This window comes from Haemorhous mexicanus, chromosome 29 (genome assembly GCF_027477595.1).
Source record: "Haemorhous mexicanus isolate bHaeMex1 chromosome 29, bHaeMex1.pri, whole genome shotgun sequence".
Taxonomy (NCBI): domain Eukaryota; kingdom Metazoa; phylum Chordata; class Aves; order Passeriformes; family Fringillidae; genus Haemorhous; species Haemorhous mexicanus.
In genome coordinates this window covers 2,421,469-2,559,727 of record NC_082369.1, presented here as the reverse complement: position 1 = coordinate 2,559,727, position 138,259 = coordinate 2,421,469, and the positions used below count along the sequence as shown (strand labels likewise).

At 54.1% G+C, this 138,259-nt stretch overlaps 3 protein-coding genes across 13 annotated transcripts; all 3 read left to right on the top strand.

Moving 5' to 3' along the window:
- Window positions 1-21,140: 21,140 nt before the first annotated feature.
- Window positions 21,141-103,102, top strand: TCF3 (transcription factor 3). Of its 10 annotated transcripts, none has more exons than XM_059870172.1 (20): window positions 21,142-21,286; window positions 23,361-23,462; window positions 30,505-30,577; window positions 63,289-63,362; window positions 64,374-64,467; window positions 73,750-73,817; window positions 76,653-76,782; window positions 78,374-78,423; window positions 84,201-84,303; window positions 84,849-84,988; window positions 85,114-85,240; window positions 86,085-86,143; window positions 86,804-86,882; window positions 87,572-87,645; window positions 88,267-88,470; window positions 89,865-89,988; window positions 90,700-90,847; window positions 91,774-92,012; window positions 95,728-95,872; window positions 96,795-103,102. In XM_059870172.1, exons 2-19 carry the CDS (start codon window positions 23,388-23,390, stop codon window positions 95,868-95,870), a joined length of 2,004 nt encoding a protein of 667 aa, XP_059726155.1. In that variant the 5' UTR covers window positions 21,142-21,286; window positions 23,361-23,387; the 3' UTR covers window positions 95,871-95,872; window positions 96,795-103,102. The 10 variants fall into 10 exon arrangements, with proteins under 10 accessions (XP_059726154.1, XP_059726155.1, XP_059726148.1 ...); XM_059870165.1 differs by having other exon boundaries at window positions 90,700-90,862; XM_059870167.1 differs by having other exon boundaries at window positions 64,371-64,467.
- A 2,509-nt stretch (window positions 103,103-105,611) lies between these two features.
- LOC132339576 (cytochrome b-c1 complex subunit 10) lies at window positions 105,612-109,302 on the top strand. The gene is made up of 3 exons (XM_059869909.1): window positions 105,612-105,738; window positions 106,870-107,004; window positions 109,061-109,302. The coding sequence occupies exons 1-2, from the start codon at window positions 105,689-105,691 to the stop codon at window positions 106,988-106,990; spliced, it is 171 nt and encodes a 56-aa protein (XP_059725892.1). The 5' UTR covers window positions 105,612-105,688; the 3' UTR covers window positions 106,991-107,004; window positions 109,061-109,302.
- Window positions 109,303-114,624: 5,322 nt separating this feature from the next.
- Window positions 114,625-131,810, top strand: MBD3 (methyl-CpG binding domain protein 3). 2 transcript variants are annotated; one of them, XM_059869706.1, is made up of 8 exons: window positions 114,625-114,798; window positions 118,633-118,689; window positions 120,670-120,829; window positions 122,876-123,013; window positions 126,291-126,381; window positions 127,278-127,455; window positions 128,647-128,844; window positions 129,981-131,810. In XM_059869706.1, the coding sequence occupies exons 1-7, from the start codon at window positions 114,785-114,787 to the stop codon at window positions 128,837-128,839; spliced, it is 831 nt and encodes a 276-aa protein (XP_059725689.1). In that variant the 5' UTR covers window positions 114,625-114,784; the 3' UTR covers window positions 128,840-128,844; window positions 129,981-131,810. The 2 variants fall into 2 exon arrangements, with proteins under 2 accessions (XP_059725689.1, XP_059725690.1); XM_059869707.1 differs by lacking the exon at window positions 118,633-118,689 and having other exon boundaries at window positions 114,626-114,798.
- The last annotated feature ends 6,449 nt before the right edge of the window (window positions 131,811-138,259 follow it).

Here is a 138,259-nt window from a genome sequence, read left to right as displayed (position 1 = left end):
GAGATTCCGGGGAGTGACCTCTGCACATCCCAGGGCCAGCGGGAACCAGCGAGGCAAAGCCCCCCCGCCCCTCCCCGAGCTGCGGTTGGAGCCATGGACTGGAAGTAACAGGCGGTGACACCGCTGCCCAAAAACCGCCGCCAGAACAATGGGCGGGAGCGCGGAGGACGCAGGCGGCCACGCCGCCCCCAACGCTCGCCAAGAGCCAGGGACATCCTGGGGACACTGCACGGGCACCTGGCCTGGGCGTCCCAGCCGAGGGACACTCCAGCCACGGGGCTGGGTGGCCCAAAGGGGTGACGGAGGCACCGCGGGGAAGGGCTGCGATTCCCGAGGGTGGCACTGGGACAGAGAGGGGACATCGCACCGGGCACACTCCCGGGGACACCCGGCCAGCCCGGGGCTGAGCCACCTCCGGCCCCAGAGGGGACAAAGTGAGGGAACAGAAAATGGCAGGAGAGACAACGGAGGAGCGAGGCTGTTTTGCCTTTAAAATAATGCAGCAAAATTAGCAGCTCTGCAGTCATTAATATGCAAAAATGCAAATGAGGAGGTAATTAAGCTGCAGTCCTCCGGAGGATATTTCCATCATAATGAATTCTATTGTCAGGGAAAGAGCAGCCAGGCAGATTTATGGTGCTTACATGAATAAAAAATATGAGTTTCCAAGTGCTGTCCTTGCTGCTGGCTGCTGTGCTCTGCCCCAGCGGAGGAGGGCACGGGGAACTGAGGAGGTCTCCATCCCTTGTGCCATCCCAACTGGCACTGCCTGTCGCCGAGGCACAGCAGCAGCTGGGGACTTGGGTACCTGCAACAGGGCAGAGGAAAAACAACGAAACAACTCCTTCCTTCCCTTCCCTCCGTGCCACAGCCACCGGCAAACCCCCAGTGCCAGGGCCATGCCGGTTGCCGGGGGCCCACGGAGGGACTGGGAACACCCGAGCAAGGAGGTGACTCTTCCCTGCGGGGTTCCAGTGTGGTGGAGCTCTCCCAGTGACACCCTGGGCTGGCTGGTGACACGGCTCTGACGGAGCCGGGCTCTGAACACATCGGGATCCTGTCGTGCTGCTCCCCTGAGCGCTGGGTCATCGCCTGCTTCATCCCTCTCCTCCCATCCCGCCCTGCGTTGGGGGCAAGGACCCGGCCGAGGCTGGCACAGGGACACAGGGAACCCGGGAATGTGGGGACTCCAAGGCGGGGGGCGACCCACGGGTACCCCCAGGATTTGGGGAGCTGTCAGCCAGACCTGCGAGACACGCAGGTGATGCCCCAGCCCCAGAGCCACCGGTCCTCCGCCGTGGGGTCAGCGCCCCCCCCGAGCCGCCCTGGGCAGCCCCCAAACCTGGCGGGCGAGCGCTGGGGCTCAGCCTTCCCCTTTCATTCCCGCCAGCGGCGTCCGCCACGGAAAACAAACCGAAACCCACCCAAAACGAAATAGTTGGCAGCGTGCCAGCCTGCAGCTGCCGGCTCCGGCTCAGCCTGGCATTTTTCAAATGTCAAGGCAAAAGGCTGCGGGGCCGCCCGGCTCGGGGGGCTCGGCACCGGCGGGGGGCTGGGGACAGGAGGGGGACGGGAAGGGGTGTGCGAGAGGGGGAAGGGACACCCGCCACCCTCGCAGCTGTCGTTGTCACCCCCGAGGTGCGGTGCGGGCTGGGGGAGGCGCAGGGAGCCGCGCTGGAGGGGAGGGGAGCGGCTCCATCTTAGCGTCGGTGCGGTCGAGGCGAGAGAAGATGATTAAAGAAAAAAGGGAATAAAAGCAGGAAAGGAGACAGGCAAACAGGAACAGCTGCTCCTGGGGATCCTGGGCTCTTTTTTGGCTTTCAAAGCCGCAGAAGTTGCTGCTCGCAGGCTCGGGACCCCCTCCCGCGGTCCCCCTGCCCCATGCTGTAGTGGCGAGGGTGGCCCAGCAGCTGCGGCCGGGGGCTGGAGCCTCGCTGGCTCTCTGAGGATCCGAGGAGCCGGAGCTGAGCTCATCCCCAGCCCGGGCATCCCCCTGGCTCGCTCACAGGGATGGGTCCTCCCTGCCCTGCCCAACGCTCGGGGCTGGCAGGGGACACGGGACGGGCGGAGCTGTCCCCAGCACGACGAGGCTCGTGCACAGCCGGGTGCCCTGCCGGTGGCAGACACAGCCCCCCGGTCCCCGTGTCCCCAGGGTGGCAGACACAGCCCCCAGGGTGGCAGACACAGCCCCCCGGTCCCCGTGTCCCCAGGGTGGCAGACACAGCCCCCAGGGTGGCAGACACAGCCCCCCGGTCCCCGTGCCCCCCCCCGGCCGGGTTCCCCCTCTCCCCATCTGCGGAGCCGCCGACCTGCAGCTCCCGCTGGAGCCGGGCACGGGGGGCGGGCAGGGGGGCACGGGGGGCGGGCAGGGGGGGCATCACCGGCCGTGCCTCGGTTCCCGCAGCCCCTGCTCTCCCTCTGGATGGCGAGCAGCGGGAAATCGCCGCCTTTTCCCGAGGGAAGCTCAAAGCCAGGCTGCTCCATCCCTGGGCGGGTGGGTGTTGTGGCTGCTCTGGGGACACCTGCACAGGTGGGTGACAGCTCCACCGAGGAGCATCGGAGCTGGGGGACCGCAGCGGGCACTGCCACCCCCTCTCCAGCACCCCCCTGAGCCTCGTTAGGGTCAGCGGGTGCCAGCAGGGCTCTGGGGGAGTTTCAGGAACTTAGGGATGACTCGTGGCCCCCTCCTTGCTGTGTCCCGGCCCCACAACCGGGGGGTCGCAGACCCTGATGTGCTCGAGGGTCCCGGTCCAGCTTTCAGGGTTCCTGTGCCCCAGGTGGGCTGGGGAGGGATTCGTGGATTACGGATGAACAGAAGGGATTTGTGGTGGTGATGGGCAATAAATGGGTATCAAACCAGCTCTTGGGGAGCCCAGGGGCAGAGAGGGCTGAGGGCAGAGCTGCCCCATTTATGTTCCCCTCCCCCAGGAGCTTAGGGGGTTGCAGGGTCCCCACCCATGGTCCCAAAGATGCCAAATCCATCTCCCGGTGGATTCGAGAGGCGGGGGCGCTGTGCGGACCCGAGAGGGGGGGACACCCTCACGCCACCGGCCCAGAAGGAACCCTGAGGGCATCAGAACATTTCCTCCAGTCACGGACCCCAAAGCCCTGCCCAGGGCGGTGTCCCCATCCCGCTGGCCATGCCCTGCCCCCCGGGGACAGAGGACACGTCCAGCACGGCGGGGGCTGCGCAAGGAGCCGGCTGGGAGAGGAGCACCCGTGTTTACATTGAGCGCCTCGAAACCCCCTCCAGCATCCCGGCCGCCCTCCCCCGCGGCAGCAGCTCCTCTTGAGGTTTGAGGTGACATCCTGCCTTCTGCGTGTCGCTGTCACCCTGCCGGGGGGCCCAGGAACCGCAGCGGCAGCGGAGGCAGGACTGGGGGCGCGGGTCCCCCTGGGAAAATGGAAATTATTCACAGCAAAGCCCTGCTGGAACCCTGGCTGCTGGGAATTTCAGACTTTCTGTGCTGCCAGGCACCGACCCCCAGGAGAACACCGCATTGACCTGAGGCCGTGGAGAAAGCTTCCAAAATGGAATGACAGAACTGGGATTGTGGGTGTGGAGTTTGAATAGAAGTGTGTGATATCACCTAGTAGAAAACTTAGAGTTTATAGTTTTAGAATACAGTAATATAGATAAAGCAAAATAGAAGCTTTAAGACAGAAGCTAATCCTTTCTCTTTACCTTCTTCATGAGTTTAAGTGATATTATATAATTAGATAAAAAAGTCCACATTACAAGATATAGGTAGTTCGTTATTGGGTTAAAAAAAATACTTTAAGTGTCGTTTCTTAATTAGACATTTTATCCTTAAAAAGCCTTATAAAGAAAAAGATAGATCTCCATTTTTTAGTTTGAGTAAAGTACTGTAAAACTCACAGTTCATGAGATTGTAATATAAATAAAAACTAACAAACATCTAAGTCTGAACAAGAAATACCATCTCACACATTTAATCCCAACCCTAACAAAAAGAATTAGAACTTGACACCCACCCTCCTTGCACATCCTGGGGGGTGAAGGGCTCTCAGATTCCTTTCCTGAGCACCCCATCCCTGTCTCCTGCCACCGTTCTGGGAAAACCATGCCAATGTTTGGGTTTATAAAGGAGCAGGCAAGGACAAGAGCAAGGTCTGAGTGCCAGGGATGTCCTGCTGAGGAGAGGCTGCAGCAGCTGAAGCTTTTTGCAGTGGGGTTTATTCTGCTGGGGGCAGGATCAGGGATAAACCCCAGGCTGTGCCCCAGAGCTCAGCACCCAGAGGGATTGGGCACCTGCAGAGCTGCAGCACAGCCAAAAACCAGAGAGGGGGGAGCAGAGACAGGGCTGGTGCCAGGCAGCTCATCCTGATTCCTTCCTGGGGTGCTGGGGCTGGCAGCTCACCCTCTGGGTCCTGGGGCTGGAGGGGGAGTTTGAGTGTAGGGAACATCCCTGCTCCCCTGTGTGGAGCAGATGCTCCCCGTGTGTGTCTCCTGTCCCTGTGATGAGCTCTGGGAGCTGTGCCTCGGTGGGGTGGGTGTCCCACGGCTGCCATGGGTGTCCCACGGCTGCTGGGGGTGTCACCCAGGGGTGCTGGGGGTGTCCCTTGGTTGCTGGGGATGTCCCATGGGTGCCATGGGTGTCACCCAGGGGTGATTTGGGCGCCCTGGCAGGCAGGAGCAGGGGAAGCCCAGGCCCTTGGCCCTCTCACTGCATCACAGCTCGATGCAGAGCTGAGATGGGATAAAGGTGTCTGAGGCTGCCAAGGTGAGCTGAGGTCACTGCAAAGCCCAGCAGGTGAACTCATCCCCACAGCCCCAGGTTCTGCACACTGGTTTGGGTGGAAGGGACCCTACAGCCCATCTTGTCCCCCCCTGCCATGGGCAGGACCCCTTCCACCAGCCCAAATTGCTCCAAGCCCTGTCCAACCACTCCAAAACCTCCAGGGATGGGGCAGCCACAGCATCTCTGAGCACTCTTTATCTCTGGGCAATATCTGGGTGTCTGTTTTCATTTTGGGCCGATTTTTGTCCCTTCTCTCCTCTCCTGGCACCTTTTCCTGCAGTGCCAAACACTGAGCAGAGCTGATGGCAGGGCCAGGGGGTTCCAAGCTGCTTTTTGCCTGGTTTTGCTCAAAATCTGAGCAAGATGCTCTGTGGGAGAGGGGCAGCTTCTGGGGCAGGCAGGGCTTTTGTATTTCCGAGTTCCAGCGAGGGGTGGAGGGCTCTCCCTGGGGCAGGCAGGGCAGCTCCCAGCCCGTCCTGGTCCCTCTGTGCTCCCCTGGCACCTCCTGGGGCTGGCAGGACGGGCAGGTGTCCCCAGCAGCTCCAGAGCCAGCCCAGCAGTGGCAGCGCAGGGTCTCAGCCAGGGTCACCTTCCTGCCCCGCCCCTCCCACCTCCAAAGGGACTTTCTTCCTTAAACTCCTGACTTTGAATAAAACTCTCCTGAAACCCCCTGACCCCTTCAGCAGCAGCTTTTGGGAGACCTCGAAAAAAATTTTTTGTTTTGGGTATTTTAAAAACTTTTTAGTTAATAGCGTGTTGTTAAAGTTGATAGATAGTTGTTTAATTAATTATTAAAAGTATATGCATATTTGTTTTATGTAATGTTTGGGTTTTTATTAGTAATACATAATATATTATGCATAAGAGGAGGATATAAGATTATATATCAATAAATCTTTATATATATATCTCTTAAATATATAATAAATAGAATAAATAGAATAGAATAATTCTTATGTATAAGAGGAGGATATAAGATTACAGATAAATAAATCTTTGTATATCTTAAATATATAATGAATAGAATAAATAGAATAGAATAAATATTTTGCATAAGAGAAGGATATAAGATTATATACAAATAAATATATATAAAATAAATAATAAACAGAATAAATATTTGTATTTGTATTTGTATTTATATTTGTATTTATATTTATATTTATATTTATATTTATATTTATATTTATTTATATTTATATTTATATTTATATTTATATTTATATTTATATTTATGTTTATGTTTATATTTATATTTATATTTATATTTATATTTATAATGTATGTATGTGTGTATGTATGTATGTATAAAATATTATAATTATTAAGAGGAGGAAACTCTTGGGTGCCCAAGCTCTGGGTCGGAGGTGAGTTGGGTGCCCAGGCCGGGTGGGAAGGAGGGCACACCCAGGGTTCAGGGAAGGTAAAAGCCCCCTGGCACCCCCGGTTCCCCCCGAGGACGCTGCCGCAGCCCCCCCGGATGTGGGCTGGCAGGGTGGGGAGGGGCTGCGGGAGGGGGGAGGCCCCGCAGCCGGAGCTGCCAGCTGGGGCTGCCCTACATTTCACATTTCGTTATTCTGCTTCCTGCACCTCCCCCAGCTCCCCTCTGCCAGGGGGTGCCCGGGGGCCCAGGCGCCCCCAGCCCGTGGGAACCCTCCAGCCACGGGCACAGCACCCCCTAAACCCTGAACGTCCCTCGGGCACCGCCCCAAACCCAGCCCGGGGTGCCCAGGGCCCCTCCTTGGGGGAAATGCTCACAGTTTAACAGAACGATTACATTCTTCATTGTTAAACTACTACACTTCATAGATTTATTACAATCTTAATTATTAAATTATTACATTAATAGCATTACTAAATGTCTAAAATTTAATAGAATTAAAGATTCTATTTTATTGTACTCTATTGTATTATATTACATTATATTATATTATATTATATTATATTACATTATATTACATTATATTATATTATATTATATTATAGTATATTATATTATATTATATTATATTATATTATATTATATTATATTATATTATAGTATATCATATCATATCATATATTATATTATATTATATTATATTATATTATATTATATTATATTATATTATATTATATTATATTATATTATATTATATTATATTATATTATATTATAGTATCGTATAGTATAGTATATTATAGTATATTATAGTATATTATAGTATATTATATTATAGTATAGTATATTATAGTATAATATAGTATATCATATTATAGTATATCATATTATATCATATTATATATAATTTAGAGATTAAATAATATATAATATATATAATATAAATAATATAAATAATAATATAAATAATAAATATTACATATTTGTATGGAATATGTATTATAAATAATATCTATTATTTTTAGGTAAATTTTAAGATAAGAAATATTGATTTAGAAATATCATAGGATATGATAGAAATCATTAAGAGAAAAATATAAATAGAAATGAGTTTTAAAAGATAGTTATGAAAAAGTTTCGATCTTTTAGAAAAATAGAATTATGAAAGATACATTGCAGTAAGATTTAGAAAAAACTTAATCCAACAGCTCCTGACCCCCAGGGACAAATCCTGGGCTCAGCTGGGGCACTGGGGTTGTGCTGCTCTGTCCTTTGCATGCCCAGGGCTGAGTCTCTTCAGCCTCCTCCTCTTCCTCCTCCAGCATCCCTTAACCCCCGTGTGATTTCATCCCACGTCCCCTCGGTGCCCAACCTCCCACAAAACCCCGGGTCCAGGGGAGGAGCAGCACCCTAAAAAATGCCAGGGAGGGCACCCTGTGCTGGGGTGGTTATTTATTATTTTATGAATGGGATGGGATTGTTGGGGTCTGGTTTTTTGAGTTTTGTTTGTGGTTTTATTACATGGTAAAAATCATAGGAAGATGGCAAAGTTTATGTATATTTATTGATAGTTAAAGATTTTTTTGCTATGTTTAAAAAACTTTTGAGTTAATAGTGTACTGTTAAAGTTTATAGAGTATTATTTTAGTTAATTATTAAAATTATATGTATTTTTTTATATTTTCGGGGCTTTTTATTAATAATACATAAAATATTATCATTAAGTTTTAATTTTTTATTATTTTCTTAAGTATATTTTATGTAGTTTTAAGCTTTGCTTTAGTTAAGTTTAAAATGTAAGCTATTGTTTAAAGTTTTTGTTTGTTATATTATTGTATATTTTTCTAATTTTACATTTCGTAGTTGTAGTTAATTTTTTGGGGTTTATTGTAATTTTTGTTTGTTATATTATTGTCTTTTTTCTATGTTTCGATTTTGTAGTTGCTAATTTTTGAGTTGAACTGTAATTTTTGTTTGTTATATCATTGTATCTTTTTCTATTTTTAGATTTTGTACTGTAGTCAGTTTTTTGTCTTTTTGGTTTTTAAGGTCTGTTTTTTCAGCTTCCTAAAAATCTCCTTACCTTTGCCATTTCCCACAGGATCCGACAGCCTCACCCACGGAGTGGGCACCCAGGGCCGGGCTGGTACCCACTGCCCTGTGCCACCGGCCTGGCACAGCCCCAGCCCTGCTGGGCACAGGGCACATGGGGGCACAGCACCCACAGCCCTGCTGGGCACAGGGCACATGGGGGCACAGCACCCACAGCCCTGCTGGGCACAGGGCACAGGGGGGCACAGCCCCAGCCCTGCTGGGCACAGGGCACAGCTCATGGGGGCACAGCACCCCCAGCCCCTGCTGGGCACAGGGCACAGCTCGGGGTGGGCACAGCACCCCCAGCCCTGCTGGGCACAGGGCACAGCTCAGGGGGGCACAGCCCCAGCCCTGCTGGGCACAGGGCACAGGGGGGCACAGCCCCAGCCCTGCTGGGCACAGGGCACAGCTCATGGGGGCACAGCCCCAGCCCTGCTGGGCACAGGGCACAGCTCAGGGGGGCACAGCCCCAGCCCTGCTGGGCACAGGGCACAGGGGGGCACAGCCCCAGCCCTGCTGGGCACAGGGCACAGCTCATGGGGGCACAGCCCCAGCCCTGCTGGGCACAGGGCACAGCTCATGGGGGCACAGCCCCTGCCCCTGCTGGGCACAGGGCACAGCTCGGGGTGGGCACAGCACCCCAGCCCATGCTGGGCACAGGGCACAGCTCATGGGGGCACAGCCCCAGCCCTGCTGGGCACAGGGCACAGCTCAGGGGGGCACAGCACCCCCAGCCCTGCTGGGCACAGGACACAGCTCAGGGGGGCACAGCACCCCCTGCCCCTGCTGGGCACAGGGCACAGCTCGGGGTGGGCACAGCACCCCCTGCCCCTGCTGGGCACAGAGCACAGCTCGAGGTGGGCACAGCACCCACAGCCCTGCTGGGCACAGAGCACAGCTCGGGGTGGGCACAGCCCCTGCCCCTGCTGGGCACAGGGCACAGCTCGAGGTGGGCACAGCACCCCCAGCCCTGCTGGGCACAGGGCACAGCTCGGGGTGGGCACAGCACCCCCAGCCCTGCTGGGCACAGGGCACAGCTCATGGGGGCACAGCCCCAGCCCCTGCTGGGCACAGGGCACAGCTCAGGGGGGCACAGCAGCCCCAGCCCTGCTGGGCACAGGGCACAGCTCAGGGGGGCACAGCACCCCCAGCCCCTGCTGGGCACAGGGCACAGCTCAGGGGGGCACAGCACCCCCAGCCCCTGCTGGGCACAGGGCACAGCTCGGGGTGGGCACAGCACCCCCAGCCCCTGCTGGGCACAGGGCACAGCTCGAGGGGGGCTGCCCTGCTCCCCTTGGCACCCCCTGCCCAGCCCTGCCAGGCGCTCCCGCTGCTCTCTGTGCCCTCAGTGCCCCGAGCTCCCGGCTCTGGAGCTCCTGCTCCGAGCCAGTCGAGCTCCAGGTCAGTTTTAATGAAAAACGTCACAAACCAAGAACTGGTGTTTTGCTGAGGACAAACAAACCTGCACAAGCCTGACCCGTACCCCGAAGCACAGGGGAGGGACTGCTGGCCTTGTCCTGGCACTTTGTCCCGTTTCCTCCCACTCCTCCCCCCCACTTTTGCCCTGCCCTGGGACCTCCACAATGGCCAGGGGAGCCAAAAGCTGCCGGTGGCTTCAGCGCCACCCCCGTGTCCCCTCACCACTGCTGGGGGGCGTGTGGGGGCCCCCTGGCTCAACCCCCTCCACCCGGCAGGGTTTAACTCCCCCTTGGCTTCCCGGGTGTGCGGGGCTCAGCTCCCCCCGCAGCATCTGAGCCTGGGGAAGTGAGAGCCGAGCGGAGCCGCGCTCAGAGCCGGCACAGACACAGCTGCCGGAGGGGCAGGGGCTGGAGCAGCCACAGCACCCTGTGCCCAGCCCTTCCCGGACACAGGGATGGATTTGGGGCTGTCCTAAGGGGGGTGGGGGGATGTGGGGCTGTGTCCCCAGAGAAGCACACCCAGCCCCGAGCCCCTTGCTGGGGAGATGAGCCATGGATTTAGGTCACTCAGGGGTCACACATGGGCAGTTTCAGCTCTGAAGGTTCTTCCCCCCGAGGGTGCTGGGCACTGCCCAGGCTCCCCAGGGAATGGTCCCGGCCCCAAGGCTGCCAGAGCTCCAGGAGCTCTCAGGGCTGCTCAGGGTGGGGGTGTTGGGGTGGCTGTGCAGGGACAGGGGCTGAGCTGATCATCCCTGAGGGTTCTTTCCAGCTCAGGATATTCCAGGATTCCACCCATGCCAGAGTCCCACGCAGTGGGGACAAGGACATGGTGCAGTGTGGAACAGGACGGAGTCAGAGGATGTTCCCAAAGCCAGCAAGGCTGGATCCTGCAGTAGGAAGATTCAGCAGATGGGGCAGGTGGTGCCCATAACACCCCTGGGCTGAGACCACGAGAAAGGAGGATGGGAAATGGGGCTGAGATGGAACATGGGGCTGAGATGGGAAATGGGGCTGAGATGGGAAATGGGGCTGAGATGGGAAATGGGGCTGAGATGGAACATGGGGCTGAGATGGAACATGGGGCTGAGATGGGAAATGGGGCTGAGATGGGAAATGGGGCTGAGATGGGAAATGGGGCTGAGATGGAACATGGGGCTGAGATGGGAAATGGGGCTGAGATGGAACATGGGGCTGAGATGGGAAATGGGGCTGAGATGGAACATGGGGCTGAGATGGGAAATAGGACTCCCCTTTCCTGGCTGAGGCCTCTCCTGCTGCAGCAGAGCTGTCACTGGGATCTGGTGAGCCCCTGCCATGGATTGGGGCCGGAGCCTGGAGCAGGGACTCACCTCACTGGGTGGTTTCTATTACTCCTCACATGAAGCTGAAACCTGACATCAGATCACAAAACCCACTAAGTGAAGAAATCTGAGGAGGGAGGGGAAATTCCCCGTTGGGTCCCAAAGAGGCACCACAGTGTCCTCTCCCTTCCCCTGACGCAAAGGCACAAATGCCACCGTGGTCCCAGTGTCCCAGGGCTTGGATCAGCTCCACTTCAGGGCACCTTTGCAGGCTGAAACTTCCTGATCCTCTCCCATGGGAACAATGGATTCACTGAGCTGTTTTAGCTTGAAGAACCAGGAAAAGTGCCCCAAGAATGGCACATTCACATCCCAGTGACATCCAAAACTCCAGCTCAGCCAGGCAAAAGCTCTCCTGTGCCTTCCTCACTGTGGGGCACCCATCCCTGCTGTGGAACTTGTCCAGCTGGCAGGGAATACATGGGCAGTCCTGGGTGCTGTCCCCTTCCTTGGGCAGTATTTACCCTCAGGTGTGACAGCTGCCACAGCCCCTGCTGTTTTCACCCGTGAAGGTGCTAGATGCCCCATTTGGCATCTTGGACAGCCTCTGTGGGCAAGGCTCCCTCTCCCGGTCCCCTGCTCCATGTCTAACTCCTATGACAGCCATCTCCTTTGCTCCATCTCTCACTTTCCTTCTCCCTTCTCCCTCCTTCCCTCCTCTCCTTCCTCCTGTCCCCATCCCCTTTTCTAGAGCCTCCTGCTTGTGCCTCTGCCTGTGCCCAGACCAGGTTCCCCCAACCCTTTCTGGGTTTCCCCCACCACCCTCTGCCTCAGCCAGCCTTCGCCCCACGCCCTGCTGGGGGAACACGGCCCCACCGGGGCAGTCCTGGAGATCCCCCGGCCTCGGGGGTGGCGCTGAGATGGTTTCTGGGGGCGAGGGCGCCTTTCCTTTCCATTCTGAGGAGACTTCCCCGCCCCGTGAACACGCACTGAGGGTTTCCTGCCCGTGGGCGGATTCTATCTTGGGCTGCAGCGGCGCCGGGGGACCCCACCTGGGGCCGGGGATGCCGCGTTTCCTCCTCCTCCACACCATTGCCAGGGCGCTCTCATTAGCCCAGCTCGTTTTTGGTCGATTTTAAAGCCGCTTTCTAAGCTCCCTGGGCGGGATCGAGCTCCCAAAGCAGCTCCCCAAGGATCCCCAGGCTCTGCTGTGCCTGTGTGGGATGATATCCCACTGCTCCGGGAAAATAGATCAGAAGGACCTGGTCCTCACCTGGGTCACCTGGGGGAGATGGATTTGTAGAGAAATAAAATTTTAATTTTTTTTTTTTAATCTAACTTTAAAAATTCTCTACAAATCCATTTCCCACAGTCACCCAGCGTGGGATTCCTGTACAATCAGATCATCTGAACGTGGCAATTTGGGGACCACTTTCCTTGAGCCCCATGAGTGTCCTCAGGGCTGGGGTGTGCTCTGCAGAGCTCCCATCAGCAGATGAAGGGAGATGGGATGATCATGGTGGGAATGAGGAGGGTGAGCAGCCCCGTGGTGACCGTGGGAGGTGGCTGGAGTGGTTTTGTCACAGCAGCAGCACAGCAAAGGAGCACTGCTACATTTTTCAACACTCGGCACAAAACACGGGGCTTGCACTCAGAACTCCCCCGAGAACTTTCCAACGAGCTGCCCCGAGAGCCTGATGTGGGGTGGAGGAGTTTCCATTCCAGCTCTGCCCGGGCTGGGGGCTGGGTCTCAAGAGAGGATTGCAGGCCTGTCCCCTCACTGTGTCCTCTCCATGCCACGGAAGCGGACATGGCCCTGCCTGGCCGGTGCCTGTGGATGCTCAGCACCCATCCCACTGCCCTTGCCTTGGCTTCCCCAGCTGTAAATGGGGCTGGGGGCTGTGCAAACCCCCTGGCCAGTTCACACCAGGGCTGTCCCCTGCCCAGCCCGGGTCCCTGGGGACACATGTGGCCCTGGCCACGTGCAGCCATCAGTCACACCGCCAGGAGCAGAGCCCGATGGAGGGGGGTGTCCTGCCCGGTGACAGGGACCCCCAGGTGGTGGCAGTGGGGAAGCAGAGCCACTGCTGTCCCTCCTCTATGTCATGCCCAAAGGGAGAGAGGAAGAAGAGGGTCCCCGATGCCTCCTGGCAGGGAGGACAATGAGGATGGCAATGCTCTTAGCATCGCTTCTGTCCCCACAGCTGGAAGGAAAGGAGTGAAAGAGGTTGGAGAGAGGGACCCATCCCTGTCATCAGTGTCCTAATGGATGTCACCATCCCTGTCACCAACGCCCCTCAGGTGCCCTGTGGGGTAGCCCCAGCAGGCAGGGATGAACTGGATCTGTTGTTGTTTCCAGCGTCCCACGGGGGACAGTGACTGTCACAACTCAGCTGGGAGCTCGGAGCAGGGGCTACTGGTGACAAATGGCACCTGAAGGGAGGACGGCAAGTGGAGCCGAGGATGCTCCGAGGGAGCTGCTGTGGCCTGTGCTGGGCTCACCCTTAGGGACAGGAAGTGTCCCGGGGGTGCCAGGAGGGTGTCCCAGCTCTTCGGGGGTGGCCAGGAAGGAGGGGACACCCTCGGGGGGAGTGGTACAGTGTGGCCAAAGCAGCCAAGCCCAGCACAGAGGCTGGGAGAGAGCTGGGGACAAAGTTGCTGTAATGTGAAAAATGGGCGGGCTTTAAAAAGAGGAAAAAAAAAAAAGAAGAAGAAAAGGGTTTTGAGGCCTTTCTTCTCTCTCGCTGTTGTTGTTGTTATCCATAAATAATAATTAAACCACCATTTCCAGCCCAGGCCACTTGTTTTAAATTTCCTGGCTAAAGTGATGTAACAGCTGTGCGTGATGCAACGCCATGTGGAATGCATCATCCAGGAAACCAAAAACAAAATCGCCTTTCTGGCCAGGAGCTCGGCACGGCTCCTGCCCCCAGCCCCCCGTGCAGGGGTCCCGCAGCCCTCACGTCTGGGCTGGACACTTTGATGTCCCCGTGGGAGCTGGCTCTGGGTGCAGGGGGACAGCAAGGGGGGGACACAAGGGGGAGGCAGCTCCTGCTCCGAGCCAGTCGAGCTCCAGGTCAGTTTTAATGAAAAACTTCACAAACCAAGAACTGGTGTTTTGCTGAGGACAAACAAACCTGCACAAGCCTGACCCGTACCCCGAAGCACAGGGGAGGGTCTGCTGGGCTTGTCCTGGCACTTTGTCCCGTTTCCTCCCACTCCTCCCCCCCACTTTTGCCCTGCCCTGGGACCTCCACAATGGCCAGGGGAGCCAAAAGCTGCCGGTGGCTTCAGTGCCACCCCAGTGTCCCCCCACCACTGCTGGGGGGTGTGTGGGGGCCCCCTGGCTCAACCCCCTCCACCCGGCAGGGTTTAACTCTCCCTTGGCTTCCCCCTGCTCCAGGGAAGAATAAATTCTGCGGAATGCCCCTGCCCACCCCTCTGCCCCATCCACCTGTGCCCTGTGCCAGTGACTGGCCTTTGAACTGGGGCTGGCCAGAAAGGTCAGAGAAAGGGAAGAAAAAGAAGAGAAAGGGAAAGGAAAAGAGAAAAGAGGAGGGGGAAAAAAAAACCCAAACAAAAAAGAAAATCAAAAACCAACCCAAGGCTGCAGTGGGAAATCAGAAGTCAGAGCTGAGGCATTTCGGCAGCCGGGGCTGGAATGTCTGACTCACACTGTGACTAAATGCAAATATGAACTCAAACCTGCTCCTTAAAGTCCTTGGGATCCAGCGAGGAGCCCTGAGCTCGCACTGGCCCCTCACCAGTGGCCCAGCCCGGCGGGACAGTGCTATTCCATGATGGGCACTGCAGTGAGCAGGGCCCCACAGTCCCACTCTGTTCCACGTCTCTGAGCAGGGCTGAGAGGGAGCCTGAGGCAGGATGGGGCTGCCACACCTCGGCTCTGGGTGGGACACGCTCGCCTGCTTGTGCCCCTTGCTGTCCCCATGCTGAGGGGACCTCCTCGGGCTGTGGGGGGCTCAGTGCAGCCACCGGCCTTGCTGGGCGGTCCTGGCCCATCTCCTCCTGACCAGGCACCAGGTCCCTGGCTTGGGCTGTCACAGTGTCCCCAGTCACTAACAGAAGGAAAAAGGGTCTGGGTCCCTGGAGGGGGCAGTGCCACGGCCAGGGAATCACAGGGTGGGAACCCAGCCCAGCTCGAAGAAAATTCCAGGGAAATGGGGATTTTTCTCTAGTATATATACGATTTTTTCTAAAGCCTATTTTGTTGCCTGGCACTGACTTTATTAATTTCCAGTTTTGTAAGAGGGGGTGGGAGGCTCTGAGGGCAGTTGCTGGCGTCCCACAGCTCCCACTGGGGACACAGCTTTCCCCACCCATTTCCACTGTACAGAGGTTGGACCAGCTCAGCATTCCCAAGCTCTCCTGGCCAAGGACTGACCGAGCCTCCCCCAGACCCTCATGAACACCTGGAATGTGCCCTGGGGACATTGACAGGCTAAGGTGGGGGGTCAGAGGCAACCTGCTCCAAAGCTGCCTTTGAACAATCCATGGATCCATCCATCCATCCATCCATCCATCCATCCATCCATCCATCCATCCATCCATCCATCCTCAGGTCTCAGCCTTTCCTTCTGGACCAGCAGCTCTGAAGACATAAATGGAACCTGCACCCCCTTGCTGATCTCAGTGAACTGGTTTTTGGCTCCAGGAATGGGCCCAGGACACCTCATTCAGCCCCCCTGGGTCAGGCAGGTTCTGCCTGAGGCTTGTTCAGGGCTCCCCAGCCCAGGAATGCTGGGCTCACACCCAACAGCACCTACCATGGTCTCCAAGGGCTCCATGTGAGCAATGTGGCCCTGATGTCATCACACAGAGGGGAAACTGAGGCACGGAGACCAGGGATAGAGGTAAAAGCCCAGCCAGAGGAACTGGTCCTCTTGCAGGGGAGATCACAGAGTCCTGGGATGATTTGGGTTGGGAGGACCCTCAAAGCCTGTCCAGCTGCACCCCTTGACATGGGTAGGGGCACCTTCCACTATCCCAGGCTGCTCCAAGCCCCATCCAGCTTCCAGGGATCGAGGGGCAGCAACAGCTGCTCTGCGCAGCTGAGCTGAGGATGACATTGTGGAGGATGACCTGTCTGTGGAGGAAGTTCTCCCTGTTCTCCTTTGGTCAGCGCTGCCTTTGGAGCCTCCACTCCCCTTTTCTCCCCCGGCATTGCCAGCTCTGAGCATTACAAGAGCTGCTGTGAGGCTGCTTCATTTCAGCCACAGCTCCCAGCACTTGGACACAACCTCAGCATTATTTTCTTATTTATCAGCTGTGTGTTATCAGCACAACCAATTGTGAAGATGGTGAAAACAGCTACCCCCATCCCAAAGGTCCAGGGGATGGAAACAATGAGAACTCAGCTGTTCTTGGGGTTCTTGGGAGAATCTTGATGGTTCCTGGGGTTGTGCAAGGCCAGGAGCTGGACTCTGATGATCCTTGTGGGTCCCTTCCCAGTCAGGAGGTCCCAGGATTCTGTGGTTCTGTGTTGCCCATGCTGTGTTCTGTGCCCCTACCCCACCTCACGAGGGGTCCAGGGGATGTTGAAGTTGCTCCTGAGCCTGAGGCTCCAGCACTTCTCCAGGTGGGGAATGTCACTGGAGCCCCTCTGGTGTCACCTCTGGATGGACGTGTCTGCAGAGCATCCCCGTGGTGCCCCTTGTGCATCCCCTCATCCCCTCTGCTTCCTCCTGCCCGACCAAAATAGCCTGAAATGGGAAACTGAGGGGGCCATGCTGTGAACTGGAAGGGGGAACTTCTCAGCTTCAAGAAAAACCCCCACGATGTCTGAGGAGTTTTAAGCCTTCCTGGTTCCCCAGGAGCAGGCCTGGGGACACACTTTTTGCCATGATGCTGCCACCTACCAGGAAGGAGACATTATTAATTATAGACTAATTAATTACAGGCTGCAGAGCTGGGTGGAGAGAAGCCTAAGAAGGTTCAACAAGGGCAAGTGCAGGGTCCTGCACTGGGGAGGAACAACCCCAGGGGCCAGCAGGGGCTGGGGGTGACCCACTGGAGAGCAGCTCTGCAGAGAAGGACCTGGGGGTGCTGGTGGATGGCAAACTGTCCCTGAGCCAGCAGAGTGCCCTGGGACCAGGGGGGGACACTGGGACCCTGGGGGCAGCGGGAAGAGCGTGGCAGCAGGGCAGGGAGGGAGCCTGCCCCTCTGCTGGGAGGGGGCACATCTGGGCTGCTGTGTCCAGTTCTGGGACAAGGACTAGGAGCTACTGGGGAGGGTCCAGTGGAGGTCCCAAAGATGGTTTGGGGTCTGAAGCTTCTCTCTGATGAGGAGAGACCGTGGGAGCTGGGCTTGATTAATCCAGAGAAGACTGAGGGGATCTCACCAATCCATTCAAGTATCTCCAAGGGGTGTCAGAGGATGTGCCAGACTCTGTTCTGGTGCCCAGCAACAGGACAAAGAGCAGTGTCCGTAAACTAAACCATGAGAAGTTCCACCTCAACATGAGGAAGAACTTCTTTCCATGAGGGTGGCAGAGCCCTGTAACAGGCTGCACAAAGAGGCTGTGGAGTCTCTGCCCAAGAGAGGGAGACTCCAAAACCCACCAGGATGTTTTCCTGTGTCACCTGCTCTGGGCGATCCTGCCTTGGCAGGGAGTTGAACTCTGGATGATCTCCAGAGGTCCCCTCCAAGTCCAACCATTCTGTGAAACACAAATTCTATTTTCAACATAGACCAAATGAACAAAACAGCTCAGAGCAGGAAAATCTCCTCTCAGCTTTTATCCCACACTGTCCTGGCCATGAATGCCTATGGAAAACCAGCAAGGCCCATCCCATCCCATCCCATCCCATCCCATCCCATCCCATCCCATCCCATCCCATCCCATCCCATCCCATCCCACCCCATCCCATCCCTCCATCACTTGGCTTTGCTGAGCCACCAGCAGCAGCAGAACGAAGCTCAAAGGTTTAATTACAATTGTTGACAGGGAAATTATGGCCACAGATGCAAAATTAGAATATAATTGTGTTAGGGAAATGTTTCATCTTCTCCCTGTCATCCCCAGGAGCGGAAGGCGGAGGGGAAGCAGCAGGAGAGGGATGAGGTTGGCAGGAGGCCTCACAGTGGGGGGAGTGACAGGGCTGGGCGTGCTGGGGGGTGACACCAGTCCCAAGGGCCACTGGGCCCAGAGGAAATGTGGCAGAAGGTGGTGAATGGCTCCTTTTTACAGAGCAGCAGCAATGAGGCAACGCTCGCCTTCCTTTGCCCAGAGCTGGAGAGGGACTGGGGACAAGGCATGGAGGGACAGGAAACAGGGAATGGCTTCCACTGCCAGAGGGCAGGGCTGGATGGGATCTTGGGAATGAGCAATTGTTCCCTGGCAGGGTGGGCAGGCTCTGGCCCAGGGTGCCCAGAGCAGCTGGGGCTGCCCCTGGATCCCTGGCAGTGTCCAAGGCCAGGCTGGAGCACCCCAGGACAGTGAAAAATGTCCCTCCCCAGCGCATGAGGATGGAACAAGATGAAGTCTAAGGTCCTCTCCACCCAAACTGTTCCATGATTTTATGATTCTGTGTGCCTTGGACCAGCACCTCGCTGCCAGCCCACACCCCCATCCTTGCTGAACTGGGGCAGGGGCCATCCTCACCCCTGCAATGATCCATCCCTGATGACAGGAGATGACTTTGGTCAGTGACCCCATTTAAATACGGGCAATTCTTTCCATTTTAAAAAAAAGAAAATAAAAGCCAAATGGCCCAAAGCTGCAAGTGACAGCTGGCCCCAGATCTGGCTGCAGAGGGGTCAGGCACAGGGAAACCGAAACCAGCACTGCTGACAGATGAGCCTGGAGCTGCCTGGGCAGGGCAGGAGAAGCAGCTTTTGCTAGGGAGAACAGCCCAGCTCCACCAAGATCCCTGTGTTGGGAATCAGGGTGGATGCAGGGAGAGGAGGTGAACCCTTGCCCACACCTGCTGCACGTGTTTGTGCCTCTGCTCCTGCACCTCGTGTAACTGGGCAAAGCACCATCTCTCCACCCCCACACTGAATCCCAGCTCGTCAGCTAAAAACCCACCGGAGAGGAGGTGGGGGAAACAGCTCCCAAGACCTGGGATACAAACTCCCTCACCCCAGAGGGCCAGGCAGACACACATTCCACAGTCCCATTGGCACCTTTGATCCCAAGCACCTGCCAGCTGCTTCCAAGCGCCAGCACTGGCTGCAACAGCAAAGTGAGCAGGGAAAGGGGTGGGGAGGTGTGGAGTTCTATGGGTGACATGAACAGTGGGATATAGGACACTTGGTGAAACAGAGCTGTGTTGTGGGGTCACACGTTGGAGAGAAGGGAGGGGGAAGCACAGGGGCCTAGATGGGCTGGAGAGGAGAGATAGTACCAAATCATGGAGTTCAACAAGTTCAAGTGCAACATTCTGCACATGGGTCAGGGCAATCCTAAGCAAAAGCACAGACTGGATAAAGAACAGATCAGGAGCAGCCCTGGAGGGAAGGACTTGGGGTGTTGGTGGGTGAGAGGCTCAGCCTGCCCTGGCCATGGGCACTGACCCAGAAACCCCCCCTGTGCTGGGCTGAGCCCCCAGCATGGGCAGCAGGGGAGGGGGGGATTCTGCCCCTCTGCCCCTGTGCTCAGGTGAGACCCCACCTGCAGAGCTGCCCCAGCCCTGGGCAACAGCAGCAGGAGGACGTGGAGCTGCTGGAGCCAGGCCAGAGGAGGCCACGGAGATGCTGCCAGGGCTGGAGCCCCTCTGCTCTGGAGCCAGGCTGGGAGAGCTGGGGGTGCTCCCCTGGACAAGAGAAGGCTCCAGGCAGAGCTCAGAGCCCCTGGCAGGGCCTGAAGGGGCTCCAGGAGAGCTGGAGAGGGACTGGGGACAAGGCCTGGAGGGACAGGACCCAGGGAATGGCTCCCACTGCCAGAGGGCAGGGCTGGATGGGATCTTGGGCAGGAATTGTTCCCTGGCAGGGTGGGCAGGCCTTGGCACAGGGTGCTCAGAGCAGCTGGGGCTGCCCCTGGATCCCTGGCAGTGCCCAAGGCCAGGCTGGACAGGGATTGCAGTGACCTGGGATGATGGAAGGTGTCCCTACCATGGCAGGGGGTGGAACTAGACGAAATTTGAGGCCTCTCGCAACCCAACCCGCTCCGAGGCGACTCCAGGATGTCACACACAAACTCTCCATCCCAGCCCGCTGCACTGCAGGGCCCGGCCGAGGTCGGGTGGCAGCCGCGCAGGCCGGTCCAGGCCTCGGCGCTCCTGGGAGCCCCCACAGCGGGGCTGCCCCGGCCCCACTACCCCCGGGGCTGCGCTGTGCCGCGGGGAGCGCCAGCCCCAGCGGCGCTGAAGGTGCTCCGGGGGCCCCCGCGGGGGCGGCGCGGCCGGGCCAGGACTGCCACCCAGGTCCCGCCGCGCTCCTGCGGCCCCTCGGCGGTGGTTCCGGGGGGCGGCGGCTGCGACGCAGCAGCTGCCGGGCGGGGGCTCCCGCGGCGGGACCCACCGGGACCCCAGCCCTGCGCACCCTGCCCCGCCGGGGGCCCCGCCGGCAGTGCGGGGGGAGCTGTGGGCGGCGACGGTAACCAGCGGCCTCCCCCGGCCCGCCGCCCCGCCCCCCGCTCGGTGGGCGGGGACCGCGACAACCCGCGCCCATGTTGGCCGCATCACCTGCCAATCAAAGCAATAGAGCATTATCATTGGTTAGGACCCCGCTGCCTTATCAGTCCATCTCGCGGAGCTCCGGTGTCGTCACCGTCGCTGCTTGACCAGCCACGCGTCCCCCTCCGCTAAGAAATATAGTCCCCGCCACGGCGGTACCCCCGCCGCGCCGCCGCGGTCCTGTTCAGCACTCCCGGGCGCCGCCATGCGCGTGCGAGTTCCGCGAGGCCCGCGCGTAGGGCCATCACCCCCCCCGGCTCCCCGCTGTTTGTGAGGGCGGCGGAGCGATACGGCGGGGGCGGGGCGTGCGGTCTCGAGTCGTGAGGGCGTGCGGGGGGGAGCCGCCGACGCTGCTGCCGCTGCCGCGCGGGGAACTATGCAGGGACCGCGGCGCGGGCGGGCGGAACAGCGGCGGGAGGCGGAGCGGCAGCGGCGGCCCCGGCGGCGGCAGCAGTAGCAGCAGCGTTAGGGCCCGGCCCGGCGCGGGGCGGGGCCGCGGGGCGGGCCGGGGCGCACGCGCCGCCCGGTGCGGGGCGATCGCGCCGCTTCGCTACATTGTATCCGCCGGCGGCGGAGAACAATAGGCGCCGCCGCCGCCCCCGGGCCTGGGCGCCGCGGCCGCCCCCGCCCCCGCCGCGACCCCCGACACCCTTCATGCGCTTCCCCTGCCCCGGGCGCGCCGGGCCTGGAACAGGTAAAAAATAAAATAAAATAAAATGTAGGAATAATAAAATAATAACCAAGCTAAGCCGGCCGCGACGCCCTGGGGCTGCGCGGAGCGGGGTCCCGGCGCAGCGGGCGCGGGGGTGCCGGAGCTGTGGGTGCCGGTGTGGCGGGGCTCGAAGCGCTCGGGGTGCGGGCGCGGAGCGGGACGGGACGGGCTCGACGCTATTGTCCCCTCGGCAAAGTTTGCCGGGGCCGGGGGAAGGGGGGCGGCAGCGGCGGGGCGGGCTCGGGGGGCGTGCGGGCCACGGGGAGGGGGTGCGCGGTCCCCGCCGGGGAGGGGGGCCCGGTGCTCGGTCCTGCTGCGAACTTCAGCCGAGCACAGCCCTCCGTCCCGCCGCGGCCCCCCGGGCGTCCCAGAGCCCCTTCCCGGTTCGGGGGCTGCAGGAGCCGCGGGACCCAGCGCGGGGGCGGCAGCTTCGGCTTCCCCCCCCCGGCAGGATGAAGGCTCGTGGGGGCCGCTTCGCCCTCCTGCGCTCCCCGGTCTGGGCGGGGGCTGCCGGCTGGGACCCCCTCCCTACGGCACGGGGGTCGCGGGTGGGGGGCAGCGAACAACTTCACCCCCGGCCCGCGCCCGTCCTGGAGCAGCCGAGCCTTTGTCCGGGCTGGGGAGGGACCCCGGGGGCGCGGAGACATCTGGGAGGGGGTCCTGGCCCGGCGCCCCGGCCCCGCGGGCTGCTTCGGGGTCAGAAAGTGTGTGTGGAATAAATAAAAATAACTCTCTCAGCCTGGCTTTGGGGAGGCTAAGGGTTTTGTTCACGTTGTCCCCGGCTGCTTTGGGGGTGCAGGGTTTGGGGGGCTGGGAAGAGATGTACCCTCCTCCTTCCACCGGTTTTCCGTGGTCCCGTGTCCGCCAGCCCCACTTTAGGCACCGGGGCAGAAGGTTGGGAAAGTGGCTTTAAAAACACTGACCAGATGCACTGATGACACTTTGAAAAAGGCTTTCCAAAGAAAATGAAAATAAGAAAAAAAAAAAAAAAAAAGAAAAAAATTCCCGGGCTGTTTTTTATAGTGGTGAAGGCTTTTTACATGCTGGGCTGATTTCAGCCTTTTTTTATGAAACTTCATTGAAATGTAGTGGCTGAGCCTACAAACACTTTGGATCGTGTGGAGTTTTCTTTTTTTTTTTTTCTTTTTTTTTTTAAACCTTACGATTAATGAGTTAAATTTATTGGCCAGCTGCCCTTTGTAACCATGAATGAGTTCCTAAAAAAAAGGCCAAAAAAAAAAAGGAATCTTTTATCTCATCCCAGGCCTCTCTTCCTCCCTCCCAAAGAAATATTTTTCTATCGTAGCAAGCTGGCCAAAAAGATCAATCTCCCTTTTGAAAAAAAATAATCTGTAAAATTAGGAAGAATAATATTTACCTATCTTGCAAGGTTGCCTGGAGGGCTTCATTTTTGCAAAAACACTCCGAAAACAAAATTTTTTTGTTTCCAGCCCCTTTTGGGAGTGGAGAGGTTCAGTTCTCACTGAGCACGGCCTGGCTGGGCATCCCCAAACACAGCCCCTGAAAAAGCAGCTGCAGGTGCTCGGCGACCCGAAGGAAAGAGCTGTAACATCAGACTTTTTTTTTTTTTTTTTTTTTTTTTTTAAACAAAACTCGGCAAGGACAAGAGAGCCTCCTGCGGGGAGCAAGTGTGGGGGAAGGCGAGGGGGCGAGCTGAGCCAGACAAGCGCCTGAGTGATAACTTGCCTGAACCCTTTGATAAATGAGTTCACTCTTCCCCCCCCCCCTTTTTTTTTTCTCCTTTTCCCCCCTTCATTCGCCACACGCCAGGAACAGAATTGGCCTGAACTAGTGGAATTGGCAGCAAAAAACTAACATACAAGTGTGTCTGGTCAATAGAACGCTTGTTCCTGCCGCTGGGTGCTGTGTGAGGACTCCGACTGTGCTCTGGTCCCGGAGTTGGACGCTGCTGACATGCTCAGGGTTTTTCTTTTCTTGCCCCTCCACTCTGTCTTTTTAAAATATTCATCAATGGGGTGGGTAGTTTGCTGTAGTCATTAAAATATTTCTCTCCCCTCCCCCTCGCTTTCTCCAGGACTGCCACTGTTGAGTCTGTGGGAATATGAATCAGCATCAGCAGAGAATGGCTGCAGTTGGGACAGACAAAGAGCTCAGTGACCTGCTGGACTTCAGTATGGTGAGCGAGCGCGGCCGGGGGGCTGCGCAGCCCCGGGGCTGGGAGCTGCACAGGGGAGGAAATGTGAGCCTGTAAATTGGACATGATGGGTTTCAGATGTGCTGTGTTTGTGTGCGTGCACATGTGCTGCAACTTGTTTATTTTCAAGTTAAAGCAAAGCCTCTGCCCCTCCTCTCCCCCTCTTCCCCTCAAACGTGTGTTGTTCCCTCGAAGGGAAGGCAGAGATATTTCTTTTCTGGATGGGAAATTTTGGGGGAATTAACAAGAGTTGTGTGTTCTCTGTTTAAATGCTCACTGGGTGACTGTTTCTGCAGCCATGCAGAGTGGTAACTTCAGTAGCTGATTAATCAAGCTTTTTTCCTCTCCCTAGGTCCAGACTATTAAACTTTTGCTCCCACAGGTTATTTTGTCACAGTTTGAAATGTGTCCAAGCTCTCCAGCGTGTTATTTTTGCAGGAGTTGGACACTTGTGCGCCCCATGCTCTGCTCTTCTGTATCCTGGAAACCTTGAGCTGCATTTAGGAGCTGTTTATTTTCAAAGAAACAGGACCCAAGAGTTCCCCATGAAGGGTGTGCACAGCTCGGTGCACAGCTCGGAGGGAGGAGAAGTCCCTTTAGTCACAGCAGAGCGGGGTTAGTTCCTGGCACATCCCGCTGTGGCACTGCCAGCGGTGCTGCCTCTCCTTGGCAGGTGACTCGTGGAGGGCAGAGCTGGTGTTCAAAGGCAAATAACTGTCTGTTGGGTTCCTGTGTTGTGTGCTGCACCCTCATGGCACTCCAAGCGTGTGTCTTGCTGTCGAGATAAGCAAACGTGCTGCAGAGATAGAAACAACAGCTCCAGGAGGGGGAATGGCCGTGAGAGTCACCCCAGCCTGGGTCACCCAGGCCACAGCCCTGCTGGGCTGATGTTCCTGCCCCATGGAGGAGAAGGGACAAGAAGTGGTGGCAGAGCTAGGGTCACCTGCTGTCCCGGTGGCTGTGGCACCTGGGCGTGTGCTGAGGCTCATCTGCTTTTCTGCATCCGCATGCTGAGGTTCAGCCCTGGGAAATAAATTTTTTTCTACAGCTGGGGATTGTGCCTGTCCTGACAGGGCTCTGTGCTGGAGGGGGCAGTGGGGTATCTCTCAGCCCCCCAAGAGCAATTCTCCTGCAGAGGAGGCCCAGTTCTCCCAGTTTCCTACTTCTGCTGGGAGGTTGGTTCTATTAAATTGCTGGTAATGGGCTTTTCTGGCAGAATGTTTTAAAGTGGGTACAGGGACTGCAGTGATGGTATCCCTGTAAAACCAGGAATCTGTTCAGGGCTTCCTGTGGTTATTTGTCCCTCTCAGAGATCCTGCAGGTTGGCAGGAGCCCTGGGGCTTTCCATCAACTGCACTTTGGGTCAGTAACCCAGAATCTGCTCCCTGACAGGGGCTGCAGCAGCTCCTGATTTGCTTTTATTCCTCCTTGGAAAAAAAATCAAATCCCATTCACCATTTAGAGCTTTAAAAAAACCCCAAGACCTTATTTTCCAATGTAACCAACCATCCTCATTTGCATGCCTAGAACGGTATTCCCAGGAGGAGTCTTGACCTGGTCCCTCTGTCCACAAATATTTCGTCCTTGGAGGTGTAGCCACACCAAAAAGGTTAAATTTGGGGTTGTATTCAATGCTCTTCCACCCGTGCAATTCTGGGAAGGACCAGAACTCTTCTTGTGCTCCTCAAGGCTGGTGTGGAGGTGCTGGGGGTTGCTGCTCACAGCACCAGGGCCTGGGAATGTCATTTGCCAGCAAATGACTCGAAGACGTTCCCTGCAGGATCCCTTGGCCGATGGGCTCCGGCACAGCCTGGACTGCAGCCAGCTCTGTTTCACAAACCCTCATCTCCACACACCCTTCTCCTCTCTTTGCATAAAGGGAATATTAACAGCTCTCCTCAAGGATGAGGAGCTGAAATGGAAAAGCTTCCTAGACAGTAGATGGGTCTGTTGAAGAGGTGCTCCATGGTTTGCTCTTCGCTGTGTCCTTGGGATACAGGATTTTTGACCACAAAGCTTGCTCTTTCAAGTGTATTTATATTTTTCTTTGAATAAACAGGAGTGGAGCATTGGTTCAGTAATCCTCTCCAGGAGAGTAGAGGGGAGGGAAAAGCCGAGATATTCAGAGCAGCTGGAAGCATTTGCTTCAGATCAGTATTTTGATTCCTTTTTTTTAGGGAAAATGTGTTCAGCCCCAGCAGTCTGTGGTCCAGCCCTGCAATGTGTTTTGCTGTGCAAGTAGAGAATTTTAAGGCCCTAAGGGGCTGGCATGGCCTGCCATGAGTTCCTGGGGTCAATAAATGATGGGGTTGTATGAGATGCTGCAAACTGGGATTGCAGTCCTGAAAAAAGAGACTCATCCCCTTTTTAATAAATAAATCTGTTGGGTGGATATTGAACTCCAAAGCACTCTCCAAAAGCTTTGTGCCACTGTAATTTGCCAAAAAGGGCAAAAATCAAAGGAACATGTAAGTGAGCAGGAGTCAAAGGAAAGGCTCAGTGATGGTTTGGGGTGTGCATGGCAGCACACTTGCCTCTACCCCCAGATAAATTGCCTTTTCTAATTACCCCAAAGTGCAGGTAATTTGTAAGCTTGCCTTCACCACTGCTCCCTGGCAGCAGGCCCAGATGGGCTGCCAAATCTGGAGAGAAGCTTTCGAGAAAAAATCCTACCTAAAGACCCAAGTGGGCAGCTCAGCCTATTGATTAGGCTGGGCTTTGGTGGCTGCCAGGCTTTGCAGCTCTGCCTGATGGGCACAGGCTGAGTATGGGGGGGACTGCCCTTGGCCTCTGCTGTCCAGAGATGCTCAACCATAAGGACTTAGATACGAGGAGAAGGTTCTTCCCACCCCGAGGGTGCTGAGCACTGCCCAGGCTCCCCAGGGAATGGTCCTGGCCCCAAGGCTGCCAGAGCTCCAGGAGTGTTTGGACAGCGCTCTCAGGGCTGCTCAGGGTGGGGGTGTTGGGGTGGCTGTGCAGGGACCGGGGCTGGGCTGGATGATCTTTGTGGGTCCCTTCCAGCTCAGGGTATCCCCGGATTCTAGGACTTTATGTGGTTACTGGTTATCCCAGGCAGTGTCTCCGCTGTGCCAGCGCTGGTGTGCAGTGGGAAGGTGCCACACAGGTGTCCTGGCTGGGCTGGGCTGCTCTGGAGGACAGGGACACCCCAGGCAGGGGACAGAGGAGCAGAGCAGCCCTGGGTGTGTTGGTGCCACCGAGCGCCAGCCGAGTTGGGAGCGGCTGTGTGCCAGTGCCAGCCGGGGGCTCTGGCAGGAGTGAGGTGCTGTTAACAGCCATGATTATTAGCAGAGTATTAACCATATGCTGTGGGGAGCTGCCTGGCAGAGGGGGATTCTGGCTCACTGCAGGGTGGGCAGGGGCTTGAGCAGTCACACAGGACCTGCCGCTCATCGCTGCGCCCGCGGCTGCTCCTGCTGCACCGTGACTCCCACAGCTCCAGCCCCAGATCCGGGGGTGGGAGCCAAAGTATTGGCAGCAAATAGGGCTGGAGAAGCTCCTGCTGCTCCGCTGGAGGATGCTGAAGCCATGCCCTGCTCCAGCCAAGGCCCAGAGCCTGCATTTCCATGGTAGAAGTTGGAGTTTTGTTCAGAGTGAAGCAGCTGTGGAGTTTAAAGTCTGACTACACACACAGTGGGCATTTGGGACTGTAGTCAGGAAGGTCTGTATTAAGTGAACATGTATAAAATGTCCTGCTGGCAATGTATTTTGAGTCAAATTCCCTCTTCTCCCCAAATTAACAGCTGAATGCTTTCCATGCTGCAAAATAGATTTTGGGTTTGGAGTTCAGGCCTGAGGTTGGTTCAGCCTGGAGTTCATCAGGTGGGAGAGGAGAGAATGAGCACTGATTTAATTTGAATAGAAGTACACTTCTTGATGTGCACAATAAATGATATGTTGCTTGATGTTCCTCATTTCTGGCAAATTCCCTTTCTTTCTTAGGAGTTTGCTGTATGAAGTGTGTGGTCTCTTGGCTATAACCTCCTCAGGGGTGGGTGCAGGCACTTGGATCTTCTCATTCTCTGGATTTGCCTCTTTTACCCAGGGAGAAATGAAGGGAGAATAAATTCTTTGGAAGGGGTGGAAATTCAGCTAAGAGGGAACGAAGAAGTTGTTGTCAGCGCTCAGGGAGGCTGGAGATAGGACTTGAAAAACCAAACACAGCAACTTAAGATAGGGGATTTTACATAACCATTCAAATCTACATTATTCAAATCTAACAAAGGCCAAGTAATGGCCCAGTTACAGCTCTTGAGAGCTCATGCCTAGGTCCCTCAATGCCTGGGTCCCCTGGTAGGTGCCAGCTCCGGTTCATCTCCTCCCTCCCCCCAGTTTATTTTTAAAGCAGCATTTAAAAGCAGAAAGGAAATTTGCAGTGGGTGGATGAACTTTGCCTCTGAGCAACACACGCCAGCGAAGGCACTTCACGTATGACTTGTGCCGAGCTCCTCGGGGCAGCTTCAGCCCACACCACAGTGGAAAAAGAGGCTGGGAGCAAGAAAACAGCCCAAAACGCCTCCTGTGGTTGGCAAGTGATAGGTGTGGACTGGTAACCTGGGGTTCTCTGCTCCCCATCACCCTTCTTTGACAGCATGAGGTTGTGTCAGGGCTTGCCATGGAGCTCAGGGCAAGGTTCTTCCCCCTGAGGGCGCTGGGCACTGCCCAGGCTCCCCAGGGAATGGTCCCAGCCCCAAGGCTGCCAGAGCTCCAGGAGCGTTTGGACAGCGTTCCCAGGGCTGCTCAGGGTGTTGGGGTGGCTGTGCAGGGGCAGGGGCTGCACTGATGACGCCTGAGGGTCCCTTCCAGCTCAGGATATTCCGGGGATTCTTTGCTTTAGCATCTCTACTTGCCCTGCTGCAGGAAGGGGTCCATGACTCCTAAATCCCCAGAGGAAGGAGAGCAGGAAGGTGTTGCATCAGCCTCAAAATCTCTCTCCAAGCAGTTGTAGGAGGGGAGAGGTTCCCTGGGCTTTGTGGGGGTGTTTTGAGGGTGCTGGGCATTGCTGTCCTGAGGGGACACTCCTGTTCTGCAGAAGCAGAAGGTGCTGGGTGCACAATGGAACAAGGCTGTTCCTTTTCTCCCTTCGTGTTTGCTGCTCAAACCTTGTATTTTTCAGCCTCAGCGAGTGCTGAGCAGAAATGCTCATGAAAAGAGCCAGCAGTGCTGGTTTTGGGGAGTTTTGTTTGTTTGGTTTGGGTTTTTTTTTTTGTTTTTCTTGTGTGAGTGTGTTTTTTGCTAGTTGGTTCATGGTGCATCCCTTCCCCCCTGCTCACACATGCAGACCTGCCCCTTGCCACTTGGCAAAAAGGGAGTTTGATCTCAATCTTCCCTACCTTGAGAAGAGGGAGTGAGCCCAGGCAGGGTGGGATCAGCCACCTAAGTTCAATTTTCAGCACGATTAGAGATGTTTGCAGAGCCCCCCTCCAGCCCTGCAAGGGGGAGGGGATGCAGGGAAGCCCTGCAGCAGTGCAGAGGAAGGTGAGCTGCAATCTTTAGGGTTTGTTTTTATTTTCTAGCCCAACTTCCTGAGGAAACAAAGCTCATCCGATGGTGGGGCTGCTGTGCCACCCCAAACACCTTGGGAGCCCCTGGGGTGAGCAGCAGCCTTGGGGCACATCTGAGGGGGCCAGGGGGCCGTGTGCAGGCAGGTGAGGGCAGGTGTGTGCAGGCAGCTGGGATGAACACTAAACACTGTTTACACCTTCATTTAAATCCGTGTATAAAACATCTACACCCTGCACATGCATATATATGATCCCAAATTTGTGCTCTTTATGAATGGCAGTTGGTTCCTTAACTGCTCTCTTTGCATCTCTACCACATTTAACTGTTTTTTGTTGGTTTTTTTCTCCTCCCCAGCATTTGTGAAAACAAAGCTAGGCAGACGATTCTGTACAAAGGAATGTTTCTGACCACAGCCAGACATCAGCTATGTCAAGGCATGAAACGCTGCCTTTCTGTAGGCTCTTGTGCCATTACATTGTTTAATCTTCAAAGCATTGAACTTTTGAGTTATTCAGACATTACAAAGCTAAAAATAATAAAAATTCAAATGACTTGGTGGTGAAAGTATCTTGAGTAGAAAAAGGATATTAAAACGTTAATTCACTAAGCGTTTTCCCACCAGTTGTTTTATTGGCTGGAGCCCCATTTGCGTGCTGAAGAATTAGTTTTCTTTTCTGCTGCACACAGGTGCATGTAAATTATTAAATAGCAGCCTCTGAAACTCTCCCAATTTTTATTAAAAATATTTATACAGGTTAGGTGACGAGGTATGTTTTTGAGGAAGCTCCTGGCAGGAGAGGCTCACTTGTGATAATGAAGCTGTAGTGATAGAGCAAATAAGTCCCCAGAGCGACCAATTCTGTGAAATATATTAATTTTTTAAATCATGAGTAACTGTATTTGCCCTTGGAGCAGCTTCCTCTCCCCAGGCCCTGGGGCTGTGTGAGATCCTGGTGCTGCTGGAGCGCCCAAAGCAGGAGGGTGGGAGCTGCTCCATGAGGCTGGGGGCTCATCTGTGAGCCAGACCTGCAGGCAGCCCTTGTCCTGCCCAGGCACTGCACGTAGCTGGAAGTGTGGGATGGGACCAGGACTCCTGTGGGAGCTGGGATAGTGAGGGATAAAACAGCTTTGCTGTCATTATCCTGCTGGGTTTTTATCAATGGAGTTGGCCTTTCCCCAGGGCTCTCCTGTAGCCAGGGTGAGCAGCTTTGGGATGAAACTGGTGGCTTGGACCATGGCAAGGATGCTCCTTGGCTGGTTTCCAGCTGCCCCTGCAGAAGCAGGGGTTGTACACGTGGGGATGTGTGTGAGAGCAGGGCTGTGCCTCCCTCCTGCCCCTCCTGAGTGAAGGAGCAGGGACGAAAGGAAAGGTTTTTGCATCAATAATGGGCTGCCTTCCCCCTCCCCTCCCCCAGTGTGACCCCTTTGCAGCAGCACAGTAAAACCAACATACTGAAATCTCTTTTCTCTTCCCTTCTCTCTCATCTCCTTGTTTTTCTAGATGTTTCCCTTGCCAGTGGCTAATGGAAAAAACAGACCCACGACCCTTGCGAGCACTCAGTTTGGAGGATCAGGTACTGTCATTTTTTTTTCCCTTTATACCATAATGTTTCTTGCAATAAATTTGTGTTTGGTTCCAGAGATGCCGTCGGGGAGGGGGTTCTGTATTTTGGTGATGTATTTTTCGGGTGGTGCTCTGCTGCTGTTTCTCTGGATGGTTTCCTTGTTGCTCCATTTGTCTCTGGGTGGGCAAAGCTGCTCTCGCTGAGCTGTCTCCCATTAGGATGTGGCTGCCTGAGCTGGAGGTTGTTGTCCCACTGCTTCAGGAGCCTGTTAGCAGACAGGGCTGCTCTCCAAGCTGCTTAGATGTGTCTGCACTGCCCTGGAAGATTTTTGCTGCTCCCCTCTGAAGACAGGTGCTGGTGGCTCATTCCTGGCACACTTTGAGGGTCTGCTTCATGCAGCCCTCCAGCAGCTTGCTGCTATTGGGTGGGATCTCAGCATTCCCAAAGGGATCTTGCAAAGCCTTCCAGGGTGCCAAGAGGGGACCAAGGATGCCAACATCCAAGGGCTTTGGGAGCAGGGCAGTGAGAAGGAGTGGCTACAGAAGTGGCTGCAGTTGGAGGCTGAAAATGGGCTGGTTGGTTTGAGGCTCAGGGGGAGGATTGCTGGACAGTGCTGGGCCATGGTTTTAATGCCCAGGGAAGCTGCTCTGTGCAGGGCTCACACAGCCCCTGGCAGGAGGGAAGTTCAGCTAATCTGCCCTCCTTGCTGAATACTTTGTGGATGGTTAAAACTCGACCTTCCCTGCCCTCGGCTGCCTCCAGCTGTGCAGGGAAACTCCAGGCTGTGCTGTGACACTGGGAGCATCCCAGAGACTAGGCTGGGATTTCTGGAGAGCAGCTTTGATGCCCCAGTCGGGCACTGGGGAACCTCTAGCAGCAGGGTGGGAGCTCTGCCCTGCCTTGCCCTGCCCTGCTCCTGCCCTCCTGGAGCAGGCAAATGTGATGCTCCCCGACTGAGCTGTTTAGCTGCGTGTCAAGATGGTTTTGAGCAAACACTTTGGCAGGGAGGGAAGCTGTTGAGTGGGTGCTGGAGGAAATTGGAGGGGAGAAAACTCTCGGGTTAGCCCAGATGGAAGCTGATCTCTTCAGCGAGTGTTCCTTGTGTGCCTTCTGCTGTTAAAATAATCCACAAAAGACGTGCTGCACACTGGGGGGAGTAGAGCAGTGCAGGAGCTCCCATTAACCTGTTTCCTGCTCAGAGCCTGCCTTGGCTGCCAGCTCCGTGCTGCTGGCCAGGAGCAGAGCTTGGAGCGAGGCCCTGCGGCACAGCCAGACCCCCCTCCAGCCCAAACGACACCAAATCTTTGATTCTCCCCCCACCCCTTCTTTTCTTTCGGGTGAGTGAAAGGTAATGTTGACACCACCCTTCCTCTGGGCTGCTGCTCTCTGGGCCTGACTGGGAGCAGTTCATAAAAACAGAGCACTGATGTTATACAACTGCACTGAGGGACGTTGCACAATCCCTGCTGTCCCAGCCTCGGACACAGCAGATGCTCCCTCATCCTGCTACGGGCACCCTGCCTTGGGAGTGCAGCTCAGAGCTGGGTGTAGGGCAAGAGCTTTGCTCCAGCAGCAGATTTATCCCTTGGTCCAGCAATCCTTGGCCTCACCTGGAGTTCAGGGGACAAATTTCATCTGAGTGTCAGCTTTGGGACTTCTTCCTGCTCCTGCATCTTTGGCTTTTTGCTGGTGGGTGAATAACTGAAGTAAGACATCAGCAAGCTGTGCCATGCAGAAGGCTGTGCCCTGCCTGTTAGAAGGATCCAAGGTGTCTAAACAAGGCCCTAGAGAATGGCAAGAGGTTGTTCTCAGAGATTGTTGGTTTAGCTTTATTCACAGATACAATCAGGTACTAGTCAGAATTGCAGAATCATGGAAGGCTTTGGGTTGGAAGGGACCTTAAAGCTCATCTTTTTCCACCTCCTGCCATGGGCAGGGACACCTTCCACTAGACCAGGCTGCTCCAAGCCCCTTCCAACCTGGCCTTGGTCATCCCCCAAGGTAGTTCATCCCCCAAGACACAGGCAGTCATCCAGCTCAAAATTTGATTTGGAGTCGTCATTAACCTTGATGTGGTCAGAGGGTGGAGAGCAGATGGTCCTTGGATTTGAGGATCTGGACTTGCAGGGGGAGCAGAGGGACTTGCACCTCACAGCCACACCATAACCTGGACCTGGAGGTAATAACCCTAGATCTTGCCATGCAGGAAGGCCTGGGCTTCTTCTTTAATGTACCCATGTGTTCCAAGCACTTCTCTGTCAGGGGCCTGGACCAGCAGTGAAGGCAGTACAGCATTTCCACTCTGCCTGCAAAGAAGAAGCAACCACTAATTTGTCTGAGTCTTAGCTTGGTGCAGTGCACCACAGCACCAGGATCTCTTTATTTGGGCTTGTTGTGGTAACCTCAAGATAACAAACTGATGCTGTCTCGTGTACCAAGAAATATTGGTGTTTTATGCTTCCCCCAGGATGGGAGCCTGTCACTGGGTTGGTGTAATCGGGTTGGACATGGGAATTCATGATCTCCCTCTTCCCATCTCCTTGTGGAAATGCTGGGGCAGTGTGCAGCTTTTATTCTTTTTCCCTTCCAAAAGAACTGTTATCTCCAGGCTCTTTCCTCCCCAGGGAAGTGAGGAGGGAAGGAGGGAAGGGAGCAGAGGACTGACTGATCAGTCCTGGCCAAAATGAGATTTTTGCTTCCAAAGTCCAGCTGGTAAATAAAGGAACAGAAGCATTTGAAACAGGCAGTCCCAGTGATAAAATTGTCCCAAATTCAAATCCTTTTCAAATCCAAAATTTCTTTACCAGAAATGTTGTTAACCATTGGCTGCCCAGAGCAGGGATGGAATCACCATCTCTGGAAGTGTTCAGAACAGGTGTTGATGTGGCACTTGAGGGCATGCTTTAGTGGTGAACATGATGCTGGGCTGACAGTTGCACTTGACCATCCTAAAGATCTTTTCCAACCTTAACAATTCTGTGTTTCTAATAACTGCCCTGACCGAGCTGCTGGTGGCCCCTTTACCAAGGGAATCCCTTTTTCTCCCTGAGGCCAAAACAATTCAAAGTGTTCATGCAAACCCTCCAGCTCTGACATCCCTTTGCTTTCCTATTTGCCTCCTGCTTTTATTTTAAGCCCTGCCACTGTTTCCCTCATTTCTGTCCTCAAATGCTCCGGGGAGGAACTGGTTTCGCTCCCCCGCCGCATGGACAATTCAGCAGCTCCGCTTTGCCTTTTCTTGGCAAGTAGAGACCCAACAATTGCCACAAGGATGGAGCTGACGTCACCCAGCCCATGGCTGCAGCATTTATAGCACATATAGGTCACCGCGGGAAGTTGGTCTTCCTGGGGCTGAGAGCTGCAACCAGTGTTTGCCAGCATGGGCTATTTTCTGATGGGGTTTTATTTTAGCCAGGGTGCTCAGCCCGTGTCCTGCTCCTCAAAGGGGTTCACCTTCCCCTCCCCAAAGGGTGTTTGTTACTTGCAGTAGCAAAACATCTCAAAGCGTGTCCCCCGTCGTATCATAGTTCATAGATGACTAATCTGAGCTGCAGCAAGCTCCCTCCCAGCACTTCATCGAGCCCTGCCTCAAGCAGGAAACCACTGGGGCTGAATTTCACATGGAAATGCCCATTTTAATTGACATCGAGGCAGTGGGAGTGTCCGGAGGCAGCAGAGTTGGCTGTGGCCTCGTGGCTGCTGAGTTTTCAGCAGCGTTGGTGCGTGCTGGCTGCACCTTTGCTCCAGCGAAGGGGTTTGGGCTCTGCAGAGCAGGGAAATAAACCCAAGGCGTGTGGTTGTGTGTGAAGTAAAACATCTCCTGGAGTAGCACACAAGCAGCACTTCCACCTGTGGTAGTGTGGAGGGTGTGCAACCATCTCTCTTCCCTTCTCAAATGTCGTGGGGTGCCAGGACTGGGTCCTGATGGGACAGGAGCCATGGGGTCTCCTGCTGACAAATTATTCTGCTTTCAGCAAGAAAAACCTCTGTTAATTTTTTTTTTTCTTTTCCTCCCCATTTAAATAAGCAAATTCAGCATTAATGCCTTTTTCTTCATGCTTTGTGCTAGAGTGGGTTGGGCTCTTTGCTTGGGCTCTCAGGTGGGTTTGGGAGGGAGAGTCCCCTCCTGGCCCATGCTGTGATTCCCACCCCCAAAATTCGTTGGGTGCTTCCTTGCTCGTGAGCTGAGGCTCCCTGTGAGGGAATTGCTTTGATCGGGGGAAGTTCATCAAGTCCATTTGAAGCTGGTGGAGCAGGGAGTTTTTCAAAGGCTTACAAGCTGGTGCATGTAACAAATTTTAAGTTATAGTCTGGTGAACAAAGCAAATGGATTCTCCCTGGAGGGAGGTGAGCCCGGATCCCCTTTGAAACTCTCTTTAAACAACATACAAACTTGGATACCTGTGGCAACAGCACCAAGAGTCATAAATTCTCTGAAAGCTGGGGTTGTCTCTTTAATTGGTGCTATGGGGGAGCTGTTTGAAGGTTTAATTATTTTGAGTGTGCAGGCAGCCCTGCGTTGGGAAGCGCCGAGCGGAATGGGCAGGGTCTGGTACAGCAGGATGGTGCTGGGCTCCCCTCTGCTCCTGGAGCTGGGTGGTTTGCTGGGACACCACGGCAGGCAGGGCTGGGAAGAGCCAAGCACAGCCTTTCTGTCACCGTGCTGTCAGCAGTCGAGTCCCAGGCTGCAGAAACCCATTTGCAACTGTTTTCCATAGTGAGGAAAGCAGGAGCTTTTATTAGTAAGTCTGTATCACGTTTTCCTACTAACTGCCTCGAGTTCCCACATGTTTTGCTTATGCTGAAGTGGGAGTGCTGGGCTCCGCTTGCTATTTTGATGGATGATGAAAGGCAGACATGAGGTGTGCAATATGGGACTTGATATTTAGAACTGGCACTTCCCGTTCAAGTTTGGGATCCGGGCTGCGTGTTTTTGTGGCGTGCCCGTGCAAACTGTCACCAAACACACCAAACACAAAGCCACCACAACAGAAAAAGGCAAAGCAGGAATATTCACTTGCCAGGCTGTTGGTGTGACCATTTGTTTCCAAGTAAATGTTATTGTTTAGCCATTATCAACTGAACTCAAAGGAGAGCTGGGAGTGTTTACCTGGAGAACAGAAGGATCCAGGGAGAGCTCAGAGCCCCTTGTAGGGCCTGAAGGGGCTCCAGGAGAGCTGCAGAGGGACTGAGGACAAGGGATGGAGGGACAGGACACAGAGAATGGCTTTCCACTGCCAGAGGGCAGGGCTGGATGGGACATTGGGCAGGAATTGTTCCCTGGCAGGGTGGGCAGGCCCTGGCACAGCTGGGGCTGCCCCTGGATCCCTGGCAGTGCCCAAGGGCAGGCTGGACAGGGCTTGAAGCGGCCTGGGACAGTGGGAAGTGAACCTGGCCACAGCAGGTGTTTGGAAGGAGAGGAGCTTTAAGGTCTCTTCCAACCCAAAAACCATTCTGTGATTTCATGGAAAATCCTTGTCGTGGCCAGGTCCACCTTGCAAAGCCATGCTGTCTCATTTCTCCAAGTACACTCCCTGCCACCCCCTGCTCTCCACAGTGCTGGAGCCTTTCCATTGCTGCTGCTGGCAGAGCCCACTCCTGGGATGCTGGAGGATGCTCCAGCTATGGCAGGGACACACCTGTGTGCTGGTAACAAAGCCTGGGCACTCTCAGTGAATTCATCTCCTCTGTGCCAGTCGGGCTTTCTGCTTTGGTTCTGTCTTTGCCCTTGGGAAGCTCCTGTTCTCCTCCCTCTCCCCTTTCTGCTCCCTGTTTTTCCCATGGGGCACATCCCATTTACCAGGATATGGAAAGCAAAGTCTGGAGGTAAAGAGTTAGAGGGCCCAAAAGCTGGGGGCAGGGAGTGCAGGTCAGCAGGAAACAACCTGTTTGGGGCAACAAATGGCAGGGGAAGGTCTTCACACCTGTGTGCCTTAATCCAGGGTCACACCCCACCTCTGATCCTCATGTCCTGGGGTGCATGTTCCTGCTCCCAGGGATTCCCCACCTGCTCAGAGGCTTCTCCTGTGCCTTTGCAGTGATGTTGAAACACAATCCCAGAATGATTTGGACCCATCTCATTCCATCTCCTGCCAAGGGCAGGGCATCTTTCACTATCCCAGGTTGCTCCAAGCCTTGTCCAACCTGGCTTGAAATATGAAGGGCTCTCTCTTTCTTGCAATTAATTGCTTCCCCTTGAATTTTATTTCACTGCTGGGAGTAAGGGTGTATTGTCCTGCCAGAGGACAACTGGTTTCTAATGGACACACAAGGAGCAAGTCTGGGAAGAGCAGGAACATGGTGACAGTGCTGTGGGGATGCTCTGGCAGCAGCTCAGGGCTCCTCTGGCAGCTGGGGAGAGGCAAATATGACCTAGTCCCTGTCTCAGTGTGTGTTTAACTTGAGAGGTGAAGGGTACATGTTTTTAAGGGAAGGTTTAGGGGGGTTCTTTTGTGGTTTTTTTGTTCATCTCCCACCTTGAGAAGAATTCTCCTGTCTGGATTTAAGATATTTAACTGGGAAAGAGTGCAGAGAATGCTGGGTGTGCCAGAGCCAAAGCTGTACTGAGATAAGTGACAGCTTTTGTTTAGAAACTGCCAGTTTGCCACAGACCTTGTTTAAGCACAGTTTTAACTTTGCCAGAATTGCTGAGGCAGTGCAGGGCTCTCTTCCCAGCAGAGCTCTTTCCTCCCATGGATGAGGCAGTTGCAGGCAGTGGGGCTCAAGGGGCTCTGATGGGATCAGTGTGTCTTGTGTAAAAATCTGAGGGGCTGAGGGGAAGCTGGGCTTGTGTGCACCCTCTAAAAAAACAGGTACAAGCTCCAGCACTGCCCTGTGTTTAACAAGAGGAGCTGGTGGGCAGCAATTAGTAAGTAAAGAGAGTAAGTTCAGCTTAGATATTGGGAAGAAATTCTGCCCTGTGAAGGTGGGGGGGGGGGGGCCTGGCACAGGGTGCCCAGAGCAGCTGGGGCTGCCCCTGGATCTCTGTCAGTGCCCAAGGCCAGGCTGGAAGGGGCTTGGAGCACCCTGGGATAGTGGAAGGTGTCCCTGCCATGGCAGAGATGGAACTGGATGGGTTTTAAGGTCTCTTCTAATCCAAACCTGTCTGGAATTCTGTGAATTCCCTCTTTCCCTGCCCTGTTCCTCAGGGCTCTCATCTCCATTCTGAGCTCTTAGATGGTCTTTTGCAGGACAGGACTCTGGGGTTTGGTGCAGCTCTGCCTGAGCTCACCTCCAATCCTGCCCCAGCCTGGGGCTGCCTGAGCAGCACATGTTGGCTCAGCTTTCCAGCTCCAGGCCTCCACGCTCGTTGTGCCCTTTCCAAAGGGGAGAGATGGCTTTGGAAGGGGCCCAGCAGGTCTGGCAAGTGTTACTGCTGGACCTGGCTGCTGCTAATTTGCAATTCCTCATGCCCTGTGGGGTGCCCTGCTGCAGCACGTGTCCCACGTGTGACCAGCTCCTCAGCCTGGTGCATCTCCACTGTTAACGGTTGTGTGCAGTGACACTCAAACTGCAATTATTAGTAGTATTTTTAATTAGAGGCAACAAATGGGTGTCTTCAGGGGGTGGATTTCATGCAAAGTGCTATTTTGTTACTCTGGAGGGCCTCATCTCTCACCTGGCACTGCATTCCCCAGTGCACACAGCTGAAGGACACTGTAAATACCTGAGTGTTGTCGCTGTTGTCCTGGTGGCCCGGAGAGGATCCTCTTCACTCCTGCCCAGCCTGTGCTCCCTGCTCTGGGTGCAGCATGGAGGAATTCACCCAGGGCCATTTCCATCATGAGAAGGGAGGGAGCCCAGAGGGAGCCAGTGATGGATGTAGGGACAATAGAGCTGTCTCAGAGATGTCACAAAGTTTACCCACATCAGGTGGAGAGGAGGCCACGGAGATGCTGCAAGGGCTGGAGCCCCTCTGCTCTGGAGCCAGGCTGGGAGAGCTGGGGGTGCTCCCCTGGACAAGAGAAGGCTCCAGGGAGAGCTCAGAGCCCCTGGCAGGGCCTGAAGGGGCTCCAGGAGAGCTGCAGAGGGACTGGGGACAAGGCCTGGAGGGACAGGACACAGGAAATGGCTCCCACTGCCAGAGGGCAGGGCTGGATGGGATCTTGGGCAGGAATTGTTCCCTGGCAGGGTGGGCAGGCCCTGGCCCAGGGTGCCCAGAGCAACTGGGGCTGCCCCTGGATCCCTGGCAGTGCCCAAGGCCAGGCTGGACAGGGCTGGGAGCAGCCTGGGACAGTGGGAGGTGTCCCTGCTATGGCAGGGGGTGGGAATGAGCTTTAAGGTCCCTTTCAACTCTAATTACTCTATGGTTCTCTCTGCCTGTTGGATTCCCATCTATCTGGGCTGGGATATCCTGCCCTCTCCCAGCACCTCTAACAGCTGGGAGTGGGGGCACTGAATTGCCCACCAGTCCCCATGTGGCCAGGACAAGGGGCTTGGGCAGTGCCAGGGATGGGTGCCATGGTTTCCCTGGCACATCCCAAGCTCAGATGGATCTGTTCAGCAGCCTCAATCTGATCAGCCTGGGAAGGCAGGATGGCAGTGATCCTCTGGATGCCCCTGCTCCTGAGGGAGACACAGGGGCAGGGGCTGAGCTCTGCTCTGGGACAGGAGGCCAGGAAGGGCTGGAGCTGGGCCAGGGCTTGGCATGGAGCTCAGGGCAAGGTTCTTCCCCCCGAGGGTGCTGGGCACTGCCCAGGCTCCCCAGGGAATGGTCCCAAGGCTGCCAGAGCTCCAGGAGCTCTCAGGGCTGGGGTTGTTGGGGTGGCTGTGCAGGGACAGGGGTTGGGATCAATGATCCCTGAGGGTCCCTTCCAGCTCAGTATATTCCAGGATTCTGTGTTTTCCAGCTAGTGGGCAGCTCCCACACCCTCAAAGCCTGGGGATGATGAGTTGGCCTCACTGCAGGTGCCTGGTACTGGTGGAGGAGGAGTTGCATTTTAGGAAATCTGAGCTCTTTCAGAGGCTGGTGACTTTCCCTGTGCTTGGACAGGGATGGTCCCCTCCAAGCAGAGCCCATCCTTTGCACACTTCAGAGCCCCCTCTGCCAGGAGGTCCCCAAATACCTGGCAAGCTTTGATTAGCACATTAGCTTAAACAAATTGAGTTATGCACCCACGGAGGGAAGAGGTGCTGCACTCCTTCAGTGGTGACTTAGAGTTTAATTAATTTTGTTGCCAAATGAGGCATGAAATACAGTTTGAAATACATTGTGGTGCTGAATGTGTAATTGTACAGGGGCCTGGGAGCACGGCTGAGGATCAGGGATCACCTGAGGCAAGCCAGGCACGGAGCTGTCGTGGCCCCAAAACGGGGCATGAGACAGCAGAGAGCCCATGTGGGGGACAGACAGAGGATGGAACTCCCATAGCGCTCCCCAGTAGGGACCAGGCCAACTCCCCATCACAGCAAAGATGTCATTGTGTCTACAGGTGTGGCACTGTTTGGGGTTTTCTGCCAGAAGATCAAATTCCTAGGCAGGATTCAAACTGGTGGCAGTGTCCCCAGGTGTGTCCCCCCAGGAGCAGCCACTGTGACCATTCTGTCTTTGCCATCCAAACAGGGATTTGCCTCAGGTTTGGGGGAGGATGGAGGGTGGGGGTTTTGCCAATGGGTTGCACGGATCCTGGTCTGTCTGTCCCTGTCTTGCAGGGTGGAAGTACATCTGAACAAACATCAGAAAGGGAAAATCTGAGCCATGGGAGGAGATGTCTTGGTTCAGCTTTTGAGAGTTCCTACAGTGGCTGTTTGGATGCTCTTCTCCCTGCCCTGATTAGTTTCTGGTGGAAAGTTGCCTCCAGTGCCTCACTCCCCCAGTAAAGAAGGGAAAGAGGCAGTCCAGGACATCTGCCCTCATTTTTTAATTCTGAATTTTTCAATTAACTCACCAGGTAGGCCCAGCTCCAAAGCCAGCAGGGAGAAAAATCTAAAAAACACTGTCCATCTGCCTGTGAAACCTGGGAAGCACATCCCCACCTCCAAAGTGACCTCAGGCAATGTCTTCCTCTAAATTTAGCTGGGGATTGCGTCAGGAGTAAGAAGGAGGTGAAGTTAATGTGGCATAAGCTTTTTCTAGCAGGGGAGTTTGCCTGGTTAGACAGGGACTGAAAATAAATAAATGAGCTTCGTATCAGAGCCTCTGGGGCCAAGGCTGGGAGGGAGGGCAGCCTCCAGCACACAGGGACATGAGGAGGTGGCTTTTATGGGACCAAGGAGGGCAAGGGACAGTCATTTAAGCCTTGACTTGTTCTAGCTGGGAATAACCTTCCAGGACAGTGGGTGGGCACTGGATGTGGCCAGCAAGCTCTGGGGTCACCTCTGGTGGTGGCACCTGCCTCTCCTGGAGCAGGTTTGCTGGTGGCTGCTGGGCACTGCTGAAAGCAGAGCTGTTCCTCCCCTTCTCAGGGAGTTTTGGAGCATCTTCTGCCCATCATTGCTCCATCCCTGGCCCCTGGGGTGAGGAGTTGGTAACGTTTTCCCTCTCCAAAAGCCCTCGCAGATGTGTGCGTGTGGCACCCGGGGACAACCTGACTTGGAAGAAGCCAAAGTCCTTCAAGACAAGCCTTGGGGTCACTGCTGTTTCCAACCCCTCTCTTACCTTTCTGCCTCATCCTTGCCAAGCTGGGGGGACAAATCTCACTTTTGACAAGAGACAAAATCCGTCCTGGTGGCGGTGAGTGCGTGACCTTCCCTGAGAGCGGGGGTGGCCTGGGCCCCTTCTGCTTTCTGGGACATTTTATTCTGCAGTGATGTGGTCTCCCTTGCAAAGGCTCCTCCTGCCCTGTTAACATTGTTATACAAAGCAGCAGTTTGCCATCTAATTAGGAAAAATACGCACTAACCTCTACCATATGTTGCTCTCCTCCTCGGATTTGCATTTGAAAGTCCAGCTGAATTTCAATGTGAAACTGGATTTTATCCAAATGATGAATGGCCCAAAAAGCTGTGGGAAGGTGGATATGCCTCCCCATCACATATGGTTGGTTGGTTGTTTGGTTGTTTTTTTTTTTTTTTTTTTTCTTTTTGAATAAAAAATTTTAAAGCAGGGTTCCTTCATTTCTTGTCCTGGTGTTCAAAGTGTTCACACCTTTCTTCCTAAACTGGATTTGTCTGGCTGGGTGGTCATTGCAAGACCTGTGAGGTGCTTGAGCTCCAGCCCCACGAGGGTGAGGGATTAGATTTACTCTTAGAAACTTGTTTTTGGTGGCAACTCCACTCCTGGCTTGTCCTGAGCCCCCAGCGTGGGCAGCAGGGGAGGGGGGGATTCTGCCCCTCTGCCCCTGTGCTCAGGTGAGACCCCACCTGCAGAGCTGCCCCAGCCCTGGGCAACAACAGCAGGAGGAGTGGAGCTGCTGGAGCCAGGCCAGAGGAGGCCACGGAGATGCTGCAAGGGCTGGAGCCCCTCTGCTCTGGAGCCAGGCTGGGAGAGCTGGGGGTGCTCCCCTGGACAAGAGAAGGCTCCAGGGAGAGCTCAGAGCCCCTGGCAGGGCCTGAAGGGGCTCCAGGAGAGCTGCAGAGGGACTGGGGACAAGGCCTGGAGGGACAGGACACAGGGAATGGCTCCCACTGCCAGAGGGCAGGGCTGGATGGGATCTTGGGCAGGAATTGTTCCCTGGCAGGGTGGGCAGGCCCTGGCCCAGGGTGCCCAGAGCAGCTGGGGCTGCCCCTGGATCCGGGGCAGTGCCCAAGGCCAGGTTGGACACTGGGGCTTGCAGTGATCTGGAATGGTGGAAGGTGTCCCACCCATGGCAGGGGGTGGCACTGGATAAGCTTTGAGGTCCCTTTCAGCCCAATCCAGGTGGGATTCAGTATATTTTCCCAGCCCATTGGGTGGGTTTGTGCAGGAGCCCCTCATGTTGCTCCTGCTGCTCCCTGCAAGGGCCCTGGCTGCAGCCCCCAGGCTGGGGATTGAGGCTTTCTGGTTTTTCACTTCAGTTGGAGCAGTGGCCACTCCAAGCCCCTTCCCACACAGGGCCATGGTTTGGGCAGTGCTCCCCAGGTACCAGAGAATAGGAGCAGGGCTTAGCTGCTGCTTGAGCTGCTGAAGGCTTTGAGATCCAGAGGATTGCTGAGCCAACTCTGCACATCCCCACAGTCCCTCAGAGCTGCCTGGACTTCCCCCTTGGCTCGAGGCTGGATTTTTCCCCTTGGCTGAGGTCTGTTTAAGCTGAGTTAAGCTCTGTGACAAACTCAGCGTTACGTTGCTGAGCTGGGTGTGCTCACATGGCTCTTACTGACCTTTTACCTCACCTACCTGGCAAAAAGAGCTCTTAAAAATCACATCACATCCTGATTATTTCACATCCTCCGTGAATCTGTCATCAGACAGTATCTTGGTGTCAGGCTGGCCATGGTGCTCACAGGGGGAGCTGCTTGCTTTGGGTTTCTGACTTTTGTTCTCCTTTCTCTTCACTCCTTGGAGATCAATTCAATTTTTAAGACAGTTTTTGTTGAGGTTTTTTGTTGTGTTAATGCAGCTGAACTAATATGATTACATTTCCAGATTTGGGTAATGGAATAACAAGTCAGGAAACTTTTTTTTTCTTTTTTTTTTTCTTTTTTTTTTCTTTTTTTTTTCTTTTTTAAGAAAGGAGAGCTTATGTCACTTCCAAGTCCCCAGTTGGGAAGCTCTTTATCAGTAACTCAGAGAGACTGGGGGCTCTCCATCCCTAGAAGTTTCCAAGGCTAGGTTGGACAGGGCTTGGAGCACCCTGGAATAGTGGAAGGGGTGGAATGAGGTGGGCTTTGAGGTCTCTTTCCACCCAAACCATTCCTTGATTCCATATTCTGCTCTTGACAGGAGGGCTCCTGGGGGCTGTGGCCATGCAGGGACACCCTGGTCCTGGAAAAAGATGCATCTTCCCTTTGCCCTGAGAGCTGCCAGGCCAGAGGAGCAGTGTCCCTCCAGCAGGGCTGTGCTTGGGGCAGAGGCCCTGACACACCCACCCTTCCTGGGGCAGTTCCATCAGCATCTTGAGGCATGTTGGCTTTGCTCATCTCTGTGCTTGCTCTCAGGTTCAGAGGAGAGATCTGAAAAACAGCTCAGCCAAAGCATCTCACAATGGCAACTTCCTTTCTAAAAAGAGAAGGATGTTGTGGAGTTGGTGGCTTCCCATTATTTTCCCCAATTTGAGCTTTCTTGCCACTGATCCCGTAGTGTCAGAAGGATCCAGAGCTGGTGGAGAGTGCCCAAAGGAGGGACACGGAGCTGGGAAGGGGCTGAGGAGCAGCTGAGGGCACTTGGCTCCTTCAGCTGGAGCACAACAGACTGAGGGGAGGCTCCTGGGGGGCTGCAGCTCCTCCCCAGGGGAGGCACAGGGCCAGGGGCTGAGCTCTGGGACAGGGACAGGAGGCCAGGAAGGGCTGGAGCTGGGCCAGGGCTTGGCATGGAGCTCAGGGCAAGGTTCTTCCCTGTGAGGGTGCTGGGCACTGCCCAGGCTCCCCAGGGAATGGTCCCAGCCCCAAGGCTGCCAGAGCTCCAGGAGCTCTCAGGGTGGGGGTGTTGGGGTCTCCTGGTTAATGCCTGGATGATCCCTGAGGGGTCCTTCCAGCTCAGAATATTCCAGGATTCTGTGATTCTGTGAGTGTCAGGTTGTGTGTCCTGCTCTGGGCTCAGCCTCACCGCTGCTGGAGCTCGCTGTGGCTCAGGGTGTCACACGTTGTGTCACCACCTTGTGTCACCGAGCTGCTCCTGCCCTCGGGATGGGGTGCTGGCCAGTGGAGCAGAGCAGGAATGGGGCCATGGTGTTTTCCCTTTTTGGGAATGCTGTAAGAAGGTTGTGACTCACTTTCCATGGAGCTGATAGTTACCCTGCTCCTGTCTTGGATTTGTGTTGTGTAGCCAGCAGGATTATTTATAACTTAGCCAGCATCCCGAGTCTATTGTTTCTGCAAAGAGCAGGAATGACTAGATGACTTCCTGAGATTTTTTTTTTTGCCACCCCCTCATTTTTTATTTTTTTAAAAATCTACTTTTCCTTCCAAGTATTATATTTGCCAGTTGGATGCTTTCCCCCCACATCTTCCCCTCCTGATTGTGCATTTGTGCTGCTGACAATCCCACTACCGGTGTTGCTTTAACTCTAAAATCTCTCCCGGAAAAGGCTGGGGGCTGTGCCCCAGGAGGGCTGGGGCACCTTCCCATGGCATGAGAGGCTCTCTGGCCCCATGGGTGCTGGGCACTGAGGCAGGAGGCTCTGGCTGTGCCATTAATGGAAGGACTGTCACCTCTGTACCCTGTGGATGCTTTGGGATGGGAGGTGCATCCCAGGAGCAGGGTTGGTCTGGTCTGCGATTGCACCATCGAGCTCTGGGTCAGCCTTGTTGTCTTTGCCTCTCTGAAGGGTCACTTAGGACAATCCAAAGGTATCCCCTGAGCCCAGGGTTGTGCAGAGCAAAAGCCATCTCCATCCTGGCACAGCCAGCCTTGGGGATGTGGCAGGGGTGGGCATGGAAGGAGTGGGTCCTGAGCCCTGTCCTCGGGTGTGTGGCTGCTCTCCCCGTGGCAGTGATCCCATCTGGGCAGTGTTTGCCCCAAACCCTTGTGCTCTCCTCATTCTTGTCCCCCTTCTCTTTGCCCACCCACCTGATTCACTGTTGGTATCATGAAGCCCAGAAGCCATCACCAGACCACCAGATGTAGGTCAGAAACTGGGGGAGTGACTGTGACCTGAGATCCTGGACTTGGGGGAGAGATGATGCTCTGAGAAGGGTCTGAGAACTGAGGCATCTCAGGGATGTGATGTCTGCAATCATGAGTTCACAGCAAACTTCTGGGGTTCTCTTTGGTTGCTGTTTTAGTCACCACTGGAGGTTCCTTAGGCCTGGCACTTCACTTGCTTCCCGTGGCAGCTGCTCCCGACACCCTTGCAGCCCGAGCAGAGCAGGTGTGTGCATCCCAGAGGGTGCCTGTGCTGGGCTGCTCCTCCTGCTGCTTGTCTTCATTCCTGTGAGGTTTTCCAGCTGCACTGGAAAACTCTTGTGGTGGCTCCTTCCCATCCCAGACACTCAGTGATTTGGGGTTTCTCCCTGAACTGGAGCTTACAGGCACTGAGTGATGTCCCAACTGAAGGCTGGTACAGTTCCATCCCATCTGGCTCACTGCAGGGTTTCCCTGCAGCACTGGGCAAAGTACTGGGTGGCACTGAATTCCCAATTCCCAATTCCTGCTGGCCCTCAGGTTCCTTTAGATTGAAATGTGTGGAAAATAAAGCTGGGTGAAAAGATGGGGAGCTCCCTACAGCCCCCATGGCCAGCAGGACCTGAGAGCCAGGCAGGAGCATCTACCCCAGCTCCCTGCCCTGCCCAGCCCTCCTGGGTCAGCTCAGAAATAGAGAAGAGTCCTTCTCCCCCAGCTTGCTTTGTATTTTTAAAATCATTGTGGTTTTTTGTTCTGTATTCTTTAAATAATTTTCTAAAATGTTGAAACTATAGAACTGGTTGGTTTTTTTTTTTGTTTTTTTTTTTTTTTTAACCCAAAAAAGAAAACTGAAAGATGAGCGAGACGTTGTGGTTAGGAGCACCAGTTGTAAATAAATTTTTGGGTGCTCCAGCATGCCAGGCTTTCCCACCTGGAGAGTGAGTGCTTCTCCCAGGAGCTTTGTTTGTCCACGCAGCTCTTCCAGGGATAATGTGTGCCACTGTACTTTGTGCCAATAAAAAGCTGAGCTGGCTCAGCTCTGGGCTCTGCTGCCTCCCTTAGGTCTGCCCTCATTTTTGGGCAAGTCTCTCCATCTGTACAATAGCAGAAAGAATTTTGTTCCCTGGAGAGGCTTCAAGGTTTAACATTTACAAAATGCTTTGAGATTTGCAGATAAAGGAAAGCCAAACAATAACCAGTGCCCAGGGTTGTGCCAAAGGAGTCCCTGGATCACCGCGGCAGAGCTGTGCAGGGTTGGGTGGAGGTGGCTTTTGTGAGAGGGCAAACACTGCTCCTGCTACAGCGCTGGTGCTGACCTGGCCTTTAAAGGGCTCCTGGCAAGGAGATAACGAGACCATCATGGGATCACAGAGTGCTTTGGGCTGGAAGAGACCTTAGGGATCATGCAGTGCCACTCCTGCCATGGGCAGGGACACCTTCCACTGTCCCAGGCTGCTCCAAGCCCTGTCCAGCCTGGCTTTGGACACTGCCAGGGATCCAGGAGCAGCCACAGCTCTTCTGGGCACCCTGTGCCAGGGCCTGCCCACCCTCATCTGTAGGTCAGAGCATGACTGAAGCACTTGGGTGATTTGTTCCCAGGGCTCCCTAGGAACAATCCTGCTCTGGAAGAGATGCTGTCCGTTTGCTCTTTGCTCTCCAGGCAGCGCTTCATAAACACCTTGGTAAACTTGATCCACCCCATAAACTTCATTAACTTTCCTTTCCCTGCCTCTGCCTGTCCTAGCAGTGAACTCTCTACAGTCCCCAGACAAAGGCAGGCAGTGGTGGGCAGGACAGCACAGAGGCACCGGGAGCTGCTCCTCCCTCCCGGGGCTGGGCTGGAGCGCTCGGCGCAGGGACCGGGCTCCTGACCGCCGGCGGCTCGGGGACATGGCAGCCCAGAACAAGCTGTCCAGGGGTACGTGCTCCTGCCACACAGCTGGCAGGATGGAGTGGGAAGGGGTGGTTTGTAGGGGGTCAGTTGGGAGTTGGACTCTCGAGGGATTGGGTGGGCTGTGGAGGGGCAGGCTGGAATTGTGCAGGGATCTTCTTCCTCTCGTTCTTATTACTTTTTGGTGCTATTGGGCAGGAACTGAGAGCTTTAAAGCTGCTTGAGTACACCCAACCCTTTTGGGGAGCGGGAACAGCTCAGCTTTGTCTGCTTCCTCCGCCCTGTTTGTGCCCAAGTCCCCTAAACCTGTTACAGGTATGACCAGGGCAGGACTGCAGGAGGAGAGGGGTCTGTAGGCTGGGGACACAGCACCTAGTTCAGGTGCCAGCTGAGGGTGTCCTGTGTAGGGTCACCCATGGCCCCCACCCCATGAGCCCATCACTGGCACAGTTAATTGCTGTATTGTTAATTGCGGTGGTGACATGGCCTGGGTGTGGGGCTTCCCTGCCCTACAAGGGGCTCGTGGGATGGTTTTTTATTCCAGGTGGTTTTAGATATGAATCAAATAAGGCACTGCTCCCTGGAGGTGGTCTGGCTTTGATTGGAGTTTCTTGTGTGTGTAACTTAAGAGGAACGATTTAGTCTGAATCTTCTAGTTGTAACTTAAGAGGAACCATTTAGTCTGAATCGTTGCTGCATGTGGTGCCTGCTTTGAACTGAGGTGGGGTACAGGGACACCTTGAGAAATCTGCACCTCTGAGTTTTTAATAAACATGGGCTTGTGTGTAGGTGAGGCAGCATCCTGGGTGCAGGCTGGGCTCTCTGGGGTGCCAGGGAGCAGCTGAGGCTTTGGGATGCTGCAAGATCAGGGGGAATTGCAGTGTGGACAGAGCTGTGCAAGCCCAGGAGCAGGTTCCCATGAGCACCCTGGGATAGTGGAAGGTGTCCCTACCCATGGCAAGGGGTGGAACAAGATGAGCTTTAAGGTCCCTTCCAACCCAGACAATTGTGGGACTCTCTGAGAGAGTTCAAACTCTGTGCCCAGGGTAAGCAGAGGTTGGTGTGGGCTCCTCTCCTGACCACAGCAGTGTGGGCAGAAGCTGGATGAACAAGCCCAGAGTGTGGAGGATCCTGGGCACCAGACACATTGATATCAGCTTGTTTCCCCTTGATTCTGTTGGGAGATGAGGGCTCTGGTAGGAGCAGCCAGGGCAGTTCATTCCCTCCAGCCTGTCCCTGCTCCCTGTGCCATGGTGGCACCAGCGCTGGGGCTCTGACAGGAGAAGGTGTGGGGCTGTGGTTTTGCAAACCAGCTGCCAGCTGAGATCTTCCTCTTCCCGTCCATCCTGGCCTGCCCCATCTTGGGGGCTTCTGGGGCACGTTGTGCTCCAAATGGGGAACTGATTTTCTTTGGGTTTCCTGCTGCCTTACGTGTTCAGCAGCCCGTGGAAAGTCCAGCAAGCCCAGAACTCACTCAAGAGAAATGCAGGGTGGGAAGGGCCCTTTCCTCCCACAGCAGCCAGTGCTGCCATGCCCTGAGCCACTCAGGAAACTGGTGCAGTGAGCATCTGGAGGGAGCTTTGTCAGGGGCCAGCATGGCCCTGGGTGTCCCCAGAGCAGAGGTGGGAGATGCCAGCAGAGCTCACATGCTGGAGGCAGTCTAGGGATTTGGGGATGACTTTGGTCTTTGTTTTCCTTGAAGCACTAGAGTCTGAGAATGGTGTTCATTTTTTTCCCATTCTCATTTTTATACATATAATTTTTAAATTTTTTTTGTTTCAAACTTGCATTTGCAAAATGCAGCCACTTTCCTTCAAAACAGCAGCTTCTCATTCACAGTGGTGAGCTCAGCTCTCACCATCCCAGCAAACTGCAGCTCCAGGTTTTTAACTGCTGCAGCTCTTTTTGTTCATGTAGGAAAACATTTCTTTGAGCTTCTGATAGTTAAAAGAAAGCAATCTTTGAGTAGAATATCAGAGGAGCTAGTTAATGGTCAATTTTTCTCGACAGTTGTGTTAGGATTCCTGATAAGGAGTGTTAGTGCTTGGCTTAACAAAAGCACCAGAAATCGAAGGCTCATGTAGAGGAGACACAGACAAGATAATCTAATGGGTCTCTTTTTGTCTCCAGCTTGTTCTGAGCAGCAGAGAGCCCTGGAGGGGCTGGGATGGGCTGTGAGGCCAGGCTGATGCTGCTGTGGGTTTGCCACGCTGGCTGTGGAACACGGAGGGGAAACTGCCTCCCCCCTTCCCTGGGTCACCTATCCACAACCCAAACAGTGGTCAGTGTGTGCCCAGGGTAACGTGAGAGATGTCAATCAAAATCATAAAATCTGCTTTCCTGACATCTCTGAGGCTTCCAAGGGGCTGGGCCATGGGGATTTTTCAGGGCATTTTTTGTTGCCCAGCACAAGGGATGAGACCAAGGAGCCCCAGCTCCTGCCGGCTGCTGTTGAGTGATGCCAAAGCTGCATCCAGGAAGTGGTTTGAAATGTGCAGGCAGGAGAAAGGTGCTGGTTAGTCCTGGGAAAGAGCAGGATCCGTGCTACTTATTGGGTGCCATCTACTGGCACCTCACCCGTGGCACTGTTTGCCCGGGGCAGTCAGTGCCCAGCCTGCAGGGATGGTGAGGGTGGGCTCCCTTTGCTCCTCCAGCCCTGCACTCCCTGCCCCTTGTAGGGCAGGAGGAGCCTGGCAGCACCTGCTGAGGGTGGCATGTGCCAGCCAGAGCTGGTGCCACCAGGATCCATCACACACAGGCTGGATCTAGGCTGCCCTTGGCTCTGTCCTGTCCTCCCCCTGGGGCTGCCCCAAGCACTTCTCTACATCCCAGGTGACACATGGACATTTATAAAACCTTCCTCCCCACCAGCTCGGTGCCTTAATCCCCCCACCAGTGTTTAGGCATTGCTTGGAGATGTGTGTTGGAGCTGGATTTAGGGGCAAGGGGATGAGGGCACAAGGGGCTGGAGCAACTTTTTGTTGTCCCCTGAGCAGTGTGTGGCAGACAAGGTCTGGAAGGCTGATTGGCAACCTAAAGCCACAGTGCCATGCATCAGTGACTCCTGCCGAGGTCATGGGGGCTGATGGCCCTGCCCCATACACACCATAGGCCTTGGTAGCCTTAAAGCTGATGGGTTGGGATTTGTCTTCAGGTGAATTCTTCCTGTGACTTGTCCTTTTGGCTTTAGGGCTACAAGGGGAATTTAGGGCATGGGGTATGGTTATACCAAGATGTGGATCCTTTCAGGGCAAGGGACAAGTGAACATCTTGAAGTGTTTATGTTTAAAGAGGGGGAAAAAGAGTTGTTCATGGAAATGGTGCTTTGTAGGAGCAAGTGGATTGAATTCAGCCCTTTTTAATGCAATTTAAATAATCAATGGTCTATTCAATTACAGAAATACTTGGCAGAGCTCTAAATAGGTCACATCTGTCTTTAAATTGTTCTTCAGGTAAATACCTCACTGTGTGGTGTCACATGGACCAAATTCTGTAAGAGCTGCTGTCTGGGAGGGAGGACTCCTTGGCTGTACATGCAGTTATCCCCAAAACTCTGCACCTGGTGTGCTCTGACCCATGGATTTACTTGATGGATTCCTTAGGAAGGCCAGCCTCGTATATTTTGGGTTATCCAGCTCCCAAAGTTTGCAACCCTGAGGTTGCTGGCTGTAACTGGACAAGGCCAGGGGCTTTGTTGGCAGCTTCTGTGTTGCTCTCGGGGGCCAGGATAGAATCCTGAGCCCGCTGTGCCCCAGGAACTCATCTCGGGAAAGGGGAAAACAAAAACACCGACTTTTGTTGTGGTGACCAGAGCCTCGAGGTTACTCGCGAGCAGGAGCCGGGCTGAGGGAGGGAGGCAGGTGGTGCTGAGAACGCTTTGTTTGGGAAAGTTTTCCTCATTGTGTCCAGCAATTCTTCTGAGATGATCCTTCCTGTGGGCTGAATCATCGTCTGGGCCAGTGCTGGCTCTCGGGCTGCGGCCCCGCATCCTGCACCCTGGGGACACCCACAAGGGCCCAGCACCCCTACCATCACAGGATCACAGCCCCTGGGTTGGAATAACCACCCCTGACTGTCTCCCTCAGTCTTTGGGGTCTGTTTTCCCCAAGGAAGCTCACAGGGACTCATGCATTAGTGCACAATTCATTCCTCACCATCCCTCTCCCCGCTGAGAGGAGGCTCACAAACAAACTGCCAAGGCCACCCTGGTGGGGTGTACGTGTGTTTGGCCACTTCCTCACATAATTTCCACATTATTTGGAAGCCATCCTTAATTTGTCTAATTTTTAACAGCCCCTGGCCTCCCTACCTGTGGGGCTGCAGCAGTGCAGGGCTGGGAGGGCTCATGTACACACGGCTGGCACTGCCTGCCTGTTTGATCTCAAATGCCTCTCTAGCAAACTTCTGGGGGTTTTTCTGGTCACTTGTAAGTAAACAAGCTTCTGTCCCCATTTGTCTTCTTGGTGAGTAATGGAAACCAAGTGGGAGAAGATTTCTGTTCCCCGGTGTTCCGGTTGCATCTCTGTGGCTGTAATTTGATTTTACATTGCAAATTAAACAATACTTGGAAAGATGCAAATCACAGCGGAAATAGAGGTGGCTGCTGCTAAGTGGAGTAAGCGGGGGTGTTGCAGCTCCTCTGTGCATCTGTGGGGGTGTGCAAAACACCCCATGGCTGGAGGAACACGAGAGGTCACTGAGAGTGTCCCAGGGGACTCGGTGTGTTTCAGTCCTCGCTGCCTTCAGGCTGCTGATTTCCCTTGTTCACTCAGCAGAATGAGTTTTGTCTCTTTGGACAGCAATCCATGTGTGAGTGTGTAGTGTGTGCCCTGCCATGAGTGTGCAACTCTGTGTACAATAAATGACCTGTAAAAACCAGGATGTGGATTTACACTCAGTCTTCTCCCTGAAGCTTGCTGCTTAATGGAATATAACCCCTGGCTTTGGGAATTACCCCATATCTCCTGAATTTCAGTTGTTTTGTGATAACAAATGTGTTGATGTGCGTGTGAGGCAGAAATGGGGAAGGTTCTCCATGGGGCTGTCTGTGTGTTTATGGGAGAACAGATCAGGAGCAGCCCTGGAGGGAAAGACTCGGGGTGTTGGTGGGTGAGAGGCTCAGCCTGCCCCAGCCATGGGCACTGACCCAGAAACCCCCCCTGTGCTGGGCTGAGCCCCCAGCGTGGGCAGCAGGGGAGGGGGGGATTCTGCCCCTCTGCCCCTGTGCTCAGGTGAGACCCCACCTGCAGAGCTGCCCCAGCCCTGGGCAACAGCAGCAGGAGGACGTGGAGCTGCTGGAGCCAGGCCAGAGGAGGCCACGGAGGTGCTGCAAGGGCTGGAGCCCCTCTGCTCTGGAGCCAGGCTGGGAGAGCTGGGGGTGCTCCCCTGGACAAGAGAAGGCTCCAGGGAGAGCTCAGAGCCCCTGGCAGGGCCTAAAGAGGCTCCAGGAGAGCTGGAGAGGGACTGGGGACAAGGCCTGGAGGGACAGGACACAGGGAATGGCTTCCACTGCCAGAGGGCAGGGCTGGATGGGATCTTGGGCAGGAATTGTTCCCTGGCAGGGTGGGCAGGCCCTGGCCCAGGGTGCCCAGAGCAGCTGGGGCTGCCCCTGGATCCCTGGCAGTGCCCGAGGCCAGGCTGGACAGGGCTGGGAGCAGCCTGGGACAGTGGGAGGTGTCCCTGCCATGGCAGGGGTGGAATGGGATGGGCTTTGAGGTCCTTTGCAGCCCAAGCCATTCTGGGATTCTGTGATAAAAATTCAGTAAGAGAAGTGAAGGTAGAGAGGCTTTTGGGCCTCCCAAATGCAGGGAAGATCCTGCTCCCTCCAGCCGGAAAGCCCCGAGAGCAGCAGCCAGTCCCTCTCCCAGCCCCTGGGAGAGCCAGCAAGATGCCACACGGAGAAAGAAAACAAACCTGTGACGACAACCAGAGGGAAGAAAATAAACTTTAAAGCTCAAAACACTTCCCCCAGCTGTAAAAACAAAGGCCAGCAGTGACCAAACACGAGCACAAAGGAGAGGCAGGAGAAGGGGATGGAGGATAACACAGTCAGGGCTTTCTAAAGGTCATCAGCCTGCAGGACGAACCCACCATGTCCCTTGTCCCCAGACTCTTCAGGCCAAACCTATCCCTGTCCCTCATCCCCAGCCTCCTTCCAAGCCTGACAGCCCTGCAAGAAGCAGGATGTCAGCGAGGGTCCAAGGGATAATAGTGCAGGGAAACAGACCAAGAATAACACAGGGCTGAGTCAGACCCACAACAGGTGTCAGAGGAGTCGCTGTTCCTCACTGTCCCTCGGATCAGTTCTGTTCTGGAGGGGCAGCTCTGCTCCCTTCATGCAATAGACACAGAGACTCAGGGTGAGGTGACAGTGGGGACCACAGCCAGGCTGGCCAGCCCTGCACTGTGACAGGGTGACGGGACCAGGGAGAGCACAAAGGGATGTCCCAAAGCTCTGAAAGTAGCTCCACCACAAGGAGGTGGCCACCCAAACTTGTGGTACCCCCTTTACCACAGGTGTTGCACAGCACAGTGTCTGTCATTACAGAATCACGGAGAGGTTTGGGTTGGAAGGGAGGCGAAAGCCCATCCAGTGCCACCCCTGCCATGGCAGGGACACCTCCCACTGTCCCAGGCTGCTCCCAGCCCTGTCCAGCCTGGCCTTGGGCACTGCCAGGGATCCAGGGGCAGCCCCAGCTGCTCTGGGCTCCCGGGGCCAGGGCCTTACTACTGTCTTGGGAAGGAAGGGGCTCTGAGCTCTCCCTGGAGCCTTCTCTTGTCCAGGGGAGCACCCCCAGCTCTCCCAGCCCGGCTCCAGAGCAGAGGGGCTCCAGCCCTTGCAGCATCTCCGTGGCCTCCTCTGGCCTGGCTCCAGCAGCTCCACTCCTCCTGCTGTTGTTGCCCAGGGCTGGGGCAGCTCTGCAGGTGGGGTCTCACCTGAGCACAGGGGCAGAGGGGCAGAATCCCCCCCTCCCCTGCTGCCCACGCTGGGGGCTCAGCCCAGCACAGGGGGGGTTTCTGGGTCAGTGCCCATGGCTGGGGCAGGCTGAGCCTCTCACCCACCAACACCCCAAATCCTTCCCTCCAGGGCTGCTCCTGATCTATCCATTCTCCAGGAGGAGCACAGCCCAACAATTCACTACTGGTGTGAACCTTGGCACCCTGAGTCAGGTCCTTGGCCATGTTCTGGACACAGGGAATGGTGGCTGTGACCCAGTGCCACCATGGGCACCCTCTGCAGTCATTTTGCAAGGCCTTGATGAGACTTGGACTGGCCCAAGTCATTAATTTCCTTAATGATGACTTAAATAGAGGCAAGCTTTTATTTTGATTACCATAAAATCACTCTGTGAAATGCAGTGGGGACCTTCCTTTACATTTGCAAATATGATTCATGTCTAAAGTGAGGGATGGCCAGATTTGCTGGTTGGGTTTTGTTGGTTTTTCCAAAAGTTCCTCACCCCTGTGCTGGGCACTGGTTTGTACATTTATTATTGCATATAATTATTACTGGTTTTGCACATGGTGGGATTGTTGGGGTGTCCTGAGCAGGGACAGGAGTTGGACTCAGTGATCCTTATGGATCCCTTCTGGCTCAGGACATTCCAGGATTCTTCTTCTGGGATGCCACACCAGCACCCCCAAACCAGCCCAGGGGCTGCCATGGAGCCTGCCCTGTCCTTTGAGAGTAGGTTCAGTGATGCCAGAGCATCTTCCAAAAGAGCAGGAGTTGCTAAAGAGCTTCTTTGACTTTTTTCCCCTCTTTCTCGCTTTGTTTGGTTTTGGTGTAGGTTCAGTTTCTCCCCATGGTTATCCCTCATGGAAAGCCAATGGGGAGTAGATAATTTTCCCCTACTCCTTCCCTGGTTCCCTCCTATTTTTCCCCAGCCCCAAACATTTCCTAAACACCATCTGTGTGTGCAGAAACTGCTGAACTGGAATACAGTGTAGGAGATGCTGAGCAGAGGAATTAACAATCACCAAAGTGGTGGCATCAGCTTTTTGAAGTCAAAAATTATCCCTGAGTGCACATTTGGGGAGGGGGTGGCAGTAGCAGGTGCTTCCCTGGATCAGAGCTGTGTGTGGGGTGGATGGGCCTGCCATGGTTTGGGTGCTGGGTTGATTGATCATCACAAAGATAAAGGGGCAGAATCTGCCCCAGAAATCGTGCAGGGATCTGTGAGTTTATTGTGGGTGCTGTGTGTCCCCAGTGAGGGATGGTGATGTCAACAGGCTCTCCTGTGCCAGAGCATCTGTTTATGGAATCCTGGAATATCCTGAGCTGGAAGGGACCCACAGGGATCATCAGTGTCTGTCCCTGCACAGCCACCCCAACACCCCCACCCTGAGCAGCCCTGGGAGCTCCTGGAGCTCTGGCAGCCTTGGGGCCATTCCCTGGGGAGCCTGGGCAGTGCCCAGCACCCTCAGGGGAGGAACCTTGCCCTGAGCTCCATGCCAAGCCCTGGCCCAGCTCCAGCCCTTCCTGGCCTCCTGTCCCTGTCCCAGAGGGAAATGCCACCTCTCCCATTTGGTGCCCCTGGACAGGTGAGGAGGTGGCAGCGCATTCCAGCCCCCTGCCATGGCAGGGACACCTTCCAGTGTCCCAGGGTGCTCCAAACCCCATCCAGCCTGGCCTTGGACACTTCCAGGGCAGCAGAACAGCTGAACCTCACTGTCCCAGCAATCAGCTCTGGTCCAGCCTCACATTTCACAGCCGTGAAGGGGATAAAACATCCCCTGACCTGCCCCATGAGCAGAGCCCTCCAGGGTGGCATTGCCAGGGACCTCGTGCTGCCCTCCAGGTGTTCAGGGTGGGTTTTTTTATCCAACCCCCCCTTATTTTTATTTTCATTGTTTTGTTGTGCACCGGGAAAAGGAAGTGAACAAATTGTATGGTCCCCTCTACAATCGACGTCCTGTAAACAGCTCCCGGCTGCCTTCCACTCACAGCTGTTTTTTCCTATTTGGGGGTGGATGGGGCTGGTAAATAAACAGGAATTCTGGGAGCTGCTTCCAGCATCCCCTTCTCCCTTGCAGGGGCTGTGCCAGCACCTCAGAGCTGTTCCTGGGGGGTGCCAGGGTGGGTTGTTCCTCACTGAGTGGAGCAAACTCTCCTCAGGAAAAACAACTTTGCTGGTTTTCCTGAGACTAAAGCTAATTACTAGTCAACTAATTTTATTGATTTCCAATCCCTTTTAGCAGAGATTTTGCTGTGGGGCTGATTGCCAGAGCGATTAGCACACAAAGCTGCTTAATTTGGAAGTGTTTATCAAGCAGCCTTCTGTCACCTCTGCTTCAAATCAAATTACAGTGGCACCGGTGGCACTGTCTGTGGTGGCTTGTGCTGTTCCACCCCCGAGGGAGGCAGGTGGAGTTGGGCTTCTTTGCCTTAAATAACCATGGCAGGCTGTTTGGAACTAGGTGGTCTTTAAGGTTCCTTCCAACCCAAACCATTCCATGGATCTAAGTATTCCATGAGCTGGAAAAGCTGCTGGCTCTGGGGTTTTTACTCCCAGCTGCCACCACATCCTTGTCCTGCTCCAACACTTGGGCTGTGGCTGCAGAGCTGGAATTTCCCTCCTGGCCCTCAAATCCCCACCATTGGCATTGTGTGGTCTCTCTTGAGGATGGAAGATGCACCTTCATGGCAGCCACAGTTGCTTCCAAACCTCCTCCAGCCACAGGAGGGATTTGGCCTAAATATTTTTAATAGAATTTAAAAAAAAAAAAAAAAAAAAAAGCAGCAAGTCTGGCCCAGTCGTTTTGCTGGAATCAGATTAGGGAGGGCAGATTGTGGAGGCCAGGGGGAGGGAAAGGCTGAGCCTGGCTCAGTCACAGCTCCAGCAGCACAGAGACACCAGCAGTGTCCCCCAGTGTCACCCCTGGGGCTGCTGGGAGGGTCCCTCTCTGCCTTCTGCTCCTGACAAGTGAAAACAAGGTGCCTTTGAGACATTTCGAGTCACAGGAAGAAATCCCAGAAATTCCTCCCTGGAAGGGTGGGCAGGCCCTGGCACAGGGTGCCCAGAGCAGCTGGGGCTGCCCCTGGATCCCTGGAAGTGTTCCAGGCCAGGCTGGATGGGGCTTGGGATAGTGGAAGGTGTCCCTGGCCATGGCAGGGGTGGCACTGTGTGGGCTTTGAGGTCCCTTCCCACCCAACCTTTCCATGATTTGAGCCTGCAGCAAGCACTGCAGCTTTCCAGCACTGCATCTTCTCCTCAGGGTATCTCTTGGGACAGGATTTAAGAGCAAAAACTCTGTATTTACTTTACAAATGATATCTGAGAGGGTTCAGGAGCAAAACATGCCATTCTCCATCCCTGCATGTCCTCTGGATCCAGAGAGATGGCTGCACACCCCTTGAGCTTTGCTTTGAGCAAGGCAATTGTTAGGGACTAAGCTTGTTCTAAAAGACCTTTCACAGAATCCTGGAATATCCTGAGCTGGGGACACACAAGGACCATGGAGACCAACTCCTGACCCTGTCCCATTCACACAAAGGTTGTGGGGTCCTTGCCTGTGTCCAGGTGGTCAGAGCCTCCAGGGCCACATTCCCTCCCACACCATCTCCAAGTGCTGTGCTCAGACTGGGGTTCAGAGCTCAGGGCACACGGACCAGCACCTCTGCCCAGATGGGTCTGGGGGCTCTGGTTGTTGAAACCAGGGCAGGCTCTCCAGGGCAGCTGGAAGGCACAGGCTGGGAGCTGAGCTGGAAGGATGTGGAATGTGGGATGGATTGTAAAACCCTGCCCCCTTTCAATGCTTTTACACAGAATCCTGGAACAGTTTGGGGTGGAGAGACATTAAAGCCCATCCAGTGCCACCCCTGCCATGGCAGGGACACCTTCCACTGTCCTAGGCTGCTCCAAGCCCTGTCCAGCCTGGTCTGGGACACTTTCAGGGATCCAGGGGCAGCCACAGCTGCTCTGGGCACCCAGGGCCAGGGCCTGCCCACCCTGCCAGGGGAGAATTTCCTCCCAGTATCTGAGGTAAATCTGTTCTCTTTTAGGTAAAACAGGTCCCCTTTCCTGTCACTCTCCTGTGCTTTCTTGTCAGAGCTGTGTGTCCAAAGTGGTTCCATTCCTCCTGGATGGGAACAGCTGTCATGGCTCTGTGACACTGGACACTTGTCCATAGCCTTTACTAGGGCTCATTGCTGCACTAAGGATGCTTTTTCTGAGCCTAAATGTGGTTAAATTATTTTTATCCCTGCTGAAGCTTAGGACAGCTCTTGTCTATCAGCTCTTCTTGGCTGTGGCAGGAAAACCGTGAGGAAAAAAAATGTCTGTCTGACAGCTACATCTTATTCTATTAGTATGTTTTAATTAGAACATGAGCAAGAAATGTGTTATGAATATTCATGCTCAGGGTTATTAAAATGCACAATTAATCTGTACTCAGTTTAATAACTGTATTAATGGAGAGAGGAGGTAGCTCCTATTTTTGTCATTTCTCAATTGGAAAGTGTGCCTTAACTTGGGTAGCTGGGAAATGGGGTTATTTTAAAATCAACTTGGCTCCTGCCAGCAGCATGGGCACGTGGGTGTCTCCAAAATTCACACACCTCAGGGTGGGAGAGCACTGGAAGGGTGGCAAAGCCAAGCCCTGCCAGGATGGAGCTCCCTTATGCAGACAGAATTCAGCTCAGTGCCAATGGAGTTTTCAGCCACAGAATCACAAAATCCCAGAAAGGTTTGGGTTGGGAAAGACCTTAAAGCTCATCCAGTGCCACCCCCTGTCTTGGAAGGGACACCTTCCACTGTCCCAGACTGCTCCCAGCCCTGTCCAGCCTGGCCTTGGGCACTGCCAGGGATCCAGGGGCAGCCCCAGCTGCTCTGGGCACCCTGGGCCAGGGCCTGCCCACCCTGCCAGGGAACAATTCCTGCCCAAGATCCCATCCAGCCCTGCCCTCTGGCAGTGGGAGCCATTCCCTGGGTCCTGTCCCTCCAGGCCTTGTCCCCAGTCCCTCTCCAGCTCTCCTGCAGCCCCTTCAGGCCCTGCCAGGGGCTCTGAGCTCTCCCTGGAGCCTTCTCTTGTCCAGGGGAGCACCCCCAGCTCTCCCAGCCTGGCTCCAGAGCAGAGGGGCTCCTGCTCTCAGAGCATCTCTGTGGCCCTTTGGCCATAATCTCTCTTTGGTGACTTGGATTTATGGGGGTTTTTGCCAGCCCTGTGGGTTTTTTAAGACAGCAGATGTGTCCACAAGTATGGAGCAGTTGGGGTCCAGAAGATTCTCAGGGGATCTCCATCTCACCTGAGGCAGCTCCTGGGCAATGCCCAGAGGCAGGAAACACATTCCCAGGTGCCCCAAAGTGCCTCTGACCCTTCCTGGGCACCTGGGTCACCTTTGCAGATGCTGGGGTGCCCTTGGATGAGCCCTGGGACTGCTAAGCCCTGTCCTTCCCACCCCAACTTCCCTCTCTTCCCCCCCTTCTCCTTCCTCTCCCTCCACTCATGTCCAGCCTGGCTGCTCTGTGTTCCCAGAGCAAGGCTGTGGGACTGTGTTTGGGTGACATTGTGCCCAGGGGCTTTGTGAGTGGAGCAAACCCTGCTGATGGGAGCTTTGCCAGACACACCTGCCCATGGCCAGACACTGGGGTTTTGCAGGGCTGGCTAAGGGCATTTGCTGCCAAATTGTAGATCCTTAGGAGTATCTACAAGGGAGGGGAGAGTGGGCTGGCAGGGAATGTAGGACAGATGCCAGACATTGAAAGAGGGCAGTCTGCTTTTTCCTGGCTTCATCCCAGAAATCCCTGAATTCCTAAAACACCTGCAGGTGCTGAAAATAGGGAGATTTTTTGCTGTCACTTTTCGAGCCAGTAGCTGCAGCTTGGGGAAGGTGCAAGACTTTATTTTCCAGGAGACATCAGACAGAGCTGGCATGGGCACATTCAGAGGTGCTTTCAGAACCTTGGGATGCTCTTGCTGCTTTGGTGGGAGAGTGGAACCTCACTTCACCTTGGCAGCCACAGGAACTACCTGGAAGGGTACAAAAAACCTTTTGCGTTTCCTTGGGGGTTATAGAATCCCAGAATCCCAGACTTGTTTGGGTTGGGAGGGACCTTAAAGCCCACCCAGTTCCACCCCCTGCCATGGCAGGGACACCTTCCACTCGCCCAGGTTGCTCCAAGCCCCCCTCCCCCCCCAGCCTGGCCTTGGGATCCAGGGGCAGCCACAGCTGCTCTGGGCACCCTGTGCCAGGGCCCCCCCACCTTCGCAGGGAGGAATTTATTCCTGAAAGAAAGGCTTGGTTTGCTGTGACCCCATTTGGGGTCAGAAAGGGGCCAAGGAGGGGCTGGGGACCTGCCCTTGCTCCGGATGAGTGGCTCATCCTCTTCAGTTACTGTTGGAGCACTCAGGGGTTTGCCCTCCCCAGGCTCTGTGCCATGGTGGTGGCACCACAGGGTGCAGCAGCTCGTGCCAGGGGTGTGTCCTTGTCCAGAGGATGTGTGACCCTCACCCTCAGCCTTTGCCCCCTGTGCCACTTGCTGTCTCCTCTCCTCCCCTCCTTGGGGAGACCAGGCAAGGGTTTACTTTTATTTTTCAGGAATTTTGGCACAGAATCCCAGAGGGGAGGAGGTTGGAAGGACCACAGTGGCTCATCTGGGCCCATCTCACAGGGCACAGGATTGTGTCCAGACTGTTTTAGCATAACTCGAGAGAATATCTGAAGGGACATTCAAGGGAGGAAGACTCCACAACATGAGGAAAATTTCCCTGGTCTTCCAGGCCCCCTATCTCTCTCCAGAGTCTCCTGAACATCCTCTCCAGGCATACTCTGGCCTGGGAATGCTGCTCTGCTGTTGGGGTGGTGGCAGGACTGAGGGCTGTGGGAGAAGTCACGGTGATCCAGGGTGCCCCAGGACCCCCAAAGCCCATCCTGCGTGGGGCAGGGGTGGGTGGGAGGGTCTGGACCCCCACGCCTTGGCTTCCCCTCTGCCTCTGAGGCTCCTGGGGTTCCTCATGGGGACTGTGGTGCTGCAGTCCTTGTCCTTCCAGCCTGAAGGGACCATTTTTCCAACCATGTCCGAGGCTGCTGATCCTGCTCATGTCTTCTCCCCGACCCTTGGGGAGCTTTAAAATCACCCGTGACAGCAAAATGACTCAAAGGAGCGTTTCTGCCTCCTGCCTCACCAGGGTTTGCAGGGATTGCAGATGAATTGCTTTGGAAAAACACATTAGCAAAGCAAAAGTTTATTCTAGGAAGTAGGAGGTGGGAGAATTGGCAGTAATTCTCCCTAGTATCCAAGGTATTATTAGAGGCTTATCCCTGCTCTGCACAGTAATCACATTGGAAATTTTTGATTAGAAAACAAAATCTAAATGAGAGTTATGAATATTCATTAGGTGTGAAGATTAATATGCATAATTATGCAAATTAGACAACAATTAAACACCAATTCTCTGGGGAAATGATTAACACAAAGGCACAGAAATAGAAGGATGTAATTTGAAAGAAGTTTCTGGTTAAATGAACAGTGAGGGGAGCGGAGGAGACAAATCTGAGGCATGTTTGCCATAATAATCAGCTTTGCCAAGCAAAATGGGGGTGAGCCCTGACCCCCTGCCCCCCATCCTTGCTGCCACTCAGCTCCCTGCTCCCAAAAGGGCATCCTGGGGCTCCTGGAGGTGCCATCCCCCGTTGGAAGAACCATCACAGGACGGGTCCCCAGAGAGCCACAGGGCCCTGGCGCTGCCACAGGGCGATGCTGCTGGGAGAGCCTGGTGTCACACCAGTATGCCCCTGGTGGGGACAGAGGGTGTCCATGGGTTGGGAAGTGTCCATGGCTGGTTCACCCTCACTCTCAGCCTTCTGCGGATCTGGAATTTCTTCTGTCCAACCCAGCAGAGTTCACAGTGTTTGTGCAGCACCTCAAAAGATGATGGATGCCCCCACCCTGCCCAGACCCTCTCAAATCCCTGGATTTGCCCCCTTAGAACACCAACTGCTGCTCCCCAGCCCCTGGTCACCCACTGGAGCAGGAGATGGAGCAGCACAGTCAGAGATCCTGCAGCTGAGTCAGGTCGAGGCTGTTTTCCAGAAGGTTCCGTCTGTGTGGTTGTGGTATCAGCTGGAACTGTAAGAGCTGTGCTGATGCAACATCCCAAGGTTTTTGTGTCATGGTGGACATTCCCAACTCACTGAAGGGGCTCCAGGAGAGCTGGAGAGGGACTGGGGACAAGGCCTGGAGGGACAGGACCCAGGGAATGGCTCCCACTGCCAGAGGGCAGGGCTGGATGGGATCTTGGGCAGGAATTGTTCCCTGGCAGGGTGGGCAGGCCCTGGCACAGGGTGCCCAGAGCAGCTGGGGCTGCCCCTGGATCCCTGGCAGTGCCCAAGGCCAGGCTGGATGGTGGAAGGTGTTCCTGCCCAAGGCAGGGGTGGGATGAGCTGAGTGAGGTCCCTCCCAGCCCAAACCATTCCATGTTCTCCCAGTGCCCTGGGTGCAGCCCCGGAGGTGCCGCCTGCGTGGACTTGGCAGAGGATGAAAGGAGCCGAACGCCAACCACAGCCAGTGCAGAAACATTGCAAAACCTTCTGCCTGCTCCTCTGCTGCTTTGGGCTGGATCCCTTTGTGCTGAGGATACTCGGGGAGGGCTAAAGCTGAGAAGGCTGGGTGGGGGTGTGCTCTGATGGCCCCACTTCCTCAGGGGGACCTTGGGGGGCTGAAAGAGCAGCCCTGGACAGGTGACTCTGTAATGTTGGACCCCCAGCAATTCCCACCTGAGGATTTCACCTCTGGGCACTCTTTCACTCTGCCCAGGTTGAATAGAGTGTGGCCCATGATCTTGCATCACCATGGGCAAAATTCAAGTCCTGCTGGAGCAATCAAATGGATGCAATGTGGTTTTGATTTATAGCTCAGTCCCTTTCACTGCCGCTCTCCGGGGGAAGGAGGTTCGTGGGTGCTCTCTGGAATAAAGGAGTTAAAATACTTGTTTCTCCTCTTCCCACTGTCCCATGTTTTGAACCATTTCCAGGCTGTGGTGGGATGTGCTTTGAAGTTTGTGGAATAACTCCCAGTGAGAGTGGGAAGGTGAGGAGGCAGAGGGGAGGCTCGGTCACGCCAACTGGAAGTGGTTTATTAATGAAAATATTGTTTTGTTTGTAGAAGGAAGAGTTAATTTTACAAGAACACCTTTGAGGCTTTGCTGATAAAGCAAAGAGTAACCTTTGTTCTTCCTGTTTTTCGGTAGGCTTGGATGAAAGGCCAGGATCAGGTTCCTGGGGAACGGCAGATCAAAACAGCTCCACGTTTGACCAAGGAAGGGTAAGGACAAAGCGCAAACACCAAGCTCCAACCAAAACAAACAGGGTCTTTCCCAGGCCTTTCAGAGCCAGATCTAACCCTGGAACAGCTTTTCTTGCCCCATTTTGGACATGGGTTCTGTGAACTCTCTAGGGTGTTCCCCATCCCATTCTCCCTAGGCTTTGCTGCCTTGAAGTTTCTCTTCCAAAAACCTCTCCCAGACCTGCACTGGGATGGGCTCCTGTGGCTGCTCAGGCATCTCCCTCCCTGCACCCAGTGTTGGTGTGGGGAGAGGGGACCCAGGGGGTGGGACAGGTCCCCAGAGGAAACACAGATGGGTGGGTCAAGGGATCTGAGTGGGTTGAGTGATCCCATCTGATGGCAAAGCTTCCTGAGCGTCCACCCCACAAAACTTTGGGAGCCTGAGGAGGGAATCCCTGCAATCCACCACATTGTCTGGGGCATGGAGAACTTGGGAAGGTTTTGCAGGGAAGGAGTTGAGGCTGCAACACTCAAAACTGGGGCCTGAGTATGGGAAGACAGAAATGCACAAACTTCATGGAAATTGTGTAATTTTTGTTTTAATGGGTTTGTGTGATTCATTTTTGCAATGGCACCTTTCCCTCCCCTCCCATCAGCAGCAGAGCTGGGGGATGTCATGTCAACTCTCATTTGTATATTTAGAATTTATGTATTTATATAAATATATCTAAAAATACATATTTATATTTATCCAGCCTTTTCCTTTCCCCTTCACCCCCCTGGTTCAGGGAGGGGCTGCCTGGCTCTTGCCTGGTGGGTGTCAAAGAGCTGTCAGCATGGAGCAAAGCACGGTTCCATGTCCCCTCTTGCCATTTTCCCTCCCAACGGCCTCTGCACTGCCCAGCTCTCCCTTGGCACAAGGATAAAATCCTTCCCGTGACCTTTTCACAAGGAGCCTTTGGCTTTGCCCCTTCCTGGGGGAGGCTGGGCCCTGCCAGTCTTGTGTTTTGTCCCCCTGCTGTGTGTGACTGTCACCTGTTGTCCCAGCAGAGCTATGGTGAAGGCCCCCACTACGGAGAGCACCGGGACCTGCCATCCCACAACAGCATCTCCTCGTCACCGTTCCTGGGAGCTGGACTCGTGGGTGAGTGCCTGCAGCTGCCTGCCAGCTCCCCAGGCCAGGGGACACGTGCTGGGGGAGTTGATGTTCCCTGTGCTGGACCTGCTCCAGGTGTTCTCCAAGCTGTGGTCCAGGGAGGTGGTACCCAGAGGGTTCCATCAGTGCCAGCTGTGCCAGCTGTTTTTTGTGTATGGTAGCACCTTGAGGCAGGGGTGTCACCTCCAGGTTGATGCCCCCCAGGATAGGCTGTGTGCTCCTGGGAGCTGGGAATTAGGGGTGGAAGAGTTGCTTATTGTTGAGGATTTAAGGATTTGGGATGACCCTACTTGTGTGGAGAGGTGGCACCAGATGATCCCACCATGGTCACTTCCAACCAGACCCCCTGGGTGACTGTGACATCCAAGGGGCTGGTGGCTGTGTCACTTGCCAGAGAGCTGGGGGTGCTCCCTTTGCTGCAGTGGGACTTAGAGGGACCTCTTCCCATATCCTGCCAGGCTCCAGCAGTCTTGTCTGGCCCCTCCATCTCCAGCTCCAGGCAGGCAGCGTGAGGAGCTCAGGGATGGTGATCCCGTGTGACTGGATGCGTGTGACCATTCGCCCAGTCACCTCTCCCAGCTCAGGGGTGGGAGGGGAGATTAAGAGCAGAAAATATCCCTCCTGGAGGGCTTAGAGAGCTCTAATGGCATTAGGTCAGGAATTGGGGTTAGTCCTCCCCATCTTTGCCCACGCAGGGGTGGTTAAAATGCTCCAGCACATGTGGAAGGAGTGGGGCCGGGGCAGGGTTAAAAGAGAGGGGTAAGAAAAGGGAATTTTGTTTGAAACAGAAAATTCCCCAACACAAAATCCCCCCTGTGGATGTGGTGGCAAAGGGGAAGAGCAGAGCAGGGTTGTGCTGGGACAGGAGCAGCCACATGTTGGCCCCTCCTGGCCTGGGTCAGGGCTTGGGGCTCACTGTGAGCTCTGCCTCCCCCTTTCACCCTTTGTGCTGTTGGGGACAGTGTTTGGGTGTCCCTTGGGGATCTGTGCAGGGGAAGAGCCTTTCTGAGCAGCTCCCCCTTTCCGTCTGCAAGGGAGGATCTTCCTTCTCCCTCTGTGCCCCGGGAGGATGTCAGTGGAGCACAGAGGAGTTTTTGGGTAGGACAGGAGAGCCTTGCTGCAGCTCAGCGGGGCTCGGGGGGGATGTGCGTGGGGGGACCCATCCCAGCCCATCCCATCCCACACCTGGGGCCAAGGCAGCCCTGAGAGTTTCCAGCTGAGAAGGAGCTGCCTGGGGAGGAACACGGAGGTTTCCCCTTTGATGTGTGCGGGGAAGACGCCTCTGGCTGCCTCTCCAAGCCGAGGCTCCCTGCGAGCCCGACCTGTTCCTGGCACATGGGGCCTCCCTGGGGGATTCCAGTGGCTCTGGGGGCCCAGGGTGAGCACTGACCCTGTGACCAGCAGGACTGTGGCCCCACTCTGACCCCAGGCTCAAGGGGCTGTGTCTCCCCAGGGGGGTCAGGGGCAGCACCAGAAGCTCCACCACTAAGGTAGGGAACAAGCAGGGGGGAAAGGTTCCTCACATTTCCAAGTCCCTTTTGTTTCTAAAATTGAATGTGGTTAAAGTAGAAAGCATCGATTCTGGGAGCAGGTTCCAAAATACATTAATCAATTTTCTTTGTATAATCAAAGAATCACAGAGTGCTTTGGGTGGGAAGGGACCTCAAATCTCATCCAGTGCCACCCCTGCCATGGCAGAGACACCTTCCACTGTTCCAGGCTGCTCTCAGCCCTGTCCAGCCTGGCCTTGGGCACTGCCAGGGATCCAAGGGTAGCCCCAGCTGCTCTGGGCACCCTGGGCCAGGGCCTGCCCAGCCTCAGAGCCAGCAATTTCTTCCCAGTATCCAATCTAAACCTACTTCTTTGCTCATGTGCTGGAAAGGAAGGGCATGGGGAAGTGCAGGGGTGGAATTTTCTCTTCCTCTTCTCCAAGCTGCTTCTGAAAACTTTTAGAGTGGCAAATTTCAAAGGGATAAGGGAGAGGACAGGCAGGAAAATAAAATAATGCTTCTGTAGAAGCAGAGGAAAAATGGGAGGGAAAGGGGGGTTCTGGAAATGTGTCCTCCTGTCTGCTGGGCCCTGGTTGCCAGCAAGGTGCCCCTCAGGGAGGGAATTTCATGTTAATGGAGTGGTTGAGTGGAACCAGGGAATTTCAAAATCTGAGGAGGTGGAGGGAGCAGATGAGGATGACCATGTTGGGGTTGTTGATGGATGAAAGGCGTGTGAAACATCTAAGCCCTTCTCCAAGATCAGAATTTTTATCTCTTTCCCACTCAACCTCTATTTCTTCAAGGAGGATCAGGAGCTGTGGGAAGAACCATTTTGGGAGCAGCCTGGATGCTCTCTGTTGGCAATGGTGGGTTGGGCCAGTAGAGAGGAAGGCTGAGCTGAAGGGGCCCCCCAAAGTCAGCACTGGGGCTCTGAGCACTCAGGGTGATGGTGGTTCCTCCTGGGACCCCCATCCTTTGGATTTTGTGTTCCTGCAGTCTGTGCATGTCCCAGGGCCAGGCTACAGCCCCCTATCCTCTGGGGATGGGCTTTAGGGACAGGGAGCACTTTCCCCAGCAAAGGGACACTACAGCAGGCAGCACTTGTTGAAGAAATTGAGCAAATGGTGATTTCTTGTCTCATTTTTCCACGTGGAAAAGGAGGCTGTGCTCTGACTAGTCTTTGGTGGGCTGAGGAGCTCCTGCCAGCCTGAGCTTTGAAGCTGTGATCACATCCCTTCCAGGGTGGAGCCTTCCCCTGCCCCTGCAGTCTGGTGGCACTTTGAGGCCCTGGAGATCCTGAGGGGGATCCCAGATGCAGCCAGTGCTCACCCTCCTGCATAAGTCCTGTCACCACTCAGACTGATCTGACAGGAGCAGGGAGCAAGGAGAGAAACTGGGAGGCTGCAGGGTGGAGTGGCCCTTTGGCTAAGGGAGCTGTGGAATGTGTCCATCCAGATTTCTGTCCTTCCTTGCTGGGAGCTGGTGTCACAAACTCCATGATAGGCAGCAAACTCTGTGGGATAAGCAGGGCTGGAGGGATCTGCCTGGCCCAGGAGAGAAGGAAGGCAGGTCTGAGTTTGAGGGAAGCAGGACACTGCCAGCACATCCCTGAAACCCCTGCAGGCTGCATCCCTGCCCTTTGTTCCTGTCCTGGTTCGGCCCTTTGGTGTCCCCCCAGCCCAAGCCCTCTTCCCCTGTTCAGGGTCCCCCTCCCCAGCCTGAGTCCCCTCCCAGGGGCAGTGAGGAAGGGGCTGCTCAGCCCCTGGGGTGGAGGTGGGGGAGTACAAAGCTCTGATTTAATCCCTGTTGTTCCCTGCAGTGGCCCCAGGGAGAGACAGTCACTGCTCCTCACCCCAGTCCAGCCTAGTCTCAGAGTGGTGACCTTCTGGATCACAGGGTGCACACCTGATCCAGAAGCAGTTTGAAAGGCAAAGCACTGAATTCTGCTCAGCTGTTGAGTTTAAGCTCATGGATGTTCTTTGGATGAACGTGGGACACGATGGGAGCTTGGTTTTAGGAAGCGCCTTCAGCACAGAGCCAGGAGGGGCTGCCCTGACACAGCTCCTGGGGGAGATGCTCCCCCCAGCCAGGGCTCCCACAGGCTGATGCCCCTCCTGCTCTCATTAAAGGCACAGTGTGAGGGGAATCTTCAGTTACTGCCTCAGCCACAGCTTCAGCTCCACAGGTGATGGGGAAAACCAGAGCCCCTCAGGACGGACTGGGCAGGGACCTCTGGGCTGTGTTGCACTGGATGGAATAACCTAAATTTGTCAAAACAATAAGAAAATAAATTAGAAAGTTTTCAAAGGAGGGACACGGAGCTGGGGAAGGGGCTGAGGAGCAGCTGAGGGCACTTGGCTCCTTCAGCTGGAGCACAGCAGACTGAGGGGAGGCTCCTGGGGGGCTGCAGCTCCTCCCAAGGGGAGGCACAGGGGCAGGGGCTGAGCTCTGGGACAGGGACAGGAGGCCAGGAAGGGCTGGAGCTGGGCCAGGGCTTGGCATGGAGCTCAGGGCAAGGTTCTTCCCCCCAAGGGTGCTGGGCACTGCCCAGGCTCCCCAGGGAATGGTCCCAAGGCTGCCAGAGCTCCAGGAGCTCTCAGGGCTGCTCAGGGTGGGATTGTTGGGGTGGCTGTGCAGGGACAGGGGCTGCTGTGATGATCCCTGAGGGTCCCTTCCAGCTCAGGATATTCCAGGATTCCATGATTCTAAACCCCTGAATGGAAACACCATCAGTGCTCTGAATGAGAAGCATCCCAGGCTGCTGGGTTGGGGGCTTTGAACCAGGTGAGCAGGTGCAGGACCAATGTCTGAGCCCTCTATTGCTCTCTCCTCCAAGTTTCCCAGCTTTGAGCCTTTGGTGCTGCTCCTGGAGGACAAGGAACCTCCTGGGGAGTTCTGAGCTGCCCAGCCTGGAGTGGGGAGAGGTGACAGGAGCATCCCTGGCTGTCCCAGGTCGGTGCCAGGACACCACACTGACAAACCAGCTCGGCTCATCCCAGAGGATGAGGAGGGTGAGGAGGGCTTTTCTTAGTCGCCAATTTCACAATTTACCATTCCTCTTCAGCAGGGACAGGCGGGGAGTGGGGTGGTTAAACAGCAAGGAAACTGATAAGCCATAACAGATTTCTTTCTAGTAATTATTTCTAGTAATTAGCTGCCTTTCAGAGCAGTGTTCCTAATCGGGTGGGTATTGTCAGTGACTGTAGATTGGGGTCTTCCTGGACAATGGGTTTAATCAGGGGGTGGTCGCTGCTCCTGGTTTTTTAACTTCTTTTTTTCCTCCCCCTTTTAAATCCCTGGCTGTGTTTTGCCTCCCCTTTTCCCCCAGGCCAGAATTCTAATGGAATTCTAATGGAATTAGCAGTGTGGGGCTGGGGGAGGTGCATGGTGGGTGGTGGCTGTGCTGGGGCTGGGGTGATGTGGGGGCACTGGTTCTGCCAGTGGATGCTGGAAAAACTTGTAGGCAGCATTTAAATAGTTTTTCTTGGCCTGTCAAGGGCAGGGCCAGGACTTGGACTTCGATGATCCCTGTGGATCCCTTCCAACTTGGGCTGTTCTGTGATTCTGTGGTCTGTGAGAAAAATGGCAACCCATGATTTATTATTTAAAAGCAGTTTGCTCCAGTGGAGGTGAGATGCTGCCCTGATCCAGGGTGCCAAAGCCAATCCCTGACACTGCCAGAGTGGGTGGGAACCTCTGGGGAGAACAGTTTATATTTTTCCACCTCATCTCCAAGCTCAGAAGCAGATGTGCACTGGAGGAGTGGCACAAACAGCGTGGGGGGTTCCTCTGGAAAAGCCCTGGGTGAGGGCAGGACTGGGGGAGGCTTCCCAGAGCCCCACACAGCCAGATCCTGCAAGAAGGAACATGCTGGGAGAGGAGAAAGGCTGGGAAAGGCTCCTTAGGCAGGACTGGAGGCAGCACAAGCAGATGGGGGGCAGGAGAAGGAGCTGGCAGGGGGAAAGGCAGGAGGGGGATGCCAGGAAGATCTGGAAATGCTGAATGCTCTCAGCCAGTGTGTGGGTGCAATGACTCAAGGTGCCTCCACTGTGCTTCACCTCCTTTCCAAAGGAAATCCCTTTCCTCTTTGAGGATCTATCTATTCCCTCTATCTTCTCCTCTTCCTCCCACAAGATCCCTTCATGTCCATCTGCAGGATTTCAGTAATTCTCCTGGGAGCAAGGTGGGGTTTGGGGAGATTCCTGGTAGGTTCTTCCCAAGTTACTGAGACTTGTCTCCATCCTGGTCCTTTCCTCCTTCCTGGGGCTTTGCCACCTTTCCTGGTTGGTGCCTTGGGCTGTGGTTGCCAAGGGGTGACAGGGTGGGTCTGGGCTTGCCACCTGTGCCATCTGCATGCCCACAGACACAGCTCCTTCTGCTGGCAAGGTCAGCCTTTCCTTGCCCAGCTTGTGCACCTTTTGAATTTCAGCAGGCTTAGGTACATTCCAATCCATAAAGGTGTCATTCTTCCTTCTGCCTTGTTTTCATAGACAGTTAAATGTAAAATCTCTTGTGCTGAGTTTTTTTACTGCTTTTTCCCTTGTTATGTGATGATGGAGGGTGCAGGAGGTGGGACTGGCCAGGGCTGCCCTCTCTTTGCCAATGTCCCCCATCCCATGGGGCACCCACGGACTCAAGGGTGCAGCAGATGATGAGTGAGGAATGAGAGACATCCAGAAAAGGTTGTGGGTTTGGACCAGTGCAGAGCTGCAGTGGGTTCACAAAATCCTGGAATATTCTGAGCTGGAAGGGACCCACAGGGATCATCAGAGCAGCCCCTGTCCCTGCACAGCCACCCCAACACCCCCACCCTGAGCAGCCCTGAGAGCTCCTGGAGCTCTGGCAGCCTTGGGACCATTCCCTGGGGAGCCTGGGCAGTGCCCAGCACCCTTGGGGGGAAGAACCTTGCCCTGAGCTCCATGCCAAGCCCTGGCCCAACTCCAGCCCTTCCTGGCCTCCTGTCCCTCTCCCAGAGCTCAGCCCCTGGCCCTGTGCCTCCCCTGGGGAGGAGCTGCAGCCCCCCAGGAGCCTCCCCTCAGTCTGCTGTGCTCCAGCTGAAGGAGCCAAGTGCCCTCAGCTGCTCCTCAGCCCCTTCCCCAGCTCCGTGTCCCTCCTTTGGGCACTCTCCACCAGCTTTGGATCCTTCTGATCTTGTGGTGCCCAAAGTGCCCCCAGCACTGGAGGTGAGGCTGCCCCAGGGCAGAGCAGAGTGGGACAATCCCTCCCTGGGCCTGGTGCCCTCCAGGACAGGGTGGCCCTTTGGGCTGCCAGGACACAGCAGTGACTCAGATCCAACTTGGGACTGACCAGGACCCCCAGGTCCCTTCCCACAGTGCTGCTCTCCAGCCTCTCATTGCCAGTCTCTCCCTGCACCCAGGGCTGCCCCATCCCTGGGCAGGATCTGACACTTGCCCTGTTAAACACGACATGGTTGGGGATTGCCCAGTGTCCCTTCACTTTCCCACACACATCCAGGAGCCCCCTGGTTCAGCCCAAGTTCTCTGGTGATGGCAGAGGCTGCTGGATGGGGTTTGGAGCACCCTTGACAGTGGAAGGGGCCCCTACCCATGGCAGGGGTGGAACTGGATGAGCTTTAAGGTCCCTTCCAACTCAAAGCATTCTGTGATTCCCCACTGCAGTCACACAGGGAAGCTGCAGTGTGTTATCCGATGTGAGACCTGGCTGCTGCTGTCCAGCCAACCCCTCCTGGCATTACCCTGCTTTTCCTCTGCTTTAGGAGTAATCAGAACCTGCCTGATGCCACAACCTGCTGTGTCCTTTGTGCCCGTGGCTGGTGCTGCAGTGGATCGAGCTTTTAAGCTCTTTTAGAAATTAGGTCATTTAGGAGATCCATTCTCTGACATTCTGACCTTTGTTTACTTAACATTTAAGCCTCTGAAAGGAAATGGCAGCAGCACCCAGAGCCTCCTGCTGTCACTGCATGGAGGGAGGGGAGGCTGAGCTGTGCCAGGACCTTCCCAGCAGGAATGGGGGTCTGGGGTGTGGGGGTCATAGTGGGGGAATCCACTCTAAAATTTTTGGGCTGAGTTCATGACCTCCATGGTAAGGTTGCAAAATGAGCAGCCTCCTCTCTCTTCCCATCTGGCACAGGAATGATAGAATCCTCGAATATCCTGAGCTGGAAGGGACCCACAGGTCCGTGAGTCCAGCCCCTGCCCAGGGGTTCCAGATGTGGCTGCCCCTGGATCCCTGGAAGTGTCCAAGGCCAGGCTGGATGGGGCTTGGAGGAACCTGGGATGGTGGAAGGTATCTCTGCCATGGCAGGGGCTGGAATGAAATGGGCTTTAAAATCCCTTTCAACCCAAATCACTCTGGCATTCTCTGGTCTCTGGGCCCTGGGCTTCAGGGGGGATGGTTTGAGGCATTTTTGCTTCCCCTCCGCTGTTGATCTGCTCCCCAAAACCTCTTAGTGGTGTGGGGAGGGTCCTGCCAGCCCAGCGTCGCCCCAGTGCATTAACCTGCATCTTAGTGGCCTTGGGGCTGGCTTTAGGCTAAGCAGATTGGCAAAATCCTGCCCCTCCCAATTTTGCTCACTAAGCCAGACCACAGGCAGGATGTGATCTGTGATCCCCTTTTCAGGACGGGTCTGGGGGTGAGGGCTGGTGGAGTGCCTGTTCCCCACTAGAGGAGTATCTGCTTTTGTTTAGAGGGATGGAGAGAATCCCAAAGGACACTGTAGGCACAGCACTGAACCATTCCCTTCTCCCTTCCTTGTGTCCTTTGCTGCCCTGGCACCCCTGGGTGCTGCTGGCTGGGGCCATGCTGTGCCCAAGGCGGTGACCATGAGGCAGGAGAGTGCCAGGATGTTTTGGAGAGGGAACATCCCAGACAGTGTCTGGGCTCCTTTTTTTTTTTGGCCTTTAAAAACTTTATTTTCAGCTGCATGTGTGCAGGGTCAGGTGGTTGTGAGAGAAGCCCTCATTGATCCTGAGTGCCTGGACAAGGCAGAATGGCTTCCCACTGCCAGAGGGCAGGGCTGGATGGGATCTTGGGCAGGAATTGTTCCCTGGGAGGGTGGGCAGGCCCTGGCCCAGGGTGCCCAGAGCAGCTGGGGCTGCCCCTGGATCCCTGGAAGTGTTCCAGGCCATGTTGGATGGGGCTTGGAGCAACCTGGGACAGTGGAAGGTGTCCCTGCCATTTAAGTGGGTGGCACTGGATGGGCTTTAGGTTTCTTTCCACCTCAAATCCTTCTGGGATAACTTCACAGGGACACTGGTGGCACGGGGCTGTGCCCACAGATCCCAGCTGGCTGTGAGGAGCAGCAGGTTTTGGGAAGTTGAACCTCCCCCAGGAGAGGGGCAGAAGGTGCCCAGTGCCCTGTGCAGAGCAGGAGCTCAGCTCTCGTTGGCTGGGATTGCATTTCCTGCTGTCTGGAAGGCACCCCCAGGGTCTGTCGCTTGTCCTGGCCCTTGGTATGCTCCAGCCCTGCCCCTGCCCCTGCCAAGTCCAGCCGGGCCTCGGTGTCTGCAGGGAGCTTTTGGCTGTGGGCTGACACTGCCACTTTCCATGGCCACAAACACTCTTCTGTGCCACTGCAGCTCTGGGTTTTTGGGGGTTTTGGACCTGCTCTCAGTGAACTTAAAGCAGCTCCTGCTTTAGCACAAGCTTTTCAGGCTGTCCCTTCATGGGAGGGCAGGGTGAGCTGCCTTATGGGAACAGGATTTGTCCCTTGGCAGGATCTAGGTGCCTGGTGGCAAAAAAAAAAACCCTTCACTTCCTTCTTACCCCAAACCTTGTTATTTCTCTTCTCCTTCTGCAGGGAAGAGCAGTGAAAGAGCCTCATACTCCACGTTTGGAAGAGACACAGGGATGCCAGGACTAAATCAGGTAATGATAAAATGCAGTGAGATTTTCTGCTTCATTTACTGGCTCCTGAGAGTGAGAGTCTGGTAATGAAACCAGCCTGGATTTCCATCTCATCTCCATGCACGAGGTCCTGGGAGCCTCTGCTCTGCTCCAAAACCTCTGTGGAGTGTTGGGGGCTCATATTGTTGTGTGCTGCTGGCTCAGAGGAGTTGTCAGAGGTTGGAAAATGTTGGTTGTAGCAACCTCTCACTTCTTTCCCAATCTTCTTCAGCCTTGCTCATTTTGTTATTGTTGCTCCTCATTTGAGTGACTGTCAGGTGGAGCTTTGGTTTTATGGTGGGGCTGTTGGTGCAGGACCTGCAGCAGGAGCTCTCTGTCCAGCCTTGGGCCAGCAGCAGGAGGACGTGGAGCTGCTGGAGCCAGGCCAGAGGAGGCCAGGGAGATGCTGCAAGGGCTGGAGCCCCTCTGCTCTGGAGCCAGGCTGGGAGAGCTGGGGGTGCTCCCCTGGACAAGAGAAGGCTCCAGGGAGAGCTCAGAGCCCCTGGCAGGGCCTGAAGGGGCTCCAGGAGAGCTGCAGAGGGACTGGGGACAAGACCTGGAGGGACAGGACCCAGGGAATGGCTCCCACTGCCAGAGGGCAGGGCTGGATGGGATCTTGGGAATGAGGAATTGTTCCCTGGGAGGGTGGGCAGGCCCTGGCCCAGGGTGCCCAGAGCAGCTGGGGCTGCCCCTGGATCCCTGGCAGTGCCCAAGGCCAGGCTGGACAGGGCTGGGAGCAGCCTGGGATGATGGAAGGTGTCCCTGGGCATGGCAGGAGATGGAACTGGATGAACTTTGTCTCTCCCAACACAAATCCTTCTGTCACTCCATGATCTCCACAATCCTGGAAGGGACCCAGCACACCAGAGCCACCTCTTGCAGACACAGCCGAGCCCTGTTGGGTCACCCCATGTGAACCCCAGGGCTCTGCTGGGGGGGAACAGCTTTGCTTCCTGTGGGGAATACCAGAGGTGTCAGTCTGAGCTTGGAACACAGCAGAGCAGCCCTGAGATAACCTCCCCTGCTGCCAGCAGCAAACAGAAATAGTTTTTCGGGAAGGAGTGAGCACCTCCCTTTGATGTGTGGCTCCAAGTGCCCCCTCAGTGCCCGGCCTGGCCCTGGGGAAGCAGTCCCAGCACTGGAGCCAAGGGAGGAGCTTTTGGCCGGACAGCTTTTATGTTATCCATGTACACACACACATATTACATGTTTTAATTTTACACAAATTTGTCATAATTTCCTCCTCTCTGAAGTGAGGATGTTTCCTTTGCTGGAGCAGCTGTGCTGGCTGTGCCAGAGTGGATTTCATTTACCACTGAAGCTGCTCAAAGAAAACTGGGCCCGGTGCCAAGTGTTGCTTTTGGATGTGATGGTTTTGCTGGGCTTTCGTGGAGGAGGGGGAATATAAGGTAACAGAAATGGGGGGGCAAATGGCTGGGAGAGGCCCCGGGAGAGGCGGACACAGGGCTCGGGTTCGGGTGGCAAATCCCACTTGAGGTGGAGAGGAGACAAAACCCCCTTGTGGGGGTGGGGGGAGGCCAGTGGAGCCTCTGTGGCCCCCAGAGCAGTTGTTGCTTCTGGCTCCAGTTTGGGGGAGTAAGGGGGGTTGACTTCTTTTTTTTGTTTTGTTTTTGAAAAGATGAAAAATTGTCTGGTGGAGATGCCCTGGATGGGGATCAGGTTCTTGCCCAGAAATGCCCTGCTCTGGCAGGGTAGAGCTGGCAGGGCATTTCCCCTTTGTTTAACCCTGAACCATCTCCTGGGGCATCCCGTGGCAGAGGAAATGGGAAGAAAACCCCTTTCTCTGGGAAATTGCTCAAAGTCCCAGTGTGTCTCCTGCCTGCAGGAGGAGCAGGGCAGCAGCTCCCGGGATCCCTCCGGGTGCTTTCCTTGGCCGCGCACAGAGCGGCTCCGGAGCAGAGGAAACCTGAGCAGTGGAACAGATTGCAGGAATGTCACCAGCTGTGAACACACGAGCTCCTTTTTCCCTCCCTGACCCCTTTCTGGAGGAGACAGAGTTTGAAAGCAAAGGGGTTTTTTTCCAGTTTCTCAAAAGCCTGAAATCCTCCTTTATTTCCATGTGTTGCCCTCGGAAGATGGGTCAAAGCTGAGCTTTTGGGACTTGAGGGCCCTTTGGCAGCCCTGTGCAATTCCACATAAATACACTGAACTTCCTCCTGAGGTGAGAGGGGCTCCATCCCAGGAGGGAGCACCCTGGGCTCTGGCTCTGCTGCTTCCCAGCGTGCCCAAGGTCAGCTGGGATAAACAGAGGGAGGAGTTTCCTGGCTTTACAAAGAGGGATTTGGCTTTTTCCTGATTAAACTCATGAGAAAACCACCCTGAGCAGTGGCAGTGCCATTCCACGGCACTGGCCACGACATGGGCTGGTGACATGGGGCTCATGCTGTCCTCCTGGACATCAAGGTGAGCATGGGACCACACTGGTCCTACCACGGCACCCGCAAGGTGACCGTGGGACCACAGTGTCCCCCACCATGCCACCTACAAGGTGACTGTAGGACCACAATGTCCCCCACCATGGCACCTGCTGGTTTGCATCCCTGGTTTGCAGAGGTTCCTTGCTGGGGTCCAGCAGGAAAGCACAAGCTGAAAGCCTCTTTTGTTCCTCCACACCTATTCCCACACCTCCACCCCCATATTTACGGATTTACTTTCCCTCCTGGCCCCTTGGCTCGTGTTTATTTTTCCCCTCAGCTGAATTGGTGTGAAGGTGGCTCAAAGCAGCTCTGTTCTCTCCCAGTGAGTCGTTTTCCAGTGTAATTCCATGGAAGGGCTTTTCTCTCTCCTTGTTTGCAGCCTGGTTTCCTGCCCAGCGAGATGGGAATCGCCAGCCCGAGCACGCTTTCCCCCACCGGGGGCAAAGGGGGGTCTCAGTATTTTTCTTACCCCAACAATCCTCGCAGGAGAGGTGCTGAGAGCAGCATAGGTGAGTGACTGACTGCGTCTCCCCTGGGTGCCACCATGCCACCTGGGCAGGTGCCCTCGTCAGACCTGCCTTTAGGAATGAGGACATTGATGCTGGGAATGAGGGACTGATGTTGCCACGTGTGCCCCTGGCATGAATCTGGTGTTTGCTCTTTTTTGGGGAGGGAATTCATATAAATATCTCTTTTATATATAGAGATATCTAACCTCAGAAAAGGGGAGCTCAGAGTCAGGTACAAATTCCCTCTTTCTGGAAAATGCCAGATTAGCTGAAAGCAGCAAGTGGCTTGAGGTTCTTGTAAAAACACCTCCAGCCACACTGCACATCACTCGTCCTTCCTGGCAAACCCCGGGCTGCCGAGGAGGCTGTTTCTGTGGCTGTTGGCCCTCCTGGAGCTGCAGCAGGCAGGACTGGCAGGAGCAGGGTGTAGGAGGCAGCAGGAGGTGCTGGAGCTATGCCTGGGACCCAGGGATTGTTTGCTCCAGGAGCTCTCCCTCCCTACTCTGCTGTTCCCAAGCAGGGCTTGCCCGTGTCTGGATGGAGCTGGGAATAAGCTTTTACCAAAGGCTGGGGTCAGGTGTGAGTTTAACTTCAGAGGGAACACAAGCTCCAGTTCCCCAGAACTGGTGTTTCTCGTCACAGTTCCCCCTGCACCCTCCAGAGCCACTTTCCTGCTGCTATTTTGGGCTTTCCCCAACGAGTGAAACCAGAAGTGACCCAGTGATGGGTGCATTTTTCAGTGCTTTTCAGAAAAGGGCACCTACTCTGGTGCTGCCACTTCAGCCTAGAAAATGATTCTGTAGCATTCCGTGGGATGAATTTCTGCTCTGGAGATACATTTCAGCAGAGTTCCTGGCTTGGCAGGTTGCTGTGTTAGCCCCCTGCACCCCCAGCCAGGGCTTTCCTTAATTATGAAATTTTTTTTTAAATAATTATGAAAATTAATAAAAAATTATGGAAAATGGTTATAAAAATAATAATTATGAAAAACAGATGTTTTAAAAAAATTTAGCCAGTGCATCCCCTTGAGCCATTTCTGGATGTTTCCCCACCACCTCCCTGAACTGTCCCCTTCCCTCAGGACACTGTGTCCCCTCCAGAGCTGGAACTGGAGGGATGGGCTGGGGTCTGTCCCTGGGAAGCACATTCCTGCCTTCTGCAGCAGTAAAGCTTTCTCAAGTCTATTCCTGTGTAGGAAGCAAATGAAAATACAACCCAGCCCTGTATGTGTTCCCTTTCTGCATCTTCTCTCCACAAACCCACTTCAAGTTAAAAGTGTTTCCAAAAAAAGCCCCAATGAGGGGTTTTAACATTAAATGTTGTTATATTTATGGGCTCAGTCTCTCCCAACAAGCCCTTCCTGTCCTGGGATCTCTGTGTGGGTGTGAAACCTGCCCCCAAAGGGAGCAGACAGGATTTGTAGAGGCTCATCCTTGGACATTTTCACTGCTGATGCTTCCTCGGGCACGAGACATTTGGGATCTCAGCCCTCTCTGTACCTGCAGTTTCCAACTCCAGAGAGTTTTGCTGCAGCTCGTTTCTCCACCCTCTAACCCCCTTGAAAACTCAGATCCTCTCTTGTCTGCTGCAGATGGACAGCCCAAAAAGGTTCGGAAGGTGCCTCCTGGACTCCCCTCCTCGGTAAGTGGCAGCAGGGTGTTCCCATTCCCTGTGCCCTGGGAGCCATCCCTGCTCCCTGTGCCCCAAAACTGCTAGGTGCCTGCAGCCCCAAACTGGCCAACAGCTGCTGATGGCAACATCTGCAAACTTTGCAGGATTTCTCCCAAACCAAAGCTGCCAGCAGCTAGGACCCTGCCTGCTGTTAGAGCCCCAAAAGCCACTTCTGAGCTGATACCCAGACCCTGGGGAAATTATCCTTTTTCCCATGGAAGATGGCCTCAATTTGGGGCCACTCGCACTGGCCCACACTGGGGTGCCAATCTAAAAATTCACAAACTTTGCAGGATTTCTCCCAAACTAAAGACGCCGGCAACCAGGACCCTGCATGCATCGCGGGCTGGGATTGCAGCGGGGTGGGGAAGGGAATTCCCGTGCGGGAGAACGGGGAAGCGATGGGGAGCTCCCGGGAAGGAGCCGTGGCCCGCAGCCCGGGCTGTGTTTGCCGCTATGTCCGGGTGAAAGGAGACACCGCGGGCTCGGGTTTCTCACTTGCGCTGGGGGCAGGCAGCTGAGCCCGCTCCAGGTGTGCGCTGCTTTATAGGAAAGCTGAGCAGCCTGCAGGAATACGCTATCCCTGCTCCCGCGGCTGTTCCAAGGGAATAAACTGAACAATGTCTTTGTGGCTGCTAGTAATGGGATCTCCAGGAAAGCTAATTGGAGCAGGCTGCAGGGTTCCTGCAGGAACACGGGAGCTGTCTGGCGGCCGGGGCTGCATTCCTGGCTGGAATGTTTGCGTGCTTGGAGGGGGACGGCTCTGTCCCATTGGGCTCTGTGCCCAGCCCGGGGCTGTGCTGGAGACGTGCCCTCAGTCTCTGCCAAAGCCGGTGTGACGCTGCCCCGTTCCCCAGGGAACACCCCCCTCCCTGGGGGAAATCCCTGCTGTGGCATTCCCTGGCTGCTGGTGCACAGCTGGAACCTGCACCACAGGCTCGGCCTTTGGGATTGGACCCCGAGGTGCTGGTTCTGGAGGATAGAGGGAGGGGAGGGCACCGAGACCTTGCCAGCTTGGGCTCGCAGACCTGGGAGTGTTGGAGGGTCCGTGTGGATCCACGTGAGGCAGAAACCCGCTCTGAGAGTTTGTGTTTTGACAGGGAAAACCTGCTTGAGTCACAATCTGTGTCACCGCCTCGAGTTTCTGTGGGAAATTTGGAGCTTTAAACCCCAGTCGACGTGGGGAAAACATCGCCCCAACAAATGGCCTTTATTGGCCTCAAATTTCAAAGTGCTGGGGCTTGGCCCATCCTGCTGGCAGAGCCCTGGAGGGCCCTGATTCCCACAGGAAGAGCTGCTTGGCATTTGCCACAGTTCAGCCCCTTCCCTGTGTCTGAATGACTCCTGCACTCCAGCCTTTCATAGGATCATGGAATGGTTTGGGTTGGCAGGGACATTAAAGTTCATCCAGTGCCACCTCTGCCATGGCCAGAGGCACCCTCCACTGTCCCAGGGTGTTAAAGCCCCATCCAGCCTGGCCTTGGACACTTCCAGGGAAACAGGGGCAGCCACAGCTTCTGTGGGAAACCTCTGCCAGGAAGGAATTTTTCCCCAACATCCAACCTAAATCTCTGTCTCTGCCCTGGCTGTTGCCTCAGCTGCCCCTTGATGCCAAAGCTCCGGTTTTCAGAGCACGGGCTGGTTCTGCCTCTTTCCCTCACCCTCCCTGTGCTGGGAGCTGCAGCTTCCTGGTTTGTTTTTGAACTTCCACACCTGGGGAGACAGATCTGTGCCTAGGCAGCAGGAGAAGTGTGAGGCAGGAGTGGCCTCAAAGGCAGCGGATCAAAGGCTCTTTCTTGTCTGACTCGCCCATGCAGGAGCCCGCCCCGTGTTATCGCTGGACCCCGTGCAAAATAAATAGGTTAATCAGCATCTTATTCAAATGAAGTGCTTTAATCTGTAATTCCCGAGCTGCTTTGAAAATTCGCCGAGGTCAGCGGCTGCAGGAGCTGAGGGTGGGTGGGTGAGCAGGGAGTGATGCCAAAGGCAGTGAGAGCGGTTCAGGGGGTGTGAGCAGCGATGCCAGGCAGGGACAGGCACAGAGGAGCTGTGCTGAGAGGCCAGGGCCCTTGAGCTCAGTGCTTCTGTCTCAAGGAGGCCACAGAGATGCTCCGAGGGCTGGAGCCCCTCTGCTCTGGAGCCAGGCTGGGAGAGCTGGGGGTGCTCACCTGGACAAGAGAAGGCTCCAGGCAGAGCTCAGAGCCCCTTGCAAGGCCCAAAGGGGCTCAAAGAGTTGAAGGGCAGGGCTGGATGGGATCTTGGGTAGGAATTGTTCCCTGGGAGGGTGGAGAGGCTCTGGTACACCGTGCCCAGAGCAGCTGGGGCTGCCCCTGGATCCCTGGCAGTGCCCAAGGCCAGGCAGGACGAGGCTTTGAGCAGCCTGGGACAGTGGGAGGTGTCCCTGCCATGGCAGGGGATGGCACTGGATGGGCTTTGAGGTCCTTTTCAGCCCAAACCATTCCATGATTCTATGCAGTAGGTGCTGACTTGGGACTGCCCTCAAGGCATGGAACCCCTTGGAGCCTCCCTGCATCTCTCGGGCTCCTGACCATGGGCTGCTGTGTCTGGGCACAGGATCCAGGGCTGGATGTGGCCCCACATCGGCTGCAGTGCCAGAGGAACCTGGGCAGGGATTTTGTGCAAGTTGGTTCCTGCAGGATTTTGTTGCCACAGCGAGTTCAGTGCCTGGGAGCTGTTTCAGGCTGTGCATTCCCAGTCTGGTCACTGCTCTGTTTAGCCTCAGTCTGCCCAAAGTCCCACCCCAGCTCCTGCATTTAAGCAGGAAAAACAGGGAGGGAAAAACAACCCCAGACCACAAAGTGCTGCGAATCCCAGCACTGGGGCTTTTCGAGCGGCTCTCGCCGCGCTGGCAAATTTTCACCGAAGGAAATGACCTCACCTGGAGGTCCCCGGGGCCGCCGGCCTGAGGGCTGGGGCCAGGGGCTGGGGCTGGGGCTGGGGCTGGGGAGCGGGGCCTAGCCCTGATTTCCAGCTGCCTGCAGCGCCCAGCCTGGCCCCGCCGTGCCCGCACACGGCTCCTGCTCTGTGCGCAGAATTGGCTTTTCACAGCCTCCCCTGTGCTGGACAGCAAAAGGAACAATAAGCAGGGGTCAGGGCCAGGAGTGTGCTGAAACTTGGCCCCCCAGGATCCAGCAGGAGATGTTCCAGGGGTGCTGGAGCAGGGTGGGCACACAGCAAGGTGAATTTCTCCTGCTTTGCAGCCCTGGTCCCTCCATCCCTGCCATTTTCTGGCCGTTGTTTTCTCCGTGGGTTCCTGGCCGGGCTGTTGGTGCAGCTGCCGGGCGCTGGCCCTGAGCCAGCCCCTGCCAGATGGCGTGGGGCTCTCAGACGTGCTGCACTCCATTCCCTGTCCCGCTCCCGCTATTTAATCAAATTATAGGAAAAGTCAATTTGCTGCATTCCCGTTCTGCAGTGCCTCCCCCACCCCCCCAGCCCACGCGCGGCTCCCTCTGCCCACAGCATCCCGGGAACCAGGGCCTGGAATTCTCTTTTTTGAGCAAGGGACAAAGGGCAGCTGCCAGTGTCTGTCAGGATTCACCCTTCCCCCTCTCTCTTTTTTTTGTCTTTATTTTACGAGTTCTCTGTAGACTCACGGAGTCATTAAGGTTGGAAAAGCCCTCTAAGGGTCACAGAGTCCAACTGTTCCTCAGCACTGCCAAGGCCACTGCTGACCCGTGTCCCCAGGTGCCACATTCACACATTGTTTGAACACTTCAGGGATGGTGACTCCACTCCTACCCTGGGCAGTCTGTTCCAATGCTTCACAACATTTTCTGTGAAGAAATTTCCCCAAGATCAAATCTAAACCTCCCCTGGCCCAGCCTGAGGCCGTTCCCTCTCCTCCTGTCCCTGTTCCCTGGAGCAGAGCCTGGCCCCCCCGGCTGTCCCCTCCTGTCAGGAGTTATGTAGAGCCACAAGGTCCCCCCTGAGCCTCCTTTGCTCCAGGCTGAGCCCTTTCCCAGCTCCCTCAGCCTCTCCTGGTGCTCCAGACCCTTCCCCAGCCCCACTGATCCTTGTTGGATTTCTGGGGGGCTTTGGGGTTGTTTTTTTAAACAAAAAGAAGTCTGGCGCAGGTTGTCCAGGGCTGTGGTGGAGTCACAATCTTGGAATTGTTCAAAAAACATGTGGATGTGGCACCTGAGGACATGGGTTAGTGGTGAACATGGTGGTGCTGCTGCTTTCATGATCTTAAAGGTCTCTTCCAACCTTAAGGATTCTCTGATTGTGGCTTTTATTCCCCACCATCAATTTTGTCCCTTTTTACTGGTGAGGACAAGGGCTGGAAGGGAGCAGCTGGCTGTGGGGAAAAAGAAACTCAGGCAAGTTTCCTTCCCAAAGAGAACTGTGTGTGCCAGGCAGAGCCTGGCCCCTGCCCCATCTCTGCTTTCGTCTGGATTTAAAAAAAAGATTATCGGTTTCAGAATGAATCAAAGGAGATGAAAATAACCTGTGACAAAAGTTCTCACATCATCTGAGAGCTATTTCAGTTTCTTTGAATGCCATTTCGGTTTCTTTGCATGTCGAATTTCTGCTTTAAAAAAAGAAAAGTCTGTTTTTGTCCTGGCAGAAGCTGATTTTCGGTCAGGGCTTTCTAGGATGGGTTTGGTTAATTTAGAAGGGAAGGAAAAGCTTTTTCTTCTGCTTAATGTGCTGTTAAATCACAGAGCTGAGCAGTGCTGCAGAAATCTGACCCAAGAGCTGTGTGAGGGCTGTCTGAGATTTGTCCCTCCCCTGTGACAATGGCTATGAGGCGCTGCTCAGCCCCACATGCCTCAGTTTCCCCTCAGCCTGGTTTACCTGAGGGCTTTGAGTAGGAGCTGTGCCAACCCTGCCTGGCACAGGGCAGGGTTGGCACAGGGGGGTCCCAAGGCCACACAGGTGCCCACTGCCACTGCCCAGCCTGTTCCACCCAGTGTGGGGTCACTGCAGCAGTGGTGGCTTTTGTGGTTACCCAGAAAAAAGTTATAACCATGGAAAACGGAACTGGAGCAGAGTCGAAACTTCTGCTGGAGCTGAGCAAGTTCTGGGGACCAAGGAGGGTGACAGGAACAAACAGAGAAGAGCCCTGTGCCCTGTCCTTTGTGTCCTCTGTGCCCTCTGCCCTGTCCAGTGTGCCCTCACCTCTGCCCTCTGTGCCCTCTGCCCTGTCCTCTGTGCCCTGTTCCCTGCTCTGCTCCACATGGGGCTGTGCCCTTTGAGGACTTTGGCTGAGCTACTCCAGTTCCCCTCCCAGATCAGCTGTGGGATGAATCAAAGCAAAGCTCCTGGACTCATCAGATGGTTTGGGATGGAAGGGACCTTAAAGCCCATCCAGTGCCACTCCCTACCATGGCAGGGACACCTCCCAGTGTCCCAGGCTGCTCCCAGCCCTGTCCAGCCTGGCCTTGGGCACTGCCAGGGATCCAGGGGCAGCCCCAGCTGCTCTGGGCACCCTGTGCCAGGGCCTGCCCACCCTGCCAGGGAACAATTCCTGCCCAGTATCCCATCCAGCCCTGCCCTCTGGCAGTGGGAGCCATTCCCTGGGTCCTGTCCCTCCTGCCCTTGAAAGGTCAGTTGAGGGAAGCACTCGCTGCTCTGTTGCCTTGGAAGAGGTGGTCAAACAGTCAAACACTGCTGAAGTTTGAGATTTGAAGTTTAAGCTGTGCAGGGTTGGGGGCAGCCACGGTGAGGATGTGGGGCCATGGACTGACCAAAGCCTTCTCTTCAACCCCTTTCCTGCCCCACAGGTGTATCCATCCAACTCAGGTGATGACTACAGCAGGGATCCAGCTGGATATACTCCCTCAAAACCTCCCAGCACTGTGTATCCTGGAGCCTTTTACATGACAGGTGAGTTATTCCCAGCCCTGTGATCCCACAGTCCGGGCAGAGCAGGGGCAGCCTTGCCCCTTATGGACCATGGGAGGGATTGCACATCTGGAGGGAGCTCAGGGCAGGAGTGCATGAGACACAATTCAGCCCCAAAATCATCCAATATCCAGAGTGGAAAGGGACCCTCAGGGATTATCAGCCCAGCCCCTGTCCCTGCACAGCCACCCCAACACTCCCACCCTAAGCAGCCCTGAGAGCGCTGTCCAAATGCTTCTGGAGCTCTGGGACCATTCCCTGGGGAGCCTGGGCAGTGCCCAGTACCCTCACAGGGAAGAACCTTGCCCTGAGCTCCATGCTAATCCCTGGCACAGCTCCAGCCCTTCCTGGCCTCCTGTCCCTGTCCCAGAGAGTTTGTCCTGATTTGCTCAGAGGGTGATGCTCAGCGCAGGCAGGACATGGTGGGGACAGTCCCAGCCCCTCAGCCAGGGCTGACCTGTTCCCCCCTGGGGGCTGGGGGCTGCCTGCTGCTGTCCCTGCCCCAATCAGCTCTGGGTTCCTTGCAGATGGACTCCATAACTCTCCAGACCTGTGGAGTTCCCCGGGTGCCATGAGCCAGTCGAGTTATGGTGCCATGCTGGGCAGCTCCTCGTCCCCGCTCCCGCAGTCCAGCGGCTTCAACAGTTTACACCAGCACGAACGCATGGTAACGTGTCCCCGTGGCCGTGTCACCTCCCTGGCACCTTCTCCCCTGGCTGTGGGCCCAGGCCCAGCCGCTGAACCCTACAGCTTTTCCAGAGCCCCTCTCACCCTGCTCCCCCTCCCTGCCAGAACTACCAGCTGCATTCAGGAGAGGTGAACGGCGGACTCCCCTCCGTGTCCGGCTTCTCCTCGGCCCCCACGGCGTACGGAGTGTCCAGTCACACCCCCCCGATCAGCGGCACGGACACCATCATGGGTATGGCCAGTCACACAGTGACCCCTCGCCCCACAGCCTGGAAAACCAGGGCTTGTGCACACCTGCTGCCTGAGGCATCCAACACACCCAGGCACCTTGGGTCCCTCGTGTGTCACCTGTTCCTGGAGTCCCTGCCTGGGGAAGAGACACAGAGAGGTTCTGGGTGCTGGTCTAGGGGTTTACACCTCGTGGGGTGGGTCTGGGAGAAGCCCAGCAGCTCTGGTATTATCTCCTGGAGGTGCTGTGGCTTAGATGAGTTGTGGGATGGATTTACAGCTGTGAGAAGCTGCTCCCTTAGATCAGGAATGGGAATGTTCCTGCTGGGTTTGGGTACCACATTAACCCCTGAGTGCTTTAATTGCTGACCCTGCTGAAGCTGTTACTGAAATGAGCTTGTGCTCCCCAGGAAATGAGGATCCTGACACAGATTTGTAGAAAAAAACTTGTTTTTCTATGGAGAAGAAAGTTTGGGATTAATAGAATGAAAGTATCATTAAGGTTGGAAGAGACCTCTGGGCTCATCCAGTGCATTGATGGTTGTTGGGGTTTGAGATGCCCCATGGCAATGGCTGTGCTGCAGCAGAGATGTCTGATTGCTGTTGCTGGCACTACACCTCCAGCCCAGGGCTTGGAGAGATGTCCCTGCAGTCCCTTGATGGCTTCCAAGGGAAGGTGCCCCATGTCGGAGCTGCTCTGAGCTGGACAAACATTTAATTTTCAAGCAAAGCACTAAAAGCAGAAAATTTCCACCCCAGAGCAAGTGACCCCAAAGAAGGTCCTGTAGGGTGCTGTGTCCTGCTGGGGTCTGGGGACTTGGCAGTGGCATCTGTGTCTTTCTTGGCAGGTAACAGAGGAACCACAGCTGGGAGCTCCGGAGACGCGCTTGGGAAGGCTCTGGCCTCGGTGAGAGTTTGGGATGGTCCTGACCCAATCCCAGTCCTGCTGCTGCAGGGACCCTCTTCCCAGCAGGGAGCATGCACGCATTTGGTGAACGCACCCCAAATCCACAGCAGCCTCTGAGGGAGGGTTTTCCCCTCTCCATGTGCTGTCATCTCAGTCCTGGCACCTTTTGGTGGATGGGGAAACTGATGCACTGCAGGTTGTGGTGGCCCTGCAGCCCCATCTGCTTCTCTGTGCCCTCCCAGCCTGTTGGCTGCTCTGCCAAGACCACCCTACACAGACCTTGTGGCAGGACTTGCAGGTCCCAGTAGTCTTTGCCCTGTGTGTGCTGGTTCAAACTGGAAGGCACTGGGTCACCAGAGAGTTTCCTCTGCCCCATTCAGCGATCTTTGCATGGTGGCAGAGGCGTGCTGACAGTGGCCCTGCAACAATTCCTGAGAGCTCCTGCTTCCTCCTGAGAGGGATCCTGAAGAGCAGAGGCTGCACTCAGGGGTTGTGACAGTGGGGACAGAGAGAGACCCTGGGGTTAATGGGGGAACTGGGCTCGGTCATTGTGCTGGCTGTGGGTTTGGGAAGGGAGGTCCCAGCAGGTGGTGGGTGCCACTGGGAAGGGACAGCTAGCTCAGGTGGCATTGTTGACCATCCCCCCTTCTGTCCTTGCAGATTTACTCCCCCGACCACTCTAGCAATAACTTCTCCTCCAACCCCTCCACTCCGGTCGGGTCCCCACAGGGCCTCGCAGGTGAGTGACAATGTGAAGAATAAGGGGGGTGGGGTTTGCTTTGGGGAGCTCCCAGGCAGTGAATTTCCCAGGTCAGCCCCAAAACCTCAGTCCAGGGCTGGCAGCAACCCCAGGACCTTCTCCTGCCCTTCCGGACCCTGTCCCTGCACGTCCCATCTCAGAGAGGCTGTGGCTGGATTTGCCTCCCATAGGAGAAGTGCAGTGGGACCTGGGAAGCAGCCAGTGGTTCAAACCCATGTTCAGCACCTGCCGAAAGCCCTTTCCTGGTCCCCTCAGGCAGGACAGGTCCCTTGTGCCCAGCAGAGCTGGTGCCCAGGCTCCCTGTGCCCAGGGTGCAGCATTACCTGGCCCTGAGGTCACAGCGAGTCACTGAGCCCAGGGACATTGGGGACACCTCTAGAGGCCTGAATGGCTGAGCCAGAGCAGAGCTCGTAGTGCCACGCAGTGCCACAGTCTCCATGCAGTGCCACACAGCCCTGTGGTAGCCCACGAGGTGCTGCAGTGGCCCATTACCCTGTGGTGCCGCAGTGACCTGTGCAGGGCCGGCTGTTGCTGCTGTGGCCCGAGCAGTGCTGAGCAGTGCCGTGCGTGGCTCGGTGGCCGCTGCGCTGCCGCGGTGTCCCGGCTTCCAGCCCCATCTAGCGGCAGCCGTGGCCATGGCCGCTCCCCAACTCTGCGTTTGTCCCCAGGCTCGTCGCAGTGGCCGCGGGCGGGCGGAGCGGGTGCCTTATCTCCCAGTTACGAAGGGAGCCTCCACACTTTGGTGAGTGGCACCAAAAATTCCGGGTTCTCCTTTTCTCTCTCTTCCTTCTGGGCTTGGTGGTGAAGGGTTTTTGGGTGGCACCCTCTCCCCTGAACGCCTGGAATCAGCTGGGTGCCAGGGATGGATATTTGGGTAGCAGCAGCTGAGCAGAGCCGAGTGCTGCATCCCTGACCTGGAGTCCCCTGGCAGCCTGGCCCCCTCCCCTGCCCCAGGCCAGGGCCATGCCGGGGGTCTGGCCCAGCCCAAGGGATTCCTGGCAGGTTTCTCCCTGCCCTGAGCAGTTCCACTCATGTGACCCATCGTGCCTTTGGGGAATGGCACTGGCTGGGGGAATTATTTCTCCCCATCCCTGCCCTGTGGCACCTGAGTCCAGGATTGCCACCAGCCATTCTGTAGCGCAGAGCAGCAGGGGGCTGCTGGCTTTATAGGATTGCTGTCATGGAATTGGATTGGAATCATGGAATTGTTTGGGTTGGGAGAGATCTTAAAGCTCATAAAGTTCCACCCCCTGCCATGGGCAGGGACACCTGCTAGACCAGGGTGCTCCAAGCCCCATCCAACCTTGGACACTTCCAGGGATGGGGCACTTAACACAGACCTGTCTCTGTCCTGCCCTTCCAGCAAAACAAAATGGAAGACAGGTTGGATGAAGCCATCCACGTGCTGAGGAACCACGCTGTGGGCCAGACCTCTGCCATGCCCAGCAACCACGGGGACATGCACGGGCTGCTGGGCTCAGCACCAGCACACACTGCTGCTGTGGGCAGCCTGGGCCAGGCCTTCCCTGCCTCAGTCATGGCCCTGGGGAACAGGCACCCGAGTCTGGTGAGTGTGGGAGCAGTGTGGCAGCTGGCAGGGACACGCTGGGGACACGTGTCACATGTGGTGTGACGTGGCATTCAGGGGGACGTCACCTTTGGTGCAGGAATAGCTCAGTGGGGTCCAGCCTGAGTCAGGTGCTGGCAGCGTTGCATGGGTGACAGGCACAGAAGTCACTTCCCATGTTCCTGCAAGGGAGAGCTGAGTCACAGAATCCCAGAGTGGTTTGGGTTGGAGTGACCTCAAAGCTCATCTTGTTCTACCCCCTGCCATGGCAGGGACACCTTCCACTGTCCCAGGCTGCTCCAAGCCCCATCCAGCCTGGCCTTGGACACTGCCAGGGATCCAGGGGCAGCCAGCTGCCCTGGGGACATTGAGTTCAGCCTTGGCACAAGCTCTGCATGCCCTTCCCTTGTGCCCCTTCTCAGGGCAGGCAGAGGTGGTGAGAGAGCTGCTCTTCTTTCCCTGCAACATGATTGAAAATCCCTCAGAACAACTTCAAGGCATCCCTGGGATATGCAGGGAGAAGAGTGATCCAGTGGGTACAGGAGTGCCAGGTGTCACCAGGAGCTCTGAATGGTTTGGGCAGGCACCACGTCCCTCTGTGGTGTGTGAAGGCTCATTCCATTTCCAGGGACTGTGATGGATCCAGGGCACCCTGGGTAGGTGGATGCTGGGGTCCCATGCAGGGTCACCTGGGTCCCCCCTTGTCTAGAGGTTGGTGACCACAGCAGCACATTTTTGGCAGAGCTGCCTGCCTGCTGCAGCAAACAGTGACACATCTCCAGTCTCCAGAGAAGCAGCTGGGATCCCCTTCCAGGCTCCCTGGGTTCTGCTCCTGAGCAGGGAATGTGTCCTCTGTAGGCTGCTGCCAGCTGGGGAGCCAACAGGGCTGGCTTTGTCCTGTCAGTCCCCAGCCTGTGTGGCACTGCCTCGGGGCTGTGAGCTCAGAAGGGCCCCTCACCCTTTGCCTCCAGCCCCTTTGGAGCCAAGTTCATGTTGCTGGCATGTCCCTTGCTCTGATGGCACTGGGAAGGTGGCAGACCCAGTCAATGACACAGGACACGTGTCCTCTCTGCTGTGCTGGCCTTGCCCCACTGGACACAGAGGGGCTTTCCTCGGGGTGGGGTACAGCAATGACAGGGGCTCTGGGCTGGGTGCAGCTCCTGCTCAGAGCAGGGAGCTGCAGTGGCCCCAGCACAGTCCCAGAGAGCTGCTGCTGCTGCTGGCTCTTCCCTCCTGCATTCCAGAGCTCCAGGGGTTGGAGGGCGAGGGGAGCACCCAGCTGTGCCTCAGCCCAGTCCACAGAGCCTGGGGGTGACAGCTCAGGTGAATGTCCCCACTGCCTGCTGGCCATGACACATCCCTCCCTGAAGCTCACTCTGCTCCTTGTGCTGCAGGTGGGAGGAGGCCACCCTGAAGATGGGCTGTCCAGCAACCCCAGCTTGCTCCACAACCATGTCACACTGCCATCCCAGCCCAGCTCGCTGCCAGACCTCAGCAGGCAGCAGGACACGTACAGTGGTAAGGCAGCTCTGCACAGGTGCAGATGGGGCTCACCTGTTCACAGGGTTCACCTGTGCTCAGGGTCACCTTCTGGGGGCTGTGGGGCATCACCTGTGGGGCTTGGGCCCAGGCCTGTGCAGCCTGAGAGGAGATGGATGTCTCTGCAAGGCTGGTGCTTCCTTGCAGCATCACAGGGCAGTTTCTACCTGGAGCCTTTTCCAGAGGTTTCACAGAGTCGCAGAATGTTCTGGCTTGGAAGGGACCTTAAAGCTCATCCCCTTTCACCCCCTCCGATGTGCAGGGACACCTTCCACTGTCCCAGGTTGCTCCAAGCCCTGTCCAGCCTGGTCTTGGGCACTGCCAGGGATCCAGGGGCAGCCTGTGCCAGGGCCTGCCCACCCTGCCAGGGAACAATTCCTGCCCAATATCCCATCTAACCCTACATGTCTGACCTGTATTTTCCCATTCTCCCTGCCAGGTGTGGGTGCACAGTTCCCAATGCTCTGCTGTGTAGGTTGGGTTCCCAAATTGGAAGGAAGGGAAGTAAGAGGGAGAACAGGGAGCATCAGCTGGGCAGAGGCACCACCCACACATCTTCCCCAAGTGTGGAGCAGCAATGGAGGATGAGTTTGGGATGCCACTGCAGGAGCAGAGCCCAGGGACCACCCCCCAGCCTCCTCTGTGGGTCAGGGCCCTCAAGCTCTGCACGTGGCTCTGCTCTCTCTGCAGGTTTGTCCGGGGGGCTGGGCCGGAGCAGCGTTTCCTCAGGAACGAGTGAGATAAAGAGGGAAGAGAAGGAGGATGAGGAGAACACCTCAGTGGCAGATAACTCAGAAGAGGAGAAGAAGGAGCTGAAACCCTCCCGGAACAGAACAAGGTGCTCTTTGAACAGGTCTCTCCCTTTGCTTTCTGTGTTCCCAGGCCAGGGGTGTTTGGGCTGGGGTCCAGTTGCCAGGACCTGCCAAGCACTGGGCTTGGCCCAGTTTGGCCTGGGATCAGCCTGTGGCACAGACCCTCCAGCCCCTGCCCACCCTGGAGCCTGGTGTGGTCTCACACAGCCTGGGCTCCTGCTACTGCCCCAGGGGGAAGGGTCCCTGCCACCCTCCTGCTGGCTCCTGTCCCTGTGGCCTCAGGGCATCCTCATGCTCCTAAAGCAGAGGGATGCACCTCATCCCTCACCTGCCTGTGTGGGCACTTTGGGCCATGCAGGGAAGGAGCCAGTGCTCAGCCCCAGTCAGACACAGTCTGACCCCTTCCCTGACTTGGGGCATCTCTGCTGTCTGCTTTGGGCTCCTGTATCCTCTGTCACATCCAGCCAGAGGAGTGGCAGTGGCTCAGGTGGACTCCTTCAGCATGTTGGCTGCTCTGCAGCCTTGCCACCAGCTCGGAGACCTCAGCAGGGTGATGGTGCCCAGATAGGCAGCACCAGCTCCACTCCTGTCCTGGAGGGAGAGGGCTGCATCTTCCCAAATTCCAGCTGGGGATTCCAGTGTTGGCCTTCACCTTGTCTGGGCCACCCTGCACACTCCTGACAACAAGCTCAGGCCTTAATCACATTGTGGTTTCTTTCTTTGCTGTTTAAAACCAAAAGAAAACAAAAAAGAGGCAGAAGAAGAGCCGTAACTGGTTGTCTCTGAAGCCCCTGCGTGTCCCTGCACGTGGCACGGGCCAGCAGGCCCTGGCAGGGCACACGGGGGTCTCGGCGTCGTGGTGCGTCACCGTGTGTTTCTTGTCTGTGAGTTGACCAGTGCTGAGAGTGCACACGAGGAATGTCCCTGTCTCGTTCTTATTTTAAACCATTAGTCAAGATGAGGATGAGGAGGACGATCTTCTTCCCCCAGAGCAAAAAGCCGAGAGAGAGAGAGAAAGGAGGGTCGCCAATAATGCCCGTGAGCGCCTGCGGGTTCGTGACATCAACGAGGCCTTTAAGGAGCTCGGACGCATGTGCCAGCTGCACCTAAACAGCGAAAAACCGCAGACCAAACTGCTAATCCTACACCAGGCCGTATCAGTCATACTGAACCTGGAGCAACAAGTTAGAGGTCAGTGAGGGTCCCGGAGTGGTGATATTTTACGTACCTGATCGGCACGGGGCTGTCTGTCTGTCTGTCTCCTGTGACGTGCTGTTGTGCCTCGCACTGTCTCTCTCCCCTGTGGCCTTGGGGACCAACCCAAGGCTGTTGATGTCCTTTTAATTTTTTTTTTTATTTTTTTTTTTTTTTTGCCTTTTTTGCATCCATCCCTGCTGTTCCCTCCTTTGTCCCCTGCTGCCATTGCGTGTGCTGCATGCTGGTCCCTGTGGGGATGCCTGTGCTATGTCCTGCTTCCCCACAGCCAGGAGTGCTCAGTGCTTGGCCGGCAAAGTGACAGAAACCCCACTAGAGAATCTCCCAGAGGGGTCCAGCTCTGCCATCTCCAAGGGCTGCTCTGAACACAGAGCCCGTTCCTTTCCCTTCGGTGTGCCTGATGGGGCTCTGTGCTCCTGTCCCCCAGTCTGGCGCCTGGCAAAGCCCTGGGGCCACGGGAGCTGTGCGAGGGCAGCGGGATGCCCGGGCTGAGCAGCCCTCTGTGCCTGCACTGGTGTCCAACACAGGCCGGGAGCACCGTGCATTCTGAGCCTGGTCCTGCAGCCTCTGCCCTCACCGGGACACCCTCAAGGCACGCTTCCTTCCACATGCGTGCACCCTTCGCTGGGAGGGAAGCGAGGGTGGCTGTCCCTGCTGTCCCGCCCCAGGCCTGGCTGCTTTGTCCCGCATCCCGCAGTGCATGCGCTCCTGCCCCGCCCCTGCTGCTCCTGCAGCGCGGTCCGGGCAGGTTAACCCCTTTCTCTCTGCAGAGCTGTGTAACACGCGTCGGGGGCTGTGCCTGCCTGTGCTCCTCTCTGCTGGCCTTGCTGTGCCTTGATGTTGGAGTCCTTTGTGCCTCTCTTCAGTTTGTAATTTTTTGCCTTTCATAACATGTATATTTTTCCTGTCTTCTTTTTTAATTTCCCCTTCCTTTTGATTTTTTTTTTTTTTCAAGTTTTTACTTTTTGGTTCTGTTCTTTCCAATCTCCTACAGACATGCCCCAGCCGTGACCTCTCGGTGGTCCCACTCTACCTTGTACTTGCTGCTCACGGATCCCAGGCAGGACCGAGGGTGGGGCAGGGCTTAGGCAGAGTTGGCACCGTGTTCACTTTGGTCTCCCACGCTTGTCCCTTTTTAAACCATTCCTGGAGGCGGCCAGAGGTGGCTGAGCCCTGCAGGCTCCCTCAGCAGATAGTGCAGACAGGCAGTGTCCCCTCCTTGGGTTTGTGCTGCTTTCCAGGAGAGAATCCCACCCTCCCACCCCCTCTGGCAGCGCTGCCATCAGGTCCCTGTGTGCCCAGGGGGGCTGCCAGGATCCTCCCGCTGCCACAGCAGCTGCAGGAAGGGAAAGGAGGAGACTGAGGAATTTTAGGCTGGCTGGTGACCCGCAGGGGCACAAGGCAGCCAAAGCATCCCATCCTCACAAAGTGCAAGCTGCCAGTGGTACGTGCTGGTGCTGGGGATACAGCTCTGTCCTGCCCTGGTGAGACATCCAAGCCTTGTCCCTGCTGGGGAGCCACCAGACAGGACAGGCCACCAGCAAGGACCTGCAGCCACCAGTCTGTGCAGGAGGAAGGATCTGGGGTCCTTTGTGGGGGCACGGGTACCAGGATGGCCCCGTCCCCCCACCTGTGCTGGGCGTGTGGAGAGGAGGTGGCAGTGCCAGCTGGGGCAGAGAGAAGGGGACACAGGCAGGGACCAGGCAGCGAGGAGAGGGTGTAGCAGGGCCAGTGGACAGCCCTCTGTCCCACACAGGCAGTGCTTGCGCGGGGAGCCCCTGCTCCACCTTCACATGGCCCTGCACTGTCTGGAGGCTCTCCAAGAGGGCTCTGACTCTGCAGCCCCTCTTTGCTAAAGGCTTATCCCCACATGGCTCCCCAGGAGCCCGAGGCCATAGGCTGTCCCAGTGTCAGGTCTCACCCAAAGACTCTCCTCAGATAGGTGTCTTCCTGCAAGAAGTTTTGCTCTGGGGGAGAAGGTCGTCTGAATTTAAATTGTGGCTTTAGAGGGGATGGGCAAGACCACGGTTCAAGATGCTGCCAGCACAACTTTGCTTCTCCCATCCCTGCCTGTGTCGGGCATCCCTGGGGTGCTGTCAGCAGTGAGGGCTCTCCCTGAGCTTCTGACTGTGCCTGGAAAAAAAACATCTCTTCTGGCAGGCTTTTGGCTGTGTGGAAAGATCTGGATTCAGTGTCTGCATCCGAGTCTGATCCTCAGAGCAGCCCTGGCTCCTGCTCTGAATGCTGCCCTGGCCCCTAAGAGGGTGCCAGGCCAGGCTGCTCCTGTTGCTGCAGCACCACTGCTCCAAACACCAGCATTGGAAGCTGCAGATGGAATTTGGGAAGGAAATCTTACAAAGAAGGATTTGCTTCCTGCCAAAATCTTTCCATGGGGGACAAACCTGACGTTTTTGGCAGAGAACCTCCCCCAGTCTTCTTCGAGTTTTCAGTTGAAAACAAACAGGAAGGCAAAATTTTGCAGAGGGTAGAAGGTGTTGGTGGGTGATGCTGCATCAATGCCTACTCTTGCCCCCAGTGGCCCCTCCAGCCCCCTGGTCACCTGGCCCTGTGCTGGCAGCACCTTCCCTGGGCTTGCAGAGGGGACACAGCCTGAGCTGCTCTGGGAAGTACCCAGAGGAATTAGCTTTGCAAAGTGAGGCCGTTTGGGCCGTTTCCAGTGGACACCCGGAGCACTTCCAGCACGGCAACGTAGAGCCCCCCTCGGTGGCACCCCCTGACTAACCCCTGTGGTGCTGTGAACCCAGCAGTACAGACGAGGCCTTGTCACTGGAGGACAAAGATCTGAGGGACCGGGAGAGGCGGATGGCCAATAACGCCAGGGAAAGGGTGCGAGTGCGGGACATTAACGAGGCCTTTAAAGAGCTGGGACGCATGTGCCAGATGCACTTAAAAACGGACAAAGCACAGACCAAACTGATCATCCTGCAGCAGGCCGTGCAGGTCATTCTGGGCCTGGAGCAGCAAGTACGAGGTATGGTACCGCTGGCAGGTGCATTTCGGGGCCTGTCTCTCCCCCTGTCTCTGCATGCTCCTGCTTCTCTGTCCTGACTCTGCTTTCAGTCTGAGCTGTGTGTTTGCAGCACCAGCAGCACCTCTGGCTGCTGAGCTCTCCCCTGCCACAGCCTGGGGTGGATTTGAGGCTGCTCTCTCTCTGCTCATGCTTAATATAATTTTGCACCTGGATCCCATTAAGCAGCTTTGGAAAATTCAATCCTCAACTCTGAGTGCTGGCTGAGGCACTTGGGGGTTCCTGTAACCAGCACATGGAGATGCCCTGGCACAGGGTGCCCAGAGCAGCTGCAGCTGCCCCTGGATTCCTGGAAGTGTCCAAGGCCAGGTTGCCCGTGGCTTGGAGCAGCCTGGGACAGTGAGAAGTGTCCCTGCCCATGGCAGGGGGTTGGAACAATAGGCTTTATTATTCCTTCCAACCCAAACCATTCCATGATTCCATGTTGAAGTGGGGGGTGCAGCTGGGCCTGGGGTTCTGCTCGAGCAGGGGCCTGGCAGGATCCTGCAGGGACTGCGGGCAGCAGCAAGCGCTGCACGGAGCTCATCTCCTCACACAGGCCTGCCTGGCATGGTCCCCACTGTCCTTCTGGGATGCTGCTGCCAGGGGTGATGCTGTTGCCCAGACTGAGGTTGCTCCCCTCCCTTGCTGTTTTGGGCACAGAGCGCAATCTGAACCCAAAAGCGGCCTGCTTGAAGCGTCGGGAAGAGGAGAAAGTGTCCGGAGTGGTAGGAGACCCCCAGATGACACTGTCAGCTTCCCATCCTGGTCTAGGAGATGGTCACAACCCTGTTGGACACATGTAAAGGTACTGGTCCCCACCTTTGATCCCACATCCCAGGGTGGGTCCAGCCCTGTGCCCATGCCCTGCTCTGCTCTGGCTGGTCAGCCCCGCTCCCTCAGCAGCAGCCTTGCTTAATTTCCCTGAAATCAATGACTTGCATGTGTGCAAGGCCTGGCACAGGGTGCCCAGAGCAGCTGTGGCTGCCCCATCCCTGAAGTGTCCAAGGCCAGGTTGGAGGGGCTTGGAGCAACCTGAGATGGTGGGAGGTGTCCCTGCCCATGGCAGGGCATGGAATAAGATGAACTTTAAGGTCCCTTCCAGCCCAAGCCATTCCATGAATTTCTCTCTCTCTGTGTCACTTGCTCCATGGACACCCAGAGCCTCTGGCCCATAGGAGAGTGCAGCCCCATAGCTGGGATGGGGGGTTTGGAGCTCTCTGGGGGAGCTCAGCTCTGCTCTGCACCTCCCAGTCCTGCCCCAGTTGCTACTGGAAACCAGCAATTCCTTTTCCTTGTGGCTCTATGGGAGGGAACGGGCAGGTCCCAGAAATGCCAAGAGAGTCAGAGAAGGAGAAAATCCCCTGGTGAGGCTGTGGCAGGCACAGGCTCCAATGGGCTGTTCCCACTTTTAAGGGAGCGTCTGAGCAGTGCAGAGATGGTGGGGGGATTGAGCAGATCCAGGAGTGGTAGATCAGGGGCTGATCCCATGTAGTGCATGGAGAGGACACAGTCCCTTGGTGTCCCCTGCCTCAGTGGGTACCTGGGGATGGCCTGACCAAAACAAAGGCAAAGCTCAGCTGCAGCCCTGCCCAGCCCTGCAGGGACAAGCTGCAGCAGGAGCCCTGGGCCCCCCTGTGCAAGGAGCACAGTTTTATTCTCATTTGGGTTTCTATATCTTCAGACTTTTCTTTTTTATTTTATTTTATTTTATTTTATTTTATTTGTAGATCTTTTGGTTCCTCTGGATATGGAGATCTGTAGGAAGAAAACCCTCGGTGTGACCTGCAACCCTGTTGAACCATGAACTGTAGTACTGCTCATACTGACACACGCAGCCGGATCCTGGCGTGACGTAAGGGGTGGAAAAAACACTTTGTCAGAAACAAAACGGAAACAAAAAATTGCCTTAAGTATAAAGTGCAGAACAGTCAATACATATCACTCAGTTAGGAGGGGGTGGCGTGTTCTCGTGGCTTGTTCACAAGCAGCCAGCAGCAAAATTGTGCCTAAGCTTGATATTTCTTTTTTTTAAAAAAAGAACATTAGTTATGAGATTTTTTATGTAGAACAAATAGCAATGACTTTTGGTTTTTTTAGCTTCTTTTGCATATGTTTTGTAAGCAACGAAAAAATTTTTTTTTGTATAAAAACATGTCTTGTACCCTCCGCTTTTCTGCTGCTGTTTCTATAGTTAACGTTGCATCTTTAGGATCAACCAGAATATTAAAATTGTATTAAGAGAGACTGGATATAAAGAGAGGAATTCTCAGATTCGGCTCGGAAAGCCACTAAAAGCGAATGTAGCCACAGTGAGGGAATGTTCTTCCTTGCCTGGCTTGTACCTTCCATGACATCAAACAAACTCACGTGCTGAATTCACCATCTCTTTTTTTCGGCCACTTCTGATTTGGGAAAAGGAAGTTAAACAGCAAAGCGAGTGGCAGCAGTGCTCCCGCTCCCCGGGCAGTGACTGAGGTGCTCAGTGAGGTTGCTTTGTTCCGGAGATGCCCCCGGGGCAGAGGATGTGACCACGGCTGGGAGAGAGCAGCCCCGGGTGGAGGGAGAGCCAAGGGACCGAGGCGCTGCCAGGTGAGCAGAGCAGCGAGGGATGCACAAGGAAAGTGCCTGTTCCCACAGGCCAGAGCTGCCAGAGGCACTTCCAGGAGCAGCGCTGAACAAAGACCAAGTGAACAAAGCTGGAGCACTGGGAAGAAGCAGAGGCAGCTGGAGCAGCAGTGGGACACAGGGCCAGGAAGCCGGGCAGCAGCAGCAGAGGGTGCTGGAGGCAGGGAAGGAGCAGCCACGCCAGCCTGGGCAAAGCCCTGAGCAGCTGCAGGATCCCTTCTGGCACTGGAGCCATCGGAATTGCAGAATGCTGGCTCAGGGAGAGGGGTGGCTTCACACCTGCTGTCACCTGCTGTCACATCTCCCAGGCATCCTTGGAGGCAGACTGAGCTCAGCACTGCCACGGGATGGGAGTGGCCACCTCACCTGCACATGGGCTTCTCTCTTGGCACTGGGAAGAAGGGCAGCAGGAGCTCCTGTCCGTGTGCTCCAGCAGCCAAGCTGGGCCTCTGTCCCTTCACTCCAAGGGATTCCCAGTCACTCCAGACCACTCTGGTATGCCCAGCAGGAGGAGGATCCCTGGCAGCCCCTCTGGGTGCCCTGGAGGTGTGGAGCAAAGAGGTGCTGGGCAGTGCTGAGCTGCAGCAGCCGGTCTGGAGATGGCCATCCACCATGGAATTTACTCTTGTTCCTTCCCTCTCCTTTCCCTTGTGAAACACTTTGTGCCTGGCTCTTCCCAGCTCTGCAGAGCCCAGGCAGGCAGGATGGTGCATGAGACATGGCTGTTGGTCTGGGGGGATGTGGGGAACTCCCCTCTCTCCTGAGATTCCATCTCTCCCTGTGCTGCTCCAGCCTGGGCTCCTGGGGAAACTGTGTTGCTTTGGCACGGGGAAAGGGAGGGACTGGCAAACAGGATTAGGTCCTGTGGCACTTCCCAGCAACCTCAGGCTCTTGGCATAACCTGGTGCTCCTCCACGTGCTTTGTGCTCTGGCAAGCCCTGCTGGAGGTGCTCAGGGCAGTGCTTATCTCCCACCCACACCTGGGCACTGTGGCCTCAGCCCCTGTGGCAGCTCCAAGCTGAGCCACTCCAAGTGCCAGGGCAGGATGGGACTGTCCCTGCTGCCCCTGGCCCTGCCCTGGGGCTCCCCATCATCCAGCCATCACTCTGAAGCTTTTGGGTGCTCCCACCATTCCTTCTGCATGGTGAGACCTCAGCAGCCCCAGCTCTGTCCCTGGGAAGGGCAGGAAACTCAGTGGTTCTAGTAACCCAGGTGCTTCTTGCCTGTGTCAACAGACACATTTTAGCCTAATCAGCTCGTCAGGTTACAGCACTTCCCTCCCTGGGGCTCTTCTGGGTGCTGAAGTAGTGGGCAGGGAGATGGATGAGGTTTTCCTCCCTGTGTGACAGCCTTGACTCCCATTCACACTCTGGAGTGCAAACTGGAGGGCTCAGCAGCTGCTTTCTGTTTCATCCATGAGAGTTCCTGCTCCACTGGTGAGAGTGCTGGGGCTGCAAAGTACCCATTGCTCAGGGGTCTTGGCTGGCTCGGTGCCCCTGTCCCAGGGCCAGGAGGGCTGGAGCAGTGTCCTAGCCCTGGAAAGCTTGAAACCCTACAAAAAAATATTTAAAAGTGGTTCACAAACCCTTTGATTTTGCCCCAAGAGTTGGAGGTGGCACTAATGGACAACTGGACTTAAAGGGACTAGTCAAGAAAAATCCATAAATTCAACAAAATTGGAAACCTGAGAAGATTTATGAGTTGTTCACAAATTTGCTGAACTTCTTTATCCCCTCCAAGTCCTGCAGGCCAAGGAGGAATCCTGATGAGCCAGAGCCTTTCTCACCATCTCTGAATCCCCAGGCATTGCAACAAAAATGGGGCTTTTCAGGTGCATTTAGGTGGTTTAAAATGTTATTTTGACAGCAAATCCAGCCGCCGTCCTTCCATGGCAAGGCTTGGGTGAAGATCCTTGAGCACAAGCCCTCAGAGCCAGAGTCTGGAGAGAGCATCTCAAAAACACAATGTAGGGGGTGGCAGTGCTGTCTCTGGAGCTGCCTCAGTGGCTCAGGGTGACAGCTTTGTGTGCCAGCCCAGTGAGGCCTTAGTGGCATCTCTGCTTTCAGGTGCTAAGGGAACAATTGGGAAGAGCAGCAAAGAAAAATTCCTTTGTCTTGCCAGTGTGTTTGGCTCAGTGTGAACATGGTGCCTGTAACCTGCCAGGGAAAGTGGCTTTTCTAAAAACAACCACTGCCAGGTGCTGTCCCCAAAATACCACCAGCCCTGAAATGTCACTCTCTAGCAATGAAACTCTTGTCTTCAGGTGTTGTGGTCAGCGAGGGCCAGGTCTGCACCCTCCCCAGCCCACAGCTCTGCTCTGTTCCACTTGGGATCTTACAGATCCCCCGACCTGCTCCTCTGCCTGTCTGTGTGTCCCCCACAGCAGTGGTGCTGCCAGGAGAGGTGTCACAGGGGGGTGACATGCTGTATGGTGCCATTTTTTCCATTTTCTCCTTCCTCTCTCAGCCTTTGCTTGCATGGCTGCTCCTGGGGGCGTGTGCCCTCCTCTTTGGGGGCCACTGAGCCCCCCCCAAAGCTTCCTTCATCAGATGGGGGAGCTGCCTTGCCTTCTGTGCAGCTTCTAGTTCCTCTTTCCCCAGGCTGCATCAGTGAAGCAGCAGAACTGGGACACTGCCATGGGACATTTCCTGTGTCCCCAGCCCAGGGGCCTGCTGCTGTCCCACTCAGCCAGTCCTCTGCCTCCCTGCACACAAGCTGTGCATGCCACAGGATTGGGGAGCATCTGGAATCCAATCTATGAACAGAAAAATTGCAGATTGTTGTTTTTTCTCCCTTTTCACCTGCTTTTTCCCCATAGCAAAGCAGCTGCAGCCTCCCGTGGGTTGGTGCTCAGGCAGTGGTGGCTGCTTCTGCTCATAGCCCCGGGAGCAGAATTCCAGCTGTGTGGCAGTCACCCCTGTGCTGACCCCTCAGATCCCCTCACAGCCCCAGCCAGCAGTTCTCGGGCTCTCTGCTCCCCTGTTTTCACAGCTACCCCCAGAGCTGTGCTGTAGGAAGGATGGACTCAAGCTGTGGTTGCCTCAGGAGGCTGTGATTCCAGAGTCAGGGCAGAAACTGCTCTCCAAGGTCCTTTGTGTCTCACCAGTGTCCCCACTGAAGCAAGCAGAGCCTTTGGGCCCTTGCTGGGTGGTTCCAGTTATGGGGGCTCGAGAAACAGGAGGCTTTGGAAACCCCCAGTCCCCTGCACCCCTTGAGCTTTGCTGCCAACTTTGTGGCCAGTGAAACCCGAGTTCTTCTTGCAAGCCCTGCTGTGCTGTAGTGGGGAGCCTGGGCCAGCTCCAGTTCCATCCCTGGGCTCTGGGAGGTGAAACAAAGCTGGGCCAGAAGAAGCCTTCAGCCCCCGCCTGCAGTGCTGGCAAACCCAGAGCAAGCCCTGGCCATTGGACTCCCCCATTCCTGCCCAACACCAGCAATAGCAAGGCCTGTTTTCTGTACCCCAAGCTTGCACAAGGTCTTCGCCCTGTTAAAAATCCTATGCAAATCTTAGCCCTCTCCCCTCTCCTAGGGCTCTGCAGATCCCAGCCCAGCCCATTCTCTCTGCTCTTGTCTGTGATTCCTGCTCTCTGCTGCCTTCAGGGTCCAGCTTCATTCCTGGCAGCTCCAAAAGCATTTTGAGACCTGTGCTCTGGAGCTGGGAGGGGGCAGATGAGACTGTAGGAGCACCCAGCTCATACTGAGCACTGAACTGGAGGGGGCAGCACCTGGTCCTGTGGCTCCTTCACGCACCCTTCATCCTCCTGTGCCTTCTGCTCCATGCTGGTGGGGCTTCTCTCATCCCCCAGCCCCCTGAAAGGAGAAGCTCTGTTCCACCTTGCTGCTGCCCAGACTGCCCTGTCCTAACACCTGAGCCTCAGGCTTGGCTGGGGCTGCTCTTCCTTCAGCCACCCCGAGCCTGAAGGGATGTTTCCTTTCCTCCCATGCTCCCCAATCTCTCCAGCCAGCATCTCTGAGCTGTTCCCCTTGGCAGAGGGGCAGCCCATGCCAGCAGCTGCCCATCGGCTGGGGTGCATGCAGGAGGATTTTGGGGGTGGGTGCTGCCAGTGTCCCACAGCACAGCTGCCTCTCCCTGCCCTTGGGGACCTGGTGGTCTGTACTTTGACTTCCAGGACAATTCAGCCCTTTTGGGGAGCCAGCACTGCTGTGTGCCTTGGCCTGCAGGACTCCCATGGGGAGGGGGGCTGTGGTTAGGAGGGTGGTGCAGGTTCCTTGTGACCTTCTGCCAAACTTTGTGCATCCATCTGCAGCCCAGCTCTGGGCCAAGGGCACTCCTGTCTTGGGTGTCCACATTGGTATCTCTGTTCCCCTGGTTTTGTACCCCTCCTGCTCCTCAGGGCTCCCCATTCCCACCCTGGCCCACCCAAGCCCATGCTGTGGTGGAGGGCAAGGCTCGAACACTCAGCCCGGGACATCTCAGCTCAGCGTGGCTGCAACACCAGCCCAGGAGAGCAAAAAGGTTTCTGCTTCCAAAGGGGGTGTTCTGGTACCGAGGCCTTTGGCCAAAGAGCATCCCCGTGCCCTGCACCCCTGGGCTGTGCCCTGCACCCCTGGGCTGTGCCCTGCACCCCTGGGCTGTGCCTGGGGAGCTGTGGAGTTCCTGGAGGCAGCGAGCAGGGACACCACGGGTCCCCCTTGCCAGGGCCATGTCTTCCCAAACCACCAGAAGCCACCAGCTTTTGAGCAAACCTTGTACCATGGAGCCACTGGGAGGGAAGGAGCCTTGGAAGCCCCGCAGCAGCCACTGCTCCTGTGCTAGGAGAGGGGACAGAGGCAGGACAGGGAGGATCCCAGCGCTGGGAATGACCTGTTGGGTGCAGAGGGCTCCAGCTCTCTGGGGAAACAAAGCATTCCTGGGATGTTCTTTATATTTTTGTAGGAATGGGGGGTGGGAGAGCAGATGGGAGATGCCTGCGGAAGTTGTTTATTTTTAACCCTGTAGAAAGTTATGAGTTGTTTTTGGTTTTTGGCCTTTAAAATAAAAAATGGTCCTTGCTTTTGATGTTTATGCTGCCTACCTGTAAATCCAGATGTACTTAAGTGGCTGAAATCCTTGTTCTTAAATCAGATACACATTATAGTTTTGAACTATATATATAGTAAATATATATATATATATGCCTAACCCAGCAAAAAAAAAAAAAAAATAAAGTATTTGGGGGTGGGAAATGCGTTGCTCTTTGAAATGAATCACAATTGGGGGATGAAATTGTGTTTCTGAGTGCCTCAAGATATGAATTGTTTTCATTTTTTTAAATAATTTTATACAAGTGTCAAAACAGCTGGCTGGATTATTTGGAATTTTTAAATAATCCTAACTTTTTTAAAGTAGATTTTGAGAACTGTCCTGTATATAACAGTAATGTAGCAATAAATGTGACATTTTATAACAATATTACTTTTTTTATCCGCATGTGTGTCCTTCAGATGTTGTACCCCTAGGAATGAAAAGTTGGAATAAAGGCTTTGCCTTGTACTGAAAAACAAAAAACAAAAGAAAACACCAGACAGGTTTTCAGACACTTGCTCTGGGTGTAGATCCTGCCCCCTGCATCGCTGTTGTTTCCTTGCCTCTGCCCCTGGGGAGCACCCACAAAAAATCCACTTAAATCCAGTTAAATGCCCCCAGCCCATGCAGGAGCCCAGTACAGACTGATGATGGAAGAAATTAATCAAATCAGAGTCATTAAGGTTGAAAAGGACCTTTCAGATCATCAAGTCCAACAGTCAGTTCAGCACTAACCCATGCTCCAAGCACCACATCATGTTTGAACACTTTCAGGAATGGTAACTTCACCCTTCTGCCGCAGGCAGCCGGTGCCAGTACCTGGCAACCCTCTTTGGGAAGAAATTATTCCTAATATCCAACCTAAACCTTCCCTGGCACAACCTGGGGCCATTTCCTCCTCTCCTGTCCCTTGCTCCCTGGCAACAGAGCCTGACCCCCCACCTGGCTCCATTCTCCTGCCCTTCGGGCTCCAAGGTCCCCCAGGACTGTCACAGAATTACAGATTGATTTGGGCTGGAAAGGACAACAAAACCCATCTCATTCCACTCCCTGCCACAAGTGGGGACACCTTCCACTGGATCACAAGCTCCATCCAGCCTGGCCTTGGACACTTCCAGAGCCGAGGCCTCTGCCAGAAGCAGCCCTCCTTCCCCAGCTTTGCTGCCTGTGCTCTCACTGTGCTGCTCCGGCTCAAGGTTTGTCCGTACAGAGCAGGACAAACAGTCCAGACTAACTGAGAAGTGGCTCTGGCAGTGCCTGGTTAAATCTCCCTTAGCCTTGGGTGCCTTGTCTCAGCAGTGAGGCAGCTCTGCCCTTCCCGAGCTCTCTGGGTGCATGGAATGACAGTCCTTCCTTAGACTGCATCATAAAACCACAGAACCATTAAAATTGGGAAAGACTGAAAATCACCCAGTCCAACCATTAACCCAGCAGCACTGCCATGTCCAAGAGGGATGGTGACTCCACCACTGCCCCGGGCAGCCTGTGCCAGCTGTTTACAGCTCAGATCCAGGCGAGGGAGAAGTGTGTGCTTGGGAGCAGCCTGGAAAATGGATGCTCAACAAATGCACAAGGTGGAGCATAAAGCAGGAGAGGCCAGTGTCCAGAGCAGGCTTGTGCTGGGAGAGGACAGGAGCAAAGAGCAGCAGAGAGGAGCTGCTGAGAGCATACAGCTTCCCAAGATCTGAGCAGTAGCCACCAAGTGAGCTCCTGCCAGCACTCCCTCCCTGGAGATGAGTCACCAGCAGCTGGAGATGAGCTGGGATGAGACTACCAGATCCTGTTGCAAATGTCATGTCATGCCCACACCGCCACACAATCACAGAATCGTGGAATCTTTTGGGTTCTAAGGGATCTTAAAGCCCATCCCCTGGGCAAGGACACCTTTCACCATCCCAGACTGCTCAAGCCTGGTCCAGCCTGGCCTTGGGCACTTCCAGGGATCCAGGAGTTGCCACAGCTGCTCTGGGGTGTTTGTTCCAGAGCTCCTCCTGCATGTTCACAAGAGGCTGAGCAGGCTCCGAGAAGAGCCTGGGGAACATTATGGAATTGATGGTGATTTTATGACCCTCTCCTGAAAATCCCGACTGGAAACTCCCTCTCCTGTTGGGAGAGACTGAGTGGCCGTGACAGGAGAGTTTGAAGGGGCACTGACGGGCTCTGGGGACACCACTTTGGGAAGGGGGCACTTCGCTCCAGCACAAGAGGCTGGGAAACAGTCCCAGCTCAGTGCGGGGACACTGCCACCCCTCAGGGCCCATGTCCCCTCTCTGGTGTGAAGACAGGTCTCATGTCCCCTCTGCAGTGCAGGGGCAGCTGCTGTCCTCCCTCTGCTGTGGGGACAGCCCATCCCCTCGGCCCGTGTCCCCTCAGGGCTCATGTCCTCTCAGGCCTGGTGTCAGGGCTCTTGTCACTCCCCAGCAAGGGGACAGACCATACCTTCAGGGCTCGTGTACCCTGTCCGGTGTGGGGACAGCCTGTCCATCCATCTAAGCTGTCCATCCGTCTCCGTCTCACCTCTCCATCCCTATCCCACCTGTCCACGGAGCCGTGAGGTGCAGGTGGAGCTGCAGGTGACGGCCTCCAGCACCGCCCCTGTCCACGTGTTCCACCTCTCCATCCATCCCACCTGTCCACCTGCCCGTCCCCTCGGCCCGTGTCCCCTCAGGGCTCGTGTCCCCCTCCAGCACGGAGACAAGCCCGTCCCCTCAGGGCTCGTGTCCCATCAAGCCCCATGTCCCATCTGGGCTGGCGCCCCCTCGGCTGGTGTTTCCTTAGTGCCCGTGTCCCCTCAGTGCCCGTGTCCCCTCAGCGTGGCCCGTGCCCCCTCACGGCCGCCCGTCCCCCTCGCGGCCGCGCACAGCCCCGAGCGGGGCCGGTTCGGCCGCAGCCCCGCCCAGCTGCAGCCCCGCGCGTGCTCGGAGCGGCCCCGCCGCCGCTCGGGGTCACTTTGAGTGAGGCGGCGCCATCGCCATGTTGAGCCAGCTGCTGGGGCCGCGCTACGCGCAACTGCTGCGGACCTGGTGAGGAGCTGCCGGGCTGCCCACGCCGCGCTGGGGCTGCCCGGGCCTGCCCGCATCCACCCGGGGCGTGCTGTCCGCTCCGAGCCGGGCTCTGTTCGCCGCGCCCGGGTCTGTCCGCCCGGCCCGGGGCTCCGCGCTCCCCTCACCGCGTCCTCGGGGCACGGCCGCGCACTCAGCGCGCTCTGTGGGAGCCCGAAGGGCAGCCCGGCCCCTGCCCGAGGCCTCCCCGCTCCCTCCCCGCCCTGTGAGGGTCGCTGGGGACGGTGCTGGGGTGCGGAGCAGCGCTCGGGCCGGGCTGAGGGGCCCGAGGATCCGGGGAAAAGGCTTGCGGCCCACCGGCGCTGGCTGTTTCACGTACGGTAATACGGCAGTGCCGTGGGTGCCCTTTGCAGGGCTGTGGGAGGCAAAACGACGGGGCAAAACCCACGGGGTGTGGCGGCAGCCATGTATGGCAGTGTGTCTTCTCTTAGCTCTGCAGTAGTTTTTTTAAGTAAACGACTATAAGCTTTCTGCTGTCAAATATCTTGGCTGCCCTTAGGACTAAAGCCGTTCCGTGTCTGTGAGGTTGTTTCAGTATTCCTATGTCCAGCTTGATCACCACAATACCAGAAGGATCCAAAGCTGTTGGAGAGTGCCCAAAGGAGGGACACAGAGCTGGGGAAGGGGCTGAGGAGCAGCTGAGGGCACTTGGCTCCTTCAGCTGGAGCACAGGAGACTGAGGGGAGGCTCCTGGGGGCTGCAGCTCCTCCCCAGGGGAGGCACAGGGCCAGGGGCTGAGCTCTGGGACAGGGACAGGAGGCCAGGAAGGGCTGGAGCTGGGCCAGGGCTTGGCATGGAGCTCAGGGCAAGGTTCTTCCCCCCGAGGGTGCTGGGCACTGCCCAGGCTCCCCAGGGAATGGCCCCAAGGCTGCCAGAGCTCCAGGAGCTCTCAGGGTGGGGGTGTTGGGGTGGCTGTGCAGGGACAGGGGCTGGGCTGATCATCCCTGAGGGTCCCTTTCCACGCAGGATATTCTGGAATGCTAAGCTCTTTTCCTGATTGAAGTGCCTTTCTCAGGTACCTCAGCCACGAGCATCTGCCAGGCCTTTCACAGTGGTAATTTGTTGTTTCCCTGGGTGTGTCTCTCCTTTTAGGACCCCCACCCTGGTGACATGGGGTGGTGTGGCTGGCGTTGGTGTGATCTGGGCCACAGACTGGAAGCTGGTCTTGCAGTACGTTCCCTACATCGGCGGCAAGTTCAAAACTGAAGACTGAGCTTCCCTCTAATGGTGAGTTTTGTTTGTGCATCTTTTGGTTTAATCAGTAGAATTATAAAATCACAGAATCCCAGATGGGTTTGAGTTGGAAGGACCTTAAAGCTCACTCTGCTCAGCCCCTGCCACGGGCAGGGACACCTTCCACTATCCCAGGTTGCTCCAAGCCCTTTCCAGTACAACCTAGCCTGGAGCAATTGAACACAATAACCCTGTGTTGGTGTGACAGTGGATATTTCCTCTTTGCCTGGGGCACAATCTTTTTTTTTTCTTTTTTTTTAATGGAGCTTCGCAGAGCACCAGAAGGATGAAATATTCATTAGAATATGTTTTTCAAGTGATTATTTTGCAAGCAGCAGGTTTTCCACAACATAATGGAGTTCTTAAGAGGTCAGATCACGCTAATTTGGAACTTTCGACTTATCTCTTTACTTCTGTTCCTGAGCAGAAGAGCTACAAGCTCAGGGCTAGTTTTGTGACTAGGCAAATTCAGACTCCCTTCTGCTCCTGGTAACTGATATTAAAAGTAAATTGAATTTTCAGAGCTGGTTATTGTATTCCACAAATGCCTTGGAAGATTAGCTTTCTCAAGGTTTTGGTTCTTTTCCTTCTTTAAATGCATATCAGAAGTGCTGTTCTGAATATTCTGAAAGTCTGACCATTCCTAAAGCTGGAGCAGCAATTAGACAATCCTTCTGTAGGGGCTCTAACTGCCTATTCTTTCTAGTAGGCAGGCTTTGGATTTCTTTATTCCTTGCTGCAGATAGAAGGGAGTCAGGAAGATTTTTCCATTTGTTAAAGGATGCTAATGAAGAAACTCTGAGTCCAGAGGAAGCTGTCCACCTCAGGGTTTGTTTCTTCTGGTCAGAATAACAGTTACATCTAAATGTTGGTTAATGAAAGTCAGCTATTTGTGTTCCAGCTACACAGTATTTTGTAGGGAAGTCAGTCAGTTTGGAAAGCACCCAAAGTACTTTTTAAGTCCTTTTTCAGCAATAGTTGTGGCAGTTTAAACAATTTACTGTTTGCAAACTTCCTGTTGCACAGATCCTTCTGTAATCAAGAGAGGAATGAAACTTGTCTTGGAAGTCAGCTGAACTGGAGGCATTTTGGGTCATTGGGCTGTTTACAGACAAGTCATAGAACCATAAAATCACCCAATGGTTTGGGGTGGGAAGGGTCCTCAGAGCCCATTCAGTCCCACCCCTGCCACAGGCAGAGACACCTTCCACTGTCCCAGGCTGCTTCAAGCCCTGTCCAACCTGGATAGAGAAAAGTTTTCAAGTGGTAAAACTCTCAAGTTATGTAGAGGCAATTCAGTTACCTTCTAAGGGCTTTCCTTCCTTGTCAGTAGTAGGAACACAGCTCTATTCCTGAGACAGCAGCCTGTGTTTCCTATTTTGAAGTAAGAACTTTGTGTGTCAGAGGAGCAGAGAAAGGTGTGTCTGTGGTGGCCAGTGCTCCCTTCCAAAGGGACTCCAGGCCTGCCCACCCACACCTGGATCAGCTTCTGTACCTGAAATTTCCTGCCTGGATCCTGGAGGATCCTGAAATCTCTCCCATTGGCTGCTGTATAGAAATGTGCCCTTTGTTGATAGAGTGACAAAACTATCTTTTGTCTCCTTAAAAAGGAAAAGAGTCTAGAAGTTTCTCTCCTCAATTAGGAGAAAAGACACCTCATAGGATTTAGGAGATTTCACCATAAACTTAAGGATAGCTAATTGGACAAAAGCCAAAAAGTCCAGCCTGAGCAATTTACTAGAAAAAGAAGAGAACAAAGAAACTAATCGCTTTTGTGGGGTGTTTTACCAGGAGCAAGAATCTCTTGCACTTAGCTCGGTTTTTCTCGGTAAAGAGTTTGTTATTTTGCCTTTTATTAAAACTTTTCTGTTTCCAATGCTACCACAGAAGCCATCCTGCTGATTTTATGCCTTCTAAGGTAGCTGAACTATCTTGGGTGTGAAATAGATCTCCAAGAGCTTATGAGACCTGGCTCAAGGAGACCCCCTGTTTTGCTGCTGTGGCTCTGTGCAGGAAGCTCTGCTTAACCACTGCTCTGTGTTTATTGTAGGATTCTGTTGCTGGAGAGTGTCTGCAGCCATCCGTCCCTGAGACCCTGCTGGGGTGACCCTGAAATCAGTACAGATTCTGCAGCAAGCTGTGGTCTGTCTGTGTGTCTGTCTGTCTCTCCATGAACAGCTGTGAGCAAATTCACCCTCATTGACCACTTCCTCTGAGCACTTTCCCAGCACATCTTGCCTTGATGGGAGTAGGTTATAAACCTGGTGCACAAAATAAACCAAGTGAATGATCTGGGGGACTTGGCTTTTTAGGATTTTGTGGGTGTGTGTGTCTTACCTTCTTAGTCCACATTCTTAAGACCAGACTCCTGGTTTGGTTTTGGGTTATAGAATCATGGAATCACAGACTGGCTTGGGTTGGGACAGCTGGCACTATCCCAGGTTGCTCCAAGCCTTATCCAGCCTGGCCTTGGACACTTCCAGGGATCCAGGGAAGTGCTGCTCTGGGCACTGTGTTATGTCTTCAGATTCTTGGACTGTGTGTCCTAAGGCAGGTCTGCCACATGTTTGCCTCTTTTCCTATGCAGGTTCCTCAGGAATCAAGCACTGGCTGCTAGGATACTGGGCTTGATGATTTATTTATATCAATTACAGCTCTTGAGCTACTCTTAGGGATGTGTTGATTTTAGGCTCATCATTCATGGATCACTGTGGCCTCATGGATGCAGTTAACTTTTCATAGCCAATATTGCAGAGTTTCACGCTAGCAAATTCCTCAAATTTGGCTTAAAGAAAGGATTTGGGGTTTTTGACATCAATTCATGGACACCTTAAATGGTCTTTTTTAAGCTTTTCTGGCTTAATCTAGAGGTTTGAGGAAGGCAGGCCCCAAATCCTGGCTGCCTTTCTTTGTACCAGGATGAAAAACAGATGTTTAGAGAGCTGCTCAGTTCTTAATTTGGGGTTTAAGTAGAAAAAGAATCTATATTATCAATTCATAGATCTATTTATTTGTGAACTTAAATTGGTGGTGAAACAACCCCCAAACACAAGCCTTTAGATGAGATTTTCTAGCTGTTAGAAAAAGGAAGAACAAGGATTATTTTGCTCTGGTCTCTGCCATTCAGCCACAGATGACTCAGACTCAGGGGGGAAAAGTTCATCCCTTTTCACAAAGACCAGAATTTACAAACAAACTTCCTCTGTGTGAGAACAGGGTCACTGTTTTCTCTCTGCTTGGTGCCCAATTTCATCTTACTAGAATGTTTGGCTGTAATGCAAGGTTTGAATCTCTTTAGGAGAAAATCCCAGTTGTAGCTGTGCTGCCCATGTGTCACTGTCAGGGCTGTGTCACCCTCAAGGATGTTTCTATGGAAAACTGGTGGAAAACCTGCCCAAACAGTGGCACTATGCAGGACACTTGGATTACTTAATTAACAGTAAAAAATTAAAATTAATTAACAGTTAAAATTTCTTAGTGTTGCTTCAGCATCATCATTGTTAATTTATTGGGGGCAAATAATCTAATTTTCACATGCAAAAACTGCCTTTGCTGCTCTGCTGTGTTCCCTAAGATACAATCACAGAATCCTGGAATATCCTGAGTGGGAAGGGACTCAAAGGGATCATCAGGGCAGCCCCTGTCCCTGCACAGCCACCCCAACAACCCCACCCTGAGAGCTCCTGGAGCTCTGGCAGCCTTGGGGCAGTTTCCCTGGGTATGGAATAAGGGGATAACAGGGTTGGTTGCTCAGGCTGTCCCAGCCCTGCTCCAGCAGTGCTCCTGACTGACCTGCAGGAGGCCAGAGCCTCAGGGTACTGCGAGTGCAGGTTTGACAGCAGCAGCCCTCTGCCTTATGTAGGGGTGCTGATACTGATCCATTTCCAGCCAAATTATGCCTGGAAAGTGGATATTCTTGGGAAGTGGATGTTCTGTCAGCCTGCCCTTGCACAGCAGCAGGATTGTAACCTCAGGATTGTCAGGTATGGACAGCTCAGTCCCTGCTCTTACTTTACCTGTGTGACACACCTGGGCAGGATGGGTGTAACCTACTGCTTCAGAAATTCCCTGGTTTTGCCTTGTTCCCATGGCTTGGAGATCTTTGGGAAGCCTGAACCTGGGGATCTGTGGTGTCCATCCCCCTGAGAACCCCAGGGTCCCCAAGCTGCCAGTCAGTGGTGACAGTCACCTTTACACAGCCCCAGTGGCAGAGGTGTGCCCAGCAAGTGAGATGAGATACTGAAAGGAGAAAAACATTTAAAATCCCAGCTGTGTGCACAGGCAGCTCTGCAAGGAGTGTACAGACCTTGGATTTGTTTGGGGATTGTTCAGCTCCTTGTTCTTGTGCAGCATTTCCAGTGATGGATTTATTGCTAATTAACCCTAGAATTAGTGTATAACTGATTTAATTGCTATATTTCTTTTTCTACAAGAGCAAGAAACACACTCTTGAAAATACCTTCTGCATTCTTGGGCAAGTGTCTGTTAAAATTCAAATAATTACTGTTCAAGTGGCATGGGTGATCTTTCTAATTTTTAATATCCTGGCATTGCCTCTCTTCTAACAGTTAATTGTTTTCATAATGAGCTATGAATGCCACATATGTTTGGAACAAAATAAAAGCAATGACATGACAGAGGGGGAAAGAGCTTTCCCTTCCAAACCTGGAGAGGGCACAGAGGTAGCTTTGGATTTACAGCTGTGGGTTGATGATGTAACTTTGATACAGCCCCTAAGAAAAGGGAGGCTTTGCATTCCTGCCTGCCTCTTCCAAGTGTTTGCCCTTGTGGTGGTGCCCCCACTCCACTTTCCTCCTGGAATGTGCAAGAGGAGGTAGGACAGGGTTTTTTCATTCACTGCAGCCACCTCAGCACTGGGAGCCCCCACAGCCCCTGCGTGGTCTGTGCTCCTGGAGGAGCCTCTGCTGGGGCTCCTGGCTTGGGAATTCCGTGGCCAATCCTGCTCTGGAGTAAGCTCCTCAGTTGGCTCTGGGAATGCAGAGTAGGAAGCTTCAAACCAGGGGTACCTGTAGAGTGAAATCAAGAGTTTTTCTGTCAGGACATCCTGCTGCTTCCTTCCATGTCTGACAACTGATTTTGGTGATTTTTGGGATTATCTGCTCATCCTGGGGCAGCGCAGAGTCTCTGGCAGCTGAATCCACTTTCAGCTGGTGGTTCTACCTGCAAATACCTCACGTTGGCAGTGTTCCCAGAGGAACACTGGAATGTTTTCCCTTTAGCTCAAGAGTTTATTTCTACCCAAAAATTTCACGCAGACCTAGGAGAACGTAAATGTTTCCCTTCCACAAACCAGTGCCAGCTGCCAGTGAAAACTGATTTTCTACCTCCTGATACCCTCAGCTCGAGGTCCAGAGGACATGCAGGGATCCTCCTACAGACTAGCTGTGACACTCTTCCACATCCAAACCCACAGTTCCACTTGCTCCCCGCTCTGCCAGTTCATTCTTGAAAAACACCACTGAAGGTTTCATCGTGCTTCAGTTTCCCTTTTGCACTCCAGAGCTCCACATCAGTACAAGTTTTTGGTTACAACAGCATACATTGAGTTGGATTTGAGGTTTGGAGTGTTTTTATTACAAAAAAAACGGGGAAGTGCATTTATGGAAATTAGTGTGGGTTTGATCAATAGTGGGAATTGGAAGTTTTCCATCTCTTTTGTGCAAGATTGTAGGAAATAACAGCAATGACAGAGCTAGACGTTTCCTCTCTGTGAGCCCAGAGGAGACAACATAAACTACCACACCCGGTCCCTGGGGAGCTGGAATGCCTTCAGGGCCAAGCTCAGCACCAATCACATTAAAGACACCATCTCCCCCCCGGCACGGATCTTAAACCTTTTTAAACAAAGTAAATGTAACCCAGCACCTACAGGCGCACCTGGCTCTTGGAGATTGTTTCCAGTTTCTACTCCCGAGTCTGGACAATTGTCGTGGGGGTCAGACTGGCAATCAGAGGCTGGAGAGCAGCGCTGTGGGAAGGGCCCTGGGGGTCCTGGTCAGTCCCAAGTTAGATCTGAGTCACTGCTGTGTCCTGGCAGCCCAAAGGGCCACCCTGTCCTGGAGGGCACCAGACCCAGGGAGGGATTGTCCCACTCTGCTCTGCCCTGGAGCAGCCTCACCTCCAGTGCTGGGGGCACTTTGGGCACCACAAGATCAGAAGGATCCAAAGCTGGTGGAGAGTGCCCAAAGGAGGGACACAGAGCTGGGGAAGGGGCTGAGGAGCAGCTGAGGGCACTTGGCTCCTTCAGCTGGAGCACAGGAGACTGAGGGGAGGCTCCTGGGGGGCTGCAGCTCCTCCCCAGGGGAGGCACAGGGGCAGGGGCTGAGCCCTGGGACAGGGACAGGAGGCCAGGAAGGGCTGGAGCTGGGCCAGGGCTTGGCATGGAGCTCAGGGCAAGGTTCTTCCCCCCGAGGGTGCTGGGCACTGCCCAGGCTCCCCAGGGAATGGTCCCAAGGCTGCCAGAGCTCCAGGAGCTCTCAGGGTGGGGGTGTTGGGGTGGCTGTGCAGGGACAGGGGCTGGGATCAATGATCCCTGAGGGTCCCTTCCAGCTCAGGATATTCCAGGATTCTAAGTTACTGCCAGCTGAGGACTGGAGGAAGCACTGGTTATTGGCACAAATAGGGGTTGATGTCAGACCAGAGCGGTGGCCAGAGAGAGTGGACACACTGCTATGGACACCCCTGCTGTAGTGTCCGGCACTGATCCCTTCCAACTGCTGCTCCAAGCAGGATTCTTAACAAAAAGCTAATACCTCATTCATTAAAGGAAAATTGATTTCTCTGACTTGCTTTGGGAAGGAGGCTGCCTTGTGGTGTTTCTCAGCATGTGGATACTGGAATGGAACGGTGAGGAACACAGCAGCTGGAATTCAGGTGCTGGGTCGTGTCTCATGCCCAAAGCTGGGGTTCCCAGGTGGCTGTTCCTCGGCAGCGGGAGGCAGACACCTCTCCTGGCGGTACCGCCGCCGGGAATTTGCCGCTGCAGTGGGTGTTGGTTTACACGCTTTTCTGAAAAACTTTTCATTGCTTTGTCTTCACTCCAGTTCCTCGTGTGCAGATTTCCCCCCCCCCTTTTTTTTGTTGTTGTGTTTTTTGTTGTTGTTGTTTGGGGGGGTTTTGAGCCTTTTTTTTTTTCTTTCTTTTTTTTTTTTTCTTTTGGTATGCTTCTGTTGCACCGAAGGAACTCTCGAGCCCCGCCGGGGGCAGCCCCACGGCAAGGGGCCGGTTCTGCCCGGGGGTCCGGGCGGGTCCGCGTCCCTGGGGAGCGGGGCGGGGCCGGGGGTCGCGGGGCCGCCAGTGCGGCCGGGGCGGGCGTGGGGGAAGATGCCCAAAGCGGCGCTGCCGGTACACCGTGGGGGCTCGCGGCGCTCGGCGCCAGGGTAAGGCTGGGACCGTGGGGGTTCGCCGGGGGGAGCGGGGCTGGGACGGGGGGGGGGGGGGGGCACCACGCGGGGGCGGCGGGGGGAGGGACTATATGCGGGCGGAGGGATCCGGGCGCGGCGGTCGGTGGGAGGCGGCTCGGTGGGTGGAAGGGGCGGGCGGAGGGAGCGGCGCGCACCGGACGGCGGGAGCGGGGCCAGGGCCGGGACCGGCAGCGGGAGCGCAGCGGGAGCGGGGCGAGCCGGGCCGCGGCGCCGCCTCCCGGGGGCAGCGGGAACGCGGAAGGGCCGGCGGCGGCAGGAGAGCGCGGCGGCCGGGAGGAGCCGTCGGGAGGCGGCCGGAGCCAGGCGGGAGCGGGCCGGGAGGAGCCGCCATGGAGCGGAAGAGGTGGGAGCGCTCGGCGGGGCCGCCCCGGGCGCGGGGGGCCGGGCCGGGGCTGCAGCCACAGGTGGAGGGGAAGGGAGCGGGGAGCTGGCCCGGGGCGGCCGCGGGGGGTCGGGGATGCTCGGCCCCCCTCAGGGATCGGGGAGCGCCGTGAGGAGCCCCCGCGTCCTCTCAGAGCGGCTCCTGCCCTGCGAGCACTCGGAGTTCTTTATTCTCGAAGGAGCAGCGCGGGGGGTGTTCCTCCTTCCTCGGGCTCGCTCGGCTGCCTTTTGCGTGGACTCAGGAATTGTGGGGAGGGAGCCTCGGCTGCTCGCGGTGCTGGCCCTGGGGCGGGCTCGGGATGCGCCTTCCCGGGAGTGTGGCTGCGGGGGGAGCACATGGCCCGGGAGCTGGAGGGTTTCTATTTATAGCCCCGCATGGCTCATATGGCTGTAGGTGGCCATATGGATCCTCCCCGCACCCACGAGGCACCCGCGGGCTGAGGTGTGAAACTCGGGTCCTGCGGGAGCTGGGAACGCAGCAGGAGCTGTCCCTGTGTCCTCACCTGGCCCTGCCTGTCGGGAAAATCCATACCATCAACTTCTGCCTCTGACACAGAATCCTCCCAGGATGGTTTGGGTTGGGAGGGACCTTAAAGCCCAATTTAATCCACCCCCTGCCATGGGGCAGGGACACCTTCCACTGGACCAGGTGGCTCCAGCCCTGTCCAACCTGGCCTTGAACACTTCCAGGGATGGGACAGACACAGCTTTAGCTCCAGGTTTCATTTTTAGAATCAGGTTATGGTTGTGAGAAAAGAGGGAGTAAACCAGAAAGTGCCATCCTCGAGAACATGAAGCCGATTCTGCTGCCGCAGCTCAGAGGCTGAGGGCAGGGTGAGACCACCAGCAGCAGCTGAAAGCTTCAGAGATTCTGTTTTTCCCAGAACTTGTTTGTTAAGTTGCCGTGTCGGAGATAAACTTTAAAAAAAGGGGGAGAGAGGATAAGTAGCATATTTTTATTCCCAAATTATTATGGGTTTTCCCTTTGTATCAATTTGGACAGAGATCAAAGGTAGAGTAGAGCTTTGTTGCACTAGTTTTTGGTTTCTGTTGCATTTTGCATTACCTCAGAGTGGCAGATACAGGTGTGGCAGTTCAGTAATACCTGTGAGAGTTCTGCCTGTTGTTTACCTGGGTGATTGTTCTGTCCAGCTCCCAGGTACAGATGCTGGGAGGGTTTGTGGAAAACCCCCTGTGAGATGTGTGTGTGAGCCAGTCTCTGGCTGGAAATTCTACCTTCCTCGAGGTCTGAGTACCTGGGCAGGTTTTTACAGCCAGTCCTTGAACCTCATCCTTAGGAGGGTTTCTGGCTGATAGGGTGGGACTTCTGGGCTGGACTGCAGGGATGGAGGAGTTCAGGAAGAAAATCGTGTCAAGGATTTTGTCAAAGTGGCAGGTTGTCTTTGAGAGAGTTCTGTCTCTCTTCAAACTCAGGGTTCTCACATGGGGGAAGGAGAATTTAGTGCTGCTTTATGGGACTTTTTTCTTCAGAGTGTTTTTCTCCTGAAGGTTTGATGACCAAATGTCAGAAATTTGGGATCGCTGTTCATTTGTGCCTCAGGATGTTGACATCACTGTGCTGGGAGACCTCACACTCTTGTGTGAAACTTACTTTGTTGAGAATTCCTTACCTTTGCAGCACAAATGTAAGAAGTTGGAAGGGAATGTTTTTAACACTCCTCCAAGGATATTTTGATCGGTACAGTCTTTTCCAAAAAAAATTGCAGAGCAAAATGCTTTCACTGAGTCTGTGCTTTGCTTTTCTTCTGTTGCTCTGGTTTGCCTGCAGGGAAACTCCTCATTTCTCACATGAGAAGGAAACAGCCTCAAAGTGGCACCAGGGGACGTTTAGGTTGGGTATTGGGGAGATTTTTTTTAATGGAAAGGGTTGTAAAGGATTAGAACAGGCTGCCCAAGGCAGTGGTGGAGTCATCGTCTTCATCCCTGGAAATAGTCAAAAAACACATGAGTGTGACACTTGGGACATGGTTTAATGGTGAACACGGTGGTGGTGCTGGTGTGACGGTTGGATCTGATGATCTTAAAGGTCTTTTCCATCCTAAACAATTCCATGATGCCCAAGTTGAGCCCTAAAAAATCATCTGGTTGTAATTGTGTTTGTCCCAAGCACTTCTTTAGGGATGTGATGCTTCTGGAAATTTGGGAGACTTTGTGTGTCTCCAAGTGCTTGCTTTCAGGTTTTTTGGGGGGGTTTATTTTGGTATGGTTGGAGTCCAAGTTGCTGAACGAAGACCCCGCTGCTGCCCTGTGGGGCAGGGGACATCATCTCTTGGGAGCATCCTCCCTCGGGACAGCCCCACGGGGACAGGGACAGGTCTGGTCCCCTAGGCTGCTCCCTGGGGTGGGGCTGTGGATGTGTAGGGGTGTGTGGTGTGGCAGCTAGAGGTGTCGCTCACCTGGCCTGGCGTGGTGTTCATGGCCATGCCAGCCCATCCCAGGATGGCCCAGCTGGGGCGTGGGACCCCGGGGCAGGGCTGGCTGTGGACGCTGCATCCAGGGCTGCCGTGGGGATGCAGTGACAGAGGCGCTGGCACTGGTAGTTGTGCGGTGTCTTGGGGTCCCCATCTGCCTGCGAGGACATCGGGAGCTCCTGCAGCCCTCCAGGAGCCCCTGCTGCCGGGATTTGCCTGGAGCAGAGCTCGGGAGCGGAGTGAGGGAGGGGGCACGATGGAAAGCAAGGAGGAGAATCATTTTGTGTTCTTCCCTTGTCCCCTCCAGCGAGGACACAAGGCTCTGCTTTCAGTGACCCGTTTGCCCTGGGCTGTTCCTGCCTCCATTCCTTCCAGAGGCAGGCTGTGGCTGGGTTTGCTCAGGGTTTTTTTGGTTTTTTTTGTCTTTTGTCCCTTGCTTCCCAAGTTGTGCAGATCCTGTGCAGGCTAAATGGGAGAGCGGAGGGGAGGAGACTCTGATGAGGGAGGAGGGGAGAGGGCCTGGGCAGCCGCTCTCTCCTTAAGGATATAAGGCAGGAAACAAAGGGTGAGCTGCACATGGAGAGCAGGGGCACCTGGCAGGCCTGGCCCTTCAATAGGCTGCCCCGGACGCGGCTTAATCTGCCCGGAAAAGTCTGGGAATGAGAGCCGGGAGTGGCTCGGGGTGGCTCCGGCAGCCAGGTCTGTTTTGTTAGCGGGAGCCAGGCGGCCCAAGCGAATAAAGCCCCGGAGCTGGTGATGGACGAGCGTGGAAAATCCTTTGCAACTTGTAAACTCCTTTGCAACTCGGCCGTATCCTTGCCTTTCACACAGGGGGAACTGTGGCAGAGCCTCATTCGGGAGCCCGGGATCAATCGGGGCTCTCAGCGTCGCTGCCTGGGGGGGTGTTACAGAGCAGAGCTCGGGCTTTGCAGCTTTGTACCAAAATGTCTCGTTTCTGGGCCTCTTTGTGCAAAATCAGGAGTGCAGGAGGAGCAAAAGGAGGTAAATTCTGTATTTTGTGACATTTAAAGAGCACTTCAACAGGGCTCAGAGTTCTGTGGTACTGGGGGAGTTTCTGCGTGTCCTGGTGTGCATCAGGAATCCCGCTCGAGTTTTGGGTTCCTCTGGCTCCCCCCCACACCTCTGACCCTCCCAGGTGTGTGTAGGTACCCCAATGTCCTGCATGGTCCTGCCAGAGGGTCCCCAGGAGCTCCAGGGCACCCCATCCCTTCCTTTCTCAGTTCAATGTCACCTTTTGGTCATAGCTTTGCTCCCTGGTCTGCTGTTGTCCCAGAGAACCTGGGGATGATCCTGCCTTTTGCAAGACCTAATCAGAATAAAAGTTTTTCTTCTGAACATTTCAGTGCTTTTCCTTTGGGCCAAGCTTCCCCAGGAAGAGACAGGACTCTCAGTCATTTCAGGTGGGTTTTTTGAGACTCTGAGCAGCTTTTCAGTTCTTCCTTGCAAAATGACCGCAGCACATACTAAACACACAGAGATGAAGGGCTCTGTTCACTTAAAATCCTGTCTTTGACTGTACTGACTGTTCTGGAAGTTACTCTGCACTTTAATGCATTATTTTTAGACCTGCTAAGACACTAAACCCTAAATTAGAGCAGCAGATCTTGGAAGAGGATGCAGTGCCATGTTCTTCATGTAGCAGGAGTTTTTCTTCCTGGCTTCACTAGCAGCGACAGCTCTGCCCTAAAGCTGCTGGAGTTGGTTATTCCTCTCTCTGGATTGAGGCAAATAACTCCCTTTATAGTTTGAAAAAGTGATTCACAAATTTGGGGCTGGACACAGCCTCTGTTCCTTGGTCCTACCCTGTGTTGTCTCCTGGCCCAAGTGCAGCTCCACAGGGAGCTGGTCCAGCTGAGGAATAACCAGTGTGGGATGTTTCCTCCTCCTCCCCTGCCCTCCGAAGATGGATTATTTTCCTCAGCTGGTTCATTTGCATGAACACTGGGCTGTGTGAGCAGTGGTGGTGGCAGGGAGGAGATCCAGGCAGGATAAGCAGCCCGGGAGCAGTTGGAGCCAGGAGCTTCCTCAGCAGATGCTGTGTGGGATCACCACAACCTTTCAGTCTTAACTCCTTCGAGAGACTTTTTATAATTTCAGTTTTAGTGTAACTTATATTAAATTGATCTCAGTTCTTGGAGACCTTTTAATACTTCGGTACTTTCTGGTTTGGGGTTTTTTTAATCTATTTTTTTCATGTACAGCCTGACTTAACCTAATTGCTTTGTCACTGTACTATACTAGAAATTCTCTGCTTATGCTGGTTTTTCCCTAATAAATCTTCAGGGCAGGAGACAATATGTGAAAATAGACTTTTCCTTTTGTTTTGTTTTGTTTTGTTGTTAATACCTTGGTAAGGTTATCAGTATCTCACCAGTATGAGATAAGGTGGTAACTGGTATGTTTGGTCTTACTATGCCTTCTAGCCCATTAACTGTGATACTGGGATGGATATACAGGAAATGAGCTTCTCCTGGATGTGAACTAGGATTGAATATGCAAGTTGCAAAGTGGAGAAAACCAGAAGTGAGAGTAATGGACAGAATAAAGAGGTGTTTTGATGCTCAGTGAGCAGGTGAAGAATACTTGATGCTTATTGTCTTTACAGTCCTACACTGCAGCCATAAGACACTGGGTTATTTTTGCTTTATGAATAAAAAAATAGCTTATGTTGGATTATTAAAAAAACCCCAAAAACCACAAAACCCCCCCAAAAAACCCCAAAGAAAACGTTAGTAAAGATTTGGAATAATTTGTGCCTGCTCTCCACGTTGAGTCTTTCTGGAAACCCAGGTGTCATAGAATAATCTCTCTTCTCTTTTGCCATTAATAGAAAGTTTTACAAGGTTTTGACATTTATCTTTGCATCACTTTGTGGTTCTTTGTTTTGCAGCTTGTCAGTAGTTAACTTCTGGTTTTCTCTTTTTCTGAAGTCTTCAGGATGCTACAAAAGACATAAAATCAAACTTGAATGTGCTGTTCAAGGGGTGGGGAGAGGAGACAAGGAGCATTTTTGGTGCTGGTCAAATGCAACAGTCCTGGGAGAAGAAATTATACTTGAAAATGTGCATTTACTATGAGAGACAGCTGAATGAAAAGTGCATCTGTGCTGACATCTCCCCTGATGGTTATTGTGTGCATTATGCTACATTTGTTTATCTGATCTGAATCTTCCTCTTGACATCCAAAACCATTGTAACTTAATTTGTGTGTTTCACATGAGAAGCAGTCAGTATCAAAACATTTTAGAGTTGAACGTGAGCTTCATTCTGGGAAGTCCAGCATGTGTTTTTCAGGATGGCAATAAAAATTCTCCCTCCTGAGTTGCAGAGGAGGTGCAGAGGGTGGAGGTGTCCCTGCACGTGCCTGGTTGTGTTTTGCAGCCCCAGTGGGAAGAAGTTCCGCAGCAAGCCGCAGCTGGCGCGGTACCTGGGCAGCTCCATGGACCTGGGCACCTTCGACTTCCGCACGGGGAAGATGCTGATGAACAAAATGAACAAGAACAGGCAGAGGATGCGCTATGACTGCTCCAACCAAGCCAAAGTAAGAGTGAGAGGCACTGCTGCTCCCCCTCCCTGCTTAGGAACTGCCAGAGCAGTCTGGGAGAGAGGGAAGATGCAGCAGTTCATAGCTGGAGTGTGAATTGGAGCTGTGTCAGAGCAGCTCTGGTGGTGGGGGTTGGACAAATGCTGCTCCCAGGGGGTTGGTGCTGTGGAGGAGAGTTGTGTCACTGCTCAGTCTTCTGTGGAGGAGGGCAGGGAAGAGACTCTCACCTTCCTCAGTTCCCAGCACAAGCTCTATGGGAATGAGTGCAGAGGAGCCCCTCTGCTCTGGAGCCAGGCTGGGAGAGCTGGGGGTGCTCCCCTGGACAAGAGAAGGTTCCAGGGAGAGCTCAGAGCCCCTGGCAGGGCCTGAAGGGGCTCCAGGAGAGCTGGAGAGGGACTGGGGACAAGGCCTGGAGGGACAGGACCCAGGGAATGGCTCCCACTGCCAGAGGGCAGGGCTGGATAGGATCTTGGGAATGAGGAGTTGTTCCCTGGGAGGGTGGGCAGGCCCTGGCCCAGGGTGCCCAGAGCAGCTGGGGCTGCCCCTGGATCCCTGGCAGTGCCCAAGGCCAGGCTGGACAGGGCTGTGGAGCCACCTGGGACAGTGGGAGGTGCCTCTGCCATGGCAGGGGTGGGATGAGATGGGCTTTAGGGTCCCTTCCAATCTAAACCATTCCAGGATTGTGTGAGCTCACCTCCTCCAGCACAATCTGCTCCAGAGCCCCACATTTCCTGGAGCTGTGCAGCAGCTCTGCCTTGCCCTTGCCTTTGGTTTGAGAGGAGAGGAGGGATTTGGGTCCACAGGGATGAGGGGATGCTGCAGCTCCTGCCAGTGCTGTGCTGCTGACCCATCTTTGGCACTGATGGAAGGGGAGGTGGCATTTGGGGCAAAAAGCATGAGAGGGAGGAGGACTGTGAGGCCTATTTGTAGAACAAAATAAAAGATTCTCTAGCTGCTAATTCAGATTGTTGAGGTGTCAGGATGGCAGTGACAGGCTCCCTTGTCTGGTTTGATTGTCCCAAGTCACTCCTAAGGATCTTCATCAGATGTTAAAATCTTTCCCAGAGCCCAACAGCTGCTGTGTATGCACCTGAACACTGAATGTGGAAAAGGCACAATGCTCATTTTTGAAATACATCAGCCAGTCAAGGATCATCATCACAAGAGTGCTGGGAACATTTCTTGCAGTCCTGGTGCTGCAGTGATATTTTGAGACCTGCCTTGAGGCAGAGACCAGAAGCTCACACACCTCTCAGGCTAAAAATTCTGCCCAAAACTCTCAATAAATGTACAAATGTTATCACTGGCTTCTGAAAGGATTAGCACCCAGATGGTTCAGAATTATATTTGTCCTGAATACATCTTTTCTACATCTCATGAATAAATCTGTGAAGCAGACACAGTGTTTGCATCCCTGAGAACAAAGCATGTCCTACAGCCATTCCAAGAGTTGTGTGTTGGATTTTGGGAATAAGGAACAGCCTTCCTATGCTTCCCCTAACAGCAAATGCAGTCATGTAGTGCAAAACTGATTATGAGCTTAATTTAAAAGCTGAGCTTTGTTCAGAACCAAAGGTAAAAAAAGGGATTCAGCTTTCAGTGGTGTTGGTTTGTTTATTGGTCACAACTAGATTTATAAGGAATGGTTTGGAGTGGTTTCTGGATTCAGAAACCAGCCAAAAGCCCTGCTTGTAGTTTTTTTTATTTATTACAAATATTGGGTTGTAATCCTCTCTTTTAGTGATTGCACGTGGTTTGTTCTGACTCCTGAAGTCATTAAAAATGGGAGTAAAACTGACGTGTGTGAACTCACATGGGAGGAGGCTGCTATGTTAAACAGAATGAGTGAAAAACTTTGATAGGTCTAAGGCAAGATTTGAATTTAGTTATGTATTTTTAGCAGCCCAACTTGTATAACTTGAGATTAGACAACATTTGAAGCCCAGGAACTGTTCCCTGCTGCACTTCTTTGTGGCTGTAGTAGCATTTTAGCAAACTGAAAATATTTTTGTGGGTTTTTCCTTTTCTTTTTGTGTGGAACAGGGCAAGCCTGATTTGAACACAGCCCTGCCCGTGAGACAGACAGCCTCTATCTTCAAACAGCCTGTCACCAAGATCACAAACCACCCCAGCAACAAGGTGAAGAGTGACCCCCAGAAAGCTGTGGACCAGCCCAGGCAGGTAAGGCTGAGAAACTCCTGGATTTCCTGCTGGGAGGATCCCAAAATAATCTGCTTTAATTTTGTGATGCTGAATAAATACTCTCTGGCAATTCCTGATCTCTGGCACTTCAGAATTCAGAAAAATCTGATCTTTCAGAAGCAGTGGCTTGCAGTGCTCCCAGCTCTTAAAATCAGAACAAATCCCATTCCCATTCTCTAGTTGTGGACTCTGCACACTGGGATTTACAAACTCCAGCCTTTGGTTAGATCCTAATTCTGTTGTAGCTAAACCTGAATTTCCTTCATGCTGAAATTAAGCATTATGTACAAAACTAATCAGACATTGTAGTCACTTCAGAGGACACTTGGGTTTAGAGTCACTGTCAAATGTTGCAGTTGTGTAAGAATTCCATGTTCCATTAAATCCTTGTTCCTGCAGGGATCACATCCACTGTGGTGTTTGTTGCAGTGCAAGACTGTACATTAGTAGGAGTAAACTCTGCCAGTATAAGATCATAAATTCACTTAGAATGTTATTGTTAATACAAAATCAAAGTGGTTTTCTTACCGTAATGTGTATTTGCAAGCAAGAGACCACACCAAAATTAAAAGAAAGGGTGCTCAGGACAAGGGAAGGTAAAATAAGCTGTACCTGTTGGAACACTGAAAACCTTTTCTGAAAACTTCAGAAACCACTTTGAAGGCAGATTTTAAGAACTTCATAAACCCAGTTCAGCTAGAACCTCCAGGTGTGAGATGGAGTTTAGCTGAAGTGGGTGGTTTTTTGGTGGTTGGGGTGTGCTGGGGTCTCTCTTTTAAGCTGGTCAGAGTGACTCTGAGAAAAGTTTGAAAGTTTCTTTTCCCAGCCCGGTGTTTAAAGGAGTTAGAGTTCTTCATTTTTTCAGTCTTAAGGCTGTTTATTTATCTTATTTATAAAATTCTTTCTCTTTGTCTAGTTGAGATCCGTTCGGCAGGACAGCCAGAGGCACTCCGCCCACTTCTAGGGCGGTGTTATTTTTATATACTACAAACGACATGTACAATATTTACAATTATTTTCTAATACCTATCATCTATATTAGACAGTGAGTTTCTACTTTAGACTAATCTAAAAGTGCTAACATCACTAGACAAGATGGAGGTAGAGAAGAAGAAGAAGAAAGGCTAGACACGCCTAAATCCCTCCATCTTGTCACTAGAAACTCTTATACTAAAAATCTTAAAACTTACATTTACACTTTGTGAGTACTTTATTTTTATATTATCTAAACTGCTGTGGCTTTTGTCTTTTCATGTAAAGGTGGTAAGTTGTTCTGTGGTTCGTAATTGAACTCACTGGTGCTCTGGGCTGTGTGCTGGGGTCTCTGAGCCCCCTGGCAAGGGTCTCAGGAAACTCCAGACTCCCAAAGGAATGTCTTGAGTTCTGACAGGGGTGGGTTTTTTGTTTTTTAAGCAGGTTGGCAAGGTCTTGCCATGGTCTTCTGAGGAAGCAGATCCTGTATGTTTACAGTGTTGTTGCTATTCCTGCAGCTTTTATATAGTTAAGGCAACAAAAGAGAACACTAAAGATAAAATGCCCTCTCCCAGTTCTGAGCTGGATTTGTGTTCCTGTGTAAGATATTTTACAGGATTGCAGAATATTTTTACTTTTTCTCAGCGGACTCCAGATGCTTCTGCAAAATTTGAAAGCAGTGCCAAGTCCCATCATGCACTGACTTAAAAATCCCAGAATCCTAGAATTCTTGGGGGCTGGAAGAGATCTTAAAGATGATCCCATTCCACCCTCCTCTCATGGTAAAGACACCTTGCACTATCCCAGGTTGCTCCAAGTCCCATCTAACCTGGCCTTGGACAATTCCAGGACCTGGGGCAGCCACAGCTTTTCTGGGTAACAGAAAAAAAAAAAAAAAAAAAAAAAATCACCTATTTGAAGGCTAGGGAATATCCAGCCTGTGTTTGGGCTGTGACTGCCTCATTCCCCTTTTTGGAAAAGTCACGTGGGGTCAGTTGCACTTGGATTTTGACAGGCAGAAAAAAGGGGTGGGATATGCATGGACTGTTTGAGGTGAATTCTTTATTTCTCAAAACCTTGATAAAAATGGGATTTTTTTGTAAGATAGTTGATCATCCAGCTAGGCATTGCTATCCTCCTGATATCTCTCCTGCACCAGGTGCAAAGTTCAAGGTGTATCAGGGTGATGTATTTGAATTTGTACCACACCACACATTCAGCCTTTTAAGCCTGGGGAGAGCCTGTGACTCCATCTGGTAAAGGACCAGGCATGGGGGAAAGGACCAAACTGCTGGACAGGAAGAAAATAATGCTTTACCTAGAATACAGTTCTTGCATTCCTTAACTTCCTGTGTGATACATAGGAGAGACAAAGGGTGCAAACAAGGCTGTCTCACACTGTGGGCTTGTAGCTGAACGTCAGCAAGCCTGGCCTTGCTGCTGCAGCTCAGAGCAGTGAAAGTTTCAGACCCTGGAAGAAAAGTGAGTTTTCCAAGGCAGCAGATTGGGAGAGAGGAGTTATGGGGCTGTGTTGGAACCCTGGCTGCTGGGAATTTCAGACTTTCTGTGCTGCCAGACCCTGACCCCCAAGAGAACACTGCATTGACCTGAGGCTGTGGAGAAGCTTCCAGAATGGAATGACTGAACTGGGATTGTGGGTGTGGAGTTTGGATAGAAGTGTGTGATATCACAGGGTGGGAAACTTAGAGCTGGAGGGTTTAGAATACAGTAACAGGTATAAAGCAAGATGGAAGTTTTAGGGTGGAGGCTGCTCCTTCTTCTTCACCTTCTACTCCATGGGTTTGGGTGGTTTTGTGTAATTGGATAAAAAAGTCCACATTATGAGCCACGGGTGGTTGGTTATTGGGTAAAATGTAAAAATAATTTAGGTGTCATTTTGTAATTTGACAGTTTATCCTTAAAAGTCCTTGCAGAGAGAGAGATAGGGCTCCATTTTTAGTTTGTTGAAGTGATGTAGAACTCAGGGTTTGTGAGACTGTAACATAGATAAGAGCTAATAAACGTCTGAGTCCCAACAAGAAATACCATCTCACACATTTAATCCCAGCCCTGACAAAAAGAAGTTAAGACTGGACAGGGCTGATTGGCAGTGAGGATTGTTCCTGCTGTTGGAGGTGGCAGATCCCTTCTGTGGTAAATCCACATTAAGGTGTCCTCAGCCCTGCTGTTCCCTGTCTGCACAGGAAGCAGGGATTGTGTGGAGCTGTCAGTTGCATTCCTGGCTGTGCCAGTAAGCACCAATAACCACCTGCTTTGACTGCAGCTCTTCTGGGAGAAGAAGCTGAGTGGACTGAATGCCTTTGACATTGCAGAGGAGCTGGTGAAGACAATGGACCTTCCCAAAGGGCTGCAAGGTAATCAGAGGGTGCCCTTCACTCGGGGCTGGCATTTGGCACCTGGCAGCAGGGAGGGAGTGAAGGTGCTGGGGGTGAGCTCCCCGTTCCCAGAGCCTGGCAGGGCCATGGCCATTCCTGCAGCAGCAGGAGCTGTAGTGCTTGCCTGGGGTCCCAGTGCCCTTTGTTCTGAGAGGACACTGAAGCAAAGCCTCTCAGCCTTTTGGGGGATTCATTTTCCAGTAACAGCAGAGCATCTCAGATTGCTGTTTGGGTTTGGGTTAGAAGGGACCTTAAAGCTCATCCCATTCCACCCTCTGCCATGGCATGGACACCCTCCACTGTCCCAGGTGGCTCTAAAACCCATCCAGCCTGGCCTTGGGCACTGCCAGGGATCCAGGGGCAGCCCCAGCTGCTCTGGGCACCCTGGGCCAGGGCCTGCCCACCCTCCCAGGGAACAATTCCTCATTCCCAAGATCCCATCCAGCCCAGCCCTCTGGCAGTGGGAGCCATTCCCTGGGTCCTGTCCCTCCAGGCCTTGTCCCCAGTCCCTCTCCAGCTCTCCTGGAGCCCCTTCAGGCCCTGCCAGGGGCTCTGAGCTCTGCCTGGAGCCTTCTCTTGTCCAGGTGAGCACCCCCGTTTCTCTAAACCTTGTTCAAGCAGAATGGAAACATCTTCCTTTCCCAGTTTGGTGATTTTTATTATCTTTTTGGTTCTAACAATGAGGAATTGCTAAGTTTCAATACCCTCAGAGAGCTGCAAAGGTGCTGTTAGAAGCATTTAGGTCTGAGATTTATGTCATGTGAGCTTTCCAACTGACAGCCTGTGCTTTGCCATTAAAATTTAATTCCCATTGTCCTGATTTCCTGCTCCCTGCCTGGGGCAGTGCTGCTCATGGATTTCCCTCCCCCTTGCAGGGGTTGGCCCCGGCTGCACGGACGAGACTCTGCTCTCTGCCATCGCCAGTGCCCTGCACACCAGCACCATGCCCATCACTGGCCAGCTCTCTGCAGCTGTGGAGAAGAACCCTGGGGTCTGGCTGAACACCTCCCAGCCTCTCTGCAAAGCCTTCATGGTGACAGATGAAGATATCAGGTAGGAGCTGGAAATAGCACTTGCTGTTCTGGAATGAGGTTCCTTGTGCTCAATCAGTGCTTTGCTTCTCTTTCTGAATGTCTGATGGAACACTGTGCCTTGGGAATTAATTGGAATGGCTCTCTAGCAAGAGAGTAGACAAAAGTAGTTACATTAAGCTCTGTCATGTGCTTAGAGCCCACTGTTTTTTATTTTGGTCATGCTCAGTTACTCTGCAGTTTCAGGTTCATGCTTGTTTTTCATGTCAAGTTTCCTTTTATTACAGAAGTGTCTGAGTTGGGGGAACCTTGACTGAGACACCTCTGAGCAGAGATGGCATTGGAGAAATCCTGTACAGGGGGATTGGATTCTCTTCACCTTCTCCTGTGTCAGTTAATGAATTAAATAAAATTTATGGCTTGACCAAACCCAAGCCATGCCTGCTGTGGTGACAGGGAACAAGGATGCAGCTTATTCTGCTTTAGTAATGAAATCTTGTTAAATCAGGATTGGTCAAACTCAGCTTTAAGCTTTTGATGGAGAACTGAATATACCAAAGCCCTGCAGCATGCAGTTTGCATTCATTAAGTGTTTAAAGGCAATCCTTGCTTTGACTGCTTGACAAATCTTTTGGAATTGCAGGATGACTTTTCTGGGCTTGATTGAGACATAAATGGCCAGGAAAAAGAGTCTGTTTGTAACTGTGATGTCCTGTGGCTGAGCTGAAATAGGAGCCCCATGAGCCACTGATTGTTGATCACTTCTTTGCTGTGCTTTGACTTCCTAGGGTTGGGACTCAGAAGGAAGATAAGCAGAAAGAAATGGCCTGAAACTTAATTTTCTCCAGTCACGTTTTTGAAAGTCTGTTCAGGGTAGGCTGACTTGTTAGATATTAGTAGTAGGAGTTAAAAATCAGCATTAGGCTAAAAAAAAAGTCAGCTGGTAGGTCAGCCAAATTTCAGCCAGACATCAACAGGTGCAGGACACATAATATAAATACTGGACAAATTCTTCAAATGTTTTTCATCTTCACTCAGAGTACAATGCCAGGTGGGGTTTCTTGGTTTTTTGGGTTTTTTTTTCCTGATACAGTGGAGTCCTTAGAGGACTTTTCCAGTCCGTGCTTGTCTCATGTTGGAGGGATTGGAGACTCTTTTCCCTTGACAGGGGCAGCCCAGGGGGGCTGATGTTGGGTGTCCTTGTGTTGGGCAGGAAGCAGGAGGAGCTGGTGCAGCAGGTGAGGAAGAGGCTGGAGGAGGCCCTGATGGCTGACATGCTGGCCCACGTGGAGGAGATCGCCAGGGATGGGGAGCCTCCCTCGGAGAAAGAAGGAGCAGAGGAGGAAGGAGAAGAAGAAGAGGAGGAGGAGGAGCAGGACCATGACCAGGAGATGGAAAATGTATAGTCCAGGTAGGATGATTGTGCTGGGTCTCAGCTTAAACACTGGGGACAGGAAGGTTTTCAGGAGGAACCTTAAATATTGATGAATCTTCACTTTTTAGCCTGGGCTTTGAAAGATGTGGGGGCCTTGGGTCAGGAATGGAGGAGGTGAGCATGAGACCCCACCTGCAGAGCTGCCCCAGCCCTGGGCAACAGCAGCAGGAGGACGTGGAGCTGCTGGAGCCAGGCCAGAGGAGGCCACGGAGATGCTGCAAGGGCTGGAGCCCCTCTGCTCTGGAGCCAGGCTGGGAGAGCTGGGGGTGTTCCCCTGGACAAGAGAAGGCTCCAGGGAGAGCTCAGAGCCCCTGGCAGGGCCTGAAGGGGCTCCAGGAGAGCTGGAGAGGGACTGGGGACAAGGCCTGGAGGGACAGGACCCAGGGAATGGCTCCCACTGCCAGAGGGCAGGGCTGGGTGGGATCTTGGGAATGAGGAATTGTTCCCTGGCAGGGTGGGCAGGCCCTGGCATAGGGTGCCCAGAGCAGCTGGGGCTGCCCCTGGATCCCTGGCAGTGCCCAAGGCCAGGCTGGACAGGGCTCGAAGGCTGTGGAGCACCAGGAGTGGCTGAGGGAACTGGGGGGGCTGGAGGAAAGGAGGCTCAGGGTTTAGCCCCAGTTGTCTCAGCCTGTCTCCATAGGAAAGGTTCTCCAGCCTTAAGATGAACTTAGTGGCCTCCTCTGGAGCCTCTGAGAATCAAGAATGTGGTGGGGGAAAAAAGGGACTTTTTAGGATGAATAGCAGAAGAGCTCCTTGGGAGGGAACGGGGATTTCAGGTGGGAGGAAGATTGATTTTGTTAAGCAATCCTTGAAGCTTGAGGATTGATTATAATGTGCAATCTGCTTGGCCTTTGGGAGATCCCATCTTTTGTCTGGGCTCTTTTTTCCCGTTTTCCCTATCACCAGCAGTAGCTGTATTTGGACAGTGATTACCTTGAATTCCTTTCTGCTATAGAGGTCTGGCAACAGGCAGGAGCCAGAACAAACTGACTGCTGCAGGTGAAACCCAGGAGATAAAGACATGAGTGTGTTAAGACAGTGGGATTTCTCCTTTTAAGAAAAGATACAAAAATTCTTTTTGACTTACAAGGTCTTTGTTTTTACTCTTTCAGGGAGTTCCATCTAAGAATTCCCAGTATAAACCCATTCAGCAGGGTCAGCCCAACCATCCACAGAGCCAAGAGTGCACCATCAGTCCAACTGTACCCCAGAGCCTTTGGATGGACTTCAGGAAACGTGGAAGCTGATGGTTCATTCACTGCAGGGGAGTTCTGCAGATGGAACTTGACTAAACTCTACTCCCCTTCCTTTTTCTAAAGGGGTAGGGTGATTGGGAATGCAAAAGTGGGAGGGGATAAAGAATATCACGTGGTGGGAGGGAAAATCCTAGGAACTGAATTTGCTGGCTCTTTTTTTTGGTTTTTTATTTTTTGGTATTACCTTTTGTGGGTCAGTGCTGGGTGATACGTTTTTAAGCTTTTCTATCAAAGTACTTTTAATGACCCACAGAAACAATTTTCTCTCTAACCCAAGGGAGGGAGATGCTGTTTCACTCCTTGGCTACTCTGCTGTGGGCTACATGTTTGTACCTGACTGTAGGGAGGTCATTTCATGTTGTGAATGGTTCATTCCATGTGTGAATTGCTGTTTCCTAACAAGACCACATTGGTCTTGAAAGTGTTTGGAAGTGTAGTCTCAGAGCTGAGCTGCCAGTGCCTCTCCCACCTGAGCTGGGGTGAGGAGGGGAAGCTGCACTCGAGGACTTGGGCTGCCAGCTCTGGGAATTTGGGTATTTGGTTATTCCACACCACAGTTTGGATCCAGAGCTCTGTGTGTCCAGACATTTGCCTCCAAGACTCTGTTCAGAATATACCCAGCCTGAGGTATATTTTACTTTGGTTTAAGTCCAGTCAGAAGGACTTTCTCAACTGGGGATGGAAGGATGACTCATTTCTGTCTGATAATGAGGAAAACTTCCTCCTTTTTCTCTTCTGGTGCCAAGAACCTGCCCTCTGTTCCTCAGTGTGGAGGGAAGGGGATCCATTCCAACAGGTGTGGCTACACACCTGCTTTTGTGTGCAGTAATGTTCTGACCTCTTAAAAAAAAGTAAAATGTTGATTTTTCTATAATTGATATCTTAAAAAGGAATTTAAAGCTTTTTATTAAGTATTGAATCTTTCTTATTTGCATGTGCAGTGAAGTGACCAGCATTTTGTGTCAACAATTGGACTGATGTGAAACCTGCCTTAATGTGTTTATAAGTATTGGGCTTCACCATGGGTACCTTGATCGATCCCTCAGTCTCTTCCAGTACATCTTTGAGCATATTGGGGTAACTTGTGGCTAGAAATGGATTTCTCTGGGAAGGGAGACAAGGAGAGGGGAGGAAGATGAGAGTTGATAGCTTGGGGAATGTGTTGACTGGGTTGCAGAATTATTTTAGTCTTAGGGTATCCATTGCATAACCATGCGTGGACGTCTCGGCTCAGAGAACACTACAGAGTGGTGCATTAAATATTGTGCCACCAGCCAATTGTACAAGTTGTTGGTATCCCAAAACTTGGGGAAGAAAGTAGCTCCCAGAGCCTTTATTGTGTGAGAAAGATTAGCAGGGACAGCCAGGGGCCAGGGAATTGCCTTTGGGAGTAGTGCAGCTTAGTGATCTCTGAAAAATAGCCCATGCCAAAGTGATTGATCCTTTATTCACTCTTTTCTTAAAGGTTTGAAGGCACAAAATTGGTTGATATTGCTCATTTGAGTACTGCAAGGAGACTGAATTGTACTTTGCTGATGCTCTGCCAGGTGCTGCTTTGGGGAGCTTTACCTGGCACTGCAGGCAGTGACCATTATTTTCCTTTCTGAACAGTCTGTTACAGTTACTACTCTGTAAATCTGTCCTCTTGTAAGTCATGGTGTTGAATTAAATGTTTCTCACAAAGAAGAGGTTCTTCTAGTCTGCCTCAAGCCCCAGCCTGAAGTTTTGTGCTCTGCCCTTTCCACTTCTCACAGTGGAGGTGCTCTGGGGGTTCAGTTGGGGGCTCCAGTCTGAGATTTGGATCTGGACATCTGGAGCCTGGCAGAGGGAAATTTGTGGAAAGCAGTTCAATCTTGTTGCAGAATCCTCTCCTGTGTCCCCACCAAGGGGGAGAGGCTGCCAGGGTGTCCCATCTCTTGGGCAGGTTGCTGATAGAGTCACAGAATTGTTAAGGTGGGAAAAGATCTTTAAGATAAGTCCAACCATCAGCCCAGCACCACCACATTCACCACTAAATCCTGTCCCCAGGTGTCACATCCACACTGCTTTTGAACACTGCCAGGGATGATGGCTCCACCACTGCCTTGTGCAGCCTGTGCCAGGGCTGGACTACCCCTTCTGTGGGGAAAAAAAAATATCCCTAATATCCAATGTAAACATCCCTGGCTCAACTTGAGTCTATTCCCATAGAATCTCAGCTCCAGCAGTTCATATCCCACCCCAGAGGTGTCCTTGTGACCAGAGCAATCTTATTCTGACACTGGCTTTTTGAAAACCTGTTTAATATCTGGTGATGTCTTTACCTACTTTTACTTGGATCTAAACATACCATTGAGGCACCATACCACAGGTGATTGAGATGTTGACACTCATATTTTGATGCACTGAATATCAATTTAAATTGCTGCCAACTCTCTTGTTTCATCCCCTCACCCCTTTTCCAGTTCAGCTCTTTCCTTCAGTTTACAAAGTTTATGATGTTTTCATTGATATGGAGGAGTTTCTTCTGCAAAGTGCCAAAAAGGGACCCAGGACTCCTCTCACAGCCAGAGAAAGTGAAATAACTTTAATTGCTTACCAAGGGGAGGAAATCAAGTGTTTGTTTTCACTGACCATGATGTCTGTTTCATGTTGCTGCAATAACAACTGGATTAGTTGGTGTTATCTCAGCCCTGGACGTGACTGACGGGCATAAAGTGTCTGCCATCATCAGATCTATCCCCAGGGTGGAGAAAGCTGGTTTGAGGGAGGACTTGTTAGGCATATGATTAGTAAATAATGTACTTAAGAGCAGTGGAGTGGAATTGAGGCAATGCTTATACTTGATTCATTAATATTCTCTGCTGCAGAGGGTGTTGATGGCTACAGTTTTTTCCTCTCCACCTTGTTTTACAAACCTTCAAGATTCAAAAGGAATGTCATTTTCCTGCTGTTTGGGGAGTGTTATTTTTCCTGAATTCTAGCTGGATTAAATTTTGTGCAAACCATAGAGTGAATTGGAATGGATGTTGGTGCAGTCTGGATTTGGCCAGCAGAGCTCTTGGAGGTGTTCTGCCCAGGAAAAGTTGGCTCGATTCACATCTGAAATTGAACTTGCTGAACTGGCTGTTGAGCAAGGAAAGGGAGGAGTTTTCTTGCTTGTAAACTCAGCCCAGCAGGAAGAGAAGAAAGTCAGGGATGACATGGCTGGACTCTGGGAGTGCAGGCATGTTAAACCCTGCCTGGGGAGGCTCTGATGTCATGGCTGGAGTTTGGGTTGGAAAGGACCTTAAAGCTCATCCAGTGCCACCCCCTGCCATGGCAGGGACACCTTCACTATGGCCTTGGGCACTGCCAGGGCTCCAGGGGCAGCCCCAGCTGCTCTGGGCACCCTGTGCCAGGGCCTGCCCACCCTCACAGCCAGGAATTCCTTCCCAATATCCATCTAAATTCTCATTGCTGCTCTGTGGGATATGAATGAAGCAGGACACCTGGAAGGACTCCTGAGTCATGTGCTTTTGTCCTGCTTTAAGGAGGGACCATTCTGTCTGGACTGATTGTCCTGGTCCTTGGGAAGAGTGTGGGATAATGTTTAAAGGGGGAGGAGGCAGAAGAATGCTTAATGGAGAAAAAAGAAGTTTTTTGGTAATAACTCTCCAGCCAGGAAATCCTAGTTATTTGGATTATGTGCATAAGAACAATCTCCAAGAGTCCAGATGCCCATGCAAATACTTGGATAATACTGCTTCTTCCCTATCACATAAAATGCATATTACTCACTGGTGTCACTCTGAACAGGAATTTCTGCATCTGCTGGAATTGCTCCAGACTTTGAGGTCGATTCAGGATCCCAGTGTTGCCTATTTTACTTTCCTGCTTTAATGAAACAGCCATGGGAAGGTGGTGTCCTAATTCTGCAGCACAGAAAATAATGTCCTCTATGGGCTGTAGTGAGCTGAAAATTTGGATTTGTTCTCAGATTAGCAGGGATCAACTTGAATTAATGAGGGAAAACCTTTCTCCCCCTCCTCCTCAGGCTGATCCCGTGAGTAGCTGGAGTGTAGGAGAGAACAGCACAGAACAGTGTGTGCTAAATGGTATTTACAGTGACAGAACATTTGGGAGGGTGGGGAGAGAAAAACGTTTTGAACTCCAGAATGACCCACCAAATGCACTTGGAATTGTCAGGGCATTGCTTAGCAATCTCACTTAGTATTGCTGATTTCTTACCAATATCCATAACTACTGCTGACTAGCTAATAACAATAACTACTAGTAAGAAATAATACTGGCCTCTAATGGGAAAGCTTTTAGTCAATTCATTAAATAAGTCTCAGATTGCATTTTTCTTACCTTGCAGAGTCACAAACAGCAGCAGTTGGAGGCTGCACAGAACTGGGCAATGAGTGACCTGAACAGGTTTGTCTTCAGTGGCAAAATTCAGAAAGGCTTTGCTGAAGAAATCAGGTTTCATTTGCATTTACAAATGACAAGTTTTCTGATACACAGAATCCCAGAATGGTTTGGGTTGGAGAGACCTTAAAGCCCATCCAGTGCCACCCCTGCCATGGCAGGGACACCTCCCACTGTCCCAGGCTGCTCCCAGCCCTGTCCAGCCTGGCCTTGGGCACTGCCAGGGATCCAGGGGCAGCCCCAGCTGCTCTGGGCACCCTATGCCAGGGCCTGCCCACCCTGCCAGGGAACAATTCCTCATTCCCAAGATCCCACCCAGCCCTGCCCTCTGGCAGTGGGAGCCATTCCCTGGGTCCTGTCCCTCCATGCCTTGTCCCCAGTCCCTCTCCAGCTCTCCTGGAGCCCCTTCAGGCCCTGCCAGGGGCTCTGAGCTCTCCCTGGAGCCTTCTCTTGTCCAGGGGAGCACCCCCAGCTCTCCCAGCCTGGCTCCAGAGCAGAGGGGCTCCAGCCCTTGCAGCATCTCCGTGGCCTCCTCTGGCCTGGCTCCAGCAGCTCCACGTCCTCCTGATGGTGAATGGGGGCCCAGAGCTGGACATGGTCCTCAAGGTGGGCTTTGGACCCCCAAGCTTGAGCCTCTGGGAAAAGTTGAATCCTAAGAAGTTCCTGCATGTTTCTGTTTGCAAGATGAGTTCAGTTCCATGTCCTGGATTAGCCTGATGGGCACATTGTTGTGGGGTTTAGTGATCTGAAGGGCTGTAAAACCGGAAAGCGTGGTGTACCAGCTTTTATTTTTTCATGCTTTTGTCTGATCTGCGATTAATTCTTAGCTTTCCATCAAGTTGGCTTCTCCACAACTCCAAAGTCATTACCTGACAGCTCAATTCCTCATTCATCTAATGCATGAAAAAGAGCCCTCTGCTAATGGCTTCCCCCAAGGTGGCTCTTTCATGTCCTGCTGTAGGGAGGGAGTCTCTGAAGGTGCTGTGCCAGGGATGCCAAGAGTGACAGAGAAAGGGCTGCTGGGCCTGGTGGCACTGAGGGTTCACAGTGGGCCAGACTCTGGGTGACCTCAGCTTGTGCCTCTACTGCAGCTGTGGCACCATGGTGACACTGAGCCTCCTCACCTTGAGCTGTCCCCCTGTGCTGTTCCCTCAGTCAGCGACTTTGTGGGATGATTGATCTCGGGCTGAGGTCATCTTTCAAGTTCCACATCTTGTCAATCTGTCTGGCTCCACCCACATGCAGTGATTCAGCTCCTGATGTGCTGAAATATTCCCTTTAGCCTTCCCACACAGAGTAAGGGCTTTTTTGTGATTCTGCTCGGAGCTGCAGCACCTCTTCTGTGCTGTGCTCCAAGCCTGTGCTTTCTGTGCTTGGAGAGCTGCAGAAAGCAGAGTTTGACCTCCTAAAGAGGAGAAGAGCAGCTATAATTGTTCTTTAAAAGTATTTTTTCCTCTAAATTTTGGATCCCATTTTATAGGATTTGGCCAATGTGCTGTGATTTAGACAAATGGTAAAGTACAGAGAGCAGCCCTGAGGGAAGGACTTGTGGTGTTGGTGGGTGAGAGGCTCAGCCTGCCCTGGCCATGGGCACTGACCCAGAAATCCCCCCTGTGCTGGGCTGAGCCCCCAGCGTGGGCAGCAGGGGAGGGGGGGATTCTGCCCCTCTGCCCCTGTGCTCAGGTGAGACCCCACCTGCAGAGCTGCCCCAGCCCTGGGCAACAACAGCAGGAGGATGTGGAGCTGCTGGAGCCAGGCCAGAGGAGGCCACGGAGATGCTGCAAGGGCTGGAGCCCCTCTGCTCTGGAGCCAGGCTGGGAGAGCTGGGGGTGCTCCCCTGGACAAGAGAAGGCTCCAGGGAGAGCTCAGAGCCCCTGGCAGGGCCTGAAGGGGCTCCAGGAGAGCTGGAGAGGGACTGGGGACAAGGCCTGGAGGGACAGGACCCAGGGAATGGCTCCCACTGCCAGAGGGCTGGGCTGGATGGGATCTTGGGCAGGAATTGTTCCCTGGGAGGGTGGGCAGGCCCTGGCCCAGGGTGCCCAGAGCAGCTGGGGCTGCCCCTGGATCCCTGGCAATGCCCAAGGCCAGGCTGGACAGGGCTGGGAGCAGCCTGGGACAGTGGGAGGTGTCCCTGCCATGGCAGGGGTGGAATGGGATGGGCTTTAGCCTCCCTTCTAACCCAAATCAGTCTGGGATGATTCAATGGCAAATGTGGGGGTTTTTGGAGGGAGAGCAGGAGGGTTCCTCTATGTTCACTAATCCCATCTTTAGGGGTGCATGTACAAAGGATCCTCTATGCAGAATAAATGTTCCAGCTCAGATACTGTCACTTATGCCATTGCACACTTAGCCTGGAGTAAGCAGCAGCTGCAGAGTTGCTCCTGAGGGAGCTGGAGCTGTGGTGGCACTGATGCTCTGCTGAACTTCTGTTGTTTTTTCTCTGTATAGGAAACCCCTTAGTGGGCTGTGACACACAGTGTGCTTCAGTCCAGTGCTCTGGAACCCCCTGTCTGTACGTGGGATTCTGTTCTTTTTAGGGATATCTTGATTCTGGAGATTACACAATCCCACAATGGTTTGTGTTGGAAAGGACCTCAAAGCCCATCCACTGCCACTCCTATCATAACAGGGACACTATCCCAGGCTGCTCCAAGCCCTGTCCAGCCTGGCCTTGGACACTGCAAGGGATGGGACAGCCACTGCTTTAATGGTCAGACACCAAATTGTTACAGGTGGTACAAACATTTGGGAATGAGTTCTGCTGGGAGATGGGGAAGCACCTGGAAGTGCTTGGAAGCAGCAAGCAAGTGCCTTCTCTCTCCTCTTGTGTTCAGTGAAGTTGGTTCTTCTGCATGGTCATGTTTTGGTAAAGAAATAGAGTCGTGCTGAACAAATTCCCTGCTTTGTAGACTCGTTTCCTCTGTTAATGGGAGACACAAGTCTCTTTAAGAACTGCTAATTGGTCAGGTTAAAAAAACCCCAAAGGCCGCTGGGTGTCATGTGTGGAAGTAAGACTCTCAGAAGAAAGTGTGAGCTAGTTCTGCTGAAAATGGAACAGATCAGAGGCACAACATCTACAAACCAGGTTTGCCAAAGCACTTAAAATAACAACTGGCAGCTTCCCTGGGTGTTGTTGGACTTGATGTAGAAATTTCCCAAAAGGACTGAGAGAGCAGAGACAGAAATGGCAGTGTTGGGCATGCAGCTCCTGAGGGGGTTTTGAAAGGGACTTGTCGGTGGCTTCAGAGCTGCTGCTGGTGGCCTGCAGTGGCCAGGAGTGTGTTTGGTGTTGGAACTGCAGCAAGGACATCCCTGAGGAGCCGTTCAGGTCCCTGTGCAGTCCTCCTGGCTTGCTCAAGGCTGCCTGGTGGAGTTACCAGAGCCAGTGTTGGTCATGTCTGAGTTTCCTCCATTATCTGGGAACAAAAGGAGCTCAGACAGGAGGGGTTGTACCCTTCTGTCTCAAGTTATGGAAACCCCACAATTTTTAGTTGTTTCAACTTACTATGTTAAGTATTTTGGGAAGGGATAGGAGGGGGGATGTCTCAAGCTCCGACTTGGATTTCTTGCATCTGTCCCTGGAGGAGAAGCTTCTCTCAATAGGTGCAAACCCTCATGCCAAAATTGGCATGGAGCTCAGGGCAAGGTTCTTCCCCCCGAGGGTGCTGGGCACTGCCCAGGCTCCCCAGGGAATGGTCCCAGCCCCAAGGCTGCCAGAGCTCCAGGAGCTCTCAGGGCTGCTC

Coding starts and splice junctions, on each gene's coding strand:
- TCF3 (XM_059870164.1), top strand. CDS start 23,388: ATGAATCAGCATCAGCAGAGAATGGCTGCAGTTGGGACAGACAAAGAG. Junction 86,883..87,571: donor GTCCCCACAGGGCCTCGCAG/GTGAGTGACAAT, acceptor GTTTGTCCCCAG/GCTCGTCGCAGTGGCCGCGG. Junction 89,989..90,699: donor GCAGCAGGACACGTACAGTG/GTAAGGCAGCTC, acceptor CTCTCTCTGCAG/GTTTGTCCGGGGGGCTGGGC.
- LOC132339576 (XM_059869909.1), top strand. CDS start 105,689: ATGTTGAGCCAGCTGCTGGGGCCGCGCTACGCGCAACTGCTGCGGACC. Junction 105,739..106,869: donor GCGCAACTGCTGCGGACCTG/GTGAGGAGCTGC, acceptor CTCTCCTTTTAG/GACCCCCACCCTGGTGACAT.
- MBD3 (XM_059869706.1), top strand. Junction 123,014..126,290: donor CTGTGGACCAGCCCAGGCAG/GTAAGGCTGAGA, acceptor CTTTGACTGCAG/CTCTTCTGGGAGAAGAAGCT. Junction 127,456..128,646: donor GTGACAGATGAAGATATCAG/GTAGGAGCTGGA, acceptor TGTGTTGGGCAG/GAAGCAGGAGGAGCTGGTGC.